At 37.5% G+C, this 124671-nt stretch overlaps 1 pseudogene; it reads right to left on the bottom strand.

Moving 5' to 3' along the window:
* Nucleotides 1-3840: 3840 nt before the first annotated feature.
* LOC109052319 lies at nt 3841-76948 on the bottom strand (annotated as a pseudogene).
* Between the last annotated feature and the right edge of the window lie 47723 nt (nt 76949-124671).

Raw genomic sequence — 124671 nt, 5'->3', positions numbered from 1 at the left:
AACAGTATTTTTATTATTTTTCTATCTTTCCACAGAAATAATGAAAGTGACTCATCTCCTCATCCTTGCTGAACTGTGTTTTTTTACCATGTGCTAAACTCTACCCTTAACGCATGTGAATCCTTGATTCCTGATTATTTGTTTACAGCTCACATTTCCCTTATTTGAACCCATCGTGACAGAAAAATTAAACAGCACATTTATTGGCAGTTTAGATCATCTCATGATCCGATGCGATCAGACCAATTCCTAATAACACGCAGCTTCCTCAACATGCACAAGTATTCACGTATTTAATTTCCTTCTTCAATGGTCTTTCAGGGTGCTTTCAGCACCTGCCCTACATTTAGTTCGGTTGAACGTACCAGAGTTCTTTTCCCCTTTGTGCGGTTCGTTTGGGCAGTGTGAACGCCCATCGCCTCGGTGCTCACCAAAGGCGGACCAAACAAGCGTACCGAGACCTGCTTGAGAGGTGTTTCTCGGTACGCTTTCAAACGAACTCTTAAGGCGGATCGTTTGTGGTGAGAACGTGATCCGACATCGAACAGACCCAACACAAAAAGTAACTGCAGCTTTTGGACTAAACCAGCTGCCGTAGTCATACTGCGCTGTGCATTATTGGATGAGGAAGTGTATGTTTTTTTGTTGACAGGTTTTTTTTTGGGTGTGTGTTTGTTGACAGTTTGCGCTTTACATGGCAGCTCGTGATTAATGGACCGACCTCCGCCTGACGTTACGATCGATTGCCCGCTCCGCCCGTTTGGCATGCATTAGACCGTTGTTTTCCAGCCGCTCCGCGGCTTCATTTAGATGTTTGTTTTGATATTGGGTGGTCTATAAACATGTAAAAATATTTTGGCCAGGGACAATACCAGTCCGCACAGTCGTACTCTCCATAGTTGTGTTGTCTCCGTGTTGTGTTTTGTGGCTTTTTCCTTTTATGGTGTAATTTTCCGCACGTAATTCTGACCAATCGAAAAGCAGTTTTAGGAATAGTCTGCCATGGTGTTTGATGTTGTCCTGGGCTGCAGTGTGTTTGTTTCAACTGGGTCCGTGAACCAAAGCAATCCAGTGTTGTGTGGACAGGAATCCAAAACGAAGCTGAAAAATGCTAAAACAATGTATACTTGTTTCCCTTGTTCACCAAATTGAAGCGAACAGAGCTGTGCCAAGCCCCTAACACTCAAACCTCCACAAAAACAATGTTTATCCTTTTTCTTAGACACCATAACATTCTCTCATCCCAAATGAGACAATATTTAGCTGTTTGGCACCTGAAGGAAAACTCTGCTACTTTTAGACTGCGCTTTAAGCAACACGGCCACATTTGTGTTATTTTGGTAATCTAATATCTGGCCAACATTAATGCCTAAGAGCTAAAATACACCCTAACCAAACAAAGAGTGCTTCAATCTAAAGTAACACATTGCCTCATACCTACTCCAAAAACTTTCACTTTTTTTTTTTGGTCCTGTGGCCAAAACTTTCACTTTTTTTGGGGTCGGTTGGGGCCTGTATTAGTATCATTTTAATGTTAAAAGCAAAAGAAGGGTGGGGGACGAGGCTCAAAAGGGCGGTGGGTGTTTTAGCAGGCTCAAACTGAATAATGTGCGTCAGTAATAAGGTGGAGAGCAGAGCCTGTAGCCCTGGGCTTTGACCGTCTCAGTGACCTGATTTATGTCAGCGAATGGTCATTCCGCCACGACACTACAACACACACAGCATCGCATCAACACACAGCGCATCCCATCAATGGCATTGCCATGCCCATACGTCCAGCCAAGCCCTGCAGGCACCTTTAGTACAGACAAGGCCATACCAGTTCATTAGGTAACATCTACCGTACACATCCATGTTCTCATATGAGTGACAATTTAGAGCCTGGTCTCATTGTTTATACGTATGTATTAGTATGTAACATTTACAAGCATAATATGTACATTTTTGGATGTTTTGATTGATGCTAAAAAGTACAATTTGGATGTATTACAACGTATAAAATGTAAAAAATCTTTTAATCATTAAGATATTTGTATCAATTTAGATTTAGATTTTTAGACCCTGATTTTTACAAAGCTCATCATTCTGAAAAGTACGGCGTGCTCTAATTGGACAGCAATCAAGTACGTGATTATGGAAATGTTACGCCCCTTACCAGGTTCAGGAAACTTTCCTCCATAAATGCGCTGCAAACACTCAAATATTTGGGTTGTACTGTTATGGAACAGTGTTGTAAATAAAACTTAACCACTGTTGTGATGCACAGATGTTCTAGTTGTGTCCTGTTTTGGAAGGCCAAACAAAGTAATTTGGATTTTGCAACAAAACACACAGCGTCTTCACGACATGGTGCCGATGGCAACTACAGCGAGAATGAAAGTTATGCCTTCTATTTTTGCATATATATTTGGCGGTGTTATGCAAATCTTCCCACACAGTGACGTAGACATGTGGGGGTGGGGGGATGGGGGTTTTTTTTTATGAAGTGTATCTATTTTTGTTTTTTATTTTGATTATTTGTTTTTTTTTTGATCTTTTGTATTTGCGAATTTATTTTTATTATTTCTGAGACAAAAGAAAACATGAAATCACATCATTTTACCCCTTTAATTGTTAAATTGAAAAAAAAGATTTACATTTTTACAAAAGATTTTTAATAAATTATATTCATTATAAATTATGTGTTTAACTTTTTATTCATCGAAGAAAAAAAAATACAAATTAAGCAGCACAACTGTTTCCAAGATTGATAAACATATTAGAATGGTTTCTGAAGGATCATGTGACAGTGAAGACTACAATAATGGCTGATGAAGATTTGAAGATTTAGCTTTGCTACCACAGAAATAAATTATATTTTTAAAGTATGTTAAAATAGAAAATCAACTGTTCATTCATCATTGTTCCATGAGTTTATCCCCCTTTTTTGATCAATTTAATGCATCCTTGCTGAATAAAGGTATTAATTTATTTATTTTTTAAATCTGAGGACAAACTGAACAGTAGTATATGTTTATTACATATGTGTGTGTGTGTGTGTGTGTGTGTGTGTGTGTGTGTGTGTGTGTGTGTGTGTGTGTGTGTGTGTGTGTTTTTTTTTGTTGTGTGTGTGTGAATGTATATATAGATGCATCTGCCTTATGTGGCCAGTTTTTACTAGATTATAGATGAGGTGGTTTTGACAAATTGCCTTTGACGTCAACAACAAAAAATATGGAGACCATTTTCTCCTCCCTTTTAAAAGTTGATAAGCCGATTTATTCTACTGTCATGATGGTGCAGGATTATATGGTTCCTTTAACATATAAAATGTCATTAGACATTTCTGATTACATTTACAGCCAGAACTGTTAAAAGCATCCATAAAGCCTTCAATATAAGCGGGGAGGCTACATAAAGAGGACACCTGCATGTGATTTCTCAAACAATGCTTTCCGTCGTATTACAGAAGAGAAAGTGTCAATGAGACAAGGGTTAAGGTAAATAATGCGGTCTGTAGTGTGAAAGGGCACATTGGCTATACAATCTTTCCTTTTAATATGGGAGCGGTGCGCACCTGCGATAAGAAAAAAGATGATTCATTAGATAGAGCCCTGGTCTGACAAGCCTCATCGTTCAAGCCTCTGGATACTGATGGAACAATTCTGCAGCCGGCCCCGTAAATATGACAAGGTCAGCATTTTATCCCCTGCACTCCTACACTGCTTGCCAATCTTAAACACATTGCCCTTTTGGGTCTCTCTATAGGGGTAATGAAGGGGGGGAAAAGGTGTGTGTTGTAGACTGGATCTGGATCTGGGTTACATTATACTAATAAAGGAAATGACGTTCAGACCATTTCACAAGAATGTTTACTTGTCCTTCGACTTACAGTCCAGTGATTAATGTGCGGCAGATTTCAGCTTACATGTGCATTTCATATGTGCACAAACGTTTAAATGTGCTGTGTGTGTGGATATATGTACCTGTCCTTGTGCATTGGTGACCAGTTGTCCAGTGACCCCCTGCAGGCTGGAGAGAGCATTACCAAACACCTGTGACCCGGTAATTGAACCCATCGCTGCTGCTGCTGCGGCAACTGCTGCCTGACTTGCCAGAGGGTTGAGCTGAGGAAGTGAATACAAAATAAAAACGAATGATTTAGCACATTGATTACAGCAAAAAAAAATTTTTTAATTTGGTGAATTGATTACATTAAAAAAATATATTATTTTTCAATAGTTATTATTATACTTAAAGAATAATGTTCTGTGGATGAACCATATGGATAACCATGGATTACTTTTATTTTAAAAGGCACTTAAAAAAAAAAAGTAAGCCCACTGAAAAATGTTTCTTTTTAAAATGAAGATAATAACTTATTAAAATTAACCATTGCAAATAAAACATTTACTTTCTACCATAACATTTCCTTTTTAAAAAAAATAAAAATAAAGCTGATTTTGTTGTTCAGAAAAACGACATAAGAAAAAAAATCAGCTATATTTTTTAATAAAAAAACATCTGATCCCTTTTTTTTCTCTAATTTTTTAATTACTTCAGAGATAAATTACTTTAGTAAAAATGAGTGTGAACATTCCATATTATCTGCTCTTAATAACTGGACGGACGGACGGACGGACAGACAGAGAGACGGACAGAGAGACAGACAGACAGACAGACAGACAGATAGACAGATAGACAGATAGATAGATAGATAGATAGATAGATAGATTTTTTTGCTTTGTTTTACTCTCATTTGAACCCCTGTGGTTGATTTCTCCTCATTGTAGTTATTTGCCATTGTCAAAAACTCACATGCAAGCACACATACAAACGCACAGGTGAATAAATCAAGCTAACCTCCTAATAAGCCGGGTGAATGCAGTGCTTATTTGGTTGCAGGGCTGCAGAATACAGGCTTATTAGGTTCTTTAAGTAGATCAAGAGCTCACGCAGGACTGCACACAGACTCCCCAATTACTCATCACAATGAGGCAGTAATGGAAACAGCGCTCCGAGCAGACAGAGGAGAACAGGTGCGGTGACAGCAGACAGAAAGAGTAAAAAAGACAGCGTATCCTAATGGCAGTCAACAGTCATATAGACAGCAGGTTATTTCTGAAATCAAATTGCTATTCTTTTTTGACAAGTTGTGAGTTTGCTTTTGCTGTGAATCACAAAGCGTATAATCCCAAAAGATACTGTCAGTAAAAGAGTTCACAGGTGTACGGTGATGATATATTTTTGATCTCATTGTGCTTTAAAGGGATAGTTCACCCTGTAATTAAAGTTCTCTCATCATTTATTCACCCTCACAGCATTTCAAACCTGAATGACTTACTTTCTTCTGTGTAACATGAACAGAGAAATTCTGAATAATACATTGGTTGCTTTTTACCATGAAATTAAGTCTCTTATTCTCACCAAGACTGTATTTAATTAAAAATACAGTAAAAACAGTATTATTAATAAATATTATTACAATTTAAAAACAACTATTTCTATTTTAATATAATTCAAATATTTTAAAATCTATAAAATATATTTCTGTGATGGCAAAGCTGAATTTTCAGCAGCCATTACTCTAGTGTCACATGATTCTAATATGCTGATTTGATGCACAAGAAACATTTCTTATTACTATCAACATTGAAAGCAGTTGTGCTGCTTAATATTTTTGTAGAAACCATTATACTTTTTTTTCAGGATTCTTTAGCAAATAGAAAGTTTGCCAAAGAAGAACAGCATTTGGAACAGAAACCTTTTGTAACAATATAAATGAATTTACTGTCACTTTTGATCAATTTAATGCATCCTCAAGTGTTAATAAAACAAAAATAAAAAAATAAAAAAATATTATCCCAAATATTTTGAATGGTACTACAAAATCATCTTAAAAAAAAAAAAATACTTAAAATGTCATGTGCTACATGCTCTCACAAGCTCTCCTTAGTATGTTCATAAGAGCTCACGAGGAAAGTAGTTATTCACAAACAATTTGTTCTTTTGAGTCATATATTTTAAACAGTCCGGTTGTCCTGTTTGACTCAATGACTCAATAATCCAATCCTTATGAAGCATATGAAGAATTGCCAGAACATCCTTTCAACTATTTCCTTTTTATTTTGTGGAAAAGAAAGGTTTGGAATGACATGAGGATGCGTAAATGCTCATAGAATCTTAATTTTTGGGTGAACTAAAGAAGTTGCAAGAGGAACTAAGGAAGTAACAATGACTAACTATATTCTCATCCTGTTTCCTGTCTCCTCTGTCCGCACCCCCCATCTCTCAGCGGGGGCCATTCAGCTTTGTTAAAGTGAGAGCATTCAGCTGCCATTCATCTTTCATCTTATCACACCATCATATATTACCAGGCTCTCTGAAATCAAATGATGAGAAAATACCACGGAGCGATCAATACTTTTTCATTGACAGTAAAGGTTAAGCACATTAAGAATGACACCGCATTTGTCTTATGAAATCATATTTCATGTTGGTGGCCTAAAATTGGCTGAGATTGATACTGTGTCTCCTGGACTGAAAGTCACCCTTTTTTATCACTAATCACAGAAATCGTCTCTTTGTGGCTGGCGTTTCTTTGTCCTTCTGCAAAAAGTCAAGTGCCAGTTGATAATATCGCGACCCAAAATGTTAAGGGCAATGATTTTAGCTCTTTCAATGCCTCACCATGTGGCTATTGTGAGTGTTAAAAGCTCTCAGAGACTTCAGAACATTTCAGCCTTTCATCTTTAGAATTTGTCAAGATATTTGCAAATGATTCTTCTGTATGCAGAGGCATCTACTGTAAAACAACTGCAAATTATTTCTCAATGCTTCGTCTAATGCACTCATCCGTTTTATTGCAGAGCATTAGTCAAATTTCAAATCACTTGCGATTTCCTGCCGAGTAACCCTGTGACACCGTGAATGCTTATTCTGTTAAACAGAAAAGCAGAATAGCTTTGTGATTGCCGGGAAGGTGTCTGCGTAGGGAGCATCTTATCTTGGACTAACATCTTCAGATAATAAAAACATGTATTTCTGAGTGGGGGTGAGATGCAGAGAGAAATCACACGTGAGAGAGAGATGGACAAGGATGGCAATATCAAGCAGGGATTGAATTCACAGATAATCCTCTCACCCTATCTGAGGGCAAACACTCTCTCTTTCTCTCCCCTTCACACTCTCTCCGGCGGAGTAGATGAAACACGTTCTCCTGGAATAATAAGAAGGCCAGTGAATTATATGAGCTGATACACATAGGATCATCTTTAGTGATCCACTGACATCTGAATCTGCTTTAGTTTATTTCCTAGCTTAACTTAAGAAGAGAGTCAAACACTGTCTCAGAGCAAGTATCTTAAAGATAAAGTGTGCACCCTGTCCCAAATGTGGTTTCAAGCATCAAATTGTAGTCTGTTTGTTTTTTAATTGATCAGTATTGACTGATATTGCATATTTTTAATTGTGCAAGCTAATTTCTTACATTTTAACATTTAGATTTGTAATCATCTAACATATGTGTTTTACTGTACATGCTGTACTTTATAATGTTGTGAATTGATGCATCACTTTTAGCTTTTAAAATCAATGCTTTCAGTTTTAAGTATGTTAATATTTAAAGATTTAGTTTAGGAGTTGTGGTTCCTTGTCACTATTGCCTTGGGCTTGCTCAGCTTGGGTTTGGGATTTAATTGATATTTATTATTTCTGTTTTAATTGTACTGATACTATCAGATGAGAATTTGAACTAAATTGAGCTGGATGATGAAACTAATATTATTATTGTATTGAACTGAATAGTGTAGAATGATGACAATATTGCCTTCTGTAAAAGTGCTTATATTTGAAATGAACCTGTTTCATAATTGATGAACTGGAGCATTGACACAGTATTTGAACTGAATTGAAACAACATTGAACACAATTCAGTTAAACAATGACACTAATGTCTTCTGTAGAGCTGCTTTTCTAGCTGAAATTTTAAGTTGCTTCCCAAATGATGAATTTTACAACATTAACAATGTTGTTTTCCTGTTTATTAATGTAAAAGCTGCTTTGAAACATTGTATAAATAGCTATAGAAATAAATGCAACTAGAATTGATTATAAAAATGATCAGTTTAATTATACCAGTATCAATCAGAATTAATATTATTTTCATTTTCTGTAATATGTGACCCTTAAAAAAATTAAATGAACCAATGATCGTTATAGTTTTTTATTTAAACTCCAAATTAAGCGGACGTTTAAGACTAAGTAAATACTGCTCTCTTTAAACACTGTATGCCACAGAGCCTAGACAATTGTTTTTATATGTTTGGTATATATTGAAAAGGCATTATTGTCCAGTTATTGTTTACTGTTTTATTCTTGTAATTTTAGGAGCAATAATATTTAAGTCCATTATAAAACACTCAGCAGCACAGCGGGGCAGATTAAGACTCTGTAACTTGGGGGGCAGCAGGAAGGTAACATGGAGAATGTGTGGATTGTAGGGGATTGCAGTGTTTGTCATCTAAACAGGTGATTTTTCCGGCAGGCTGCCTCCACTTGGAGCCATGTGGGGAGGCAGGAAACCGTGTTACCGCTCCACTATTTGTGTTGATTGTATCTTTGTGTGTGAATCTAAACAGCTGGCATCCTTTTTACAGAAAAGCACCAGGTAAACCTCGGAGTAAATGTAACAAAACGCCTGTCTCTTTTTCTCCTCTTAGGTTAAAGTTGAAGGGTTTTGATAGAGAGGACTTGATCTAATACATTTCTAAAGTTTTCTAATGTTTTTGTCTATTATGCTCACCAATGCTGTATGATACAACAATTTAAATTAACTATTGTTCTTTTTAAAAATCTATTTCTGTGATGGTGAAGTTGAATTTTCAGCAGCCATTAGAAACAAATATAAAGTTAAAAATAACTTTTTTTTTTTTAACTACTTAAAAAGAAAGAAGGAAAGAAAGGAAGGAAAGAAAGAAAGAAAGAAAGAAAGTTTTGCACCTCATGGCAAAGTGGGTGAGTAAATTTTAAACTCTATTAAGTTCTGCTAGGACTGCAATGGCCGTTTGACCAGCGGGGTCTGATGGAGCAACAACCCATGTAATCTCCTGAACAAGGGGGAAAACAGCTTGCCGTTACCTAATGGCAAGGGACTTCTGGACATCAAAGTGAGCACTCCAGAAGCTAGAGTTCATTTTCTGCCTGTTCTGTTCAGACTGCAAATTTAGACTTAATCGCTTTCTCTGCTAATACAATAGGAAAAGGCAGGCCTCAAAGGACATGGTCCTGCTAACACTACAGTAAAAAAAAAAAAGTTAAAACACCTAAAAAAAAAAAAAAACTTCTAAAGATAATAATAATAAAAATAAAATAAAAACCCTGTGTTGGCAAGATGTAGGGAATAAATGTCATAGTAAGAGAATACATATGATCTGATTTATAGAACAATATTTGTATTGTAATTTGGTTAATCTGTAATTTTGTCTTGTTTAAAAAAAACTGAAACACATTTAAAACGTCTCAGGTTACGAATGTAACCATGGTTCCCTGAGTAGGGAACGAGACACTGCGTCCTCTAGGGGTCGCTATGGGGAACACCTCGTCGTGACCCGTGTCTGAAGCATACAAATGAAAAAACACCAACGAGTTGGCCGGCGACAGCCTCTGACGTCACTACCGGTGCGACTATAAAACAGGCACCGGAAAAACACGTCATTCACTTCTTCGTCTGAAGCTTGCGTCCGAAGCATGGCAGGGAGCTAGAGGACGCAGTGTCTCGTTCCCTACTCAGGGAACCATGGTTACATTCGTAACCTGAGACGTTCCCTTTCAAGGGAACTTCGAACTGCGTCCTCTAGGGGTCGCTATGGGGAACAGTATACCCACGCCGCCATGCTGAGGGGAGTGCAGGCCAGAATCATGGCGAACACTAAGTACCAACTCTACCATTTCAATGGGAGTTGCCCCCGTGGACGTTTAGACGGCTGTCTGTGACAATACCCCTTACGGCCAAAGGCCTAAGCTACATACCCAACTTAATTGTTAGGGCCTCGGCCCGGTGGTAGAGCTAAAGGCTTGGAATCAGGAAAGATTCCTTTAAAGGGATACGGCTAGGAACCTAGTATTTTATACTAAGTCTTGCCTGTCACACAGGGGCTACAGCTTGCTTTCCTCAAAAGCTTGCTGAAGGAGCTGTCTCAACAGATCTCCAGTAGCAACACCCTGTTTAGATAGGTATCCGAGGATACATGGGTGGAGTGGCGCCCAAGATGAACGGGGCTTTTACCAGCTCCAGAAAGGGCACGAAGCAACCGCGCGAAGCCCTCACCATATAGGATTTTAGAAAGAACGCAGAGCACTAGCGTGCGAACTTACCACAGTGTGGATTTCAGAAAGTGTGCAAAGACTTCACGTGCACACTTACCATATCATGGATTTTCAAATACTGTTCTAAGGAGGGGCTCTCGTGGCACTCTGATAGAGCAGCTCATAGATGAAATGGTTTTGCATTTCAAATACAGCTGGAGCGCTCTGGGGAAAAACAGCGAACTCAATCTCATATGAGAAGAGAACTCCGAATTCAGAGTAGCGCGCTCATAGGCGACCCTTTTTGTAAAAGGGGAGCGCTGCTAAACTACCATGAGAATCGCCCAAATAGCCCTTCATATTGAGGGGAGCGATGCTTGAAGTGTATAAACAAATACATACTGGCTGAATGGAGCCCAAGGAACCAAGGTCTAATCATCTCAAGAAAGGGAACGAGGCGGAGCGCGTAACCCTTACCGTACAGGATTTTTAGAAAGTGCACATAGTCTTCCGTGCACACTTACCACTTACGTGGATTTAGAAAGTGCGCAAAGTGTTCACGTGCACACTGACCACCATGTGGTCTCCAGAAAGTACACAGAGCTTAGCGTGTGTACTTATAGGTTCCTAAGCATCGCAGAGGCGCTGAACCGCACGGGAGAGGCAAGCTCGTTAATCTTGTACACCTCTGGCGAGGGGGAGCATCACCTGAGGCAGTGTATACAGGAAGTCTTCTGTAACTACCACCTCCACTTCCCGCTGGATGCGATAGCACCACTAAACAGCCAGAAGGCCCCTCAGGGTGACCTGGCTGGACATCCATGAAATTCCCTGCAGTGCTGTCTGATGATCAGCGAGGCTCCCGCAGAAACCTGTGATCTCGGTCGCCTAAACCAGAGCACAAGGCCGGGACGGCCGTGCTGACGAGTGTTTAGTACATGCCGTAACTGCTTAGCACTGTAAAGGAAACTCACAGAGTTTATTAGTAGACACATAACCACCAGCAATTTTTCATAAACATATACAGAAGGGTACATTTTTATTCACCCACCCTGCTGTACTGGAGCCCCGCTCAAGGGGAGCCTCCTTTAGTCCGGACCATCAGTAAGGTGGTTACTATGAACATAGAACCAGCCAAAACATCATAGGTCCAGAATAGGAGACTGTTATGTTCGAGAATTTTCCACCTAACCTCGATCAGGTGGAGAGCTGGTGGTTACAGGGGAATTAGGCAGGGGAGGGATAAAAACAGAAATGACCACCCAAAGGGAATGAGTAGCTACCTAGGTATCGCTCTGATTCGGACGAGTACGCTGCCTCGTCTGAATCAAATCCCTCAGGTCCTGCTTATGTCCTCGTGACCCACGATTCCTCTTACCCCCACCCGCAGGCGGGGGAGGAGCGCGAGCCGCGACACTAGCCTTCTGCACCCGTCTTTGATCCTCAGACCGAGACGGGCCAGGACCCCTATGTTGTTCGGGCTCGGACCTGGACCTTTGTGGAATGAAGGATTTAAAGGCAGCCGAGCGTGTCCTTGCCTCCCTGAACTTCTCGACCACCATCTCAACGGAGGTACCGAAAAGTTTGGAAGGCGAGACCGGAGCATCGAGAAGAAAGCCCCTTTCCTTCCTCCCGATGTCTGCCAGGTTCACCCACAGATGTCTCTCCGTTACCACCATGGCTGCCATAGACCTACCCATGGCGGAGGCGGCCTGCTTGGTAGCACGGAGAGAGAGGTATGTGGTGCGGCGCAGCTAGGCTACCTGGTCAGCTGAAAGGCCCTCGCCTTTATCCAGGTCCTTCAGCAGATCAGCCTGATAAGCCTGAAGCACTGCCATGGTGTGCAACGAAGCCACAGCCTGACCTGCTGCTGCTGCGTATGCTCTGCCATTTAAGCGGGATGTATCCTGTAGGGGCTTAGATGGCAAAGAGGGAGGTTTAAGAGAGGATGTTTTTCCACACAGAGAGATAGCTAGCCAGCGTCTCTTCTACAGGGGGCATCTTCTCATAGCCACTTTCGCGCATCCCCCTCGATGTTGGCATAACTCGTATGCTGAAACCGATGGATGCGAGAAGAAAACGGCCTCTTCCATTCTTTTTCGATTTCTGTGTGTAAATCAGGCAAAAAAGGGAAGGCTCACCTGGGCTGGATGGCTATGGTCAGACAAATAACGCTCGTCGAGGCGACCACGCGGCATCACTTTGCTGGCACGCTTCCATGGCCAGTCCAACTTTGCCGTGGCGCGCTCCATAACCTCTAACAGCTCCGCATACGCAGGGCAGGAAGATTGAGAAGGCTCAGCCTCAGCTTCTTTCCCCTCAGACATCTCCTGCTCTTCCTGGGCAGAACCCAGCAGAGCACTAACTTCAGTATCAGAAAGTGTTAATGACAACACACATCTTCTTCCTGAAGTTCACTCTCGTCTGCCGCCGTAGATCTTGTATGGGGAAGTAGATCTTTAAAGTGATAGTCGATATCTACCTGCGATCCCCACGAGCTCATTCTCCGCCGTGCCTCAGCAGCGGCGGGTCCTGAACCGCGGGAAGCAGATGGCTGTCCCTCTTTTCTCGAAAAGAGAGACAGACGAGAGCGGAGCTTTTTCATAGAAAAACACTCGCAATGCACGCAGACCGCCCCTCAAGGACATCTTGTGCGTGCTCTTCGCCCAAAAAAAGACGCAAAGACTGTGTGTGTCATCAGGTGTCAAATAACGCCGACAAGAATGTACACACTGTCTAAACGCCTTGGTAGTGGATGCCATGATAATTACAGAGAAAGATCGCTCTTACCGTGGTCGTTTCTCAGATGCACGCTTCAAACAAAACAGTCAGTGAAGACGAAGAAGAGAATGACGTGTTTTCCCCCGGTGCCTGTTTTATAGTCGCACCGGTAGTGACGTCAGAGGCTGTCGCCGGCCAACTCGTTGGTGTTTTTTTCATTTGTATGCTTCAGACACGGGTCACGACGAGGTGTTCCCCATAGCGACTCCTAGAGGACGCAGTTCGAAGTTCCCTTGAAAGGGAACTTGTTTTCACAGAATATAAATGTAATTATATTATATTATAATATAATTGTATTATATTAATTATATTAAGATTTTTCTTACCTCAATGTCAAACTTGTTCTTAAATAAACCCCAATAAATGTTGTTAGATTTATGTCTAAAAGAAAAAATACTTAAAAATAGCTAATTAGGTAATAAAAAAATACTGCAATTCAGGCTACATTATCTGAAAATTGTATCATCCTACACTATATATATAAAAAAATATAAAAAAAACTGGGTAAACTGATATGCAGGTTTACTTTGTAGCTTTAAATAAGACAATATACAATGGCTTCAGTCAATGACTGCTATTAAACAAATAAAAAGCCAAAACAAAATTGTTTTTGCAGAAAAAACTAAAAAAAAAAAAACTTAATTCATTATCTGAAATCATATCATTCTACACACACCACACACACACACACACACACACACACACACACAAAACCTAAATGTAAAGGATGCTTAGACCATTTTATTAATATAATTATGAAAATAAATAATAATTAACAAATCTCTTCTTCTTTTTTTATGGGGTGGTTGGGTTGTAACATGCAGTTTTTCTTTGTCAGTTAAATGGGACAGTAGACAATAGATTTAGTGTCTGGACAGATCGGACAAGGACTGCTATTAAAAATCAGAAAAGCCAAAGGAATATAGTTTTTGCATCATATCTATTCCTAAGACGATCACACCTCTGTTTCACCCTTTTTTCTTTTCCCCCTTGCTCGCTCCGTCTCTCCCATTATAGAGAGTGGACATAATCAGAAGTGACACATCTGAGCATGCTCACAGTCTCCCCAGCGTCACTTACAGACCTTATGCTACCTCCTTCAAAAAAACCTCTCTCTTTCTCCCACGTTTCCCAGCCTGGAGCCTCCCCTCAGCCCGGGTACATCAAAACACCATTAGACTGTCCCAAACACCTCAGCTCCCTTGTTGGACCCCTGGAGCACATCACCTGCCATCTCCTCTGGACTCTCCTCACACTACCAATGCTACTTACAGAGCCCCATTTCACCTTCCTATTGACAAATAAATAAATAGCTGAGAGAAAAACAGAAATATACCAACTCAAGGGAAGAATAGATGAGAGAGTAAAAAGCTAGAGGAAGATAAAAAGGGATTGAAGAGACGTACAATGCTGTAAAGTTGAAGAAGCTAAGCTGGAAGTCTTGGGTCAGCCTTCCCATGATGCATTGCTCTGAAAACTGTGTGGCAGCATAAAGGGCATCATTTTCACACATGCATATGAGGGCTATTTTAAATGCTGTACTTAATCAGATAAAAAGCACAACTGTTGGGAAAAGAGGGGGCAAAAGGGGTCACGTTTAACGGGGCTGAATGCAAATGACAGAGGAACATGGAAGGAAATTAATGACAAACGTACCTATAAAGTTATGATAGACTGCCCAGTGCTGACCGTCAATCATGTGACTCATTAACACCAAGCATAATTAACTGCTTTTGGTGTCATTATATAAAATCCTGCTTCCATAACTATGGTCCTTAAAATCTTTACAGGAATTTTAAGCCATCAATCATCCTTGCTCTATTTTCTCTGCAAAGAGGCAGTCCTGGTTAACCTCCAGTATGGTTTAAATAAATGTATTTTGATTTATATATTTACAAATTCCATCTTTTACTTTTTTTCTCTATTGAAAAATTACCCCAAATGTTTTTGGCCGCATTTCCATTTGATTGATTATTGAAAATGTTTGCTGCAAAACTAAAGTTCCAAGCAAAACTGCTGACTATTGACTAGTATATCCGTAAGAAAAAATATCCGAAGAGTAAGAATTATACAAGAGACCATCAGTTTCGTGAAAAGTTGATATTACATTTCTGATGCCCACCTGAGACCAGGTCTCCATCAGTTTTTCAATCTCCCCTGTAATTTCCTGTGATAAAAAAAATTATAAAAATAATGAAAACATCAAATGTAAGATGATGAATGGTTGTTTGTCTTTAAATGACTGAAAGCTAAATATTGTATGTCTTAATCTAAGTGAAAAAAAAATACAGAACAGCGTGTCTCTGTTTGAGGAAACTTCAACTATTTTAATTCATCATGTCAAATTCTCCTCTCCGGCATTTAAACAGAATGCCATCTCTTTTCACTTGCTGTTGTTTGACATACAGATCCAGCATTTGAATGACTTTAATATTGGCTTAATCAATGGCTGGTGATCTTTTGATGGCCTCTATTCAATAAAGTCCAGCATCAGCTGTGTGTGAGTTTCATAACTAGAATAATGGTAAATGATTACTCCTCCATATGGCGTCTCAGAGTGAGCCGAGCTAATGAAGAGAAATGGTTGAGTTTGGAGCTGGGGCTGCCAGCTGCCATTTGAGAACTCGGAGCACAGAGATTAATGGTGACTGAGCAGGGCTCTGTGGCTATGATGTGGTCAGAGGTCCGATCGATAATACACACACACACACACACAAACCTGACACACACATCAATTTATATGCCCACACACACATGCAAATAAACTCAACCAAACTTTAACACACACACTCATACACTCTAAGTGGAGTGATGAACTGACAACATTTGGAGACAACATTCATCAGATTCTTCCCTGTGGCTTTCTCTGCAATGTACAGGGGTCAGAACAAGCTTAACAAGTGTTGAATCATATTATAAATGTGTTTTCCTTAACCACACCATTATCCTGTTTTAGTATACCATATTTTTTATTTTATTTTTTTATATTTGTGAAAGGGAGGATGATGAAGGCATAAATGCTGTGGCAAGGCAGAAGAGGAGTTTGTATGGTTGTATGAGTATGAGTATGAATGATGAGATCAGAATGGGGCCCAGGACAGAACCTTGAGGATTACCCTAGATATTTAGTAAGAGAGAGAGAGAAAGAGAGATGAAGAAATAGCAAAGTCCCCTTAAGGGCAGTCAGTTAACTTAGAGGCCATCTTGGTTACATTCCCACCTATTTATTTATTTAAGCAATAGTCATACATCTCCTGTCAACCTGAATGGGAAACATTAACATCTCAAAAACAGTCAAGATTATGTTTTAAAATGGTAAAATAAACACTAAAATTTGACAATATAATAAACAATATTATACATTTAATTTCTTTAGATTAAATCAAGTGGTCCAGCTAATATGTGAGGACAGATTGAGAAATAAACAGAATGACAGTAATAATCTTACAGTTTGTTGTGGTAAAAAGAAGTCAACTTCTTTTCTGTTTTTACAGTCACAGTCTTCATTATCCTTTAAAGTTTTTTTATTATTGTAATCATAGAGGATTTTCAATAAAATTGCTTACTCCAAACATGCAGAAAATTTTAATTTACAATACCTGAAAACTTATTGTAAATTGTCACTGTATATATTGAAATGTCTACAGTTGGAAGATTTTTATTTCTTACTAGGTGGCCCAGTGCTACCTTTTCTTTTTTCTGAAAATAATCCCTCATTTTGGGTAAATAAAAAGTTGCTTTGCTTTCAGCACCCAGATTTTCTTCACTGGCTGCATCACATGCTTTATAATTATTCATACCAAACGCTGTGCTGCTGTTGATGGGCAATAGTCTTATTTTCTGCTTCAGTCACCAGTGCACATTTGTATTTTCATACAGTGGGAGTTTCGTTATGTAAGGCAATTTTCTGCCTTCTTAAGAAGGGCTGTCTATTGGGCTGCATTAATTAATGAGTGAGTGAGTGGGCTGCATTATGAGTGAGTGAGTGAGTGAGTGAGTGAGAGTGGGGGAAAAGGATGAAGAAAAAAATTGATGAGATCATAGAGAGACCGTACATGGCATGGATAAAACAAGTGAGGAAAGGAAAAAAAGAAGAACAGGACAGAGGTTAGATGTTTCATTGCTATAAAAGTGAACTTCTGTTATATAGAGTACTATGTTAAAATCTTACTTAATTTGAATAATTAACAAAACACAATAAAAATCCTACATTACAATCTTACAACCTAATTACACACTATTTAGGCAGCCTGTTGTACAAAATGTTACACACATTATTAATGTCAACATGATACACTGCAACACACTTATATTATGTAGCTACTCTACCAAGTTAAATGGGATATTCAATACGAAAATATTTAGGGTGGGGCGTGACTTTACCCTGTCGGAATTGATTGGATTGTGAAAAGTGCTCCACAGCTAAGTGGTTGGAGGTGACAAGCTGAAAAATGAGTGATTTATGTTGCTTAAGAAGGAGAACTTTCTCTTAGATAACTAAACAGGCATTAATGTGCATTAATGTGTATTAAAAAGTAAACAGGATAAATTCAGTTGTATTTTCTGATTTCATGTTGAGAACAGGAACCATCTGGCATTTACCAAAATCAGCTTTTTGAAAGAAATTAATACTGTTATTAAGGGAGGACACAATAAACTGATCCAAAGTAATAGTTAAGCCATTTATAATCTCACTATTACAAGTGTTACTACTAAGATTTCAAATAAGTGCTGTTCTGTTCGTGAAAGAAGTAGTATGTTTTCCATGAAAATACACAGCACAGCTGTTTTCACCTTTGATGATAATAAGAACTGATTATTGAGCACCAAATCAGAATATAAGAATGATTTCTGAAGAACCATGTGACACTAAAGACTGGAGTAATGGCTGCTGAAAATTCAGCTTTGCCCTCACAGGAATAAAATTAATTGTAAGATACATTCAAATAAAATAAATAAATAAATTTAAAGAAAAAAAAAAAAAAAAGGAAAAAAAAAAAAATATATATATATTATATATATATATATATATATATATATATATATATATATATATATATATATATATATATATATATATATATTATTATTATTATTATTTTTTTTTTTTTTTTTTTTAACTGATATAATATTTCACAATATTACTGTTTTTACTTTTTAATCAAATAAATGCAACCTCTGTGACTATAAGAGACTGCCTTGACAAACATGAAATAACAAACTTGACAAACAATCTTATCAACGCCAAACCTTTCTCTGGATTAAATGAAGGACAGTTAGGCTGTTTTATTTTAATAAAAACCACATAAGTAGTGCTCGGGGGTTGGGAGGGCCATTACAAGAGAAAAAACCAGCATGGTTTTGGGGGGCACTACAAAAAACAAAAACACCATGTGTGTGTATACGTGTCTGTCCATGAGCATATGTGGGATGGAAGGGTGCCTGACCTTGGTAAGGATGGATTGTCAGGAGCGAGCTTTAATGATGGCTGATTGCTGGGGAATGGTGGAGAATGGTGGAGAATGGACAAAGATAGAGGGGGGTAGATGAGAGGAAAGGAGAAGAGAGGAGCAGAGAAACAGAAAGGAGGGAGGAGAAGAGTCCAGTGTAATTGCAGCACTCGTGGGTCTGAGCCTCCTGTGGCACACATCAGTACATCAGGAGGGGTGTGTCTTAGAGAGACGGGTGAGTGGGAGAGAAAGCGTGGGTAAAAGATGGACAAGTAAGGGTGCAGTACAGTCTAGAGAGGTTGAGGAAAAGTATGAACGAGTGAAAGAGAGTTGAAAAGGCGGTTAGGTGAGCAAGGGGAGAGTGATGAAAGTTAGGAATGGGAAGAGAGGAGACGGGGTGAGTCGTCAATATGCTGAGGCAGTACAGTACATTAGCCTGTAATTCTGTTAATATATATATATATATATATAGATATATATATATATATATATATGTATATATATGTATATATTACTGTATATATGTATATATATACTGTATATATGTATATATACTGTATATATGATATATATATTATATATATATATATATATATATATATATATATATATATATGTCTGTATATATATATATGTATGTATATATATATAATATATATATATATATATATAACAGTAATTACAGGCTAATGTACTGTACTGCCTCAGCATATTGACGACTCACCCCTGTATATATATATATATATATATATATATATATATATATTTATAATATTTGTTTTTTTAGTAAATATTGTTCATTTGACCTTCTATCAATGAATCAATGAAAGGAATGAATCCTTAAAAATGTATCATGTATCAGATTCCACAAAAAACAGCACAACCATTTGTCACAAAATCGTCACAATGTGAGTGTATATACTGTGTATGTGCCTATATCAGTGTGCTTGACTCAGTGTGTGTGTGTGTGTGTGTATGGACGGTCTGCCCTGCTCCCACCTCTCCCTCTGTGCCACAGATCAGTGTGCATGTGTGTATGGCTCAGGGCTGATGTAAGCCAGTGGAGTGGCAAATTACAGCAGACCTACAGCTGTTATGCTGACATTATGATTAATTTGATCAGTAATTTCTCCTGTTTTTCATTTTAATCGCTGTGACCATTCTGCTGTGGCAGGTCTCTCAGATCTAATTAAGATCAATTCCGGTGTAACCGGCTTGCCCACCGAACTGCCCCCTCCTCCTCAAATCCCCGAGTCCCCTCAGCGTGGAGAAACCCCATCGCTCCAATCAATCAGCACCTACAAATCCAGCCACCCCGCTAATCAGCCAATTAACACACTTAGGCAAATTTCATAATCTCTACCGTCTGGTTGTCGTCACAACAGCCCATCTCTGCCTTCCCTGCTTCTTCTTCCTTTTTTTTCTGTTGTTGTTAGAGTTTGCTATTAGGCAAACTAATCAGTTTTTCAAAAAGAGAAGTGGAGATGGATGGAGAATTTTTAAACTTTGGTATCACAAGATTGCCATAGTAATATTTAGATTTTTGATACAGTGTTGTGGAGTAGCTAAATAAAAGAAGCAAGGGTCCTAATAGTTCACCCAAAAATCAACATTACTCACCCTTTTGTGTCATTTCAAACCTTTTTAGATATTCCATAAAATAAAAGTCAGTTGGGTCTAAAACAACATTATATGGACAAAAGCAAATCAGCAGCAAATATATAGGGTCATCATTCAGTAGTGTTTTTAAGTAATTAACACTTAAATACTGCTATTTATTTTTTTATTCATAGATACAGTACATTTATAAGTTTAAATAATGCAGTCACCACAACTGAGATCCAAATATAGGTTATGTGATAGTTGTCATTATTAATGCTAGTTTTTTCAGACTTTTGTCAAACTAAAATAAAGAAACAAGCATGCATCTCCACTCAAATTAGTGTAAAAACATTACTGCCTACAGAAAAACATTACTGGAAAATCATAAAACTAAACTGTCTAAAGGAACTCAGGGTCAGAGACCTCCAAAAAAACCCTGTCTGAACTTTTGACCAAATAAAGAAAGAGTTGAGACAAGAAAAAATGGAGAATGGGAGAGGGAGAGAGTGCAGGCGGTGAGCACTTAGCTTCATACACTGGACACACTGACTGTGGTATTATCAGAGTGGGATGCTAACACGCTGTCATGTTGTCAGTTCAGCAACAGAAGGCCTCTATCTGGGCCTTTAGGTGTCTTCAGATAATAGGAGACCTGTCTGCCCTCCCTTACTAAAATGATTATACCCAAAGATAGGAATGGGAGGCAAGAGAAACCAAGAGGGCGGGGTGGTACCTGTGTGTCCAGAAGGGATAATTATGACAGATCCTGGAAATACACATTCTCAAAATTCTCAAGGTGTTTGCAGTGTATAACTGTGGTTGCCCCTAAAGACTCGTAACAGCACTCTGGTGAAGTATGCTCGTAACTTTCTCAAGCAGACATAGACATAAGCCCAATTACAACTGCACACCCCACCTGCAGACCCATCACACAATCACAATGGTTAAGTGGTAAGGTGGACCCCCATGAAGCGGGAACCCCCCCCCCCCCACTTTCTCTCACTCTCACACACAGTGAAGGGCAAGGTAATGATGCTGTCATCTCCAGTGCCAGTCTCTCTTTGGATTAATAAGAGGGTCTCACATGATTCTTAGCAGTATAATCTAATCATGGACCACTGGGATAAAACCAGAAAGTGCAGCTCAAAAACCAATAGAGAAGCTCTTTTAACACACCCCGGGTGAAGAGAGTTCCTCGAGGCTTTGTCCTGGGTCCTCAAGCAGTTTTGCCTTGGTCAAAACCCTGGTAAGTACAAGTGTTTCACCTGCTAACAGGACTCATATTTAAAAACCTGTAGAGAAGCTCTACTAACAAACCCTAGGCGAAGGGTGTTCCGCAAGTCTCTGTCCTGGGTCCAAATGCAGTTTTTGCCACGGTTAAAATCCTGATAAGCAGTATTGCAACTTTTTAAAGATGTTTCTAACATTGTATCAGGGGAAGTCGTGGCCTAGTGGTAAGAGAGTTTGACTCCTAACCCTAAGGTTGTTGGTTTGTTTGTGCTATTGTGAACTTATATCAGGATTGAACTGTACTAACCAACCCCCAACTGCTCCCCGGGTGTCGCAGCATAAATGGCTGCCCACTGCTCCGGGTGTGTGTGTGTTCACGGTGTGTGTGTGTGTGTGTTCAATACTGGGTTAAATGCAGAGCACGAATTCTGAGTATGGGTCACCATACTTGTCTGTATGTCACTTCACTTCAGACATTTTCTCTGACTTTGAAAATTATTAAAAGTCATTTAAACCTACTGTACACAACCAACAACCACAAATATATATTAAAATCTGTGCATATATCATCAGATACACATTTTCCATTTAGAACAATTCACAAACATCTAGACCCTGCATGCAACAAATGAGGCTGCCAACATCACGCATTAAAGCCAAGCTTTTGAAGCCCCCAATGTCACACTCTCTCATTTACTTTTTTCTGAATCATGTATCAGAAGGGCTTGATGATAACTTGACAAATCGAACCAAGTATGCTTCAACTGCAAATGAAGAAATATCAGTCTGGCCTTTCTTAAGGAATCCCACAGAAACCACTAGTTCTGGGCTCTGGAGACCATTAAGTGTGGGGCCCCATAGAATCCAGCTAGTGAGTATACAGGCTGGGCAGATGGACAGAAGGTGAAATAAATTACTAAACTGATGGCAGCCATAAAAAGGAGGAAGGGGAAGTGGGGTTGTGGTACAGCACAGAGCAATAAGGGATGTGACGCTGATGAATGCAGGGAAGGACGGAGGGGCAACCCTGGCCTCTCTCAAACCGAAATGAAACCACTGGGACATGTAGGAAGGAGGGCATGTTTTAGTGACTGACTCAGGCAGCCAGATGAGAAGAGGAAGAGGAGGAACAGATGGATAGACAGACAGAGTAAGAGAGGAAGATATGAAAAGATCACTTATGTCACTTAAAACATAAGCTATATGAAAATTTAAAGGGGTCAGATCATATATTATATTGTTAGTATTTTTTTTATCATATTTGAGTTTTACACAAAGTTGCAGTTTTTTTTTTTTTTTTTTTTTTGTAGATTAGTTTCAATAAATGCTCATTTTAAGGACATTTTGAGTGCTTAAAGTTAAATTTTCGTAGTTGAAAAAGCTTTTCTTATTAATGAAAATTTAAAATCGAAGCAAATTTGATATGACATGGCCCCTTTAAAAAACATCAAAGCGACTCATGTGTGCTATCTGTGGGGTTTGTTTCAATTTTATAATCCTGCATGACAATAACAGATAACAAAATAAAATATCAACAAACTCATATTATCCAGACAACATTGGCATATGGTTCTTTGGACTTTCCAATGCAAGATGTTATTTGCAAAAATAAAATATGTTGAAAACTAATCTGGTTCAATTGGCTGCATATACTATACATTTTCACAACATGTCAATAAGTGATTATCATAAAATTGTTTCAAATGAAATTACACCAAAAGCATCATTACTCGTAATTCAATATTCCACAGCTCTTCATTTCCAATAATAGTCTATTGCTGTCGCTAGCAAGATGGCTGGGATCAACTCTTAACAATAAACTTTCAATTTTCATTCTTTTTCAGGGAAAGGCTTGGCAAACGGGCACCTCCTCCAGAAACAATATTTGTAATATCCAAGATTTCCCCAGACAGATTCAATCATTCAATTGAATTACTGCCCCATTCTCTAACATTCATCCAAGACCTCGTCTCACTCTAGAGCTCCATTCTTCCAGACATGTTGTGAATAATGTAGAAGAATGAGTTCTTTAAGTGAGGCGACATCATATTTAGGGGTCATTACATTGAGTCGATCAGTCTCGACTGCCCCCATGCCATGCAGCACTCTGGAGCTGCTCCCCATCACGAGTCGACTTATATTATAGCTTTAAATAACTTCACTTTTAGTGTGTAAACAAGAGTTGAACGGGGTGAGGAGCAATACAAAGAAGATTGCAGGTTACGGCTGTCTGGAAATATGAGGAATTTATTTCGATATCACATTAAGGATTTATTTTTTTCTCTCTCTCTTTTTTTCCAGATCAAAACACCAAGTTCTTGACTGTAATAATATGAATGCAGAAAAATGCAGTTATTATTTTAAATGTGAAGTGTTAAGTAAATTTCTCCAATTACTTTAATTGTATAAAATGAAATAAAATAATAAAATAAAATAAATAAGGTTTAATTTTCGTTTAATCTTACCTGTAGTTGCAGAGGAGGTGTGACAGGTGACGGCAAACTGTGAGGTGGTGATTGGTTTTGCCTGTGAGGGGGCGGAGACTGGGGAGGATTGGCTGAGCTATGATTGGAGGAGGTACAGGTGGAGGTGGAGCCCGGAGAAGGTCCAGAGACTTGTGATTGAATTGGAGGGAGTGAGCTGATGATGGCTGGGTGGCTGGAGATGCTTTGGACCGCAGAGCTGTTGGTGCTGCTCTCGTTCACGTTCTCTTTGTTGTTGGTCTCTTTCACGCTGCTCTCGCTCTCGCTGCTGCTGCTGCTGCTGTTGTTGTTGTTGTTGTTGTTGTTGCTGCTGCTGCTGCTGTTGTTGTTGATGATGATGATGCTGTTGCTGGTGATGCTGTAGCTGTTGGAGTTGTTGAAGATGCTGGAGCTGAGAGTTTAAGGATGAGGTAGCTGTGATGAGAAAAAGAGGAAGAAAGATGTTGATTTCTATCACTATCTTTGCCAAGTATTTATAAACTAATAATTAAAAACAAACAAACAAACAAGAGAAAAAAAAATTCAAATCACCTTCAACAAAACATAAGCATCATATTTAATCACAAGAATTATGATTACAAATAAAAGTAAACCCTTGGCCTGGACAATATGATAGTGTTTGTTCCACTTATAGCTTTCCTTAGCCTGTAATTGCAGAACAATCACTGATTGCTGGCCATTACATAGTATATTTTCTGGTACATTGTAATTATTGAACAGCCCAAGCAGAAGACTTCAAGAAGCATCTGAGGTAAGGACTGTCCTGTGAAAAAGATGTTCCACTGTTTTGAAGTCAAAAAGCGTCCTCCATCTCATCTTGAGGACTCTTAGACATCATTTAAAGTAATTATAATAATTCTTAAATGGGCCTCTCCTCTTTAAAAATCTCTTGGAGCACAACTCACAGCAGAGAAACTGATGTTTGTGAGAATGTAACAAGATGACAACTCATTAATTAGAAAGATGAAATTACAGTATTAATTGTAACTATTCTTTATTTTAGTGTTTACAAAAAGCAGCTGAAAAAAAATGCATTATTCAACTTAACATATATAAACAGACACAAACACACACACACAAACATACAGTACATGCACACTTATCCCTCTCTTTCTCTCACTCTCACACACAGTGAAGGGCAAGGTAATGATGCTGTCGTCTCCAGTGCCAATCTCTCTTTGGATTACAGTTTTTTTTCAGTTGCTAACAAGCGTTTACCAATACTTAAAGTACTTTTTCTAAACTCGTAACACAGCAGCACACTTACATCTACACCTACACCTACAATTAGCCAAATAGTTAATTTTCTGTCCCAAACCACATTTTGTTAAATAAATACAAACTCTACATTTCAAAATGCTGAATACCTTTTTCTATGTACACTAACTCTATCAAAACACATCAATCCCAATTCAAAATCGAGTCATTCGGACAAAACATTAGCACTACTTTTCTATCCAGTAGGAACATATAGTCAATCATAGCATAGTGACTGTCAAAATACTAACAGTTGATGGCTTTACAAAAACTGCATTACTTTCTTGTACATGTTTGACATACGTTTCAGTTCTACCTGCATATAGACAATATAAAAATACATTGTTTTTTTGTAATTTAGTTACCTTCAAATGAAACCCATTTTACATTTTTAAGTGTTAATGTGTTCATTCTTGGGAACATACTGTCTAAAAACTGAATGAGTCATTACTTTATAGAATGTACAATAGAAAAAAATAGGGTCCTCTATGCAGAAATTCAATTGGAACCTTGATTGAAATTGCTCACCAGTGGGTGGGGGTTGGATGTGGATGGGTGCTCCACGGTAGCTGATGCCAGTGATCAAGAAAGATCTATGATTTTGGGAGGGGGTAAGCTTATGTGAAAAGAAAATTTAAGCATTTTAGAAACGTGTTAAATTACTGAATATTGTGTGAAAACAACATAAATTGTGTTAAAGGTATGGTCAGAACAGACTGATCTTGTGCTAATTATGTATAGTTTTTTGAAAATGTGACTACAGATTGGACAAAATGATGCTATCAATTAAAAAAACTGTAATACGAGGGTCTCACATGACTCTTAGCAGTAAAATCTAATCATGGACCATTGGGATAAAACTAGAAAGTGCAGCTCAAAAATCAATAGAGAAGCCATTTTAACACACCCTAGGTAATGTCACGCCCCTGGACTCATTATGTTGTGTTTTCCCTCCACATGTGTTCCGTGTCCCTGTTAATTAGTTATTCCATGCACCTCTGTTTCCCCAATTATCCTGTGTTTTAAAGCCCTAGTCCTTTCTGTTAATGTCTTCGATGTGCTCTATGTTCCCCATTTGGATTATTAAAGACTCCTGTTTTGTGAATTCATCATTCCTGGCTTCCTAGACTCCTTGTGTAGTGTGACAGAAGAACTGTCACACACACCGAAACAGTTTATTGTGTGTTTCCCCTCCGTTTTGTTTCCGGTTTTCTTTCCATTGTGCCCTTTGGACACCCTCCTTTGCCCCGAATTCATCCTCCTCCTGCTGGAGCAGGGGGAAAAATTGCTCGAGGGTCATACCAGACTGTTTCTGGCTGTGGCCCATCTCAACAACTATCCGGACGATGCGCTCTGCGTGTTCTATAATGCCAGCCTCAACACCGCGTGCAGAGCGCCGTCGTCTGAAGATGGCCCTCGAGCAGAATTCACTGCTTTTGCGGAGTGGAAACTGGCAAGAAATGGATCTCCATTCCCCGCCGGTTCCCAGGACTTAATCGCCAGTACCACTCCCGACCCAGAGCCCAGCCCACCATCTCCCCACTGTGCGGAGCTTAACCCTGAACCCACCGATGACGGAGAGCCAATTTCCGCTGCGATCTTCGAGCCAGCGCAATACTGAGTAGAGGATCACCCCGGGCGGAGTGTCCAAGCCGTCAGACCAGGTGCGAGAGCCGGTGACTGTGCCCACCACGAGGGAGAAGCTGTGAACGGTTTGTGAGTGTGGGAGAGGAGCTCCGCCCCCTGCATCATGGCTGAAGGTGAGCTGAGTATTGGTGTATTGGAGTAGCGGTGTTGGTGCCAAAACCGGGAGGGGGGATTTTTGTATTATAACAAATATTTGACATTGCATTAGAAAAACAATTCAATATTTATATCTGAAGAGTTTTAATACATTAGTCATGTCTTGCAAGTCTAACTTTTTTTTAATGAAATTCAAATTATCTTGTTTTTAGAATGTATACTACTGTTCTTTGTTTTTGAAAGTCTGTTCACCAAGGCTGCATTTATTTATAATTTAAAATGACTGTTTTCTATTTTAATATGCGTGGGTATATAATTATTAGTTGCTATTAGTTGGAAACTATATGCTTCTCGATGAAGTATGCTTTTTTTTTTCTCGATTCTTTGAACAGAACATATAACGAATAGCATCTTTGATAAAATCTTGTGACATTATAAATGCCTTTAGAGTCATTTTTGAACAATATAAAGAGTCTTTGCTGAATAAAAGTATTGATTTCTTACACTTTTTTTTTTTTTTTTTTTTTTTTTTACACCGTAGTGTATATACAGCATATTTTTATATTGGAAAAATCTACAAAAATACTAAATTATTTTCAATGTTAAGAAAATTAATTTTAAGATCTATGAATACAGTGAAGGTTCTTACAAAAATGAAGGAATTTTACCACGTACCATGGTTTTCTCTTGCCTATATTTTTTTCTCTGAATACACAAACTCTGAGTGCATGTCAAAGCCTTTATGTTTTTGTGGTACATGAAGAGAAACATTTAGTTGTAATCCCCATGAAGTCATGGTAGACTTCTTATTTATAAGAAAGCAGTAGAGCCTAAATTGTGCCATACAATTCATATATAGCCATATTCTGACTCGCCAGACACGCTGAGATCGGAGAAACAAGTTTACTCTGTAAAAGACCTATACATTCCATACTATCCATGACAGAACAAGATGGCCTCGGTCATACTCTTAAAGGAGCTTCTTCCATTCTCATGTTTGTCAAAATCAGCCTTATTCCTGCACTCAATGAAGGATGACTCGCATAACAAAAAAGTCAACTCACATACCTTATGAATGCCATCACTGGAAAAAACAGACTGCTAACACATCAGAAAGAACCAATGTGACCTTCTGTTTGAACCTTCTATGTGAGAATAGGTTTGAAGATTTGTGGATGGATTCTGCTCAATGTTCAGATAATGAACTCTTTACTGCGAAGTCATCTAAGAGATGCCTCTTCTGCACTGCACTTAAAGCCAAGATGTCACACACATTTTATAGGCACCATTATTTTGAGTTATAACAGAAATCCACCAGGCCACCAAGATGTTCTCCTTCTGTGGCACTGAGATGATATCTCACTGCAATATCTCAATATTTGAATCCATTTAGGTGTTGAATCTACAGTTTTTGAGACTGACAGCCATATTACTAAAAGGTGTGACACAAATTATCCTGTTCATGCACACTGCACAATTTCCATAATTTTGTCTTGTTTTCCTGCAAAACTGTTTGACTTTTTTTATTATTATTAACTTCACTTGTAACTACCTACAGTAAATGGCAAAGAGGATTTTTTTTCTCTTTTTTTTCATATTTTAAGCTTAAATCTCACTTCATCCTGGTATATTTATTAAAAATGTATGTGTGTGTATATATATATATATATATATATATATATATATATATATATATATATATATATATATATATATATATATATATATATATATATATGTATGTATGTATGTCTAGTTTACTAACATCAGGTTTTTTTTTAATCGCTGCCAAAAGCTTTCCAAAAATAAATCACAAAATATCTGAACAATGGATCGATGCTCAGCTACAAAGCGAGAATCGTAAAGTTATCGTCAAGCATGTGTTTGTGCACAGCGTACTTGACAAGAAGTGACCATAATTAATTGATGCAGATGAATAATTGAAACCAGGACATAATTTTTTCCAGAAGATAACTAAGAAAATACATTGGTGCTGACATTTCTTTGATTAGTGTGGCTCCCCGTGCATCACAACCAGACAGACAGGCGAGGTTTTGATGAACCACAAGCTCTCTCTCCCCTACTCAGAGAAAAAAGAAAAAAAAGAGTGTGTCTCTCGACCAGTAAACAGCCCACTTTTAAATTTCTTCAATCGCCTGACACATTGACACCACTCTCACACCCCAGCATGAATTATATATATTATCTGCGCCAGGGAAAATTCCAAGAGTCCAATTCATACTTGAAATGTTGGGGCAAGTTGTCTCGCAGGCCTTGACCGGGTGTATATATGTGGCGCTCCTTCGCACAACCATAGAGGGAGCCGAGCGAGCTGCTACAAGTAGAAAATAAGTGAAAAAGAATAGGAGGAGGACAGAAAAAAAAGGACGAAGAAAAGAGAAAGCCTGAATCCTGTCAAAAATATTATCGAAACCAAGGGGAAGATCAAAGGTGATGGGAGGGTCTCCTCCCGCAGCAGTCGTGAGACCGGAAAAAGAGACAGAACAACAAAAGAATATAAAGAAAAGGAAAACAAATAGAGAGAGACGGGGTGGGGTGGGGAGAGAGAGAGGAACAGGATTGTAGCCTCATAGATAGAAGCCCCATGTGGCCCTATTATATGGGCAGCACTGCGGGTAAAACTGTGGTTGAGAGCGAATGCTTTATAAACTCTGTCATCTCGTTACGAAACATTGCTAACCTTCTGTTTTCCTTTAAACAGACCCAGTCTCACTGCGCGGGAAAGAGGAGGCTGTGTGTGCTTCTGCGATGCAGACCTTGAGTTAAAGAGTCAGGTGCGAGAGCAATGACAGAGCTACAAAGGTCTGAATGCATTGAAACACAATGCATGCACAAATACGGAGCAGCAATGCTGTGACATCACTGGAGTGTTTATATGAACAGAACACAAGGACATGGACAGCAGACAATGCTTTAGCATGGTAACATAAGTCATCTTCTATAACCACCTGAACAATGGTAACATAACGCATGACGTGTGAATTTGGTTTCTAGCCTGGATTTTATACATTCTCACATCCAGGGCACTTTCAACTGCTATCTTGACTTTACTGTAAAAAAAAAAAAAAAAACTAACTTGCTTTCTTTCTTGCATTAATGGAAACACATGTAATAATAGCAACAACAGCATTGTTCTGTTCAGCTCCACTGAAAACACCGCTTCCCATTTTGGATAAAGCAGATTAATTTCACGCATATACAGAATGAAGAAAATTCAAGGATGCAAGGCAACAATAGTATTGCATTGAATCTAGCAGTTCTCATATGGACAACAGGGCATGTTAAGACAGCATGTTTAGACCTAAAATAAAGTAATGAAAATGGCATATACCTGTATGTCACCCATGATTTATTTATACCACAATTTAAAGTTTAGAATAATGGATTATTTATTTATTTATTTATTTTAATGTTTTATCTGACAACCAAAAAAAAAAATTAGTGTCAGAAATATTAGTTAACAGATTTTGTGGTTGTGTGTGTTTTTCTTTAATAAATAATGTATCCTTTCATTGGATAATAAGAATTTAAAACGGAGGGGAAATATCATTATGAAATGAATGTTTTCCTCAAATACTCGTTGGTCACAATTATTGGCCCCCCTATAAATTCTTATGAGTAAAATATTTCTGAAGTATATTCACATTCATATTCACATTCAAATTCAATTTTGAGCACTCCAGCATGATTATAAACATGTATTGATTCCTGTTTCACAGAAATATAAAGAAGAGGGAAAACAAAGCCCAAATTCCGTTAATCATCCATCACAATGAGAAATACCAAATAATATATTTCTGATGTGCAGCAAAAGATAATTGAGCTTCACAAATTGGTGAAGTGGCTTTAAGAAAAGATCTAGAGCAGTGAAAATTCCCATTTCCACCATCAGGGCAATAATTAAGAATTTCCAAATCAACAGAAAAATGTTACAAATACTGCCTGGAAGAGGACGTGTGTCTATATCGTCCTAATGTGTGGTGAGAAGGAGAGTTTGAGTAGCTAAAGACTCTCCAAGGGGAGAATTGCAGAAAATAGTTGAGCCTCTGGTTAAGAAAACCTTTAGAAAAATTGTCAAACAGAACCTACATCAACACATGTTGTTTGGGAGGGTTACAAGAAAAAATTCTCCCAGCTCATTCAAAAACAAACTAAAGCATATTCAGTTATCAGCCAAGGACTGGAACTTTACATGGGAATTGCTTCTATGATCAGATGAAACTAAAAAATTAGCTTTTTAGCAGCAAACACTCAAGATGGGTTTGTTGAAACCAGAGAAAAAAAGTACCCCATGTGTACAATGAAATATACTGCTGTATTTTTGATGTTGTGGGCCTATATTTCTGCTGGAGGTCCTGGACATCCATGGCATCATGGATTCTATCAAATACCAACAGATAAAAATCAGTAAGTGACTGACTCTGTTAGAAATCTTATAATGGGCCATGTTTGGATCTTCCAACCGTACAATAACCCAAACAAAAACCTCAAAAACAACACAGAAATGGGTCACTGAGCTCAAACCCGAGCTTCTGCTATAGCCATTCCTGTCCTCTTACCTGAACCCTACGGAAAATGAGAGGAGTGAACTGAAGAGGAGAAGCAACAACATGGGAGCTGGGAATCTAAAGGGTCTGGAGTGATTCTGGATGAAGGAATGGTCTCTAATCTCTTGTCAGGTGTTCTCTAACCTCATCAGGCATTATAGGAGAAAATTTAGACCTGTTAAACTGGCAAATGGAGGTTTCAAAAAGTAATGAATAAAAGGGTGCGGTTTATTTCATAATGATATTTCCCCCCTGTTTAAATTCTTATTATCCAATGAAAGGATAAATTTTTGTGAAATTTTTAAATAAGAGACCAAAAGGATTAACAAAGCAGATGAATTTTCACAGCCTTTTTTGATCTAATTACCAAGGGTGCCAATATTTTTGGCCATGACTATATATATAAATATAATATATATATATATGCATATGTATGTCACAGTTTCCACAAAAATACTTAAAGGACTGTGTGACAGAAAATTCAGCTTTGTCATCACAGGAATAAATTGCATTTTTAAATGTATTCAAACAGAAAACAGTTATCTTAAATTGTAATTATATTTCTGTTTAATTGTACATTACTGTTTTTACTGGATGCAGATTTGGTGAGTGTAAGAGTCTATTTCAAAAGCATTACAAAATCTTACTGATCCCAAAGTAGTGTACATTATATTTAAAAATATATATATATATATATTTATATTAAAAAAAAAAAAAACTTATTTGTGTACTTTAATAAAGTATTTTATTTTTTTATTTTAATATCCCTATTTTAGAATATATATTATTAATATTAACTAAATTATTTTATTTTAAATATTATTATTATTCCTACATACAGTATATATATATATATATATATATATATATATATATATATATATATACATATATTATAATTATTATAATAATTATTATTATTTTTTTATTTATTTATTTGTTTTTATTCATAAAGTTACTAAATCACAACATACTCCACCACTCTGCTAGCATGGATCATATGTCAATATAATAAAAACAAATAATAAATGCACTTCCTTTGGACAAAGCAACTACATTTAGTTCACTATATACAGTGTGCTTTTCTTTTTCTCATTTAAAGAGATTTGTAGATTACCAGACTATTTAATTAATTTTTACGCCATAAGCAAAAGTAAAGAGGGTACATATAAAGCCTGTCAGACCCTCTGAAGTTCATAGTTCTGAAATAATACTTGACAACCTTCTCAGTGGGGCACACAAATGAAGCTGAGGCCCGTCCTGACAGGTTCTGTGACCCTCCTCACGTATGGATGCTCTGTTTTGCCTCCCTGCACCTGAAGCCACTCCAATTTAGTACCTTTTTTTCTTTCTTCCTTCTTGAGACCAACCTGAACTCAAGCAAAGTAGTAGCAAACAGAATTCTCTAGAACAGATCACAGAGACGCCTCTGTTTAACAGAAGCTCATTCCCCTCACCTCAGTGACCCTGTGTACGTGTGTGCGCCAAACTGTGTAAAAATCACCTGTCATGTGTTTGATGTGAATAAGTGTGTGTGTAGCATGGAGCGTCTGATTGTCAGAGGTCAGCGCAGAGGTCATCATGAACCTGCAGGGTGATAGCACTATTTTTGTTTCTAGTATCAAAGAGAGTATGCAGGGCAGAGCAGAGTATCCACCTGTCTCATCAATACCGAAAGCTGTCTGTCTGTCCCATACAACACCCCTTCCTCTGGGGACGTCCACCTGACGAGACTAATCTGTGTGTAAAAATAGTTAGGTTATTGGTATTTGTGTTAATATAGTTTGATTGTAGGATTTACTGATAATTGAGTTTAAAAGTCTGTTATCTGCATGCATCTTATTGTCTTACTGACTGACATGTTAATCCTGTTAAAGACCTGACAAAGTGACTGATACTAAAAATAGTACACTTTGCTAAATTTGAATGATGCAGGCCACTTTAGAAATAATAGTGACAGTGAAATGAAGTCACACACATACACACAGGCTGTGCAGTGAATTAAAGGCCAATCGCAAGGGCAAAGTGAGTAACGGTAAGTTAATTAATTCTGTGGGAAACGACTGTGGTGGAAGAAAGATGTGTAAAAACAAGTCAAAGGAACAGAACAAGAGATGTAAGATGGTATTCTTGGGTACAACATTTGTTGAGTGAAACTGGATAAGGAAATTACTAATAATTTTATGATTGGTCCCCTAATAACAATATAACGAAACCAAACAAGAATGAATAGCTTGGGTGAAACATTTATGGATTTCAAGTGTATTAGGATATATGTGGAAGAGTGTGATTTTGGTAACTTGTTAACAATATTAAAACTAGTAACCAAAGACAAAACAATGACTAAAAAAAGGCAAAAATACAAAACATTTTGAACTATTTTGAACTAGATGTTTGAAAATACATGTTTGAAACTAATATGCAAAACAATTGTTCGAAAATTTGTATAGAACCATATAGTTACTGAGATATAGTCTCTGTGAAAAGTAGCCCCAGTCTCCTCTTGTATATAGATGGTACACACATATAGGATATATACACCATCTTTTGAATATTTAGGGTCGATAAGGATTTTTAATGATTTTTAATGAGATGTCTCCTGATTTATATAGATGTTACTTATGTATAAGATATATACATCATAATTTTAATGAAGAAAAGGCCTGGCTTTAAAAAAAAACAATAATAAAATAAAGATCCATATTATTTTTTGCAGACATTATTACATGATTCCCTATCAGCAGTTTGGATTGGGATCAGACAATGCTAAATGGAAAAGAGGTTAGACTGCAGTTGAGAGGCCCTGAGTGTTTATAGCGCTGAAGTGGACAGCTTGTTGGGATCAGACCACAAAGCTCCCTGTCTGACATGCATGTCTGATCAAAGTGTATTACTGCAATGGGCTCTGCTGGGATTTAAAGGAATTCTGGGCTGACTTCCAGAGAGAAAAGGTGTAAAATTAGAGAGTTTTATGATAAAAATGTTTTACAGAGCCTCAGAAAGTGTCTTGGGTGGAAATTCAATAGTTAAAACTGTTTATTTGTATTCTTTCTTCAAGTAAAACATAAAAACCTATTTACATTTAAACATTTAAAGTTACATTTAAAGATAATATTTTAAAAGAACTAATTGCTACTTCATCATTACAAATGTGTAATAACAAACATATGTAAATACATGGCATACAAACTAAACTATAATACATTTTTAATTAATTGGAAATTACATGCAATTAAGTGTCCAAAACATTACATTCAGTTAAGTATATTTTTTAAATGTGCTAAATGTAGTTATTTTTTGCAGTCACCACCTACTTTAACACACTAATATTACCTGTGCTCACCATCTCCATATTTCTCTCACCAATATCTGTCTTCCTTTCCTCCCATGTGCCCAGTGCCCCAGGTCCTGTCCCCCCGCCTGCTTTCCCCTTAGTGTCTAATGCAAAATTTATGCTCACGAGGTAGTTTCAGTGGGTGGAAAAATCAATACCACCGGGCCCTGATGCGCCAGGGAGAAAGAGTGCTCTTTGACTGACAGTAAAAGCATGAGGGGGGAATGAGGGGGCACTTTTAAAGTGAGGAAAGGTGGACGACGGTACAGAGTTGGCCCATCCACATCATATTACAGCCTCATTTAAAGTCTGATTTCGATAGCAATTCCGTCCGTATTAGAAACGAAGAAATGTTTTTAGAAAAGGCAGATTTGAGGATTACACTCCCGTTCTGCCTGCTATTAAAAATGCATTTTTTGTTGTTCCGCCCGCAGCTGCATCCCTGAAGTTGATAAGCACAATGCTGCGCAGGCAGCGCCGTCAAAATGAAGTGATTTAAAGACAATGCGCGTACATCATAAGGTCTTTGTTGTTCGCTGCCTGCATTGTGCTTTGCTTTGGCCTTTGAAAACACAAGACGGAATGTGTACGCATGTAACCGAAAAACCAATTTGGGGTGTAAACCAGGCCTCCAAGAAAGTGTGTAAAAGAAAAAGATGTTTCAATGGAATGAAACCGCTTTAAACAATAGGATTTGCCCTAAATCCTTATCCCACTATATTTCACCTCTTTAATTATTCCTTTTGCTCATCTCGCGGAGCATGTAAGCACTATTGCGTGCTACCGAATGAAGGAGAGAGGAGCGTCATGCCCGCGGGCAGCGGGTCTGTTGAAACTTAGAGCTCTAAGTGACATGACACCGCTTGTGATTCCTAATGCACTTTAACAAAACCCAATATGGCAAAAAAAAAAACGCAAGTAGAAATGTCACCAGCTGATTCGAAACGTGAATTATCCTGAAATATCAAATACGTACAAATTTGTGTACGTTGTTCAACGCATATTTTTTTTGGGTTGTCCCTGACATACACTGAACCATTTTATGAGCTTGCAAACAGTTTTGCAGCAACATTTTAAACAGCAGACTTTCTTGCTCTTTGGGGAGAAAAAAAAACAAGCATATGGTGTTTAATACGACCTCAGCTTTTTGAGAAAAGCACTGTGATCCTTTCTGCCGGTTTAGTAGTTTCTCTCCTGCATGGACTATGAGGTATTTGAGTGGTCTGAGGGATACATGATGAATGAAGTGGTGTGCTACTTATGCGCTTATCGTGCTCAGTGACTAGCAACAGGTTCAGCAGAGGCCAGCCACAGTAAATGAAACTCCTCAGCAGGACAATACATCATCAGAGCAAATGTATGCGGCCCAGACGTACACGCGCGTCTCTCGCTTGTGCAGGACACCGACAACGGGCATGATGGGTAGGAGGAGGAGAAGGAGGAAGAAGAAGGGGGTGGAAATCGTTGAAGAAAAAAAAAGATGGAGGGAAAGACTAACAAGGAGGAAAGAAATATGGTCTGAGATGTGTGGAAGCATATTAGCTGATGGAAGTTGTTTCTTTTTCCAATTTTTTTTTATATTATCTGGTTAGGCCGTGAAAGCAAATAGAAATTGCCATGGCTAATATCTCATGTAGGGCTCATAGAGAGGAGATTTATCATGATGAAATACTCTAATTCATGCAGGCTGTGCACACATTATGTGGACGCCGCTCTTTTGGACTTTCTGTCAGTGAAAATCATCATTTCCTCTGAGAATATAAGAAAAAGAGCACATTATTAAATTTTATTTCTCGAATGAGAATTTTCAAAAGAAAATATAGTTCTTTAACATTTAAATTACTGCCTTACAAAAAAAAAAGTACTAGTGCATCAACTTTGTTATATTCAATGACTTTTCAATTTACATTTTTTTATTTAAAAATTTATGTAGACAGACCGATAGATAAATTAAAATTGAAGTAATTATTATTATTTATTGTAATTAAATTATAATTAATTAATTAAATAATTAATGTCTTTTCCATGATTGATTACATAACGATTTTTATTTATTTATTTATTTTAAGAAAACTGCACTCACAATTGCAATTTTTTAGCCAAATAAATATTTTAAACTTAAAAAAAAAAATGCTTTTTATAGAATTTTAATAATGTATGTGAATTTTTAGAGTATTATTAACTTTAATGGCTTTTCCTTTAATGCCCTGGAAATTCTAAATTCTAAAATTCTGTATCTATGGGTATTCTGCAATAACAAAATAAAATACACAATATTACAATTCTGAATACCGTAAAAACCTTTTTAAGAGAAAAATACAGAGAATACAAAATAAAATTAACAATGACAGATGGACAATGAACAACAGATATTAAAAGACATGAAAAAGAAATTGGAAAGAAAAAAGAGGGTGAAAAGTTCCATGTTTGAGGGCAAAATGACACATTGAGTGTGTCTCAATGCCCTCAACCCCTCCACTTCTCTTCCAGCGGTGTCCAACATTTGGCCCTGTTTGTGAAAGATGTAGGAGTTTAATGTGATGATATCTCCTCTTCTCTCACGTCTGTGGTCTACTTACCAGCTACATGATCCAACCCTGATGCGCCTGCTGTGTTTTCAGCAAGGAGCCCTTAGGGACCATTACACTCCACCCTGCCTTCCTCTGAGGCCTTTTAGGGCCCCTTAACACTTACAGAAGACCCTTGAATCTGAAGCCCTTCCCCAGAAAGCACATCTATTAATTAAGGTAATTATGCCCTGAGATGGCAATTAGAAACCGCAGATAGCTTTTAGCCTGTCTGTCGCTTCCAAAAAGGCTTGGTTTCAGCACCATCTGCCATGTCAAAAACCACCACAGCATCTTGTGTTTCCGAGAGAGGAGGGCAAGCAGCGTTATCTGAGATATAGACCTTCACCCGACCGAAGGGTCAAATTCTGGACCCTCTCATATTTAGGCTTTTCATCTGATATGAAATGACAAATGAAACGCTTATCATGTGTCACTCACTATCCGCTTGAATAGTGATCCTTATTAAAATACCTGTGCGGGGTTCATATGGATTGAATTGTTAATATACCTGCAGAAGCTTAAGCGAAGAGGAAAAGAAAGTTATAGCACCTGTATTAAAATGCTCTGTGATGTGTATTGATAGGCTGATTCTTTAGATATTGATTGAACAGCACAGTAATAATGACGAAGCTAGATTTGTGTAGGTTTTTTATTGATTCCGTTGTAAGTCAGCAATGATAAGCTGTGAGGTTGCTATTGATCGTTTTGGACATTCAATACACTTGTTTTCATTTGGAAGTTTTCACTGTACTTTATCGACAAAAGGTTTCTTCTTTTAAGCCGTACGTTGCCAGAGCAAAATTCATTTAAACACCTACGCATTTTTGGACTTTCTTGAAAACTTCCCGGGGTGCTGTAATAATGCCAAACTTGACTTTCCGCAGAGGGTGAAATGCAGTGTGATTTTTCAGTTAAAATTAAATAAAAGCGATGTGTGCCACTCAAAAGGCCCAAACATTCATTGTTTTCATCCATTAAGAAGCCTAATTATCATATTTTTACATAAAATACCATTTACTCACACAAGAAGGTTATATAGGTCACAACAAGCTCTTTACCATCGTGCAAACACGTTTTGCTCTCGCTCTCAGTCTAATTGTTTCAGCCAAAACCTTGAGTTCCTACAGTAAATTGCAGGGGAGTTTCAGCCATAAGTCACATTACACACACATGCACTTCACACATACAAAAGAATGAAATATGGTTTACGAGGTCCAGTGACAGAGCACAATCGCACATTGTCAGTGGAGTGTGATAACCCCATTTTCATTCCGTTTCACTCCCATGAAATTACCATTAGCATTACGAGTCATGCAGAACCCAGATAAATGTAAAAACGCTACCCGGTTCTTCCAGACAGGAATAACAGTCCCCATAGATTACCATCTCTCTTTCGCCTTCTGCTTGCTCTGACTCTAATATTTCGTTTACAATGTTTCGTCAGTTCATGTTCCTCTCACTGACCATGTAAATCACTAATCAATTTCCATTTCCAGAGCTTGACAACAGAAAGCCTATGAAATGTCTCAGAAGTCTATGTAAGGATTTTAATAAGATAGGGGACAAGGTACCGAAAATTACAACAGGAATATAGTACCTCTGTGCTGAATAACTGGCTTGGCTTTAAGCGGTTAAACAAGGGCTTCAGAACCCATCCTATCTGGTTTATCAAACCACTAGCCCTAAGTATTAGAGTTCAGCACATAAATTGTTGAGGAGAGATGTGCCGTTACTTTTCTAAGTACCCACACTGGTACAGGCCAAAATATTTCTTCTTGGTATTTCTGCTGTAATTATGACATAGATTGTTTATTAACACAAACTGAGACATATATTGAATTAACTAGCCACAATTTAATGTGTGCTTCCGAAAATTTCAAGAACTGTATGTTCTTCAATAAAAACAATAGTTGTTGAGAGGAAACTATATAGATAGAAAATATGATTGCAGTTTACACTTTTTAGCATTTAAATTCAGTTCAGAGACTAGTCTTCTTGGAAAAACAAGTAGGCTAACTTTATTAAAATTTTTTGGTGTTTAACAACTGAGGGACAACTGTATTTTTTTTTTGTAAGAATTAAGAAATAATTTTAATTAGTATTAAAATGTTTTTAATGTAAATTTCGTAAATCAAAAAGTACTAAAGAAAACTGCTTGTTTTAAGGAAAATCAACCCTTGAAACATTAAAGTGCCCCCCCTCAACACACACACACACACACACACACACTCATTATCAACTCATTGTCAGTCCTTCCAACCATCCACAACACAGCATCATAGTAAAGACTTTCACACAGAAAAACATCTAAATCAAAATCTATAAATCTAGTTTTGACGACATTTCTTTGGCTTATGAAACACTCACAATAATCTTTTTTTCATAGAATTTCTCATTCCAATATTTCCCAGACTTCTTATGTTTCTCCTTCTCCTCCACCTCCTGCCATCATTACTTTTAAAGCTTTTTTTTTTTTTTAATCCCATGTCTAGTGTGTCCTGAGCAGTTTGCAGGATGTATGTATATCCCTTACTCCAACAGCCTCCTACTCTTTCATTACATATCTGAGTGAACATGGGCACAGGGCTGGACTCCACCAGCACAAACATGTGGCTTTGCTTCAGATGTTCTACTTCCAGAGAGCTGTAGTCTCAGCCGTTTTCTCAGCCAGGGTTTAGGAGGAGGCGCGGTGAACGCGCTCTAAACGATAGGTTTAATTTAATGCCAGTTTGAGAGGCTTAAGTTATTTCAGGCCTCCGTGCACCAGTTCTTCATCGGGAGAGAAAACTGCCAGTTCACTCCTTTAAAAAACATTACTGGCGCTTCCCAATTATTTGTAGACTGATGCAATTACCATAAAATATGTATCGAACATGGATGAGTGGAGGGAGGATAAACCCCAGCAGAATCACAGAGGCATAATGTATATCGGGGCTGCTGTGCATCCCAGGTCTTGTTGTGTGTCTCTTTTGGTTTTACCACAGGAGGGCCAAAGCAATGTGGCCTCCTCGATTGAAACGGACAAAGCCCTATCAGATTACCATTATTATTGTCTTTTCCAATCTTTCTTCACACCCCCCTCCATTTCTCTTCCTCTCTCTCCTTCTCAGAGGATGGGGATTTTTCCTCTTTTCACAGTTTAAACAGAGTGACAATGCCACCAGTCATGCAGGACAGAACAGTATGTGGCAGGACAGGCAGCTGGTGAAGCCATTTCAAGATGACAAACGCCACCAATATGTCAAACATTAACAGCTCGATTTTACCTGACACCCGAAGGACACACCGTGCCCTTTTAACGTTTCACGTGCACAACTGATGCAGTTAGGTCTCATTGTGTTTAGTAGGATTAAAGTTAATAATTGTAATAATTAATCATTTTAATAATTAAGAATGATTAAAATTATTATATTAATAGTTAATAAATGCAAAAAAAAAATGAAATCATCAGTTTTTATGGCTAAATATGAACAGACATTATTTACATTACATTTAGTCATTTAGCAGACACTTTTATCCAAAGCGACTTATAAAAGAGGACAAAGGAGCAATTAAAATCAGCAAGAGAGCAATGATATGCAAGTGCTATCTTAACGCTAGTGGTTTTTTTTTTTTATTATTATAATAAATAAAAAGAAAACAGATAGAATAGAAAAAGAATAGAGCAAACTAATGTTAGAGGCCTTTTTTGCTATTGTTAACTGTATAATAAATAAAAAGAAAACATAAAGAGATGAAGATGGAAGAGATGTATTTTAGCCGATGCTTGAAGATGGACATTATGTGTCACTTATGAACTGCATAAAAGAACACAGTTTGGAATAATCATTGTACTATTTTGCTTGTAAATGCATGTAAAATTCCATTAATATAAATATTAAAAGAATGCAATCCTTTTTTGCTTTAAGGAAAACTCTTCATTCGCTCATAAAAATGTAATCATTAACACGACTCATGTAATTTTCATATTCTACTCTTTTAGTAGTGTTATTAATTTTCTCCTAGCATTCATAATTTTATAAATACTTAAAAAACAACTAAACAATGTATACATACAGTATATAGACTACTGTTAAAAAGTTTGGTGTTTTTCATTTTTCATGTTTTTGCAAGAAGTCGCTAATGCTAAACAAGGTTGCATTTATTTGATCAAAAATACAGTAAAATTATAATTTACAATTTAAAACATCTTTCTATTTTAATATAATTTAAATTATAATTTATTCCTGTGATGGCAAAACTGAAATTTCAGTAGCCCTTGATTTATTCTTCAGTGTCATATCATCCTTCAGAAATCATTCTAAAATGCTGATTTGGTTCTTATTATTATCAATGTTGAAAACATTTGTGCTGTTTAATATTTTTGTGAAAACTGTGATAAATTTTTTGATAATAGAAACTTTAAATTAACTGCTAAAATTACATTGTTTTACGCACATCATTTTAAGTGATTCTGGCAGGAAAAAAAGAACCTGCAAAGTCACACGCTAACATGTCATTTGTGTGTGATGTGGTAAAATGTATTTGCACTTTGTGCAATGATGTCTAACATTTGTGACGTGAGGTGCTTTCTGTTTGAGCGCCTGGATATGTGTGGGCCAACCTCACAGCATATGTGTACATTATGATTTGTGTTATTTTTGTGTCTAAGCCACTGTCACATTCAGTCACCCTGCATCACACTCAGTAGGAAAGAAAAGAAAAAACAATATCCGAAGCAAACGGCAGATGAGAATCTTTGTCTCTTCCTGGAGAACATGTGGTGTAACCACCCTAAAACATACACACACACACACACACACTCACACCACCTCTCACCTCTCACCCATGTCCCAACTGCTGTCACAACAAATCAATCAAATTACCACAGCAAGTCTGTGTGCAGGTGCTGCTAGTGCATTGCTAGTCACATTAGCTTTGAAATGTATGAGGGTGCCAGCAATTTTATTACTCTTATTTTATTTAATACGACTCACTCCCTATGAATCGTCTTACAACTGCCTCAAACTTAAAACAAAGGACGGTGTTGAAGTCATGCTGGGAATACAGTATTTTAAGTTAAACCAAGCGATAGAGAGATAATGTCCAATTTTATAATAAAGGGTTTAAAACAAGTCAAGCCCCATGGAGAGCATCAGTGGTATGCTTTTATAATGTTACAAAAGATTTGGTTTCAAATAAATGCTGTTGAGCTTACTTTTCATCCTGAAAAAAATCTGAAAAAGTTAATATTCATTTTCATCCTGAAAAAAAAAATAAAATAAACAAAGTTCAAAAGTTAACACCGATAATGATTAATAAATGTTTCTTGAGCAGCAGATCAGCATATAGAAGGAATTCTGAAGGATTATATGGAATTTGAAGACTGGAGCAAATGGCTGCTAAAAATTCAGCTTTGCCATCACAGAAATAAATTACAGTTTAAATACTGTATATTATAAAACAGGAAAATATTATTTTAGATTGTAATCACATTTCACAACATTAGTTTTAACTGTAATTTTTGATCAAATATAGCCTTGGTGAGCATAAAAGATTTAAACATAAGACAAAAATGTAACAAATTTTACCAATCACAAACTTTTTAATTAATTTGAACCTATTTAGTCTGTCATGCTACTTAAACATAGTAATCAAAATGGTATTTTTGGTGGCAGAATATTAAAACACAAATCCAGGTTACTTGAAGCCCCTTAACCCCTATTATCTACGTTTACCTTGTAATGGAATATCACTGTTGTCATGTCTAGCTACATAGTGAATGAACAAGTGCAGTTCAGCACCACGGACAGTTCACTCAATTACCACTTAATGGAGCTTTAAGTTTCTTAAAGTGTCTTCAAGGGTCATAAAAAAGGTGTTAAAAGATATGCATGTGTTGTACTTTTTTTTTTCTTCTTAAAAAAAAAGATTTTTAATTTCACTTCATTTCAATCCTCTAGTTAAAGCAGTTTTTATCATCTTGTCAGAGTTGTAAACCCACATTCTCTAGAGAGGTATCATTTGCTGTAGCAGATAACTTTCCTTTAGCAAGTATTGACTCGACATCTAAACAAAAGTCTCTCAAATTAACTTACACCTGTGGTTTTTTTTTTTTTTTTAATACAACAAGAGTAACAGTTGTTGTTACTTTAGTTACAAACATATCGCTAACAAATTATGCGCTTTCTATTGTCTTTTTTTCTGTGTGCAACTTTATCACCCTAAAGGCTTCGAGTTTCTCTTTGACTTGGCTACTTTTAGCTAAACTAAGTGAGTTAGCAGCGTCAAGTTGCCCCGGTCTGACAGGAGAGGGATTCCTGTGAGACTACAACTGCTCTTTCATTGAGACAGAGGAGCAATGTTGTGATTAGAGCCAACTTGGTTCCTCATTAGCCTACGAGCGTGGAGGAGACTCAGGCAATTACTCCTCATCCCTGAGTACCGTTTTATGTTTCCTGCAAAGGGAACGCGAACTCTCGCGCACTATTCCTTCCCTGGTATGCGCTACGCCTGCAGGTTCTGATGTTCTCGATCAGGCAGCTTACAATATGAATATGAAAGAGGCCAAGTATACATTTGTTCTGCATTAACTCAAAGTAGGCTGACAATGTAGCACTGATCTTTCATTGCATTTGCTTTACATCTCTTTAGGGAAAATATGGTGTATTACAAGGATGTTTCCAAAAAGCCTTTTCATAGGTCATGAAAAGACAGTTATTTCATGATCTGAGGGTTACCCTTATGTTTTTTTTGCAAAAGGCCTGTTTTGAGGCTTTCTGATCTGATGAGCAACCACGTAGATGTTATTTTCGTTCTGCAGCTTATTGAAAGACACTTTGATATAAGGAGAGGCACATTCTGTCATTTGGTTTGTTATGAGACAGAATTTGGTAGGAACGCACAACAGAGGGATTTGTAATTTTCAAAGCAGTGAAATCATATCATTAAGTCTCATATCAAGTCAAATGAAATCAAACGATGTTATTTGTGGCATAAAGAAATGTCACAGTGTCAAGCAAACACACTTTCATTTTGCAAGGTTTTTTTTTTTTTAAACACCACCCTACTTCATATATATTCATATTATAATTTCCAATCCAAACTTTTTTTCTAAACATACAACATTTCTAAATATATATATGATTAATTCCATTCCTAACACCATGTTTACAGTCTGATGGACAAACAACATGAGGCTGATTCTTATTCTATTCAAGTTGTAGTTGGAATTGTACACATAGTGTTCAAGAGGGAATTCACTTTCTTTACTTGACATGTCCAGACATTAATCTTCCTGACAAAATAACAAGCTACAGCGGCGCCAGGGTTTAAAATGAGCACAGAGTAACGCAAGTGCAGGCTTTTATTTAGACGACCGTACCGAACTTCATGAAGCTGCCCCATCGCTGTGACGACCATTCATCAGTGCAGAGACGCAGTGGCGGGTTTGCACACGCACCACTGAGCCTTCTGCTCCGCACACTCACGTGGACAGTCACAGCGAGGCACAGACATCTCCTAATTTGGAAAAGGTGAGCTATGATGTTATAAAGGGCCCTAGGAGCAATACAAGTACTTTTTCTTATTCTTAAAAGTGATCAAATTATTTTTCACATTAAAGGGTTAATTCACCCAAATATAAAAATTCTGTCATCATTTACTCACGCTTATGTCACTCTAAAACTGTATGACTTATTTTCTCCTGCAGAACACATAAAAAGATGACTTCCATTATGTAGATTAAAAAATAAGTTGCACATAAATCCTACAAGTTTGGAACTACATTAGGTTGAGTAAATAATGAATGAATTTTCATTTTTGGTCAGCTATCAAAGACAACTAATTAATGAGTATTCATAGATGAATAAAGACAGAACCAAAGCATGCACATCAACAGCAAAAAAAAGCTCTAAATTGGTTGCTTAAAAAAAGAAATTAATAAAAAAACAAACAAAATTTGGCACACCATAAGCTCTAAAAATGCAAAACAATTTAATAATGGACTTCACACAAGGTAACGTTTCGAGCTAACAGGCTCTTCGTCAGACAATAAAATCAAATAATTCTGGCACATTTACAAAAATGTTAAAGGGATACTCCACACCCCAAAAATGAAAATTTTGTCATTAATCACTTACCCCCATGTCGTTCCAAACCCGTAAAAGCTTAGTTCGTCTTCAGAACACAATTTAAGATATTTTGGATGAAAACTGGGAGGCCTGTGACTGTTCCATAGACTGCCAAGTAAATAACAGTGTCAAGGTCCATAAAAGGTTTGAAAGCATCGTCAGAATACTCCATCTGCCATCAGACGTGTAATCTGGGTATATGACGTGACGGGAAAACTTTTTGTAAGCGAAGAAGTTTTCTGAAGATGAACAAAGCTTTTACAGTTTTGGAACGACATGGGGGTAAGTGATTAATGACAATTTTCATTTTGGGGTGGAGTATCCCTTTAAGAATGACAATTTTCATTTTGGGGTGGAGTATCCCTTTAAGCATGTTAGCAATTTTTTTTAAAATGTTTAAATGAAACATTTAAGGAACCACAGTCGTTAAGAGTAATTAGAACCTGTATCACTAAATCCTTTAGGGAACTTTTTCAAATAAGGTCCTATTAGTTAACATAAGTGAATGCATCAACTAACATTAACTAACAATGGTCAATATATTTGTTACAGTATTCATTAATTTTTGTTAAAATTAGCTATTAAAAACCTTATGTTACCATTCTTTACAACTCCCATCCCTATTCAGTAATATATAACTAAGCATAATGTCATCAGGACTCTAATGTCTTTGTTTAATCATGCAATAATGCACAAATAATTGGTATCTTGCTCTAATAATGGGTCAAACGGTAGAATGGAATTGATGTGTAACACATTGCATTCACAAGACAATGACATCATAAATGACTTTTTAGTACATTGTTGTTGTTTTTTTTATAATTCACACGTTTTAATTGAATTCTCAACCCTGACACAAGCGACATATTTGATCTTATTTGAATTTCATTAGTTTGACTTTTCTATTAGAACTCATGAAAGTGGCCGTCTCCTTCACTTTCCTTGAACAGAGCCGAGTGTTTGATCTTGAGTTAATTAGAACATACTACACAAGCACACTGATCTATGTGTCTTTTTTGGTGCTTGAGGTGGAGATCTCTCCAGGTTGTGATTAATCAGGCCTGCGGGGCTGAGCTCACTGCTCAACTAAGACTGTCTGGCAGAAGTGCTGTGCCAGCAGCTCTCCATCAATGGGGGGGGATGATAGGGATAGTATTGGGGGATTGTGGGACTGTGTAACTGGCTGTAGGGAAAGCAGACACAGTCAAATCATTTAATGTCACATGGCACCCGTGACACTACACCCTTAGAGAATCCCTCAGGTTCTGAATCTAAAACTGAGAGGCCTAGTCAGAATAAGTCACACTAGTTTATCGCTGGGTATTTTTTAGGATGAGCACTTTTCTGTTTGCACCACAGGTAAATACAATGTCAATGTTCACAATTTGAGTGCAAAGAAGTATTTAAAGGGACAGTTCTCCCAAAAATGAACTCACTGTAATTTTGTTCCAAACCTGTATGACTTTTTTCTTCTGTGGAACATAGAATGAACATAGAACATAGAAGAATGTTGAGATCCAAACAACACTGGACCCTACTGACTAACTGTATGGAGGTAAAAATAAATAAATAAATAAATAAAAATACTGAAACTTTTTTTCCAAATGTTTCATAGAAGAAAGTTGTAGAAGTTTGGAACAACATTAATCATTTGTTGGTGAATTATTCCAGGATAGTGGGGTTGAAAAGTGTCAGACCAGTTTTACTCTTTATTGCAAATTATATTACCTGGATAAGAATTTAACTCAAACTGGTTATTTATTTTATTTTATTTTATTTTATTTTATTTTATTTTATTTTATTTTATTTATCAAAAACTTTTTTTTTTAAATGTTAGCAAAAAAAAAAAAAGGTAAATGTCAGAATGTCCTATTATTTGGTTTGTGCTCCTTTTGTGCAAAATTATAAATATTAAACAATTTATTAAACAATCACTTTTTATTAATATTTTATATTGCATTTTTTTTACCTAAATATTATAGCAACACGATGCGACAAAATAAAAATGTAAAAATATAGTTTTACTAAAACTTACTTAAATACTACTACTTTTTTTAAGCCAAGTTTAAATTAGATTCCTTATTCTAGATTTTCAATATAGCCTCACTTAAAAAAAAAAAAAACTAATTTAGATGAAAAAAAGACTTGTTCATCACTGTTGCTGAACAAGCATATATGTCCAGTTAAAACGCTAGAAGTTTAAGACAGACAATTAATGGAGCATTCAAATTCACTCCAAAATAGAACGTCTTTCTAGGGTCCATTTTAGTGAGTCTTCAAAATGTGAAGCAAGCCCCATAGGCACATTATCGTGACTGAGGGAATTCTGGGAATTTTTTGATATTTATTTAGCCCTTGTGAGTGTTTATTAAAAGCCTAGACGTGCTTTGATGCATGTTGTTATTTATGCATGTTTGTGTCCATTAGAGACTTCTTCTTCCCACTATTTTAGCCACCCGTCCATCCATCTCTTTGGGACAACCTATTTCCTGCCATGCATTATTTTAATCTACGTCCTCCTCCTCCTCCAAAAAAGGAAAACGTGCTATTTTACATGCACTCAAATTTATAACCTATTTTTTAGTCAGGCATTAGAGAAGGCACCTCATCTAAGATTTATGACTGATGGTTTCCCCCTTCAACCCCTCAATCTAATGGTATAAAAGAGACAATGTTTTAAACATTAAAATGAAAACCATTTACAACTATGATCAAAAGAGAACATTTGTGCATTAAAGTTTAAAAGGCAAGGAGAAGTATGGACTCGTGGACGGAAGCAAAGAGGAGGGGGGAGACAGAGGTAAAGAGGAGAAGACACAAGCATGCTAGTGAATTTTCCTACTGAAAGAAGAAAGAGCCTTAAAGTGCTCTTTTGCGCTTCGTTGCAAAACGCTGACCTGTAATGAATGTGAACTACTTTCCCCACCTATATCATTCTGATCCTCCTGTCCTCTGCCTTTTCAAGCACTTTCCGTAGGTACGCCTTTAAAACTCGTGCTGTTTAGATGGGGTGATGCTACTATGAGATGGCACCACTTTCACAAGTCCCAAAAACACAAACAAACTGTTGAAGACTGAATGCTGTATAATAAAGAATGCTTTTATGATTTCTCCTTGTAGAATTTGGCTTTTAAAATATATGATGGTGCTTTGAACACAATTTATAACAGCTATTTCATTTAGTTTATAGATTTAAATATTCAAAAATAACAACAATGATAATAATGTGTATGACCCGAGATTCAAACTTTGCCAGGAATTTGGAGTTCAAAGTAAAAAGACCACAAGCGAGACAAGACCATATTAACATTATGTACTGTATTTGCAAATTATAATAGGGTGACTAACCTCTTTCCCAGACATGTCCTGGCTGGGATTTCTAATTGCCTAAAATGTTCAGGTTTGGGCTTTGTTTTCATGCTCTTTACAGTCCTCATACATCATATGTACACGTATTTACAGAAGTCAGAATTAAAGTCAGAATTACATTACAATGCAAGTACTTAGACAAGGACCATAGTAACATTAAAAAATTATTAGAATTTACATTCTCAAAAATTCTGACCATTTTTTAATACTGATACACTACACTATAAAAAGGTTTTTTTGTAGCTGGTAAATAATACAAAGATTATTGAAGAACTTTTTTACATGAAAATACTATTTCAGTTTTTCTACTTCTACTTCAAAGTTTCAAATTTAATTCAATGTGTTAAAATTGTAACTACACCAATTATTTTTCACTATGGATTCATACCTTGCAGATTCTGTAGGGGGAGCGTCATGATGCCACCAGCAGCAGCGGCTGCCACCAGGCCCTGTATGTTGGCAGCAGTGGGCAGAGAGAGAACCAGGCCCTGCTGTCCACCCAGATGCCCGCCAGCATTAAAGGGGATCAGAATGGGCTGGTTCAGACCAGGTGCCCCTCCGGACATCACTCCACTAACTGCTGACGCCAGCTGCTGAGCAACCAGCAGAGACTGAAAGAGAGAACAAACAGGAAGTTTAACAAGTTTTTTATTTATTTATTTATTTATTATTTATTTATTTATTTATTTATTTTATGTATGATGTGCAGTATCTCGGTGATTTTCTTTTTTTAAATAATTTTATTTATGTTTTTATTTAATTTGATTTATTTTTGTCTTCCAGTTTAAAAAAATCATAGAATGACAATAAAAGATATGAAGTGCAATTATTCAGACATTAGTTTTGTTTTTGTTTGTTTCAGGATGGGAGGTTCTAGAAACCTTTTGAACTGAAAGTAGTTCACTGGTGCATTTGATTTCTGTATGATAAGACAACGTTTACTCATTGCTTTAACATTTCATTCACAACAAACATTTTGAATCAAATGATAATCAGCATAAACAACATTAAATATTCTTTCTCCATCTAAATGGAAAAACAAACACACAAAAAAAAAATTCAAACACTTCCTATAGAACATACTTAGAGATGTCATTTGACATTTCATTCACAACACTGGCATAAAAAGAATGCCGAAAAAAGAAAGAAAGAAAGAAAGAAAAATCAATTAACCACTCAAAGGATGACAACAAAGACTCTTCTGACAAAGCTTTGTGACATATGCTTAATCTTGCTGTTTTAAGTGTGTGTGTGATGTCGTTTATTTGAGGCACAAAATCAAAGATTATCTGCCAGCATCTCATCTCAGTCTCAAAGTGAATGCCATTGCCTGCTTTGCCTCTGTTTTCCACAAGATGTGTATACTGTGTATACTGAGCTCAGGCTTTGTCATATCTTTGACAAACCGATGTATTCGACTCCAGGGGGTTAAGCAAATATAAGAGTATAATATATTTATGGCACAGACTGTTTCAATCTATAAATGAAGGGGTAAATTAAGGAGAACCTCTAAGACCCGGCATTTTACATGTTGTTTATTTCAGGACTCTAGGAGATCGCAAATTTAAAAATGCAGTCAGTGGTTACTGCACAGGCACCTGTGAGAACATGATGAGAACAGACTTCCACAATGCATCCACAAAAACACCCGCATACAAAGAATCTAACTGTGATAAAATACAACTTCAATTGTTATAATTTCATGGGCTTTAGCCAAGGAGTACAAACTACTATGCTGTGTCCAGCAAAATGTCTGTGTCAGGAATCATGGGAGGGCCATATACTCCTTGACTCAGCATGAAAACCGCTTCATCTCTCTTTCTTTTTTTTTTTTTTGTGTTAGGTTCACTAATAGCTCACACCATTTTCCCCATCAGCCCTCTCTCTAAGAGACAAAGGCGGCTGACAAACTGATCTGAACCCCAGCGTGTCTGTGAAATGGGATCCCCCAGGATCAAAACACACTTTCAAATGGTCTGAACTCCTCACTCAAAATACCCTTGGGATGTTTAAATCACGCTACCACCTCGCGCTGCTCCTAAATGTCCATTTACATGCACAAAATACAGTTTCAAAGATATTGCAGCATATTTGTAATAAATACACTAACAGTTTTCGCAATGTTTTTGATAAACTCCTAATAAACTCCTAATTTGCTGTTTATTAATAGTTAGTAAGGTAGTTGTTAAATTTATGTATTGGGTAGGATTAGGAATGTAGAATATGGTCATGCAGAATAAGTGCTTTATAAGTACTAATAAACAGCCAATATGTAATAACACTGAGAATCTGTCCCTATGCTAAAGTTTTACCATAAAGTCATACAGAATGATAACTATATTAACGTTCCATAGTTTAAATAGTACTTCAAGATAATGCAAACAATACCATGGAAAAACTTGGAATAAATCTGTGAAATGCAATTATTCTTCATTATTAAATTTAAAAAAAAAAAATTTAAAATGAGGTACGATTAAAAGAGACAAATCATTAAAAATACAAATTTTAACAGAATCAATACTGAACATACTGTACATGTCCCAAAAGAACCTTTAGTGCATAACACGTTTACCTTAACATGCACCTTCTTGATCGGGCTTTTGTGATTAAATTACCATTTTCTTTTCCTAACCCACCACCCATCCCATTCCTCTTCCTAATAATAAGAACGGAGGGAGCAGCCCAGCGGAGGAAACGCTGAAAGATTACTTGTAATCAGACAGATAACAGTTTGCGCGAGTGAAGCCAAAGGCACAGGAAAGAGTCGGACCCTGTAGGGCTAACTGCCCTCTTACTGATCCAGTTCCGTAATGGCAGTGCACACAATATCCGTCTCTAGAGTGAGAATCCATCAAAACATATCGATCTATAACAAGGAATAAGCCACAGCACAGGGAGAGAGCAGTGTGGCTGAAAAGTGTTTGTTTCTTTGGACTGTCCTGACAGGGTTCATCTATTAAGGCAGAGCTCATGGGAACGAGAAGACAAGAGCTTGGACATCGCTGCGGCATGTTGAGCCTGGATATGGCAAAAGACAATGATCATTCTCCATCTCTTGAGCCTGTATGTTCTACTCATCCTAAAAAAGACCACAGCTGATTTTCTAAAAGTATGTGCGTGTTTGTTTTACTGGGGCATTAGTTAGGTGTTGAGTTGGATGGTAGGCTCCTTGAAGTCATCAAAAAGTCATCAAAATTGATCTTTTATTACTTTTTTTAAAGGACAGTTCATCCCTAATCACCATCATGTCATTCCAAACATGTATAACTTTCTTTATTCTGCAGAAGAAAAAAATCTGAGATTTTCCCATACAGAATTCATTTATGGGAATGAGATGTACTTTCACAAACACAAACGTTCTTAAAAGTGGTCTTTGATGCCATATATTTCAAGATTTTAGAAGCCATAGATATGTGCAAGAAATTAACCAAAAGTTAAGCTGTTCTTCATTAAACTCTCCTTGGAATATTCATCAGAAAAAGATTAATGTCAGATTTGTGAAAAACAAAATCATTGCTTTTAATGAACTGATTGAATTCTTATTAATAAATCTGCCATTTGTCTTTCTATTACTAATAATAGAAAGGCAGATGCTACTTTTTCACACTGGTCAGTCTAATAATTCATTAATCACAGACCGCAAACTGATGAAGACAGAAAATGAGAGCTCCTTTGTGTCTGTGCTTAGGCACTGCGATGCATTCTCAGCACTGTCAAAATAAAGGTTTTGGGGCTGTCAAAATTAAACTCCAACTTTTGACACTTATCAGCCACTGCGATAATTAAAATATCAAACATTAGCCAATATATCGGCTTTGGTGACATATATCTGTCAACCCTTTATTGTCAGGTTGTGTTACACTATTTCCGCTATATTTTGTCTGTCTACCAGTATAATTCTTTTTTATTATCAGATAGTATTATATTTTAATTTTATTATTTATTCTGTATCTATTCTACATCTGCTCTATTATTAGTGTTATATTTCATTTTATTGCCTTAATTTATATGTACGTCTGCACTATGTATGTTCATTGAAAGCTCCTGTCACCAGCATAAATTCATTATGTGTAAATAAACTTGCCAATAAAGTTCTTTCTGATTTCCTATTTTATAAAAAGTAGACTGTAAATACACTAGCTACATTATTTTGAAGACAGCTGAGCTACTGCTACACTACTAAAAAACATTAAGTTAGTATGCAATCCCAGTCAGGCAGGTCGGTGTTGGGGAGTTAACTCTGTGTTAACTCTTGGATAATGTTAGCAAATTTTGCAAACTCGTATTCAGTCTGGCTCCATTCTAGTATGTAACAGCCACTTTTCATGAAGTTGCTAATGGATAAAATCCAACCTATGTCACATTCAAATGTAAAATGGGTTGTGAATGGCATTTTTTGACATTAACGAAACTGTGTAAGGAGAAATTGTGTGTGTTCTCACCTGTGGTCCTACAGGGTAGGTGGGGTGAGATAGGCCCATATGACCATGTTCTGTGGGACTGCTGCTGGCATCAGACTGAACCGAGCCAGCTCGACCACCTGAGAGAGACAGATAGAGAGCAAAAGATAGAGTATTTATCCATTCTTAAAGAATAAAAAAATCCTTTTAAATAAATTCCTCCATTTCCCCCTTCCATAACCACATACACAAACACTCAGAGACAGTATCATGCTGTGACGGCAGTGAGCCCTCAGTAGGGTGCTCTGTAACTGCTGTAGTAAAACGTTTTCCCAATAAAAGAGTCTGCACACCATGTATTCTCTTCTAAACACATATAACACGCTAAACACTCCTTAATTCAGCGACTCAAACCATACATCAATTTACATGCCAGAGTTCTCCTTTGATCTGTCTACATGCACACAATTAAACACACATACAGCACAAATACTGCACAAATACTGCACACCTGACCTGCGCACACACTGAACTAGAAAAGCCACGTGTAAAAAGGAAACCCAGAAAATTTATAGTGTTAAGTTGCTGTCTTTACATTTCAAAACATGTCAAACTTGTTGGAGAAAATCACAGTTCCTTCTGTTCACAAGACAGTATTTAATGTTTTCATACAATAGCTGATACAGTCTTGCTGTTTGATCCTCTTTCAGTGATGTTAAAGAGTTGACATTAGGCAGGCGTCAGGAGTTTGAAGGTCATCACACTGACTTGAATACAGTATCATTCAAATCTTTTATTGTCTATAAATAACTCATATAGCTCATTCCATTAACATCTATTTAACCAGACAGAAAAAGATCAGGCAAGGTCTCAGTTGGTTGATGCTGCTTTGAAAGGCATGTCTATTATATCTAGTTATCTATTTTTGTGGCGTTCTACCTTTGGTTCATGGTCACAGGCAGATTCTATTCAAATCCAACCTACTGCTTTTTCTACTAATATATAGTACTCTTTTCCCCCTTTCATTCCTTCTAGCAACTGCACCACGAAACACTGAGTAGATTAAAACATGCTTACAAAACTAGCTTGCTGTAACTTGTTGCATTACTACATTTTTTTAATCAGGTACTGAATCTATTCCACATTGTTTTTCTACACTTCCACACAGTTCTTACACATTTTAATAATTAGGAACAGGAAGGTAGTGATGGCAAAAAAAAACAAACAAAGCAGCTGATTTTAAATGGTTCTTCACAAAGACAGAGGCTTCTCTGAGAATCACCATGGTAACATATGCTCATTATTCCAGAGATCACTGGAGGGTAAAGACCTGTCTCCCTGGCCCTAATCTTCCACACACACACACACACACACACACTGATCTAAACCTAATAAAACTTTGTAATCAAGCTCCCCAGCACACTTATGAAGAACATCTGCTGGTGACCGCTCACCTGAGGGATGCCTAAACCCGCCATTGTTTGGTTAGTGGTCAGGCATTCTGATGTGTGCTTTTAAACACAACAAGCTTATGATTAGTTTGTTCTGGTTTCCTCCGAATGCCTGCACAAAGATAAATCGTGCTAGAGCAGAAAATTGAGCCAGAGAAGTAAAGTCAATAATAAATGTGTTATAACTCAAAAATGAAATAATGTAGTTTGGACTTGTAGTTCTAAGACTTGTAATAGTAGTTCTAAGACAGTTTGTTATTTTGTTGGATTATGAGTGAGACTGAGAGTTATGGCTTTAATGTTAAGCTTTATGAATAAATAATAATTTAAATACAAATAAAATTAAGAAAATGTTATTATATTAAAATAGCTATATTAACAATTTAGTTATTTAAAAATAAAATGTATTTAATTAAATGCATTTTTAATAAAAAAAAATGCATGCACTTTTTTAAATAATTTATACATAATGTACACTGCCATTTTAAAGTTTGGAGTTTTAAGGAAAATGGCATGAAAAGCCTGTGTGAAATATTATTACAACTGAAAATAACTGTATTCTATTTTAATATATTTTAAAAGGTAATTTATTTCTGCGATTCTGAATTTTTAACAGTCATTACTCTAGTCTTCAGTGTCACGCGATCCTTCAGAAATCATTCTAATATTCTGATTTGGTGCTCAAAAACAGGTCTTATTATTGTTCATTTTTAAAACAGATAAATATTTGAAGGATTCTTTAATGAACAGCATCTATTTTAAATAGATTTTAAAAACACTGCTTATGTATTTACTGTCTCTTTTGATCAATTTAATGTGTCCTTGCTAAATTAATAAAAATAAAAAAATAATAAAATAAATAAAACTTACTGACCCCTAAGCCCTGTTTATTTTAATATCAGATTTACACACAATAATCATACTTGGATTTGGAGGTATTGCATTGTCTATTCTGCATAATGAGCAACAAATCAGAGATTAATAAAGCAAAAAGGTGACACAAACAAGAAGTTTTGTATTATCACCAGTTTTTTGTAATTGTGGGATGATCACATATTATCACAGGGCTCTTTTGTCTCCTTTTGATGTTCCAGATGAGCGACAGCACTAATGATGCTGCGACGACGCGCTTGTCTCAAAGTTTGGCAAATGACAAACATCAGAGGAAAATCTCCCATGTCAGACCCCATTATCATATGTTCACGAGCTCAATATCAAAAATGAAAATGAAAATGAAAAAGCCGATCCCACGTCTAATCAAAGGAGATGCTCCGCTGTATAATTGATGAGAAGCATCACATTGACAGAGCACATGACAATATCATATATAAATAATGCTTCTGTTACGCATTGATGCTTCTGGTGTAACTTGGCGAGTTGTGAATAAAATATCACGTCTATAAGTAAAGCAGCAAAGCGTGTCTTTCAGTGTCTTTCATTGGTTGAGTATAGGGAACGCTTGATCCTTTTGCAAATAATAGGAAACTTAACACATTTTAGTTAAACGGGTGGTGAAAAAGGGGGATCAATAATGAATACATGTACAGGCTCCTCATCTCAAGGGGATTTCACTGTGTTTTTTTCCCTCCATGCAACAAAATTAAAAAGCAGAAAGAGGAGTGACGGACGGGGCGTCTGGGGATTTTCAACAGCGATTCACTCCCACTACCCAATCCCATTGTTCTTATGACCTGTTTATTAAAACAGCCTGCGCTTTAAGTGGATTACCCTTCGAGAGCTGAAGATATCGTACGTCTAAAGTACTGATGCACACTCTAGCCGAGGAGAATTTTTCCTGGGATGGATAGCTTTCCTTAACCAAACTAAATGCCATGTACTAGCAGCCGAACTGCTAGTACTAGTTATTGCTTGGGTTTTAAAGCCTGAGGGTGTTTCGATAAACTCACTTCTCAAGGTTGACAGACTTACAGTACACGGTATCCCAAAGAAACCACTTATCAAACTGCCGAGGTCCATCATTGATACTCAGCCTCGCTCACTAATTTATAAAGGTATTGATAATTGAGAATATTTTGAAACGTTCGTCTATCCTCCCGCACAGCATTCGGCGGGCGTTAACAGGCCGTGTTTCTCTGCGCTGGTCTGACAGTGTCTCATTTGTAATCTTTTCAGTGTGGCCCTATCTACAGTAGGTTAAACACAACAGAGACCCAGACTGATAGCAAGAGAGAGAGAACCTCACCTACTGAGTCTGGATGTGCCGGCTCTGATGAAGTGGCTAAGACACCAAGAGGTCAGAGTTAAACTGCTTTTTTTATTATTATTATTATTTCTTATAAAAACTCCTTCAACACAGGGGTCAGACAAAGACCTCTGAAAGGTCTTATGAGATGTTATGTGCAGCCTATATATTTTGTTTCGAAGGCTGTCATATATTATAAAAGAAGGGTGATTAGGAGTGTCTTAACTTTTAGTCCTTTAACACCGTTTCTAACTCAACTTTGGTAAGCATTTGGATAAAAGTGTCTGCTAAGTGAATACACATAAAAGTAATGTTAATGTAAATGGACATCCATACTTTTTTTAAATTTGTTTTGTAAGGTATCTGAATTAAAATTAATGTTAATTTAAGTTTGAATTCATAAGCATTTATTTTTTAACAAAAACAGCAAAAGCAGTAATATTGCTGAATATTATTACAATTTAAAATAACTGTTTTCAATTGTAATACATTTTAAAATGTAATTTATTCCTGTAATGGCAAAGCTAACACACATAAAAGTAATGTTAATGTAAATGGACATCCATACACCATCCATTTTTTTGCAGTCATTACTTATTGCTATCAATGTTGATTTTAAAACTTTTTTTAAGATTCTTTGATAGTTCAAACTCCAATCTTCAGTTTTACATAATTCTTCAGAAATCATTCTAATATGCTGATTTGGTGCTCAGAAATAATTTCTTATTATTATTATCAATGTTGAAAATAGCTGCTGTTTAACATTTTTGTGGAAACAGAAATTAATAGAAATATTATTTGAAAGTTTAAAAGAATACCATATATTTGAAATAGTAAACTTTTTATTAAAATAATAAATGTCTGTACTGTCACTTTTGATTAATGCATCCTTGCTGAATAATAATAAAAACAACATCTATTAAGTAAAAAAAAAAAATAATCTGACTGACCCCAAACTTTTAAATGGTAGTGTAAATATGAGTTATTATAAATATACCATACAAACAAATTAATCAATTAAACAACTTCTGTTCCTTTGATTACTTGAGTGGTAAATATGTATTGAGATTGATCAGTCCAGTGCAGTGGGTCTACCCCACTGCCAAGGACAGCGTCTGCAAAATTACCCTGACCAGTGTATTTGTTGCCATCTCATTTAGTGCAGAATTGCTCGCAGATGGCTAAATTAAACAGTCATTGTCGAGGTTGGCATTCGCCCCCACAGACATTTATAATCAGTTTTTCCTTCCATAAAAGAGCGGCTTTAACACTTTCAAAAGGAAATACATTATGTCATAACTTCAGTGATGGTGAGAGATGCTCTTTCAGGCTATTCAGAATCGACAGCCCCCCAAACCTGATCTTGAACAACCCTGCATGTGTGTGTCCGCTTTGTGAGCTTTCATCTATTTATCATCTCATTCACTATCATGCAGTTAATCCAATTTGAATTACAAAGCACTCGGTAAGTGTGCCATTTGCTTTTGTGCTATATAAAAGGCACGATGAACTGAAACAGGCCATAAATGTGTTGACTTATAACAAAATAGAGTGCATTATATTATCTGTTGATCTAACCAATCCAACTGAAAGACATGTTTAGTGGTGTATTGATCTTTCCCATTCCGATCTAAAATATGACTAAGATTAAAGCCACTGTGAATAAAAATCATTAAGCCTGATGCAGTGACCTCTTTGAAAAACATTTAACTGTATTGGCACAGAGCGTATTATTTGATTCATAATTTTGCTTAGGGCACATAACACACTTTCATTTTTAAGTACCGCTGATGTATTGTTGACAACAGGATCAATCAAAGTTAAAGCCCATGGAAGACAATAGATTTTATTGGTGCTACAGAGAGTTTAAAGTTTAAAGCCCTCACAACATGACTGACACGTCACATTTAACACAGTCCTAAATCCTGTCAATGATCAACCAATTGTGTTCAAATTGTTGGGTTACTGATTTTTTAATGTGGTGGTTGAAACCAGGGAAGCAGACAGCGATGTTTGGAATGGAATACTAGCCGAAAGCTTACTGCATACTGCATGGAAAACACTGAATACTGCACACATTAAAACAAATAATGTAAATAAGTATTATGTGAGAAATAAATATTTCAAACAGTAGCAGCCTGCATGATTTGACCTTATTGAGTGAGTGGAATCCATGTATAGTATACAAAAATTAGGAATGTAAAAAATATTGGTACCATATTAAAGACTTTTTTTATATACTGTACATTCTAATGTTGCAGTTACTAAATTCACTTGTCTTGTAGCATTTTAAATCATTTCAGTGTTTTATTTTTAATTCAGTATTTTTGTATTAAATTTTTTTGAATTCCATTACCAACAATTTATCGGTTATCAGCCACTTTGTGACAATAATTTTCAGCTTATCTTTATTGAGCAGAACTGTAATCACCAAGTATAATTCCATCATCAACAATTTATAAGTTATAAGCAAATTTGTGCATCAACTCAAGTGCATTGCATTGTGGAATATTGAGTGTGATGGATGTCAGGGAAGAATAAATATAAGATAATGTAAAAAATTCACAGCAGACACTGACATACATAATCATATGTATGTGTGTGTGTTGGGAAGAATAAATATCCTGATGGACATGCAGGGAAATCCTAATATATTTCTACAAGATACACATTTAATAACTAAATATAGTACACATTTATCCGGTGTTAATAACGGTTCATCTAAAGCCCCATAAATCTGTATGACATGTCAAAGTACACCGCTTCTTATTCTAAACCTCCCTGTGGACAGAAAGACTCTGAAAAGATACTGAACTCTTAATGAAACAGGAAGGTGGTCTTTCACTAAAAACTCAATAAGAGAAAGCTTTGGATTCCCAGCAGCACAGAGACATTATTTATATAAAATATAAAATAAAATCTAAAAAATACAAACACTGGGATGGATCAATGTAGCTAGGAACTCTAGAGGAAGGAGAAACCAAAGTGAAGACAAAAGTAGACAAAAGGGAGAAAACCGAATTAAAGCAGGGGGCAGAGGAAAGGGCATTTATGCTATTAAAAGAGTGATAGAAACTCACAGAACCCATCTGTGAGAAAGGACGGATGAAAAAAAGGCAAAGGAAATGCCTCAAAAAAAGAAGGACAGGGTGTTGATTTTGCGTGATCTGAAGATTAACACCCAAATGGCCACATCTGTTGAAGAAGCCTTTCCTCCCTCTTATCCTCAGGCAATGTCAACTCGATTACCGCAGGGTTGAAAGAGACAAAGATCCATCCACATGACTCCTCATCCTTTTAGGCCCATCTGCAAAGCCAGGATCTGAGGCCAACTCTGCCTGAAGAAAATCAAACCCTTTTAGAGCAAAGACAGAAAAATGCCAGGGTTGCCATGCTTTTCACTGACACCGAGCTCTTCCTAAATTACCTTAAGCATATTTGTGGCAAATAGGATTCCGCCTCCTGACCTCCAATATTGTCAGTCTTCGGCGAAAGGTCTCTCCTTATTTCGCCGTTTTTGTGAGTACATCCCGTTCTCTTTTTCTATACGTGTTCTATTTGGCTCTCATGTGGCAATTTAACCTGCGCCCTCTGATTTTTTGTGAATAAGGATATTAATAGCTATTTGCTCACAATCAGGACAAGAAAATGAGGGACATATTTCTCATTATTTTTTAACTTGTCAGAGTAAAATCCTTCATGCTGTAAAGCTGTAAAAGTCTTTGTAGTTGGAAGCAAAAGCTCATCTTGCACTCTGAAGTGTAGACTGTATTCTTACAGCATGTTTGCATTTCTTTATAGCGCAAAAGTCACAGCTTGCGAACTAGCAAAGCAGTAGCAACAAGTAAAAGATTGTGAAAAAATTACATATTTTGTTCATATTTTGTTTTCTAAAATATAAATATATAAAATATAAAAAAAATGCAAGAAAAATATAATTATTTGCATTACAGTCCGAATCTATTCTTCCACACTGTTCTTTTTAAAAATGTGTATTTGCTGGGAACCTCAAAATGTCTGTATCCTCATACTACTTAGGACAGTACAAATATTAGTTTTCCATGTAACTAATGTAAACATGTCATTTCTGTCAGTGTTTATAACATGTGTAGAAATACAAGCAGGGTTTAGAGGAGCCTGTGGGGTGACAGCAAGAGCTCTGTGGATGGTGTTAGCAACATGCCAGATGCACACATGTCATGGCCAGCACATCGCCCACGGACCCTAAGGCCGTCCATCCCTCCCCCTAACGCAGACGTCCCTCACTGCACACGCGTATACATACAAATACGACAGACTAAAAGCATCTCGACATATCATACAGATTTATTTCTTTCTATTTCAAATAAATCCTATTCTTATTATTTTTATTTAATTTCGGTGAACGAATCCTTTTAATACACAAGAGAGTAAGGCAGTGTATTTCTTTATCAGAATAGAACATCTAAAAAAATGCGTTCATGTTCAGCAAGATTATGAAAAAACCCAATATCGTAAACTTCAATTGCCTTTTACAGTCTTACACTTCCTCCCCTCATGTTTATTTCGGCACCTACACATGGGTCTCTCATCTTGTTCCTCATCTCATCTTAAGCAGTCATCTCATTCTCTCCCAGGTCACTCGGCAGCATCAAGGGACATCATCATAAACACAAGCAATCGGAGCGCAAGCGTGGCGAATCTCTCCAACTCCCTCATACGCAAGGTCATCCTGCAACCTGTCTTAGCATAAAAAAGAAGGTTGCAGGGAAAGTCTGGAGCTTTGAAGCTCTAGAATCTTTCTGTTCCATTTCTTTAAATATAACAGGAAGGATGCCCTAAAAAAATCACATTATAACTTCTGTGGATTGCCGGACGCAAACACCTTCATTCCTCTACCCCCTCATATACAAGCACAGTCACTCCTGGCTCTCATCTCCTCAATCTTTGGTTTCAAAGGGATGGTATAAGGCAGAAGAACAGGGGGTTATGCATTAGTACTGGTCAGTGCTCAAAGAGACTCCATCATAAATAATAAAGGGTCTGTGAAGGACATCCAGACTCTAGTTTCCAGCTACGCACTGCGCCTCGCATCGCACCAGACAAACACAAGATTGTCATTTTTCATCCAGCGATGACCACCCTCTCTACCCGTATGATTAGTTGACAGCTTCAATTATCCCATGCGATGGAAGCAACATGCAGAGTGGTGGAGAATTTGTTTCGGGAATGTCTGTGATAGAACATTCATCCATACCTCAATGGAGAGCAGGTCACTGCTTGTAAATAGTGCATTATTTTTACATTCAGAATAATAAAAGAAATGTTCTTTTCTTTGAATAACTTCTTCCTGATAGTTTTTTAGTCGGGAAGCGATGGGAAATATCAGAGCAAATACACTACTTTGTTGAAATATGAATTAACACTACCGTTAAAATTAGGGTCAGTAAGATTTTTTTTTTTTTAAGAAATTCATACATGTATTCAGAGAGGATGCTTTAAATTGTTCAAAAGTGACAGTGAAGTCATGTGTGCTACAAATGATTTATTTTTAAAATAAATACTGTTCTTTTGAACTTTCTTTTCATCAAAAAATACTAAAAAAAAGTATTACATTTTCCATAAAAATATTAAGTAGCATAAATGTTTTCAACAATGATAATAATAAGAAATTATTTCTGAGCACGAAATCAACATATTAAAAAGATTTCTGAAGGATCATGTGACACTGAAGACTGGAGTAATGATGCTGAAAATTCAGATTTGCATCACAGGAATAAATTAAATTTTTAAACAGTATTTGTAAACAGTTAAATAATAATATTGACATTTTACAGCATTTTTTATCAAACAGATGCAGCCTTGATGAGCATAAGTGACTTCTTTTCAAAGTATTAAAAAATCTTACAGACCCCAAACGTTTGAACAGTAGCGTACATGATGGTCCGAGTAAGATTCGATACTGGTTTTGGTGCCAGTGGACCAGCATAACCAGCAACAACCCTGTCTTTCTGATCAAGCATTAATAACAAAGACAGTCCACATTCTCTTAGCTTTTCAGGCAAGCTGACATTGTTTTTCAGAGAAAGTGTATATGAATTCATTAAGTTACATTACAGCTGTTTAATTTCCAGAATGTTTTACATTTTCTATTTCTAAAGATTTTTTTTACATTTAGAAAATTTGTGAATACATTCTACAGAAAATGTAACATTTCATTAAAAAATATTTAAGCAATGTATACTGTAAATATATATTGCTAAAAAAAAAATGTAAAAATCCTCATTCTTTTGAGTTATCAGTGAAAATATCGACAGGGCGTGTAAAAAAATGATTCTATTAGTTTAACTAGCCAAAAAAATAAAATAAAATAAAAATAAATCCTTATTACTGCTGATGAAGCTGGTTGACCAAAGGAGGCTTGCTGGTACCAACATCTTACACTGGCAACCAGCATCCAATCTCTGATGTGAATAATTTCTAAAAGAGCAGGTATTTTCACAATACATGGACAGAGGGCATAATTTCAGCTTTATGTGACAAAGTTTTGCATTATAGTTGCATATATGTGAAATATGAACAACACCCGAAAAATTTATTTAACTAGGCTCAGAAACTCTCGCCATAAGACACTGCAAGGCAGTTTGGAGATTAACTTCGAGCACAACACAAGAAACATTCACTTTAATCAGTCAATTATTGTGGAACAACCCAAAATATCTTCAAAAACAACCCTTTATTGAGCTGAAAATGCCTTCCTCCATCCATTCCAAAGTTAAAATGGAAGTGCCAATTAATTTCCCCTGTCCTCGCTGACCCTACCTGCAGCATATTTCTAAAACAAAAGTGGACCCTGCCCAACCCCTGCAACCCCCTTCCCTGCTTGAATAGCATCTTATCTGTAGCCGCTGGCGGTACAGACGCATTAGCGAGTGGATTACACATGCTTGGTAGTCATGCATTAGGGAGATGGGGGCAGATCCCAGCTCAATGCAGCCAACTAAAGGCCTGAGCCTGCCCTATAATGAGATCTAACTCCTGAGGAGAGGCACTCGGGGCTAGTGCGCTCTATTTAAAGAGGGCCAGCCTCATTTAAAAGACTGTGTCTGTGTCACTTTATTACTTAACCTGAGTGAGGCACATCAAGGCCCTTTTGCATTAGCACCGAACCCCCTCCTCCATATTTTCAGCTAAGCTGATTACACAAATATAAAGTGTGTGTTTTTTTTTTTTTTGGAGGGCCTTTGAGGGAGTATAACAGGCTAATGTGTATGTGTGTGTGCATATGTGCGCAAACGAGCCCGTAAAAGGACCAGAACAAGCAACTAATGTGTTTTGCTTGTGGCTAGCCATTAAAACACTTTTGTCTTCTTTAGAGCTGCTTTATAGCTGAATCAAATTTGTTTCATAACTGATGAATTTTGCAACACCTACACTGTTACTGAACTGAACTGAATCAATGTTGAACTGACTTGAGCTGAAAAATGCCTTCTATAGAGCTGCTTATAACTGAATTGAACTTGTTTCATAATAGATTAACTTTACACAGTTATTGAACTGAACTGTATTGACACTGAACTGACTGGAGCTGAATAATTAAACTATTACACTAAACACAGAATTTGGATTTGTCTCACATTCGAAGTTTACATAACTGATTCTGTTATTTTCCTGTTTATTAATGTGAAGCTGCTTTGAAAAAAAACTGTTTTGTATAAAGCACTATAAAAATAAAGGTGACAAGATTTTTAGATGCTCTGCATTACTCTGAATGACGATTGATTGTCAAAACACATCTTCTTATCTCAAAATACAATTTCCTGACTCCAAAAGTTGCGTGTTCCACTTGAATGGTACGTTCTCCTCTTAAAGAACAGTGCATTGAGTCCTAAACCTGCTCCCTCTTCTCTTGTCTACAACAGATACATTTTCCTCTCAAACTCTCCCTCAATTACACAAATCAATACACATTTCTTTTATCTTTTCGTGCCTTTTTTTCCCTTCCGTTCTCTCAGCTGAAGGTGACCCCTGGGCTGGAACGTGTCCTCCATTTCGGCGGAATCGGTATAAGTGCTGGCCATTTGGCGTGGACGTTAAGTGTATGAAATGAGTGGCCCTGTCTCTCTCTGGTCCTCTCCTCCTGACAGGCTGATGATAGAAGCATCACATCCTGGGCCCGAATAAAATGCAAACTGACAAGAGACGAGGCTTTGGTGGCTGAATATAATGCCGGATTGTGCCTCCGAGTGCCTTATTATCTTGTCTTGGGATGCTGGAGAGGAGGCGGGTCTCTTAGAAAAGAGTAGACAGCCACTGTACATACACACACACACAACCCATCACCTATTCTGTGAGTAAGAGTGAAAAAAAAAAAAAAAAAACAGCAGTTTGGCCTCCTAACCACTGCTTTTGCAGCTAATATACCTGACAATAAATAGGGACGGGGTTGCTGGGGATGTTTGCATGTGATAGCTGGAGTGAAACCTGGAGAAATGAGCTTTTTAAAAGGCGGGGGAGGTCGAAAAACACTGGCAGTTGAAAGTGAGAGGAAGATGAAGGAGAAAGATGTTATTCTGAAGTTGACGGCCTTAAATTTAGTCATAATCTTGTTCCGAATAACACAAAAAAGGTTTAAAGCAGACAGTACAAACACGCGGTTGAGAACTAATCAGCCTCTTTTATCATAAACCCCACCCGATCACGACTGATGAATCGGTCGATGATTTTTAAGCGCTTTTTGAATAAGAGCAGCTGGGTCTTATTACTATTATTTTTTTAATAACCATTTAAAACATTTTTTTTTACATTGTTTGTGTGAGTAGACAATGTTTAAGTGTAAAACAAAATATGATATAGATATATTAGAATTTGAAGAGATTTCTAAAGCACTTTTCTTTCATCAGCACCCTTTAAAAGTATACAATAAAGCTTACTTCCAAGGAAATTCAGTGGCATTCAGTTCAAATCAAATCCACCACATTAAAAAAAATGTTCGATCATCTATATATTTCTGTCTCTCCATTGTCCTAGCAAAAAAACTCTCATCATGTTTTCTTTTGGAGCTTCCACAAAAAGTTAACATCTTTCCCTAAAGACTGACAAAACCCACAGAATGTTCTATCCACGTTGCACAAAGAGAGGCCCATCATATTCTCCATCTTCTCTCTCTGCGGCCCTTCATACCTTGGAGCTTCCACAAAAAGTTGCGCCCCCACTCCTTTTGAAAGCAAATGTCAAGGCCGGTCTTTTACGTTTGTGCGGAAATTAGACTACACATTTGTCCATACATGCACAAGTGATTCTTTGATGAAAAACATTTAGGCGACGTTCTTGTTATCATCACCTACACTCAATCAGTGTTGAAAATCAGCCTAGGAAAGAGATGAAAAGAAGTCTTTTAATTTCCCCATCCTCTTTGTCAGATCTTTTCAAACAGGGGATGCAAAAGCTCACTCAATGCTGCAGATCAATTTGTCGAGAATCAATTGAGTCGGTAGACATATGTATTATTGCACTTCTGTGACCTTTAAACGAAAAGAACCTCCTTTGAGGGCAGAAGAAGATGATTTAATCAAACAATGTCTAGCCACAGAAAAGAAATCACTTCAGCATAAATCCTCTTATGGAGGTCATAGGAAAAATACTGCCTCTTGAATGTTCAATATGAAGCTTTAAATTGAGATTGTAAGCATTTAGAATATGCATTTACATTTAGTCATTTAGCAGACGCTTTTATCCAAAGCGACTTACAAATGAGGACAATGGAAGCAATCAAAGTCAACTAGAGAGCAATGATATGCAAGTGATATAACAAGTATCAGTTAGCTTAATGCATTACACGTTTTTAAGTCATATAATAAATAAAAAGAAAACAAAAAAATAATTAAAAAAAAAATGATAGAATAGGAAAAGAATAGAGCAAGCTAGTGTTAGAGGCCTTTATTTGCTTTTGCTAATTGTATAATAAATAAAAAAGAAAACAAATATGTGTGTGTGTGTGTGTGTGTGTGTGTGTGTGTGTGTGTGTGTGTGTGTGTGTGTGTGTGTGCATTAATGCATTGTGTACATAGATGCATTAAATATAGATAGCTTAAAACACACAATATGGTTCAGATATTTTAATATATTTTTTAATGATTTTAACTATTTCAATATTGTTTATAATATATATATATATATATATATATATATATATATATATATATATATATATATATATATATTATAGCATTTGATGTCAAAAAGAGTTATATATTTAACAAATAATCATTTGATTCTAATATTTTAATGTATTTTTTAAATTATTTCAGGTATGCCTGCTTTCATTATAATATTTGTAAAAAAGCTACATCTTTAACAAATATGCACACACACAGACACATACAGTTCAAATAAATAGAAAAACACAAACTATCATAATCTGTCCTTTTTTTCCTGTTATTTCACATCTTTCATTCTCAATTCTTTCTGTAACCAAAGTTCAGTGACCTTTCAGACATTTCTCTGATGGGCACCTGTGCCCAAGAATAGATTCAGCCATGCCCCGTTTGCCCCAAGCAGCCCCGTGGCACAGCCCACGGCCCATAGCTGGTGTACCTCTAACAGGGCAAGAAAAGAGCAGGGATGCTCCATTGGATGGCCTTAAAAGAAAGGCAAATCTTGTTTTTTTAATGATGTTAAATATAGTCTGACCACATGCTACAAAATGAGAAATGTATTGATTCAATAAAAAAAAGGTCTGAAAAAGAATGTGCCAACATCAAAAATGTGTGTGCGTGCATATGTGTTTGTGTAAGCGTGCAAAAAAAGTGAGATTTTACAAAAAGAATAGATTGACAGCTAGACAATGAGCTGTAAAGCTGAGCGTAAAGAGAAAAAGCAACAAGCAAACAAAAGCAGGTTTGATGCTTATTAAAGAAAATTGTAACACTGGCATTATGAAACAGTAACTGGGCTTTTCTTGCCTTGGGATATTTTAAAAAATTCATCAGACTGACAGCAGGAACCACAAAGACAGGGGATCAGGGCCTGACAGAGAGGTTCGGACGGGGATCAGACACAAACGGCCCCCTTGCCAACACCCCCCCACCCCAACTCCCAAAATCAAATCAGCAAAAAGACCCGCCGTGGTGACACACCATCACCGTGGTGACAGCCTACACCGCAGTCTCGCTCCCAAATCCATTCTCTCCAAAAATTCAGTCTACCGAGTTCTATACTATGCGCCCCTCACAAACACACACATACACTCTTGTTATGTGCGTTTGCTGCACATAAGGGGGTAGCTGATGTTTGATGTATAATTCATCTCAAAACACCAAGCAATACTCTTTATACTGTTCTTTTAATGTCTAATGTAACATAGCTTCAGTGATAGCTCAAACCGGACTGTAATGAAGACGGAGTACCCGAGTCAGTTAATAAAAGGCAAGGTTATCTTAAAATGAAAAAAACAATATGAATTCAGCAATAATGCTTCATAATTCATCATTATGACCTTGGAAAAAAAAAATATGTTAATCATTTACACCTGTAAATTATTTTACTTCTGTATTATCATACACAGAGGTGATATTCTAAAATGTGGAGAATAAAAGCATGTATATTTCAAACATTTCTAAAAAATTAATTGTTTGGATTTTAATGTAGGTATAAAAAGCCCTCTGATAGCATTATAAGTTTATTATGATCAGGTAAGTGGCAGGCGATCAAAATCTTTTATCATTAATGTAATGCTGTTAGTTCTAACCTAGAGAGCGATAGAAAAGCTCCCTACGGGCATCATGAACACAGACAAGAGGAAGATGCAGTCACAGCTACTGAATATCAAACCTGAAGCACAGAATCAAGTCTGACTGCCTGACTTCATTCCATATCTACTGAAATAATAAGCTTTAGAAATACTTATGTGATGAATTGCCACAGGAATGAATGCATATGACAGCAGAATACATTCGAGGCTGAGTGCAAACACTTCTAAAGCATGAGAAGGTCACTTTATTACGCTGGATTTTCAATAAATAAGTTATTCTTACTCCTTTTTATGCATGTGCTCTTTTACATTTATTTGCAATATTGTACTGCATCTCTGAGAACATGACTCTCTTTTACTAATGTAATTTTGGTGTGTTGCGTGCATGTTGGCACTTGTGCTTCTATGTTCTGTCATAAAAAGACGATTCTTCAATAAGAATAAACGGTTCTGAATTCAGTATTATGCACATAAAATGAAATATAAGCACAACAGAAAAATGGGGATTCTTTTATAAGGTAGAAGATTATAGAGCAGAAAAGGACATGCTAGAAAAACAAAAAGTTATAAAAATCTTATGTGGTGTGTGCTACTATAGGAAATGAAATACAGGTGAAAAATAAATTTAAAAGTGATGTTTGGAGTCTATAAACTCAATAGCAGGAATCTCAGCTGAGAAAATTGCAGGCTGTTTCTGACACATGGTTTATGTGTTTCTGACTTCTATTCAAATTGAAAAATGAAATTCTGTCTGAAAGAAGCCAGCGGCAAAGTTACACAAGTCTTAAAGTATATCATTAATGTTGCAAATTTGACAACCACAGCAAACAGTCCGTCAATGCATGATGAATCCAAATGGTCTGAAACTTGTCTTTTCACACACTATATCACTGCAGAGCAGTTTAAGGATTTCTAGGCTTTCTTCCTGTTAAACAAGGTCAGAGCAATCATTCTGACTGCAAGGAACATCAAATTTTAACATAACACATAAGAACACTATTTTAGAATGTTAATGAAATCCAGCAAGAATTTATATATATATATATATATATATATATATATATATATATATATATTATATATAATATAATATATATATATGTTGTGGGTCCAGTACTTATTAAAAATATGCCAAAATCGTCGCATAGAGTCGGGGTCAGTACTCAGAAAAGATAAAGCATATTTAAAGAGCCCGTTTAATTTTTAAAGTGACTTTTTAATTGTTTTTAATTTTTTTTTAATGTTTTTTAATTGAATTTTGTTTGGTATAATTGGAATATTTTTTAATATTATTTTTTATATTTTATTTATTATTTTAATAATTAATATTATTTTTTAATTATAAACACACACACACATTCATAAATGCATAGGACAATTTAAAAGTGCCGTAATTTTAAAAAGTAAAAAATAAGAATAAGAAGAAATCTGAATAATAAATAAAGAATAATAAAAATAAATAATGATAATATTGATGATAATAATAATAATAATAACATTGACTGTGTTGTTTTATTATTATTTCTACAACATCATCAAGTGTCTTTTAAAGAGATTCAGGGTATATGCTGCTCCTCATCAAGGATGTACAATTCAGTCTGCTTAGATCTGAGCTCCTCCTGAGGCTGTGGAGCCACAACAATCACATTTCTCTCCCTCAGGCCTCTTCACTTTCTCTCATTTTATCTTCAGCCTAAGCCGAGGAGATCTTCAAAAGTGAGAAAGGAAATGTCACCCTGCCCCTGTATGACAGATGAGTGTGTGTGTGCGAGTGTGTGTGTGTGTACATTATATGTCTCTTGTTGCTTATTTGCCCCAGATTCTGTAACATTTTTCTGCTTTATGAAAACAAAAAAAAAAAACTGGTCCCCACATACCGCATGACTGCACCCCACCAGCGTCACAGGAAAAGGACACTTCCTCCACAAGCTTTCCACAGTGGAAATTTGATAGATAAGCAGTAAAAATGCATTTTAAAATGCACAGTGTAAACTTGGAGAAGAACTTTTCAGACATTTAAACTCTATAGAAACCCAACTTAAATCTAAGGAATATATATGTATATACTGCATTCATAGGGCATTAATTTGAAGGTCACTCAGCATTTAAAGTAAGAGTAAGAGGCACAAATACCTTCAATCTCCCCCCCAAGCATCTTCACAACCCCCCAGATCTACCTACACATGAACCACCACATTTCCTGCTCTGATCCAGCACGGTGTTTTTTTCTACCACCGGCATCATCTTGCAAAACACAAACAAACAAACACACTCTCTCCGGTGTTAGGTTCCCCCGCACATGACCCCGGGTGTCATGCACAATAATGAGGTGAATGAAGGCTGAACTCACCATACATCTTGTCCTCCGAGTCTGTGTCAGCTGACAGCAGCATGGGCTCCTCGTTGAGCTCGCTGTCCGGGCTGGCCGCTTTGTCGTCATCCCGCAGCTCGCAGGCATCCATATCGGCACGCAGAGGGAGCAGCGGTTTGCTCAGCTGCCCTGTGATCATCGGATCCTTGAGGCGAGTGGAGGAAAGACCAGGTCGGGAGGACAATGAGGGGGGAAAAAGGCAAAAGAAGTGATGTTAGCTTTGGTGTGCACTGGTTCACTCTCTGTGGGTCTCATGCACACACATGCCCGCTCATTTCCTCGCTTTCTCTCTCTCTCTGCTTTCTGAAACTCACCACCTCTTCTAACACTCTCTATGGTAGCACTTGCTCTCTATCTCTCTCTTTTCTGATGGCTGTTGTTGCTGGTTGTAGTGCTGAAGAGCTCTTGTGGATGGCAGAAATTTGAAAAGATTTTGGTTAAAAATGCTCCACTTGTCAAATGACTCATTTTCATGAGTATCACCAAGAGCCATCAGCATTTAAATAGAACACTTAAGTTACATATAAATGTGTCACATGTCAAGCAAAAAAAAAAAACTAAAAAAAAAAAGTTTTGTTTAAATAAACAAATGTTTTTGCATTTAACAGTAAGAATGCAAATGAGAATTAAAATGTTGGTTTTTCAAACTTGGTTGTCAAGATGATATACATACATACATACATACATACATATATATATATATATATATATACACACATATACATATGTGTGGTGTGTGTGTGTGTGTGCTGATGTACTGGGTGTGTGTTTGGTGTGTAGTGTGTGTGTGTGGTTTATGAGGACACAAATTTGTATAATGACCTGGTTCATGACATGGTATTACCATGATGATGTGAGTTTATGAGGCAACATTTGAGTGTTCCCCGTAATTTCAAAAGGCTTATAAGTGTGAATGAGTTTTCTTTAAAATCCAAAAATGCACAAAAGTTTCCTGTGAGGGGGTAGGGTTTAGGTGTAGGGTGGGGTATTGTGCAATTAATTACAGTTTGTACAGGAATAAAAAACCATACGCCTATGGCGAGTCCCCATAAAACCACATATACCGAACATGTGGTGTGTGTGGCATTCTGTGTGTGTGTGTGTGTGCATTAATACTTTAACTAAAACAATCATAAAACTGCTCTTTGTGTTATCAAATCTGATAAGATGAGAACATTCAGTGTGAATATTGAGAGAATATGCAAATTAAAGTTGAATGAAGTGGGCCATTGCGTTCTCAATGAAGTGCAGCTGATTCTTTCTATAAAATATATACTCTAGAATTAATACTTCAAATAAATTGCTTTAAATTAAACAATAAGAGACAGAATCAGAAGAATGATCAGCATGATTGTTTTATTTAAATTTAAATTTAAATTTAAAGCATTGTATTTAAAGTATTATTGTGTAGAGTTCTTCTAAAGAATATTATTACATTTCCTGTATGATTTTAAGTACAATAAAGTTAACTAAGTAATTAAATATATATATATATAATATATTATATATATTAGATATATATATAATATATATATATATATATATAGTATATATATATATATATATATAATTTTAATTAAATAAATAGAAGCAAGCAAAAGTTATACAACAAGAAACTTACCAGAAGGGTGCTTCCAGATTGAAGAGAAAAATATCAAAATTTTTATGCTCCAAAAATGTAACTTTGCTAAAATCCACGAGCAGTTAGAGCATGCCAGAGTGTTAGGTGAGATCAGTCAGTGCATGCTTGTCACAAAGCCCAAAAACCAGTGTGGGTAACGCAGATACATCAAGTGAGCACTGCTGGTGCGAGCCTGGGATTGCCTCTGGAGACTTGCTCGAGATGTCACCTCTACTCTCTCTCTCTCTCTCTCTCTCCCGTGCGCTTCAGAAGTACCTCCCCCACCCCTTCTGATGGCAAGACACGCAAACAAATGTGTAGACATACGGAGGGCAAAAAAGCTGCTTTTTCTCTTGTTATGCTCCCTTATTTACAGAGTCGTTTCTGCCCAAATGAGGTCCTGAGATGGGGGCTAGGTGATCTGTTTGGATCCAAAGCGCTGTCACAGGGTTTCTGCCCCCTTAATTCTGCCCCACTTCTCTTCCTCCTCGGGAGTGGTCGATGCATGGCCACCCAGTGGGGCCTCTGTTAATGTGCTTATCAGATGGAGTGCATGAAAGTTGATATGGACACATGATAATCTATGAAACTGTTAATCAATAGGACTACGTTTAAGCTGTCATTCGCAGTGCGGGGCCCGGCTTGGTCAATACTCATATGCTTTGCAACAATGTCTCTTGTGATCATTGCACTGGAATTTTTTTCAGTGCAACTTATGGCACAAGTGACTCACCGACACATCAGTGCACCCCTCTATTTCAGAACGGCGCTGAATGAGGGGGCTTCTAACGCTGAATTCATTTAAGGCATAACATCCATCCATCCCTCCTCCCGTCCCTTCTCTCCCCTTTGACGGCTGCCTGATAGGTCCAGTGGAGGGCAAAATTAATACCTAATTGAATTGTGAATTCATCAAAATAATCAATACTTTTTTATTATTTATTCTTTACAGTCTGTTGACTGAACAAGAGCTGTGAGAGGCCAGGGGAGAGTGTGGGTGGAGGGGTGGGGGGGTGCAGGCCTGAAAAGGATGCAATACAATGTAATTTTCACCACTGGCTGCTGGAGGAGAGAGGGTACAATAAAACAGAAGGAAAAATTACAAGAGAAAAGAACTGAAGGAATGCTTGTTTTCACCACGATTTTTAGGGTTGGATGCCTGAGTGTTGCTATTGTAGTTGCTAAGGGGAGATGCACAGGGCAACTTGAGAATGGGCAGATACAAAGTCTCCTATCTGGATACTTTAGATCATTCGTGGGCCCCATGTCTCACCTGGTTGCCCATTGACGGCAACATTGCTGAAAGAGTGCATCATCAGCCTAAGGTCTGAAAGGTTAATTGTTGCTCATTTTTTATTTTTTGTAACAATTTAATATACACTACTGTCCAAAGGTAGGTTTTTTTTAAAAAGAAATTATTACTTTTTATATTATCAAGAACACACTAATTGTTCTTTAGAACCTTTATTCATGAAATATACTGTAAAAAATGTATCAAGCGTTTCCACATTAATATTAAGCAGCACAACTGTTTACAACATTGTTAGAAATAAGAAATGTTTCTTTAAAAAAAAAAAAAAAATCAGCATATCAGAATGATTTCTGAAGGATCATTTGACACTGAAGCCTGGAGTAAAGGCTTTACGAATTACAGAAATAAATTACATTTTAAAAATATATTAAAATAAAAATTTTTAAATAAATTTTAAGAGTTTTATAGTTTTTAAATTGACTTTTGATCAAAAATAAATAAAGCCATGGTGAGCAAAAGAGCAGATTTGGTCTGGCGGTGCAGGAGATCAACAAGATGGTGAGGGACTGACTGACTGTCAGCACACTGTTGGGTTTTTTTTTTAGTTTTGGTATTTCATTTTAAACATTTGTTATTGTTTTTGTGCACTATTTGCTGGTGTCAGTACAAATCAAATCAAAGTGACTTTTGTTATTCTTTTCTCAAAAGAAAATAGTATCACACTACAAACCATGTAAAGTCATAGCATCTATCTCAAAGTCCCACCTTCTCTCGCTCTCTCTTTTACTCCCCAGTCTCTCTTTTACAGTTAATTACACTAATGAAACAGGGACTCCCAGGGCAGTTCTTCATGCCAAAGAGCATATGTGAAGGGACCTGGGGAGTGTGTGCGTGTGTCAATGTGTGTGTACCGTATGCGTGTGTGTTTGGGATCGCCTTACTCCCTCTCGGCCACACAGGAGGAGAAACAAGAAAAAGCACTCGAGCCCCTATCCCTCCCTTTCTCCTTTCTGCCTACTCTGAGGGTCATTTCTGAAGTTTTCCCATTCATAAGATATCCATGCTAATTGCTAATGGTCTTAGCTGCCAGGGTCTCTGCAGTCCCCCTGGGCCACAAAAAGGGTCTCAGAATGGTCCAAAAACCTCTAAATATTCTTCTTATAACACATTCCATTTGCTATATATATATAAGTATATAGGTATACAATTCTATACTATACTATACTATATATTAAATATAAGTATATACTCTGAAAGTACACAGAGTGTTTTCAAATAAAATAAATACAAAAAAGTTTGTATAACATAGGGCTGCAACAACTAATTGATAAAATCATTGATAATCGATAATGGAAATAATCAACACACAAATTTGATTAATTATTGATCACATCTTAATCAACTGATCACGCACTATATCCACAGAAAACATTTACCAGTCACCTCACTTAGCAGCAGGGAATAACGCATTTCTTTAGACAAACGACGCAGGCAGAGGACGCAGAGTGCCCGATCCAAGTTGTTTCAAACAAAAGCATATATGTAGTTTAAAGTGGCTTGCCATTTCATGTGCTTTAACAGATATGAGTGCTCTTAATGAATTTGAGACAAATTTTCCTCAGGGTATAACCCCAACCCGGTGCATTGGTGCGCCACACAGGATTGAAGTACAATAATTCTGTATAAAATATCACATTGTCTAAAACATTTCTTGTTAACAATAAATGGTACTGTATGTTTTTAAATATTAATTTTATGTGTTTTAATTTTTTTTTTAGGGAGTATTGGTGTTTTATTGTAACAGAATTGTGTTTAGATGTGTGAATGTTTTTTTCAGATGAGTGAATGTGTCTTGTTTTTTAGTACAACTCTTTTGTTTATTATCATTTTTAATTTAGTGATTTTAAATGTAAGCAATCAGCTGTTTTTTTTGGTTTAGAATGTTTTTTAACTATTTTGCACAACGCACAGCACAACTTACTGTATACAGATTCAGTAACTATAGCTTTCAAACCTGCAACAACTATTTGAAGGGACAACAATAAGCATATATTTTGAATAACATTCCCCCCCCCCTTTTTTTTTTTTTTTAACTGATTACAATTAGCTAATTTAATTAAATAATTATTTTTATAAATGTAATTTTATTAAAATAATTAATTTTTCATATTTTTTTTCATTCAGTTAATCAAAAATATTTAGATGCAGCCATAGATTAATATTAAATCAGTTTATAATAGTTACTTTTCTGACTTTCATAATAAAAAGTGGGACACATTAATAATTTTCATCATTATTATTTGTACATTCTTTCATTACTTCCATACAAGGTAAGGATGAACAAATGCTGCTTTTCTAGTAAGAGACAGATATGCCTATTATGACAAAGAAGATGGTTAAATCCTTGTATTCCCCCAACCATATTTTACATAATATTTAAAAATCAATTCATTTGCATAAGTGCACTCAATCTCATTATGTCCATACAATTGAAATATTTATGTAGAATGACTTCTAATTGAATATTATTTCCAGGAAAATTAATACATGGCTGAATTGATGGTGCATTTGTCAAAGCAACAGCCATTCTCTCTCTGATGCTGCTCGGACGAATCTACTTAATTGACTAGGATCAGAGAACAGTGAGAAAATGTGTCATAACCTGTCAGTGATGAGTGCTGGAGAAAGCTGTGATGCTTCAGACACTATCAGGACCCCCTCAGATAAATATAAAGAACCATTGATTGTTCAGGAGAGTGAGTTTGTGTGCATGGGGAATTTTTTTTTTCTTTTCTTTTGTTACATCGATCTCAGAGCTGACCTTATGGTGCATCAAAGTCTACAGGAGCTAATCTGGCCTCTGTAGCGTTCAAGACAGAAGAAGGGGGAACGAGACAGAAAATACAGAGAAACTGACGAGAGGAAGTGGTATTAGTAAGAGAGATTAAAAAGAGGAAGTCCAAATACTCACATAAGAAGTTTGTACTCAAAGGTCTTCATCAGCATGCTTCCATGGTCAGTCACTGACGGAAACATTATCTGGACTCTCATTGACTGCCAGGCAGTGCAGGTCTCCGAGCATGTATGTTGTCTGACACTGACAAATAGTTTTTAATACCTTGAAATTCCAGCATCTTCCACCTAGCATACATAGAGGACAACATACATCAGAGTGTATGAATACACACAGTTGCATGTGCATGCAAACATTATCAGTTAGTGATAAAATCTACTGTCTTGGTAAGGTAAGCAACTATTATTATTATTCATTAGAGCTGAGTTTTGACACAGAGTTCACAAATCAAATTAAATACTTAATTGATATTGATTAGTTTGGATATCTCACAACTAATACATATATGTAAACTGCAACCTATTTTTGTATGTATATATGTATGTAGAACCATTACTTTTATTTTTATATTTTATATTGTCAGTACATAAATTCATTTGCTATTTATTTATATAAACACTCAAAATTCTGAGCTTTATAAAAACATTTAAATGATGATATAATTATGTGTCTACTCCAATTTGTTGTTAAATATATAATCATTTAAACTGTGGCTGTCATACAAACTTGATTTCATTACAGATTTATTCAGACATGTAATAAACCAAACATCAGTAATGTTACCAAGCTAAATAAAAATATACCGAAATAAGGATTTATTGTGCATATATTTAGTCAAATGCTTCTCTCTAGAGTTATATTTTCTTGCTAACTAACGAGCTAAAAAAGACATTTGAATGGCTTTCCTGAGGTAAAATAAAATGTATGTTACACTTCATTACGTTAAAGCTGTTTTATGGATGCCCTTTCCGTGGATATGATTAAACACAGCTTGAGCTATTACAGAGACGTGATATTATCTCGTGTAAACCTGTACTGTTTCTTTCAACTAACTTTCTGATGTTCATTCATGGTTATTTCGTGCTTATTGGTTCGCATTTCTCGTTCTCGCTGATCCCTGAAGGCGTTGGGTAACCTGCGCGACGCGCATGTTCAGCGGATGGCTCGCGGAGCAGACATCTCCTGCTTGAGACGCTACAGGCGTTCTGACACGTGGTATTGAAAGAGCCATTCAAAAAACTTGGGGCAACCTCCCGCTATCCTCTCGTTAGGCCCAACAAGGAGGACTCTTTCAACGGTAATTTGTCAACTGGCCGCTAGACGGTCTAGCTGCAAAAGGGAGTCCATCTCATAATTTCATGCATTGCATTTAACCCATCCAAATTTGTGCGACACACACAGGCAGTGAACACACACCCCGGAGTAGGGGGCAGCCATTTAATGCTGCGCCACCCGCGGGAGGCGTGGGCGGTTCAGTGCCTAGCCTCAAGGGTACCTTACAGTCGTGGTATTGCCAAGACTTGAACCCTACAACCTATAGAGTTATGAAATCCAACTCTCTAACCACTAGTCCACCGACTTCCCCGCACGTATTCAGTAGACTCCCATGTTAAAACTGCCCAACTTTACAGCAGGAAAAAAAAAACATGTTTGCCGCCTGGTTACAAAAAATGATTTTGGTCTATATAGCTAATTTTGGCCCTGGTGACAACTGTGACGAGGGGTGATTTTTTTTGATAACTCATACTGTTTAAATTAGATTAAGCCTAAAAGTTCTGCATAATTAGGGCGTGGCCATTGAGTGACACGGGCTTGCCGTGATGACACTGCGCCCCCCCCCCCCCCCCCCCCCCCCCCCCATTCGCGCTAGGTGGTTTCAGCAACCCTCTGTCCATTCGTTTTGCCCCATTTTCGATTATTATCCAGGAGTGACGCGTTGGGGTGGTGACGCGCTGCCAAGAATGGCCACGATTGCGCCCGCCTGCGTCGTAACTTTAGGCCTCAAAAACGCCACTTCGGAAAAATCTACAGGTGATGTCGAGTGTACACTATCCTACGTCCATGTGTTTTATACAGTCTATGATCAAAAACACATATCTGTGATCAAAAACCCACTGATCATAAGGGTTTTTTAAAAACGGTTTTATCATTATCATTATAATTAGCATAGTGTGAACGTGCCTTAAAAAGTTTCATAAATTTGAAATTTAATAAGAATTCAATATCGGGTTCAGTCAAAATGGAAGATGTTATTAAAAATCGATCAACCATTTTGTCCATGTTAAACCTTTAAACATTCATATAAATTGATTGCGTGAATAAATTATTTGACCTTATCGACATTATACCTTAATTGGTGTGGCACAGTGCTAGGTACTTCTGTGAACTAATCAGCTTGTCATTATATATCAGCTTATCTATAACCACTTATATTTTATTAAGAACAGGCAATCTACTTAAGTTGGACCCAAGACTTACCTGATGAATGATTTTTGAAAAGAACTACTCCTTTTTAATTTGTCAACGTTTTTTTCACTCTGTTTAAAAACAGTACAATAGAGTACAAAAAAAGTACAAAACCAAATTGAAACAATAAATGAAAAGTGTACTACTATACTTATAATACATTTAAAATTCAGGCTTCTGTAATTAACATGCAACCAATCAGGCAACATATAATGGATAAACTTTACTTTATGTAGGCTATTCTTCCCCCCCCCCCCCCAAAACTTTGGATGTCGCCTACAGATCTGTCACAAGTTACCTTTCTATTAATGTCCAAGCATAGTACTGAATAAATGGTAAAATGTTCGCCAAGTGGGAGGTATTGCTCTCAACCAAAAGCCCCAATTGCGATTCACAAAGTCAAACCCCCATCAAGGTTCACCACACACAAGAGGTGAGAAAATGTGATGTTTTCAAAGGCCTGCTAATTCAGTATGAAGTATAGAGGCACAATCAATAAATCATTGCCTAAGTAGATTGCAAAGAAAAATAAAATAATCCTAAGCTTGGTGACCAGGGCATTAGTGGAATCATTTAGGGAAAAGGACAGAGAAGAAGGGTTCAATTTCAATACATGAAAAGACTTTAACACCTACTTTGACTTAATAAAACGCATCACCCCCCCCCCCCCCCCCCCCCCCCCCCCCCCCCCCCCCCCCCCCCCCCCCCCCCCCCCCCCCCCCCTCATTTTTAGTACAATTTACATTTATTTGTTTGCATTTAGAGGCCTAAACATAGAGCCTTCAGGTTACATTTAAAATGCTATAAAAATGAAAAGAAAAAAGTATGTGTTTGTTAATAAAAGAGAGAGGGGACATTGAGAAAAATAGAATTGGATTTTTAAAATTAGCTCATTTGATTAGATTTTTTTTTTTTTTTTTTTGCGTTTGGGCATTAATTCAGTTGGCAGTTGAGACACAGTTCAGACACTTGGCCACATAGCTACCGCCAACATTTCAGCAGCAAGCAACTGAGTACCACTGCCAGTGGTCCAGGGAACTGAACTGTTTAGTGTAAATTATATTTTTTTTTATTTGGTTGTGATAATTGATTTTGATTTTTGATATATTTGTGTTATTTTGAAAGTGTTAAATTCTAGTGTTTGAAATATTAATCTTAGCATAGATGTAGGCAGTATAACAGATTTTGTCCTGCCAGCATTTTCACTAGCCCCATTACAAAAAAAAAGAGATATATTTTACTTTTAGCAATATATAGAGCTAGAATATATAGCCCATCACTCAAAGTATTTTATTATATATATATATATATATATATAAGGGATGTAACGATTACTGGTTTGACGATAAATTTTTTTTTTATTTATGTATTTTCGTTTGATTTTTTATTTATGTTTCATATTTTTATTATATTTAAGTGATTTTTAGATTTTGTTGTTATTAAATATTTTTGATAATTAAATATGGTCCAGCATAAAGGTCTCACGTGCGCACAGCATGCAGAGTAGTTTGGTTTTGAGTGAAAACAGGGCGGAAAAGCTGGGAGGTTTTAAGAGTGCTTAGGGAATTATACAAATGAATATATGAATTAATTAATTATATGAATGTACCTCTGAAGGTTCTGACTGTCTTCAGAAACAATTCGATGGCATTTTGTTTTCATCTTTGCTCAATATAATACCTAAAGGAAGTGTTCTTAATTGCAATGCTGTTTTGTCACAGCGGTTACGGCAAACAGCTGTAATTCCGCTTTTCCATAAGCGCCACCTGCTGTCAGAGAGTGGTTTTACCGACTTATATTTACATTCAGTCTGTGTGCAGCTTCTGTCTGGCCAAAAACAGACCGAATTTGCATGCCCTGCTGTAAATTTTGACCGGTGGATGAAAAACAAGCTTATGTGGATTCTACACATTTAACCAATTCAGATAAGTTATCTAGAATTATTTATGGAGCAGATAAAATACATATAATCATTTATTAAGCAATTATCATTTTGACATATCTTTTCTTTGTGAGGTTTACCATTTTATTAAACTTTTTCAAAGCTTTATTTGAACATTTACATTAGATATCTCGACATGCTATTAAACTGTTGTCAGTCAAGTTGTCATTTAAAATCCGGACATCATTGGTAATGTTATTGTTTTAGTGATCATGCAAAAAAAAGTCATTTTATTTGTTGTTTGTTGATTTTTAAATACAAAACTTGGTGAAGTGATTTATTTGTCAGTACTTTGTTAACATCTCCAGCACATTTTAACAATACCGTGATAATACTGATAACCGTGGTAATTTGGTCACTATAATCGTGATAAGAAATTTTCATACCGTTACACATACACACACACACACACACACACACACACACACACACACACACACACACACACACACACATACATATATACATATACATATCTGGTTTGGTTTAGCTGAAGCCGAGCACTTTCTTGCTTTCAGAGGCGCCTTGAGCCCATGTCAGGTTGGCAGGTGTGAGCACTAACTCAATTAGCACGAGTGACACACTTACTCAGAGTACATGATCCACGTCTACTAATCTTCCACAACGGGACAGGTCAACTGCATGGTGAAATTTACACACTGATCAAGCGGGGATTCCTTGAGAGACCGAAATGACATGACAGACTCAAAACCGGAACGCTTTCTGGTGGAAATATGTATGAACCAGTCGTTTAGTTTCGGCATCCCTGAGGAGGAGGTTAAGTGAACTTGTCTTTTGCAGATGTACTTCGTGATTTCAATCCTGTTTGAACCAAATATGGCTCAGTTTTTTCTTGTGCAATGCTCTGTAAATATAACAGAGTTGCTTGGGTAACTCGCTCCATCCTTTGAGAAATCTAATCCCATATGGTTATGAATGACTATACAGTACAGTGTGGATATTTTTGACAATGATTCTCATTTCTTTTGAACTTTGTTGGATACCGTGGATAAAGCTAATTTTCCATTGTGCATAAATCTGCCTTATGCCCCTTCATTATGGATTCTGACCTTTTTGGCAGCTTTATAGGTAAAATAACAGTTGGTGGTTCATGAACTGCCTGCTGGCATCCCATCTGACGTTTAAAAAAAAAAGAAGAAGAAGAAGAAGAAAATGGCCACTGCACCAACAGGCAATATATTTATAAATATAACTACAAATAAGCATATTAGAATGACTTCTGAAGGATCATGTGAAACTGAAAACTGGAGTAATGGCTGCCGAATATTTTGAAAGCTTTGCCATCACAGGAATAAATTAATTTTCAAAATATATTCAAACAGAAAATAGTTTGATTAAATTGTAATAATATTTCACAGTGTTACTGTTTTTAATGTATTTTTGAGCAAATAAATGCAGCCTTGGTGAGCATAATAGACTTTCAATATTCTTTCAAAAGCATTAAAATATCTTAATTATTTCCTCACATAATCATGTGCAAATGCAAATGTTTATTTCAATTAGTTTAATCGCATAATAGTTTAATAGTTGTAATACGCACTCATCCATAGGAAATGACTTTCTTCAACACCCACATCCAAACAACAGACATCACCGCCTTTGTAATAAAAAAAATTAAAAAAAAAATCAATAAAAAAAAAAAAAATCACAATTCCACCCCAACCAGTAAATGAAATCACAGATGTTAATAATTGTACTTTTCCAAACAAATGTTTGAGTTACCGCAATTTAAACAGCATCAAAGACAAAGAATAAATGCCAACTACCAAAGAATAACTTCCCGTCTGGTATTAATTACACTGGTGGACTGGTGAAAAGCAACAATGAGCAGGCCTAGGTAAACAAGGGTATAGGCCGTTCTAGCATGGCACACTGACAGATAACAGGACACGGGCTGGCGCAGATCTCAGTGCCCCCGGGTGTAAGAGGCAGATCAGACAGGGAGCTTGTGTTTGGCTTCAGAGCTCATGGCCAGGATAAGCTCTTTGGGTCATGAGTGACAGCAGTTGGGCAGCAAGTTCAATAAGCATGAATCATCGTTCAGGTACAACTGAGACCAGGGCTCTGAACCGGTTCAAGGAATGAAAACGAAAACCAGAAACGAACGAAATTTTGACAGGAATAGAACCAGAACCAGAAACGAAATCAAATTTTATAGTTCCAAACAGAATCGAAAATTTGAAATGGCCATTAACCGGTTAATAACATTATTTTATCGTTTCATTTAATATTTGAAATTTGCTGTCAACCAATCACGAATTCTAGTAGTACTGTCTATGCAAATGTGACGCTGAAGCCAAGGAGTGAAATGTCCGCTCAGCTGTGAAATCATCATAAGTAAGTCGCAATGGCAATGCACCGCCCTTAAAGGATAGTGTAAGATGAATTCAACAGATCACACGCACCTGCAGCGCTACTGTGAATGGAGAAAACAGAAAAACTATAGGTTTACATAAAAGGAATATAGGCATATACACTAAATATATCTCACTTAAATCATATTGACAGATTAACGGAACGAAAAAGAAAAATGTGCAAAATTACAGTTCATTGTGACACGTTCCAAAGTTTTCAGAAAGAAAAAATGAAACAGCAGAGAGTAGTTTTCTTATTTTGCAAAAGCTTTACAGTTTAAATTATTTTGCAAAAGCTTGACAGCTTTGAATAATGTCTTGCTTCTGTAACCTTAAATTAATTTTGTTTTTGGATTGACGTTTTTATAGCCTAAACTTTAGAGGACTTGTTTTGGAGAGAAACTAATAACTGTTTTTATAATGTTTGTAAAACATTTTTGCTTTAGCCTACAGGCATTTTAGCCTTCATTATTTCGGAAAATAATAAGGCTAATAAAATGCGACGTGAGCCGCAACTTTATGTTCCTTTCAAGGAACGTCAAACTGCGTCCTCTAAGGGTTGCTATGGGGAATGGCTCTTCATGACCCGTGTCTGAAGCATACATTAAAAAAAAACACCAACAAGTTGGCCGGCGACAGCCCCTGACGTCACTACTGGTGCGACTATAGATAAATAGGCGCCGGGAGAAAACGTCATTCTGGTCTTTGTCTTCACTGACTGTTCTGTTTGAAGTGTGCATCTGAACGTGGTAAAGGAGCGATCTTTTCTCATGGAGACTACTGGCAAAGCATTTAGACAGTGTGTGTGCATCCCGTGTCATCATTATTTGACACCCGATGACACACACAATCTTTGCGTGTTTTTGTTTGGGTGAAGAGCACGCACGCAGTGTCCTTGAGGGGGCGGTCTGCGTGCATTGTGATAGTTTTTCAATGAAAAAGCTCCGCTCTCATTTGTCTCTGTTTTGATTCGAAGAGGGGCACCTATCTGCTTCCCGCGGTTCAGGATCCGCTGCTGCTTGAGGCACAAAGGAGAATGAGCTCGTGGGGATCACAGGTGGATCTGGCTGAGGAGTTTAGAGAGGGACTTTCCCTTTCATGCTTTTTGGCTGTGGATGAGAGAGAGCCGCTGGAGGATGATATTTCCTTAACACTTTCCAATCCAGAGGCTAGTGCTCTGCTGGGTTCAGCCCAGGAAGAGCAGGAGATGTCCGAGGATGGCGAAGAAGCTGAGGCTGAGCCTTCTCAATCCTCCTGCTATGCGTATGTAGAGCTATTGGGGTTATGGATTGCGCCACGCTCAAAGTTGGACTTGCCATGGAAGCGCGCTAGCAAGGTGACGCCACGAGGTCATCATGGTGGTAATGGAGAGACATCTGTGGGTGAACCTGGCAGATATCGGTAAGAAAAGAAAGGTGCTTTCTTCTTGATGCTCCGGTTTCACCTTCCGAACTTTTCGGTACCCTCCGTTGAGATGGTAGTCGAGAAGTTCAGGGAGGCGAAGGCGCGCTCAGCTGCCTTCAAATCCTTCATTCCACGAGGTCCAGGTCTGAGCCCAAACAATATAGGGTTCCTGGTCCGTCTCGATCTGAGGATCAGAGACGGGCACAGAAGGCTTAGTGTCTGACTCGCGCTCATTCCCCCCACCTGCGGGTAGGGGGTAAGAAGAATCATGGGTCAAGGGAAGGTAGGCAAGACCTAAGGGATGTGATCCAGATGAGGCATCAGCGCTTTCATCCGAATCACAGCAATAGAGGGGTTTTTTTTACATCTGCCCTTATCTTCCCCTTCCTAATTCCCCTGTAACCACCAGCTCTCCACCTGACCGAGGTTAGGTGGGAACTTCTTGCATAACAGTCTCCTATGCTGGACCTATGATGTTTTTGGTTGGTTCTATGGTTCTGATAGTCTGGACTAAAGGGAGTCACCCCTTGAGCGGGGCTCCAGTGCAGGAACCAGGGTGGGTGAGTATGGTCCACTCTATATATACATATATATGTATTAAATTGCTGGTGGTTATGTGTGTACTAATCCTCTTTGAGTTTTCTTTGCAGTGCTTTTTCTAAACACTCGACTGCATTATGTCCAGCCGGTATGATAGCCCTGATTCCGGCTTCATGCGTCGGGTATCAGGTGGCCAGATCATAGGTTTCTTGCAGGAGCCTTCTTGATGATCATGCCCGGCACGGCACTGCAAAGGAATTTTCCTGGATGTCCGGCCTGTCACCTTGATGGGTTTCCTTGTCGCTTGTATATCCCTTCTTGCTGACGCATCGAGCGGGAGTGAGTGGAGGTGGCAGTTGCGAGAATCTTCTTGTGTATGCTGTCTCAGGTGTGATGCACTCCCCTTGGTGCAAGAGGTTTGTAAATTGGGAGCTTTGCCTCTCCCATGCGGTTCGGCACCTCTGTGATGCTTAGGAAGCTTTAAGTACACACGCTAAGCTCTGTGTATTTTCTGAAAACCATATGGTGGTGAGTGTGCATGTTGAACACTTTGCACACTTTCTAAAATCCACATAAGTGGTAAGTGTGCACGCAAGACTCTGGGCACTTTCTGAAATCCTGTACGGTAAGGGTTACATTCTAACTCAGCTTCGTTTTCCCTTTCTTTGAGTTGGTTAGACCTTGGTTCCTTGGGCTCCACTCAGCCAGTGTGTCTTTAGTACTACATTCAAGCATCGCTTCCCTCAACATGAAGGGCTATTTTGGGCTGTTCTCGTAGTAGTTTAGCAGCGCTCTCCTTTACCAAAAAGGGTTGCCTATGAGTGCGCTACTCTCTTCCCGAATTCGGAGTTCCCCTCTCCCGTGAGATTCGAGTGACTTGAGTTCTCTGGTTCCCTTCCCCCCAAACATATTGTGTGGGATGCCACCCATCCCATCAATAACTACTGCTTTTTTCAGAATGCCGTGAAAGCCCCCCCCCCACCCAGAACAGTATTTAAAATCCTTGTTATGGTAAGTGCGTACGTGAAATCTTTGAGCACTTTCTGAAATCCACACTGTGGTAAGTTCGCACGCTAGTGCTCTGCATTCTTTTTAAAATCATATATGGTAACGGCTTCACGCGGTTGCTTCGTGTCCTTTCTTGAGTTGGTAAAAGCCCCGTCTTGGGCGCCACTCCACCTGTGTATTCTCGGATACCTATCTAAACAGGGTGTTGCTACTAGGGATCTGTTGAGACAGTTCCTTCAGCAAGCTTATGCAAGAGCAAGCGGTAGCCCCTGTGTGACTGGCAAGACTTAGTATAAAAGCTAGGCTCTTTGCCGTATCCCTTTTAAAGGAATCTTTCTTGATTCCAAGCCTTGAGCTCTACCCCGGGTCGAGGCCCTAAACAGTGTAAGTTGGGTATGTAGCCTAGGCCTTTTGGCAGTCGGGTAAAAATGTCACGGACATCGTCCCAGGGGCACTCCCTCCATGGGAAATGGTAGAGTTGGTTACTTAGTGTTCACCATGATTCTGGCCAGCACTCCCCTCAAGTCATGGATGCATCTGGGTATACTGTTCCCCATAGTGACCCCTAGAGGATGGGCAGTGTCTCGTTCTCTACTCAGGGAACTATGGTTACATTTGTAACCTGAGACGGGGTTTTTTTTCACTCTCAAACACAAACCTTATACAAGTGTTTCAATATCTTAAAATATCTTGAAAAATACTTTAATATCTTTAAAGTGTTGATTGGATTTTTTTGTTTTGTTTGTAGCCTTTTGATGATTTTGATTGCTTCCATTGTCCTCATTTGTAAGTCGCTTGGATAAAAGCGTCTGCTAAATGACTAAATGTAAATGTAATGTAGCCTACATTTGTTGCCAAAATCTAGAAAAGATGATACTGTATTGGCTGTGACAAAGCACAGTGGGTTATTGGCTAACTTTTACCGATCTCTCTTTTTTTTCCTTTTCCTTTTGAGTAAAGAAAATGAAAAATTAATTTATTATTATTATTATTATTATTGTTATTATTATTATTAGGCAAATTATAGGCAAAGAAAATTGTTTTAAAAAATAACGTTATTAACCAGTATTTCTTCCACCCAAACTGGTTTTGGAACGGTAATAATATCAGAGGAACGCAGGAACAGAAATGTTAAAATATCGATTCTGCTCGGAGTGAACCGATTGATTTTTTTTTTTTTTTTTTTTTCAAGCCCTGGTAAGAAGTGCCACATTGCCTGGGACAACTTCTGTGGCAGCAGTGAAGCGCTCCATGAAACCCTCGACCACAGGTCTGAAAAAAGGCCAGTGGGGGGATACCGCGGAGTCAAGGAAGGGACCTTATCCGTTGTCCTTGATTTCTGTTAGGTTCAGCCATAAGTGGGCGCTCGGGTCATCACTAGGCTGGCCATAGACCTGCCATTCTCCTGAGCTGTGGCCTCGATGGTGCGTAGAGCCAGGTTGGTCATGGTGCGCAGTTCTCTGAATGTCGCGGATCAGGGCCAGAACTCATCCATGCATCGGAGGAGTTTGGCCTGAAAGACCTGGAGGACCGCTATGGAGTGTAGTGCAGTGGCCGCTTGTCCAGTCAAAGAGTAACCTCATCCAGCAAAGGCTGAAGTCAGCAGGAAGCATTTGTCCAGCAGCTGTTGGTGGGCTCCTCCGGCAGAGACCACGCCAAATCCACTCCTCAACAGCCTTAGACAGACAGCAAGGGGGACAGGGTCGATTGTTGACTCCGATCCCGCTTCCTTCGTGTCTGAGGCCCGCCAACGACGTAATGTCATCTAGGGGATCATCCCTCGCTTCCACCAAACGAGACCAAGTCACTTGTGGCAGCAGGGAGAAGTGAATAAGCCGAGCAGGAGAGGTCTTGATCCGCTCACTGCAAGGCTTGTCAATGGTGAAAGCTTCGAGTCTCATAGAGCGAAGATTGTGGTTGTTGCTGAAGGAGAAGAAATCTGAGGATACTATGCCAGGAAGCCGCTTATATAGCCATAAGGATATGCCAAACTACTAAAAAAGTATTTTTTAAGAAATTTCATTGTAATATCAGGAGAGTTTTAATTTATGCCCCCCCAAAAATATCCCAAAATGAAAAAGATTTTTAGAAATTAAAAACATGCTCATCACAGTAGAGGTGTATTTCAAGTATTCCTTGTCAAGCAGGCTTAACAAGGCTACACTTTTCATGCACACATCTTCAATATGTGTCCTAATAACACAATGTATGGCCAATCTCCTCCTACATTACTGCATTCATCTCCACTGAGTAAAAAAGTATCTTCCTCAAGTTGAGATGTGAAAGCCATTCTCCTATAGGAGGTGACCTTTAAGTTCCATTTGGTGGCAGAGGTCAGTGTGGTGTCTCATCTGACACACTCAGATCCACATGCACATTCACTCACTCATACACCCTATCTCACCCCTCAACCCTGGCTTGATTCTTTCATCCTTCTGAGCCTGCTTTCGACACAATGCCATCATAGTACATTATTTATTAATAGCTCTGTTGTAATGCCTGATTTTTGACCTGTCCTTTTGAATTGCTTTGGTTTCTACTAATTGTTCTATGGCACAACAGGATATTTTGCATTGTCCTTTTGAGAAGCAGATAAGGAAAAGTCCTTGTTGCCTATTGTTTTTCCGTTAAAAGTTTACAATAGACCTCTCTGTTGCACTGCAGATGATTGTTGATTACCAAGGGGATTCTGCTGCAAAAAGACTGATGGGTAAAGGTCTCCTTCCGGCTTTGATTCTGACACGTCTTCCATGGACTGTGAGATTGTGATTCACTTCTCTAGACCTTTGCCCCACTGTCAGTGAGAGGACATGAGGTGAGAAAGAGATCACAAAGGTACAAGTGTAGGCTTGTCTTACCCTCTGTAACCCCCCCCCCCCCCCCCCTTTAAAGTCTCACTGTCTACACAATTTCTAACCTGCCCCCCATCTCCCCCTCTTGCTACTTCCAGATTGATCTTGGCATGGTGGTGCAGTCTGACATGGGCAGGGGGGTGAGTGGGGAATGCTGGCCCTTCCTCTCACCCCTCATCACCCTCTCTATCCCCCACCAAGGCCGGTAAGAAAGCCCTGCTGAGAAATACAGTACAACACATTCTTCCTTAGATCTTAAACATTTCAACTCCATAATCCATGAGTTTTCATGAACACAACTTTTTATGAATTTTGAAACCTCATATAGAATAAACAGAATGTAAAGAGCTAAATGGCTATAAAACGAACTATGGACTAATCATAATGCTTTATTTTTATTTATTTATTTTTAAATATCTACCGTTTTTTTACAAATTTTTTTATATTGTGTTGTTCAAATTTCCAGTTTTAAAATCTTTACAATGTCTGCTTCTCAAAAATAATTTAGGCCAAACTAAAGATGTATTATATATATATATATAAATATATATATATATATATATTTATATATATATTTATATAAAATTTTTTTTATATATATATATATATATATACTGTAAACAATTAAATTTTGTTATGATCAATTATTACTAAATATTACTATCACCTTTTTTTAACTAGAACAAAACATGTTCCCTTTTGGATACTTCACTCGTACTGCGTCGCTAGACGCTATGGGGAAAACTCCTTTTTCTCAGAGGACTGAAGAAGAGTGTAACAGTGTAACAGCAGTGCAAGGTTCGTGTAAGGTTCACAGCCATAGGTTCGTGCAGTAAATAAAAAAATGAACCAATGGCTTGGCAGCGGAGCTCAGGATCTCAGATGAATTCTCCTTCAGCAACGACGATCTTCTCTTCGCTTACTATCTAGACTTGAAGAAATTTGCTGTGTTCTCACTCTATGCTTTGCTTCCAGCCCGAGCCACTTTCAGTGCCCAGACAGCCCTCAGCTCGCCCCAGCAGCCATCCGGTTGACTTATAAAGGTATAAAAAGGTTTTGTGATAAGAAAATCTGTTGTACTGTAGTTCTATTGTACATGTGAGCTTTCAGTGACATCAATTTTGATTTAGAATATAAATGAATATGTTAACACACAGACCTACTGTACTTTTATCATGCAGATGATATTGTACGAATGTGTGATCACAAGCTTGGATGTCAACTGGCCTGGCTCAGCCAGAATCTGTGTTCTATCAGTGCTTGAGAAAGGTAAAGTAAGTGGGGAACTGACAAAAAATGAGTAAGCATTAATAGCATTAATAACAGTCTCATTTGAGTAAACTGCTGGTTAGGTTTTGAACACCGCCACCCCCTCAACAAGGCCAACACTGAGTTGTTTTGCAAGGGGTTTAAATAATACCTTTAAGATCAAAGTTGACAGAGAAAGTTCATGAGCTGCTTCATGGCATCAGCAAAGGCTGATTGCATTGGTTTGGTTTTGTCAAAACTCAAACTCAAAACTTTTCCTATAACCCTGAGTTTGTTCAGCTACCTTCATGGGAATAGGTCCTTGAGCAGTTTGCAGGATAATTTGTCTTCTGTCCTAGTACTTTTTCAGTAAGACCAATCAAGTCTGGTCACATTGATAAACTGTCACAAAAGCAGCCATACAATTAATCCTAGCTGTTATGACGTGTACAATAGGATTCTCAGTAACAATCCAGATTACTTGCAGATACTGCATAAACTATGTGTGTGGTTCTAAAAAAAAAATTTTTTTTTTTATGTTTATATGTTTACTAACTTAGCATTCGTTAGCCGGTTTAGCTTGTCATTCACGTCTCCATTCATGTTTCTATTATATTTTTCTCCCTTGCCCGGTTTCTCACGTGTTCATTAAACAACAGTGGTACGTCAGAATCATTCTTCAACCAAGGTGAGTAATGGCTTCTTTTCTTTTTATTGTTGTTCGCACCACTTGCCACATGTATAATTTAGCTCTCTCTGTCAGTGACTAGGGATTTACATGTGATAAATGCAGGGAAATAGTTAGGCTGACAGAGAAGGTTTCAGAATTAGAGACACTAATTCAAACTTTAATTGAGGACAGTAAGAATGTGAGGACTGTAGATACGGCTTTGGATGCGACTAGCTCAGAGAGTCCTGTACCGTACATTGTTTCTGTTCCAGTTACAGAGCCTCTGCCGTGGGTCAAAACACCACTCTTCCGTTCCGATCAAAAAACATTAAACAGGTTCTCCCAAACTCAGTGATGCACCCACTGAGAAACCTGATCAAAGTGCTCTAGTAATTGGAGATTCTATTGTACAGAATGTGAAAATATAGACACCAGCCACCATAGTTCAATGTTTACCATGAGCCAGAGTGCCTGATATCTTGGCAAATTTAAAAGTGCTGGCTAATGCTAAACATAAATTCAGCAATACTGTTATTCATGCCGGCGCTAATGATGTTCGACTTCGCCATTTTGGAAATCACTAATAATAACATTAAAGAGGTGTGTAAACTTGCAAGCACGATGTCCAGACACTGTAATGCTCTGGTCCCCTCCCCGCTTACCGTGGTGATGAGATTACACACAGCAGATTGTCATCACTCAATGGCTGGATGGTCCTAAGTGGTGCCCACAGAATAACATAGATTTTATAGACAATTGGACAAGTTTTTTGGGGCAGACCTGATCTGTTGAAAAGAGATGGTCTCTCATCCCTCCTGGGCTGTGTGCCGCTTTTCTCTCTAGAAATATGGCACATACTGCTTAGAGTTTGCACTTGACTAACTGGGGCCCAGGTCAGGAAGCAGACAGACTGGCGTAAACAGACCGTCTGCTAGCCGCCTCATGTCACAGAAATCAGCTAATTCTCAGCATAGAGACTCTTTCACCTAGATATCACACTATAGAGCTGTGTGTGTCTCTTCCCGAAACTAGAAAATACAAAAAACATCCAAACCAATTTAAGAGTAACAATTTAATTGATGTTCAACAAAAAAAAAACAGATGTAATACGGATAAACAAATGATAAAGCTTGGCTTATTGAATATCAGGTCCCTTTCTACAAAGGCACTTTTTGTAAATAATATGATCACTGATCATAACCTAGATGTGCTCTGTTTGACAGAAGACTAGCTAAAACATGATAATTACTTCCCCCCATTCTCTACTACCACTCCAAAATTCCACTCATTCTCTACTATAGGAGATGCTGTGCTCACTGACATGCTTCCACACGATCATGGTTAATGCACATGCTTATAAGGATCTACTGCATAGTAATAATAATAATAATCTAATAATAATATAATAAAGCAATTAAATAAGCAAATTAAGAATGCTAAAATAAGTTCTAGGTTTGTAGTTATGAAGTAATAATCAATTTACACTATTTGAAAATAATATTTTTATTTTTAAAATGTGCACATTCACTCTTTATTTGTAAAAGTCGAAAAAAACACGAATGGTCTCTTGTCAACGTTACATTTATGATTTTTTTTATTTTACATGAATCATGATCGCATATTTTCAGTTCAAAACGGCAAAATTTCATAAAAAGTGTGAGTAGTTTGCATCACTAGGTAGTCTAATACTGTCGATCGCTGAACATCTCTTATCGTAAAACAGTGTTCTAATACAGTAGCCTACTACTTACATCTTTCCACGAATTTTCGTTGTGTTGTGACAGTGACAGTAAGACCAGTCTTCTTTGATTTGATTGACCATCTCAATCATTTTGACATTGAGACCAGTGCTGTTGTACCACTGAGGCAGACCAGCATAGAGCCCTGCACGGGCCTCAGATTTAAGCTCTAGCCCGAGACGCTCAGGACCTAGCTCGGCATGTGTCCGACAGCTTATTAGAATTACCCGGCCCGAGCCTGTTCTTTTTTTCCCCTTCTCCCAAAACAGCTTATACTATGGTTTCATCTATTAAAATAGTTAAGTTTTGTATGTAATGGCAAAGTGATTATATTTAGTTTTGGTTTTTACTTTATTTATTGCGGTTTTATATTAAGATAATTTAGAAAAATGTTGGAGCAGTTTTTTATTCATTAAAATAAGTTTTTTTTTTTTTAAAGTAACGACTTTAAAAAAGCCAGCGGCAGACAGTGAGCCTATGTTTGGTAAATTTAGCCTTTTCAAATCATCATGACTTATATAAAATAGTTCAAGCATGTTAAACCTACTGTAGATAAATGTGTGCTATATCCAATATTTTGTGTGTGTGGAGAGTGCAAACTAAAGTGCGCTCAATTGCATTTTTTTTTTCAGTGAATACGCCATCATTTTTGCTCATAAAGGTATGATTAATACATCATTCATAACTGTAAAGGGTCTACTTTTACAGCTTTGTGTTGCACTCACACATATCAATAAAACGTTGTGCTTTTTATAAAATAAAGAAAACAAACATGATGCGCTTTCTACCATCTCGTCTTGAACAGGAGCGCTTCACAAAAATTTAACCGAAACTCAGCGAACACATGCCTCACAGACATGAGAAATATATATCTATAGAAAGATTTAAATTACTTCTTAAACGAAAATAAACCAATCAAAATATAAAAACTCTTTCATTATAATCATAATCCGTAAAGATGCACTTCTCTCTAAAGGCGCATCTAATGAAGAGATGGTGAGTCAGGATCGCTTCCCCGTGGGCCTATTTGTATGCAGATCCTTCAGCTGTGCTAATGGCACATGGCCACACCCATACTGCTGCTGCTGGACACTAAACACCGTCGAGCTGCTCTTGACAGTCACATCACACAGTGCACTATAGATCCCCTGAGGAACAGTTTTCTACTCATTCTCTACTATAGGAGAGGAAGAATTGTATAAACTTGTTAAAATCATCTAAACCAACAACATGTATGTTAGACCCTCTTCCATCTAAGCTCCTAAAAGAGGTGCTTCCAGAAGTCATAGATCCTCTCCTCTGACTATTATTAATTCCTCATGTTTATTAGGTATGTCCCCAAAACCTTCCAACCGGCTGTTATTAAGCCTCTCTCAAAAAACCACAACTTGACCCCAAAGAACTAGTTAATTATAGACACGATCTCGAATCTCCCTTTTCTTTCCAAGACACTTAGAAAAGGTAGTATCCTCACAATTATATTCCTTCTTAGAGGAAAAATGGCATCTGTGAGGATTTCCCGTCAGGATTTAGACCGTATCATAGTACTGAGACTGCTCTCCTTAGAGTTACAAATGACCTGCTCTTATCATCTGATCATGGTTGTATCTCTCTATTAGTGCTATTAGTACTGAGACTGCTCTCCTTAGAGTTACAAATGACCTGCTCTTATCATCTGATCATGGTTGTATTGTTGGCATTAATGGAAGTGCATTAGCATGGTTTAAATCGTACTTATATGACCCGCCATCAATTCGGTAGTAGTGAATGAAGAGGTATCATATCGATCACAAGTGCAGTATGGGAGTACCGCAAGGATCAGTACTAGGGCCGTTACTCTTCACGCTTTACTGTTACCCTTGGGAGATATCATCAGGAAAAACACGGTGTTAGCTTTCACAGTTATGCTGATGATACTCAAGCTCTATATTTCTTCGTGGGCCCGGCGAAACATACCAATTTGAAAAACTACACAGAATTGCATTAGTCGATATAAAAAAAACTGGATGGCAAATACATTTCTTAGGTCTAAATTCTGAAAAAAAGGTGAGTTGTAATTATTGGACCTAAAACCTCCTCATGTAATAACCTAGAACTTTTTTATTTCTTGCACGCTTAATACACAAACTCAAGCTGGTCCAAAATGCAGCAGCTAGAGTTCTTACTGAAACTTCAGGAAGTATGACTATATTAGCCCGGTTGCACTGGCTCCCTATTAAACATCTTATATAGATTTTAAAATCTTGCTTATTACTTATAAAGCCCTGAGTGGTTTAGCACCTCAGTATTTGACCGAGCTCCAGTATGTATCCAGCCCAGATGGTGGATCAGTACCTAGAGATGACCTTGACAGCCCTTAATGTCAGCAAAGATCCCCAGTAAAGACCTTGTCTCCTAGACGGCCACCGGGACAAGACCACAGGAACCAGATGAATCCTTTGCACAATGTGACTTTGCTGCAGTCTGGAATTGAACTGCTGGTTTCATCTGTCCAGAGGGAGAGCAGGCCTCACAGACTGAGCCATTGCTTCTCCCTGCAAGCCAAAGGTCACCTTTGGCTTACTGAAGGGGGACACTTAATAATATCCAGCTTATATTGCTGACTTGGATTGCACAGATACTATTTAAAACTGAACTGAACTGGATGATGACATCACTAAATCTCAATGATTATCTGCTCTTTAACTGAAGGGAAAAATTGAGTGTTTGCAAATTGTAATTTGCATTATTGACACACTATTTTCCTAATTATTACTGTAAAGTGCTTTGACACAATCTGTATTGTTGGAAAGTTACTTCATATAAATAAATGTGACTTGATTTTGAGCAAATGTTATGAAGTTCTTTAAAGGGTTAGTCTGCCTCCCAAAAATGAAAATTCATCAGGCGTTTTACTCACCCCTCGAAGCATCCTAGGTGTATGTGGCTTTCTTCTTTCAGATGAAACCAATCGGAGTTGTATAAAAATTGTCCTTGCTCTTCCCAAGCCTTTCAATGGGGGGTAAGTGGGTGTTTGTTGTCAACAGTTCAGAAGACATGAAATAAAGTGCGTAGCATCTGTAATAAACCTTCCCTCACATTGCCTGGGGGAGAAAAAAAGGCCCCTGTAGCGAATTCCTGCATTTTTGTAAATAAATGAACTACCACTTTAAAAAGTTACCTCATATTTCACAGATAACATTTCAAGGTTGCCTAGGACTTTAGTACAGTAAATACTTCCGCTGTCAGGAAGCTAATCCATTCTTATACATGTCATACCTGAGTACAAGCTCCCTCCTATTGTAATTCTGAAATTTTTAGATACATCTTAAATAATTGGTTATATAAATCTCAAAGCAGATCGTGCAGAATGCATCGCTAACTTAATGAATTTACAAATTACTAGCCACATTTCCACTTCTGGAACTAGGGACTTTTTTTGGGCTGGTACTCGGTTGTGTTTCTACCTCAGGAACCATTTATCTAAATAAAGGTCTTGGTAAAACGTTTTGCCCTCAGAAAGTCCCTGTCTCGCAGAGGTATTACTTTTTCAAAGGGTCTGGAATTTTCGCTGGGGATGGGACTTGTGCCGCTAAACCATGCTGGATTGGTTGAGTTCATGCAGCATTGTGATTTCAACCACCATTTAGTTGGATAAATTTTTAAAATATTACTGTTTATTGTGTCATGAATGTAGTTTTTAAAAGTATTCAAATGCGGCCACACAACCAGCTGCTGTTATAGCGACAGAAATGATACCAATTTCCTCTTACATATATCACGAGTGTTGTGGTCCCCACAAGGCGTGTACACCACTCGAACCAATCCAACCCCTTGTCACCACGGGCCGAGGTCTGGCAGGACGGAACCGAACACCATCCCTAGAGTGTCAGACTGGTTTTTGGTGATTTTAAATGAGGTCTACCTGCACTTCAAGTTCGCTCGAAGAAGCCCCTTGATTCAGCAAAGTGGTTTCAAAGAAAAACCACCTTAGTGCAGAGCATGGACACTCACGGCCTGAGCTCCGAGGTGATGAATTTACTGGCAAAAGTAGCTGTAGAGATGGTTTTTCAGCCACACCCAGAGTGAGTCAGGCTTCTACAGCCGCTATTTTCTCGTCGCCCAAAAAAGATGGTGGCGCCTGCCTATCCTCAATCTCAGGGACCTGAACCGTGCCCTCACGAAACGGCCGTTCAGCATAACTATTTTGGAACAGAATATGGAACAGAATATGCCCAGGGAACTGGTTCTTTTCTCTGGATCGGGAAGACGCATACTTTCACATTCAGGTAGCCCCCCACCACAGGCGATTCTTAAGATTTGCCTTCAAGGGAGTGGCATATCAATACAAGGTCCTTCCTTTCGGACTGTCCATGGCTGCCTTGACTTTTTACTGAAGTTCATTGAATGGAGCTCTCTCCCCCCTGAAGACAGATTGGGAAGCCGTTATTCTGAACTACCTCAACGATTGGCTTCATCTTAATCAAAACCAGTCAGAGGCCGAGCTAATATCTTCACAGCAACCCTACTTCCTCATACCACGACAAGAATAAACAACCATGCCTGGGAAAAAAATAAAAATTCCAAGGGTACACATTTTGCCAAAGAGCTCACTATCTCCCCATCCACTGAACCCTAGTTCCTGGGAGGCAGTTTTTCGACTCACACATGGGACAGGGCAGTAAGTCGATGCCAGAATGTGCACTTGTCCATTACAGCAGACTTCTTTTCTTCGTATCTGCTTCATAATGAGACCACTTCAGTACGGGCTGAAAGTCAATGCAGATTTTTTCTTTTGCTTTCTTTTTAGCGCTTTAAACAAAAAAGATTGCGTCAAAGCAACTGAACAACATTAATTAGGAAAACAGAGTGTCTAATAATGCAAAATGAACAGTTAAAGGCAGTTTCAATCATTGAATTCAGTGATGTCATCATGTCAGCCTAGTTCATTTTAAATAGTATCTGTTGCAATAATTTAGCAATCAAGTCAACGATAATCGCTATAAATGAAGTGTCCCCAACTAATGCAAGCCAGAGGCGACAAGCGGCAAGGAACTAGGGCTGTGCAAAAAATCAAATACGATTTTCATGCAACATCTCATCACTTTAAAGGACGGTCCTGTAATTAGTAGCATAACTCCAGCACGTGCGTTCAGATCAGGGTTGCCCAGGTTATGTTGTCACAACAAAATGCCTGAGCCCAGTTTGCTTTCTCAAAACTAGTCCAAAACTAGCCCATCGCGTTTCCAGGAGGTTTCCCCGATAGAAAACTGCACTCCCGGGTTATAAAGTGTACGGTTTTTCGCGTCAGGGTTCCCTTGGTAATATTCACATTTTTAGGGGGCTAAATATCCTTATTGATATCTGGGGTCGCTTTCAACCCGCGTGACAATGAAAAACAACCATCAGACTTGCAATTTTTATCGGGAAACCTCTTGGAAACGCGATTGGGCTAGTTTTGGACTAGTTTTTTGAGAAGCACCCTGGGCAGGATTTGTTGTGGAAAACCTGGCAACCCTGATCTGAACGACACGTGCTGGAGATAGAACTACTAATTACAGGAGCGTCTTTACTGAATGAGATGCGGCATGGAAAAAATCGTAATTCGATTTTTTTTGCACAGCCCTACAAGGAACCAAAACTCCATCAGTGACAGAATGTAGGGAAAAACCTATTGGAGAAACCAGGCTACATCTTTGGGGGACGGCCAATTCTCCTCTGGACCAGACCAAGACCGGCAGTTCAATTCCAGGCTGCAGCAAAGTCAGATTGTGCAGAAGAATCAACTGTTTTCCTGTGGTCTTTTCCGCGGTGGTCGTCTGAGACAAGGTCCTTTACAGGGGATCTGTCCTCTGGGGCTCTAGTCCCTGGTCTCCGCTGTCTTATCAGGGCTGTCGAGGTCCGTTTCTAGGTGCCTGATCCACCATCTGGGCTGGATACATACTGGATCCGGGTGACTGCAGTGACCCTCTGAGCTTGGATAAAGACTGGATTCTGGTGGCTACGGTGACCTCCGAATTAAGACAAGAAACAGACTAATATGAGCGTAGATGCCATTCTTCTAACAATGTATGCAAGTAACAATCGGGTGTGTATTGGAAACAGTGTTCCCGGTTCCAGTTGCCTAATTAATGCAGCCGGAAAGTGGCAAGTTCCATCCCATGCATGGCATCACAGATGCTTTTGTGTCAAGGTGAGGCCAGGCCTGCATGTCAGCTCTGGGCCCCTTAGAAGGACCCCCCAGCTGGTTCAAGCAGAGCGGCCCATGGGCAGGTATTTTACAGAAGGAAGGTTGTCTCGACAGATGGCTTCCAACACAGGTTGGGTCTGTCTCTGTGCGCGGGCAAACTTGGACCTTCGGCTCCTAGGTCGGCACACGGGGGGGGGGGAAGGTCGGCTACACATTGAACTGGCTCAATATGACGCGGCAGTACATGTCCGAGCCCTTCAAGACCTTTTAACCAAACCATGAAGGGCCACCCGTGCTATGTCCTGCTCAGACAGCATGAAAATGGATGTCCTTATATAAATAACCAGGGCGGTGCTCACCTCGAAACTCCTTTTTGAGAATGGTAAAACGCCTCTTGAAGTGGGCAACATCTCAACCTTGCTTTCATTGAGGGCCACACAATGTGCCCTGGCACATTGAACCGAGGAGCTGAACATGCTGTCTTGGAGGCAACGTCCACTTAGAGGAGAGTGGATGCTCCATCCACAAATGGTTCAGAGAAGCTGGGAGATCTTTGACAATGCAGAGGTCTGTATCTCTTGCCTCAAAGAGAACTCTCAGTGACCAATGTATTTTTTTGAAGAAAGAGAGGATGGCGTTGGCCCACATTGGCCCAAACTCCTCCTATATGCTTTCCCCCCAATCGGTCGTTTTGAGTCAGGGAACACAGACCACACCGAGTCCCTTCTGGTGCCCCACTCTGGAGGAACCAGCTTTCGGGTTTCATGAGGAGTATTTTCAGCTGCTGACAGCAGCCCCGTGGCCCATTCCCCTAAGGCAGGACCTTCTCTCTCAGGCGAACAGGACGATTTGGCACCCCCAGCCCGAGCTGTGGGCTCTGCACCTCTGGGCTCTCAATGGAAATCAGCTCGATCTCCGCTGACAGTGTCCTGAATATTACGCTCACAGGCTAAAGCCCAAGTCGTACCAAGTCACCTCTAGGCCCTTAGCTATAGCACGCTTCCCATGCTCCTATAACCAGACTCCTATGGGCCGAAACAACTTAATTATCCGGTTCCTGAGAGGATCAGGCTCAATCTACCCCGGTCCCCCACGGTCCCTGAGTCGGACATGCCCATGGTCCTGAGAGCCCTCAAGGGTCTCCACACTTTGAGCCACTACAGTCCTACAGCACTGCTCCTAGTAACCAGACTCCTTAAGGGCCGGAATAACTTAATTGTTCTTTTCCAGAAAGGATCAAGGCTCAATCCACCCCAGTCCCCCACGGTCCCTGAGTCGGACATGCCCATGGTCCTGAGAGCCCCTTAAGGGATCCCACTTTGAGCCACTACAGTCTAACAGACTTGAACCCATCCTGGTCGCTGAACACCGCTCTGAAACTGGCTTTAGGCTTCGGTTAAAAAGAGTAGGTTATATTGCAGGCTGTCCTCTTGGTTACGTCCGTGCCTATCTTGAGTTTAAGCCTAACCACTCCAAAGTCATCCTAAAACCAAGATTATGGGTACGTTCCTAAGGTGGCTTCTACACCCCACTCTCTTCTGTGCTTCCTCCTACAGAGGAGGACCAGGAGTTTTAACTTTCTCTGCCCAGTTAGGGCCACTGAGAATTTACATTGAGCATTCTACCTCGTTCAGGTGGTCGGGACAACATTTTGTATGCTTTGGTTTGGCCTGCACCACAGGGTCCCTGGTCACAGAGTGTGCACAGGATTTCTCAATGGTTAATTGATGCTATCCGTGCTAGCATACTCCTCCCATGGGTCTTCATAGCCCCATAGGAGTCAGAGCCCATTCCACTCTGGTGTGGCCTCATCCCTGGGTGTGGTCTAGCGGTGTGTCTATAGCAATTATTTATGTGGTTGCAGGCTGGGCCTCACTGTCCACTTCACAAGGTTCTTTAACTTGGATGTTCCGGCCTTGCAGGCACGGCAATCATATCCTGCTTAAATGGATGCGCACCTGCCTAAGGCAGTCTAATTCTTCAGGCATTGCATGTTTTTTTCAGGTACGCTCGTCGGCTTTTTTCATGTAGTGTCTGAGGCTGTACAAAACCGTTGGAAAGACTAATCCAAGGCTAGGCTGATCTCAGTGAGTTCAGCCCTCGTTGCATCCTGCGGGCTCACCCTGCGTGTAATTGGTCCCTCTGTAGCCTTTAATGCCAGTTTCCCATGTCGTGTCGTTCCTCTTTCATGACACAGCGGGACCTGTATTGGTTCCCCATACGTTCTTGGAATGCGAGTACGAGTGAAGTATTAAAAGGGAACTTTAGACCTCGTTACTTACTTAACCTCGTTTCCCTGAGATAGTCAGAAACGAGTACTACATTCCTTGCCATGCCATGATGCTGCACGACTCTGTGTTAGTCGGTTTCAGTTTAATTTACCTGATCATCCTATGGCGAAATGCCCGCTTATACAGCCATCTCCGCTGCCGAGCCATTGGTTTGTTTTTTATTTACTGCACAAACCAATGGCTGGTGCAGTTTACACTGCATGATTGTAAATGTGATTGCTTCAGTCCTCTGAGAAAAGAGCTGTTTTCCCGCATAGCAATCTAACGACAACAGTACTTGTTCCCCATATCTCAGGCGAACCGAGGTTTACATAAGGTAACTGAGTATTTTTTTTTCAGCAATTAAGAATAACCATAAACTGTTTTTGTAACAGAGAAAAAAAAAATCTTGGTATTGACCTGTTTCTAGAGATAATATCACTCTAAACCACCAAGGAAGATGAAAAAACAACAACAATAACAACAACAAAAACCCAATAGGACATTATCAGTGAATAATTTAGAAACACCCAAAGCATTATACAGGCTTAGAGACAATAACACAATAAGCAGAGACTACAGTGGGTCATTTCTCATAAATTATTACTATGTGAACGTATCAGAGATGCAATGACCCCAGCTTGGTTTCAACTATTTAAAGAGCTTTCACCCACTACAGAGGGCATTAGAGATAAATCGCACAACGGGGAAAAAAAGGTGAATTAGAGCATATGTTAACTTCTGCTCAATTGATGTTTAGGGTCACAAGGAAAAAAAAACAGCTTTACACTGAAATGTGCAAGATAGGCTAAATATCTGTTACACCTTTCTTTTGAGCTGATTTAACTCCTCATTAAATATCTCATTGTTGGTTCTGATCTAATTTGTATATGATCAACAGTATTATGCAAAGATTTAAAATACTATTCTGTGGATATTTTATGTGCATAAGCTAATTTGCATAAATTTGCACAGGGAATTTTTATAATTGCTGCGTAAACTGCAAATTTAAGTGAACTGGAGCTGATATCCAACTCATTACTGTACCTACAATACATCAAGAGCTTTCTGCCAGCCAAATTTCGGCATAAACCATATGAGACACATTGACAGCCTGTCTCAGATGATGCTGTCCAAGGTGGTCCATCTGTATACAAAATGTAACAATGTCCAACTACATCTACAGCACACCGTCCTCTTATTGACCTGACGGTATTATAATAACCAAAAGATTTAGGCAGATGGTGATTCTTTTAGGGTCAGCTGATGTATATACAATATATATTTGGGGACGACATTTAAATAATGGTTGCTCAATTACGATTTGATTTAATAAAATGTGAGGGTCGGCAAAAATGCGTTTGCTACTATAATGTTTATAATAATAAAGTGAATTAAAACACAAAAATCACAGTATATTTGGAGAAACGGTCCGGTTGTCAAACGTATTCTTTCCCTTACACTTTACTCACAACTCCCATGATGCTCTAGGCTTGCGAGGCTTCCCTGTGTTTTTGTCACTTGCACCCGTGCACATAATAATGAGTATCGCATGACTCGCTGCGCTGGTTTATTTGGCTAAATACTGATTTAAGTTGTACATAAATAGTACTAACGTGTGCCGATAGACCATAGATTTGAGTAGAATAGGACTATTTCTGCCTTATTATCCCACATCTGGAAGCCCCTATCATGCGCGGAAGTGGAGGGACCAGGTAGGGTTCTGAAGGAAGAAAACATTGTCAAATGACATAAGCCTATGATTATACATGTAATGTTTCTTGCCATGTTTAATTTTTAATGTGTGTTGGCTATTTGAGGTTGCAGCTGTAAATTATATTTTTAAAGGACAACTATTTTAAAAATCGTGTAATTCTGTCAGACTAACTCGATAGTTTGACATTATGGCCAATATCGAGGATACCTAAACAATACAGCTTAAAGTCGTTTCCTGGTTTTAGCCGCTCTCCCAATACCATGGTCACGCCTTACTTGCTTTTGGGACACTTTGTCAACTGGGCAAGCTGGAAGACCATCTTAAACCAGACTACCTTAGACCTTAAACCGGTTGTTCATTCAGCAGGGATGACAGCAAGTTTACTGACGAAATGAAGAGTAACGTTACTCAACTATAAATTTATGATAATTACGTTTTTAATTTGGGTTTTATGTTGGATTTGCCGCTGCATATATTTTTTAAAAGGTGTTTAAGAAATAATATGCCATGTTCATAATTTTTCAAAGAAAAACACAGCATTAAATTCATTGGTTTTTCTTTTTTAAAACATTGTTTTCCCCCCAGGGAAGAAAACTAAGTGAAGAATCCACAGATGAGTCAAGAGGTAAAAATCAAGAACTGGTTCAATTTACTGATTTGATTACAGTTAACATGAAGCAAAATCTGTTTGTAGTTTTAAAATGCATTAGGTAACAAATTTTAAAGTGTATTTATTTGAAAGAATGGGTTGCTCAAACTTACTTTTAGAGCAAAAACACTGTAAAAAATACTGTTACTTTGATTTTGAATGATAAACAACAATACGATATACTGTTCAAAATTATGATTAGAAAACTATTTTGACATCTTTTTTCTGGTTTAACATTTTTGAACTGCTGTCTGTGGTTACTCTGATAGCGTTAAAATAAACAAGATATGTACAAGTTAGTAGAGAAAACCTTTGAATATTCCACTTGGTTTTCATTTATTGTTATTAGTGTACATACTGTATCTTAAGTATCCATATGTTTTTTTTCAGGGGTGCACAGATATGTAATGAACGGTAAAACTATATCACAGTAAAGCTTTGTGACGTTTACATGGATGTTACAATTTGTTATGTCAAATGCTAATGTTACGAATCCGATATCATACAGTTCTGCTCAAGAAGTTTATATACCCCTTGTAGAATAATGCAAGATGTTAATAATATTAACAAAATAATAATTAATCTAAAAATTGCAGGTTACTTTTTATATAGTACTGTCCTGATAACACATAATGGATGTTTACATATAGTACACAAGGACTGAATAACTGAATAAACACCAAGAAGGCAAACCAATGCATTAATAAGCCAGGGGATGTATATGAGCACTAGTTAGCACTGTCCCATTTGAAACATGAGAGTTATTTACCTGTTCCCCAGAAATTAGTACAATTTACCCTGATCATCTAAGTCAGAAAATTTACACCCACTCATATCACTAACATAAAAACATGGATCATCCAGGTAACAATATGCCTGAGAAAGCATTCAAGGGTATGTCCAACTTTTGGAACCGTTTTCATTTTTTATTTTGGTCTTGTGGACTTTATGAAAAACATCTTTGTGTGGACACAGGACAGTGCTAAATCAAAAATATGATCCCATTTTGGTTTACAATTATTCATCTTGCAGTCGTGCAACCGAGAGTGTGTTTAGCAGAACTGTATACAGTAACTTGCTGTAACATATTCAGTGTACAGTGCCACTGTAAAAGGTCATATTACCAGTGTCATTTCATTTTCTCGAGTGCTGGTTCATGAAGTAACTTTTTGAAAATTGAAAATGGTTCTTTAAGGTATACAGTGAATGAAATGTCAAGTAACCTTCTGAGTCCTCAATTCAAATGAAAACTGAAAGAAGGAAACAACAGCCCTGCGTAAATGAAATCTCAGTCCTGTGGAGCTATCTCCTGTCTTCTCTATGCACCCCCAGGCACCGTTGGAGATTGTAGTTCACGGTAAACCATTCATAAATGTTTTTTATCATATTTTTGTAGATTCGAGCCTGTTTTGAACAATGGAAGCTTATTTCGCCATGGAATTTTAAAAAAAAATGGTGTGACTTTTTTTATCTCACAATTCCTTAATTTTTTTTTATTATGTGAGATATAGACATAGAACTTTTCGAGATATAATCTCACAATTCTGAGAAAAACTTTTCTAATTCTCAATGGTGAGATATAACTTGCATTTTCTGATAGGAAAAGACTGATTTGGGGCAGTCGTGGCCTAATGGTTAGAGAGTTTGACTCCTAACCCTAAGGTTGTGGGTTTGAGTCTCGGGCCGTCAATACCACGACTGAGGTGCCCTTGAGCAAGGCACTGAACCCCCCAACTGCTCCCAGCCGCTGCAGCATAAATTGTGTGTGTTTACACGGCGGGGTGTGTGTGGGCACTTTGGATGGGTTTAATGCAGAGCACGAATTCTGAGTAGGGTCACCATACTTGGCTGTATGTCACGTCACTTTCTTTTTCTTTTCAAAAGTATGAACTGTGAAATATAAACTCAGAATTGCAGCCTTTTTTTTTTTTTATTCCATGGCAGAAGTCAAGTTAATTTTTACTTTAGTTCTCATGAACAATACTTCTACAGCATTTATTAATCCTATTTAATGTTAATTTTCATCATTCACACTAATGCATTATCGTTAAAATCAAAAGTGCTTGAATAACATCAGTTTAATGCACTGTGAATTAACAATGAATGACTGTATTGTCATTAACGAACATTAACAAAGCTTAATAATACTGTAATAAATGTATGTTTCATGTTTGTTCATGTTAGTTAATACATTTAACTTTAACTAATTGAACTATTGTAAAGTGTTATCCAGTTGTTTTGTTTTTTTTTTGTAGCTCACAATTGTGGCTTTTTTTTTTCTTTGCAATTCTTGGAACATTTTTTTCTTAATTGATATATAAATTGAGATATAAACCCGCAGTTCTAAGATAGGAAGTCGAAATTGTAAATGAAATGTGCAAGACAATAATTGTGAGATAAAGGAGCTGAGCTTGGTTCCACTGCAAATTAAAAAAATGGTTAATTTATGACTTTTTGTATCCAACATTTGTGACTTTTTTCTTTAGAATCTGAGTTTAATATTTTGCAATTCTTACTTTTTTTTTTTTCTCAATTGATGCATAACATTATTACATTTATAAATATGAACTTGAAATTCTGAGAAGAAAATTCTAAATTCCCAACATAGAAAATCATCTGGTGAGTTTTTTTTCTGCCAGAAAAAAAAAAAAGTAATTGCAACTTTTTATCTCACAATTCAGACTTTTTTGTCTCTTAATTGCGAGTTTATATCTCAAAATTTGGACTTTTCTTTTCAGAATTGCAAGTTATCTTATATCTTGTAATTCTGAGTTTATATCTTGCAATTCTGAAAAAAGTTAAGAAAATTTCAACAGAAAAAAAAAATCAATAACCTTCGTTATTTCTCGTGTGCTGTGAAAATAAGCCTTCCATACCGTAATCTATCCCCTCATCTATCATCCTCCCCCCAACACTTCCTGAGTGTGACCATGGATGTTGTTGAAGGCTGAGTGGAAAATGTGCCTCTCAGATGGACTACACCTTCCGAAAGGGGGTCCCCCCCCCCCCCCCCCCCCCCCCCCCCTTTTTCTGGAGCTCATACTGTTATGACATTTTTGGAGCTTGACAGCATTCATGACACTCCACGTAAGCCGCTCTCTCTCCTCCTCATGAAAGAAGAACGCACCACTCACGGCTTAAAAGAAAACATGCCACAGCCTCTAAAACATGATGATCATGCCGTGTGGTGCTGGCGGGGTTTTTGACATTAATCTGATGGTTTTGACAGGTCCCAATGTTTTCACCACTTATAATATAAAAAAAAAAAAAAAAAAAAATAATCTAAAATAAAACATAAAAAAATAAAATATAAAATCTGAAAATCAAAATATATAAAATAATAGTAAGAAAAAAAAAAACTACGCTGAAAAGATAAAACGAAATAAAAAAAAACAAAAAATTATAAAAAAACAAAAATAAAACCCCCCCCCCGCCTCTCGGAAAAAAATAATATATAAAAGTAATAAAGTAATAAAAAAAAAAAAAATAAAAAGATCTAAAGAAGTATAAAAAATAAAATAAAAAATAAAAAAAAAATAAAACTAAAATATAAAAAAACGTCGATCGCACATACAAAAAAAAAAAAATAAAAAATGTGTTCTGAAAAAAAAATAAATAAAAAAAACACAAACCATGCTTCTATCCGCCCGGCCTAACATTCCAGCAAAGTTTTTAACTAGAAAGACCAGCTACAGAATGAGAATTAGTGAAAAATGAGTGGATGGTCACACCACTCCAGAAAAGGGGCAAATTAAAAGACCGACTTACCCTTCATCCCGTGCTCCCCAGGCACCCATTAGGATTGGCAGGGATGAGGCACAACACTCATCCACCACTTTATCGGCGTGGCGATGGCAAAAACACTAACAAGAGGAAGAAATTATTGGATATGAAACTGGAGAGAATCATCCACCTCTCCCCACCGTATAAAGTTGTCATGATTTGTTTCCCGCCTCTCTCTGTCTTTCCGTCCCTGTCTGTAATGGCTTTGTAGAACCATGACAAAATGCTCAGGCATTAGAAATTTCACATCTGGACACAACAGGAAATGACAATGGAGGTGTTGGTGACGTGAAGAAATTATTTTTTTGATAACATGAAACACATAAGGCATTATGCCTGTGATTTTATCTTATTCCATAATTATGCTGGCTACTTATTTCCATTGTAGTGAATTGGAATTGTTAAGTCCAAAATACCCTTCTACCTTTCAAATGTTTTGGGTTGATAAGATTATTTAAATGTGTGTGGGTTTTTTTTTATCGTGGTCTAAAATAGAGTACGAAAGTATATATATTATAATTTAAAATAGCCGTTTTCTGTTGAATATGTTTTATAATGTAATTTGTTATTAAAGTTTTTTCATGGCAATCATTGCCCCACGACGTCTTTAGTGTCACAACAATATTCTAATATGCTTATTTGCTGCTCAGGAAACATTTCTTATTATTATCAATGTTGAAGACTGTTGTGGAAACCATTATATTCAGAATTCACAGATGAACAGAAACTTCGAAAGAACAGCATTTATCTGTAATTGAAACCTTTTGTTGGAAAAAATATGTCTTCAACTGTAACTTTTAATGCATTCTTGCATTTAAAAAAATCATCTTCCTACTTAACACTACTTATAATACTAATGCCTAATTGATGTTTTGTTGTGAAAAATTGTATTCTCTGGTGCCTCTTGAACTTCAACATTAGTGAAGAATGGTTGTGTTTTTGTTTGTACAGGAGGAGGATACAGAGGAGGAGCCTAAACTTGAAGTACGAGAGGTCTGACCAATTGGTGTTGACCGAGGGTCTTGCAGAAGGATGCGCCAGCAGCTGCATGACAGTGCATGACAAAGGTGCTTAAAAGCTATTTTGGCCCCTGTTTTTTAAGAAAACAAAGTGCAGGATATGATGTGCTTACAAATTTTTTTTTTTTTTTTTTTTTTTTTTTTGAGTGTGTGGATGTATTTCATATTGCACAGAAATTAAATGATTTCATTAGAACTTAACTGTAAATTTATAGTTCTTTTTCATTTATTTTTAAATTCTTAAATGCAGAGATTTATTGGCAGCAGATTATTATATTATTATTATCACATTTGCATCGTTCCTGTCAATATATATAATTTTTGACTTGTCTTCTCCACACTGTACTTTTCTTAGAGAAGTGCTTAGGCACAAATGCTCACAGGCCACCACCTTTTCGTGCTGATTCCTGTTTTATTTCCTCTAACCTTTAGATTTCTATGTCTTTTTTTGCCTGTCTTCTTTCCGTTTTTGTCCTGAGCTTGATATTTTTTTGGTGGAACATTCTACGTGGGCTGGTTAATCGTCATGGCAGCCGGTTCACTCATGCACAGACACTGTGGAGGAATAGTCATACCTAGTTATGTCTCCTCACCTGATGTTTTTAATTAACAGCTATTGATTTTTATTTCTCCCCCCCCCTTTCCTGTTTTTCCCCTGGTCGGACCCCCCCCCCCCCTTTCTCTTCTTCCATCTCTCAAAAAAAAAAGGCAGCTTGCAAGAAGTGAAGACATTGAAAAGCTGAATTTCCAATGAGTCCCCCCCTTCACTCCTTCACTCCTATCCCTATCGTTCCCTGCTTTCTGTTTCTTCCTTTAGGTCTTTTATGTATGCGCTCCGATTGTGCATTCCGCCACCTAGACACACAAGAACACGCTCGCACCAGCGGCCCTCCTGCCTAATGTGTTGCCTCATATTTTAAGTGCCAGCAATCCGAATTTCATCTCAGCAATTCGATTTTGATAAATCCCTTTAAGAGCCACTGAGGCTGGTGAGGCCACACCTTTTATTTATTTATTTTTGGCTGATTGTATTGGGGAGATTGCGGGGGTTCTGTTGGACATGCTCGACTGTGCCTGTAAATATAAGCATTTCATTATAGACTGCAGTGAATCGATGGGGCGCTCGGTGTGCTGCGACAGGGAAAGGTCTGTGCACGTGTAAGCAGGTGTGTGTGTGTGTGTGTTTAGATGCAGGGTAACCTCAGTTTCAGAGCAAGACTCATTCTGTGTGTGTGTTTTATAGTGTGTCTGGATGCTTTTGTAAAGTTGGGTTCAGTTTTCAGATGACAGGGGTGATAGACCCAAATCTGCAGGGGTGTCAAACTAATTTTAGGTTGGCGGTTTGGACAACTGAATGTCACCTTATGTGGCCTGATTTCATTTTATTTTGTTTAACCTTAGTGACACAATGCAAAGCCCATACACAACATAAGCTCTTCTGTAGCTAATAAAATCCAAAATCAACTTTATGCTACTTTAATTACCAATATTTATGTAACTAAAGTGAGTACATGGAATTCACTGATTCCATTCACCAGGGCCTTATGAAATTGATAATTAATTCAAAATCAAATGAAACAATCATATTATCAAACAATAATATTGACAAGAAAAAAGAGAACTTCTCTTAGTTGGAATGCTTAATTACTTAACTGCAATAATGCAAATTAGTGAACATTAACAAAGTTAGGCCTACAAAAATATTGCAGCGTTTTAAACGTAGGCCTGATTTCTGTCAGGGACTCAGACAGCAATGAATCAGTACCTAATTGTTTTTATATCTAAAACAAAAATCAGTGTAGGGTTTGAGACAATCGAGAAATACATATTTATTATAATGTATGTAATGTTATGATCAATTATTTGTAATGTTGTCCCGTAATTTAATATATTTAGTTTTTATAAGTTTACATTTTTAATATTAATACTAGTATCTTCACTTAACGTTATAATTTTCCCTGGCTGTTATCATTACTGTGGTAATTGATTTACTAAAAAATAAATAATAATAATAATAATAATAATAATAATAATAATAATAACTAATATTATAATAATAATAATAATAATAATTTGACAAAATTACCTGGCTTGCTTTGGGACAGTTGGTTTCATCACCAAACTGATCCAGATGAAATAGTGTTTATCTGCTAAATACCATGGAAACATGTAAATTGTAAGAATGTTCTGCTAATTAAGATGTATGTAATATTCTGTGAACTGAGTGACTTTTTTGAAAACAACTGTCCAATTTTTCATATTTGTTAAAACACATTCCCACTCTCATATATCATTATAATATCTCATTCATCGCGCTTGTGTTATTCCAAGGTGGAAAAATGGCTTTAAAATATTTAATGGAAAGTATAATACTCTAACTTGCTAAAAGTCTGTAAACAACTTTTCCTTTTTCTGCGACCATCACCTAGACCTCAATTATAAGCCCCTCCCCTCCACCACCTGTTGTACATAGACTCTTTGCACTATCCCTATTAATTACTTTTGCATATATTACAGTTTTTTAATTGTTTTGTTTGAACGTCTTGTTTCAGTTAACAAATTAATAGGAAGATTAATAGGTCTCAACCGACGTTTTATGATGTTGCCTGCGAATAAATTGGAATGTGCATGCACTATTTAGGAGTAAGCAGCCTTCAAAAAGTTTTTGGTGTGTGAGCTGTATATCTGTAATATAATTTATAATATTACTCCTATGAACTTTCAAACTGTAAAACCAGAAAAGTTAACACAAGTTTGTTTTATCTAATTAATTACTTTAGTTTTTTTAATGACATAAATTTTGAATTGGTTGGTATTGGCTATTCACGTCAGATAATACTGAATGTTTATATACGTTAAACTCTGAAATGTAATTGCATTAGCCTGACAGGCAGATGTGGTTGGTGTGGAGGGCAGAGATGTGTGTGACCTGTGGCGCATATATTATGTTGAAGCGTTTTGATATGTAGGGGAAAGAAAAAACACTATTTCCACACTGTGGCCGCTCTGATAATAGGCCTTATCTGTCCTCCAGCAATTTCACACTTTTTGCCCTCGAAGGGTCAAGACGAAACCACACACACAAACACACAATCCTCACATACACGCAAACAAACACTGAGGCCTCACAGCCATGCCTGGTAAACCTCATTTTTAATACCGCCTCCACAGCTTTTAACTCTGTATAAGTGCAGGATGTCCCGTGCGTGACCGTTTATGACTTGTGTATCTAAACATGTTTGTGGTCTCATTTTCTGCTTTCAGTTCCTGGCTCTGGGACACACTTTTGGGAAGGTTTCCTTCTGGATATCCAAGGAAAATGTTACACACGAAGTTTGAAATTGCAAGTCTGAAATTATCTTTTGTGTAATTGTTATCTGTCCATGGGTTTTAGCTATGTTATGGTCTGTCTTTTTTTTACTCTTTTGGCATAAAAATAGCTTTCTTTTCTATGTTACTTATCTCATTCGATAGTAGATACGCTAGTGAAAATAAACCAGAATCAGTTTGGATGAGAGCGCGGTGATCATGTTGGCAATCTGCTCTGCGAAGATGGAAAGGTGATACACACTTCAGCTTCCATCTGCTTGTAACAACGTTAATTTATTAACCTTGTTACGATTCACACCAATCAAAACGCCCATCTCTAGTTTAAACCCCACACAACCCTCAATTTAATCCTCCTAAAATCAAAGGGCATAGGACTATCAGCAGGGAACTTTACAGGACCTATTTTCCTGTCCTTCTTCCTAAAATCCAGTGCAGTGAATGGGTCAGTAGGAATGGTGCTCCAGAACGTAAACAATCTTTGTGTATATGTTCCTATTCTATTCTATCTGTGTACATGGATAAAACAATAAGGAAATGCACAGTAGATGCCAGACAGCATCGTACTGTAACTATTCACTAGGCAAGGCAAGTTTAGTTTATATTGTTAGTTATATCTTTTTATATTTAATATAGAATTGTAATTCAAATCGACTTGAGCATGAAAATTATTTAAAAATAGTAGTCATAAACAGATAGCAGGAAGACAGCAAAGAACGCTACATACAGAAGCACACACAATTACGAAAGTAAGAAACCATGAGGTGTGAGACAGCACCAAAAAATAGAATAAATCCATGAAGAAGATTCGAGGGGGGAAAGCGTATCATTAAGGTACATGGATACATAGGGGAAGGGCAGAACAGGAAAAAGACCTAGTGTGATGGTGGCAGGTGGAAGAACATATTTAAGGTGCTGTATACACAGTGGTGAGTGAATAGGAGTGGGGTACACTACCAGCAAAGGATGTAAGATTATGAGTGCAGGGGGTGGGGGGGGCCTGCTGCATCTTTCCAGTAACCCAGCACTCATAACTGACCTGCAAAATGGGGATTTTTGCATTATGCAAAAACAACATTCAGCGCTCTTCCTTTTTGAGTTGGTTTATGCCCCATTACCTGATTTTGCAGGTATAATTTCCGTGAGTTGGGTGCTAAATCCGAAGCTTGCGCAAATAAACAAATGCATCAGTCATTGCACAGTTCATTCTTTAGTGAATATTTCCCCACGAGAGTCTAAGGAGTTGTTTCCCTTACTTGGTTCATATCTTTCTCTCTGTTTGCCAAGACATGATGTAGTGCCTGTCTTTCCCACCTCACTACACGGACTCCCGTCAACTCTGACACCCACAGAAACACCCGCATGTGTGCTTTGTGTCCACTTTTTAAAGTAGTGGTTTAGTAAAAAAGCAACTCCTCTCTCCTCGATACTATCTGTGATTCCTATAATAGCCTGTTCCATCTATGTGTGACATTGATCATGAGTGGTTGGGTACACACATACCGGAGGCTAATCATCAGCCACCTTGTTTGTGGCGCTTTCTCAAGACAAACGGCCTGCCTTCGCGTAGCTGCGGCATGTGAATAGACCACGGTTTGTCACCTGTTCCTATGGGCAGAGGCGAGATCTTGTCGCAGCAAACCTACACCCAATTTAAACTCGATATGGAGGCTATTGAGCTCACTCCTCTGCACTGCTGAAATCCCAGCTTACAGACATGCGTTTTGCTACCATTGTTTGGCAAAAAATGTGGACATGGAGAGTTTTTTTTTCATTATTAGGTTTTTTCAAATGAGTAGAAACTGCGTGTTGAAATTCTGATTTTGCATACTATATTAGGAAATGGAAAAAGAAAACATGAAACAATTTGAAGTTGGTATGTGTCCAAAGGTAGAAATACGTTTTTCCATGACATCAGATCATGTCAGATCGAATAAAACCATGAATGTGAAAGCCCCTATGATCCGGTGTCGACCTAGAATAGTCTTCAAGGAGTGGAGAGTCTGTTACACATTCAAATAACCAATGAGTGATAAAGATTGGTCTGTGGTGTGTCGCCTCCACTATTATAACACATAAAGTACACTATTCTGGTGATAATTTGTCCTCATCACAACACGTCCCAACTGCGCCTTGTTTAACTAGGAAGAAGCTATACTTGACATTTTGTACTTTTAGTTTATTTATTTAGTTTAATGACATAAATGTTGGAATTGGGGCTTCCTGTGGGATGGACACGTCTATTTGGCAACTTTCACAAATTACTAATATGCCAAGCAACTTTTTCATATGTTACGCTACTATATGAAATTATTGAAACGGGTATTGTTTATTATTACGCATCAAACTATGTTTTAAACTTTATTTAAATTATTCAATATAGGAGGACCTTTGTTGTGCTACGTTCCTGCACTTACCAGCCACTTTGCTATTGATGGTTATGTCAAAATTTAATGACACACTTTCGTTAAGAGGGAAAAGTCTTTTTTTTAGTTTTTTTCCAAGAAGTAGAAAACCCTGCACTTTAAAAACTACACGATTTTCAAGAACTCAGCAAAGTTTGTTTGTTCCTGGACCAGAAGAAAGAAATGACAACTTGAAGTTCATTAGTTTCGTTCCTTCCACCGACCATCAGGTACTAAGATGCAAGAGGATGCTTCACTTTTCAATACTTTCTGTTTTTGGAGACCGTCGCACACTTTTTGAGTTTCCTAGCGATTGTTATACAGACAGGTGTAGGGTGATCATGTCTTATTGCGTGTGACGAAATCGCGCACGAACAAGGGATAACTGCTCTTGGTAGCGGCGTCGTGTGCGAGCCACGCAGCACACCGTGCGTAGCTGATTAAAGGTACCATAAATAAAGGCATGCAAAGGGCAGACAAGCCAGTATGGACCTTTCCACTAACATTGGCGTAGTTCTGGCAGAGGGTTAACTAAGCCACACTGGTATGGGTCTGATGCTTTGCTGCCCAAGTCAACTGTTATCACAGAAGTTGCATCTCTGGACCACAGTGATTTTACCTTAAAAAGAACATCTCTGTTCTCATCTTTCTCCATTTCTCTCTCTCTTCTCTCTTTCCAGGTACAAGTGTTCGGCCTGTTTTACAACCAGGGGAGGGGCCCCCCCCCCCCTTTCCACGAAACTGTCTGTGACTGTCCCCCGACGTCAACTTGTATCATACACTCAACATGCGCCGCCGTAGCGGTGCGCTCTGCCTTGACTCGGGCCCTAACGTAGAGCTCAAGTCCGTGCGTCGGCCGCCTGACGTCAGTGTGATTTCTTCTAAGTAATGCTTGTCCCGGGGGACGCAAAAAAATGGGGACATTAGCCCTCTACCTTGATTGCGATTATCTTCCCATGCATAGCAAACATGTCTATAATTCCTCGAAAAAAAAAATGGTAATTTTCAGGCTGCTACACGTTCTTAATTGATTATCTCTAGGAGCATTTCATATCATGTGCATGAGCCGCCTGGTTGTGCGAGCATGAGTGATGTAACCTATGGCCACATCATTAAAGAGATGCCGGCACTGGGTCATTCTCTTATAGCGAGCTATAATTGTTGTCTATTGGTTTGTGAGGATCAATCCTTTAACTTTTTTTGCCTGGGTTTTTTTATAAAAAGGACTATTTGAGACATGTTTTTCAGAATCTGGATGTAGTCTTAACCCCCTCTGGAGGCACTGTATGGCTTCAGAATGTACGATGTGTGGAACAGTGTATATTAACTCAGATGTTGCACCGTTATTACTTTAATCTGATGTATTTCTCTTTGACTCTCTACATTCCAGAGTCGAGGGCGCTACCACCCTCCCTCAGTTCAGCAAATCCAACAATAAACAGTTTGTGACTGGAGGAAATAAGGTAAGTCCAGTTTCACAGTCAACTGAGACTCAAAATTCACACTGTGAGCATTGAAAGCGCTGTTTCAAAACTTATGTATGTTATTTCCAGATCCCAGTTCGTTCATTGTCCAATTTTCCCGTGCATTCGGGATACTTTAACACTTGCCGCGGGTTGTTTTTCATGTCCCGTGGTTTTGAAGGCAACCCAATCAATAATGTGGAGATTTAAGCCCCTGGAATGTGAATTTTAACCAGGGGAACCCAGCCAAAAAAAAAAAAAAATGTGTATTTTACTCCTCCGGAATGCAATTTTTAACAGGGGACCCCCTTGAAATGTGATTGGGCTAGTTTTGAGTAGCGATTGGGTGGGTTTTGTTGTGAAAACCTGGCAAGCCTGTCTTGCAAAAGGAAACAATTGCACATTTGTTTGGTAGTGACTCAATGCGCCATAATTTTGATTTCATTTTAATTACACACACATACATATAAATTTACATGTAACACGGAGAACATACAAGAAACAAAAGCATTAAACAATAAAAATTACAAGAAAAGGCTTGTTCAGTCGTTTAACATTCATACATCCACAATTTTAAAAAACCAATTGAAAGGAAACCCCCCCCATATTGTCGGTTTCTCAAAACTTGTAAATTAACTAATCGCTTAATATTATAGTCTCATGCTCTTTGCGCACTGGACAAATATTGTGTCTATACGCATCGTATCATCTCTCAATAAACAACTATCCTATATTTGGTGCACATATAACTTTTAAAATTTAAATAAGAAATATAAAAAAGCCAAATTTGCTTGAAGAATATATGCAATGGTCCAATTTAGATTTGAATCAGTATGTAACTACACTACAATTCAAAAGTTCAGGGTCAGTAATTTTTTTTATAAAGACACAAATACTTTATTCAGCAAGGATGCATTAAATTGACAAAGACATTTCTAATGTTAACAAAAGATTTATTTGTCAAATAAGTGCTTGCTAAAAAAACCTTTTAAAAAAAAAAAAAAAATCATGAAAAAAAAAATAAATTTTCATCAAAAAAATTACACGCAGCACAGCTGTTTTCAAATAAAAATAAAATACTAATTAAAGTCTAAGAATTTTATGTTGAAAACCCAAAAAAAAAATATGCAAAATAATAATGATTTTCTCATCCCGTTTCAAAACAGTGGTAATGGCTGCTGAAATCCAGCTTTTGCAAATCTAAACAACCTTAAACTTTTGACGGTAGTCAAGATTGGGTGGCAGGCTTCTTGCAAATAAATATACGAAAAAAAAAAAAAAAACGGCATTCAATCAACCACTGAATTTTGAAAGCAAAGGTCTCTGTTTAATGTAATAAACGTGAATGCCATAAAATAAAAAACAAAAGCCCCTTCAGACCTATCGTCTAAACATTTATTTTGTGATGTTTCAACCTTGAGGGTTAAGCTAAAAAAATTATTAGAATGGAATAAAATTTTTTGTTCATGTTGAGTCACCGTGTATAGTGGTTTTACTCAAACTGAAGCTGTTTTGGCATGGATAACGCTCCTTCCCGATATTGGCCAATTAGCCTGGGCGGTAAAAAACAGGGAGACGAGAGAGAGTGTTCCATTTTCTCCAAAGTGTTGTTCACTAGCAGATATTGTTGTCTAAATTCTGTTGCAATACCATAAACTGCGCAATTACCTTAGAGTGCCAAATAAACATTTGCAATATGTAGAACACGCTTGGCCAATTGGCTAAACAAATACGATCATTTTTCAAAGGACACAATGCTAACCAACCAAAGATGCCATTTAAGTCGATACATTCCAGACCTACGTACATCTGTAAGAAATGAAAACAGGGTTTGGTGGTATAAAAACCATTAAATACCACTTGTGAAGAAGTTGATCTGTTCGCTATGTACTGATCAGACATCTTCGTTGGTTGGAAAAATACATTCAATTGCTGAAAGTGGATGTGAATAAATACATAACTCTGGTTCTTTGTACAGTGGGACTGTTAGAGATTTTTTGTGAGAATGTATGAAACTTGGAACCACTCATGTAGCGTCTTCTCAATTTCTGTAAATCAGAGATTTTTATCCTCTGGCCCACCATTGATTCCAAAAACAATGTCTCGTGTCCACATCTTTCGTCGTGTGTCCATACGATGGCAAAAACGCGGTGGGGTGCGTGTGATAAAAAATATCAACGGCAAACACTCAACGGTATGCGTGGAGCACATCGCTTGCGCTTGTGCCCACAGCGTGGAACAACAGCGCTCTAGTATTCCGGCCGCATGTTCTGCGTCCTGTTTCCTTCCCGAACTCTGCCTCCCCCTGCGTTAACAGTGTCGCCCGTCGCAAAAATGCGCAATAGCCACATTGCAATCGCTGAATAAAATCAATACACGCTTCCACTGAAGAACCGGCCATCGGTGAGTGGGGCAAAGGCCAATTTCATTCCATCTGACTCCGTCTTTGGAATGTCCATCTCCATTGCTGAGCGCTGTTGATCTGTTAACATAGGCCAAAAGTGTATAAACTTGAAGCGACATTGAACCGTCTTTCCTGTCAGTCACCCTGTTCTCTGCATTCAGTTCAGGTTGGCTGTAATGCTGATTGTGTGTGGCAATTTGACACTTTGGATTCAAGGTTAGCCATAAAGTGTGTTGCTTGTGCTCTTCTGCACTTGATTGATTATCACACAACAAACTCTCAGAAAATATATTTTTTTCACCAAATAATCTCAAAATGTACGTGCAAAACAGTATCGAACCACCGAACCAAATACCTCATAAATAGTCCCTTTCAATGACACTCTGATGTTAAAAGTGCGCTCTCTTTCTGGGTCAGTTCATGAGAGTGTCCATTTTCTTTTTCTCCCATGTGCTTTTCATTCTTTCTGAAGTTCGATTTTTGTATACTGAATACCTATATAGACTTTATGACTGTCCCCATGTATCTAAAGGTTGAACCGAATGTTCCCTTTTCCTAAAATTACATTTTGATCTATGCTTTGTGAATTGATTTTTATTGATATTTCCTCCTGAACATGACTCTAAACAACATGACATTGCCCATGAATCCCATCTGATTCTACTACAACACTTATCCAACCGATACTTTACTGCAATATTAGCAAGATGGCATGTCAATTCAATACACCAAAATGTGACAGTAAACATATTTATCATGTTAAGAAAAATCAAAACCCCAAAACTCAATTTCAAATAAAACTCTTTGACAATTTTCTGTTTATCAAAGAATCACTAAAAAAGTAACATAATGGTTTCGCATAAAACAAACTAATTTTCAAACACTAATAATAATTCGACACGTTTCTTCTTGAGCACCAGATCACCCAAATTAGACTAAATTCTAGGGATCATGGTAGACTACTCGTCAGGCCTTTACTAACTCATAGCACAACATAAAATAAAACGGATGTTTAATATCATTAACTTTTTAAATGGTCATACTTTTAATGCTTTTACTGTACAACCCATCCCAAATAAATATAGCGTGATGATTTTTTTAGAAAACATAACACAATCAAAAAATAAAACAACAAAGGTCTCAACTCAGAACATAAAAGCCATGTCGTCACTGACTTTGACACTCTGTTTGTTTAGTAGGCTATTTGTGCCTTATGTTCTGGCTGCCCTCTGGTGGTTGTAGTGCCCCAAAACCTGTGGCTTATTTTTAGGTTTTGGTGTTGGTGAATTTCTATCCGCACAATTGCTTACACACACTTTAACTGATACAAAAATATGTCCTGTCACTTTTACTTTAATGAGAGGAACTGGCCTGCACCGTTGGAAGACATCTAATTCCTGGCTATGAAGGAGAGGGAAACCACACCAATGTGAAATGTAGATCCCATCTCATTGCCTGGGCAAACAATTTGGTACCAATCAGATTTTACACACATATGGACTGTTACTCTACTAATGCCTTACTAATCGTGTATTTTATCTAAAATGTAATGGAAATGTTTTTAGGGTGTACCTCAATTTACGCACATCCGGCAGTAAACAGCGCATCACTAAACGTGTTTGGCCGGGAATACACAACAGTCCTAAGGGCCGGCCTAGTACCGAAAAAATCTTGGTCAGTGCCTGGGCTGGAAAAAAAAACAACGCGCCAGCTCACTTATGCAATCGGAGCTGGGGCTCTATCTGTGAAGTGTGGATGGTGTTCACAACAACTGCAGCTCAAGTGTTTTAATAACTAAGAAAGCTCATTTCTAAATTTGTTTTTCTTTTATTTGAATAAACGTTGTTTTTTCATTTGTTTTTTCTCAGATATGTGTTGTTTAAGAGCGTGACCCAACAGAAATCAAAGAGATCTACCCAGCCCGCTACGTTGAGATTGGTATTGAAGCAGTTACAGTCACAAACATACGGAGAACATGTAAACATAATTACATTTAAATAGACAGTTCTCCATCCAAAAATTAAAACTTTTAATCTTTTATTAACTCTTAGGTTGTACAATAGCATCACTTTGACTTTTTTCTGGATTGTTTCTCTTATTTCTTTTCAGGTGTCCACATTTGAGCACAGAGTTCTCAGTAGTGGATTGGCGCCCTTTGGCAGATCAGCTGGTCAACTCTGTACTATGTCAAGGAGAACTCTGAGCACATGGTAATATTACCCACTCTCACCAGAGCTCAGAATCAGGGGCGGCATTAATAATCCAAGGGGTCTGCAAGTTATTTCAAATGAGACTAACAGCAAGTTTATTCATTTCATTACAACTGGCAGTTTATTTAAGAACCAGGATTCTTATGGTCTTTGAAAACCTGTATATATGACAGAAAAATGACAACACACCTGAAAAATCTTCTATAATAATATGATTTTATATACGATAGAGATATATTATAAGACTATATATATATATATCTAATATATAATTATATATATATATTGATAATACACACACTACACACCATTATAACAACATAAATCTATAAAGTTTTGTCAAGCTCTAAAACGATATTATTGGAATAGAAATTACCATTTATGAGTACCAAAATATATATTTTTTTATCAAAATTGCCTATAAGAGTCACATAAATCTATAAGTATTGGATTAGATTTTTTTTTATGATTTATAAACAGTTGGATTATTTTAATGTATTGCCGCTGCTAGTTTCTGTAAATAAAAAAGGTTGAAAAAAGCAGCTTTGTCACTGCAGCAGACGAAGTACCAAAAATATGGGCACATAAGGAGCGCTCAGAGACAACCAATGTTGAGAACCGCTGCTTTAGATCTTCTTAGAAAACTTCCGTTTTTGTATTCTGTGGAGCGTTTTAAAATTGTATCTCATATCATATAAATCTGTTTGTCACAGGAGGAGGAGTTCAGACACCGGCCGTCGTTTAGGGATCATCATCCAGCCGTTAGCTGAGGGCTGTGTTGGAGATCTCATCAGATGCTCTCACTGTAACGCAACTTCCAGGAGAACCAGAACCAGGCAGGGACTACAGACTCCTCGCGTATGATGACAACAGGATGATCCCATGTGAACAACTAGAATACCAGAGAATAGAATCACACCAAAACCTATAGTCTAATCAGTAAAATTGTCCCAATTTGATTATATAATCATTATTTTTAACTCTTTTTGTGATTCCAGAACACTCTGAGGGAGAGTCTCTATTCTACATCATAATAGCCCTAAAGACATTGTAGTGGCTAAAGAAAGAGACCAGGACGACCACATTGACTGGGCTTCTGGAGAAGAAGAAATATGAGGTACGTGTCCAGGGTGTCTAAGGATGCATTCATATCATCATAACATTTAAATATTTGAGTTTTGCTTAATGATTTCTGATTGGATTTTGATGTTTTGCACAGGAAGCACTGATGGCTGCAGAGATCAGCTTCAAAAACATTAAACGGGCATGATGTACAGGTGAAAACAAATGAATGATGTCATTTGGAGAAAGAAGCTAGTCTTAGTTATTATAAAACTTGGAATCACAGTGTGGGTGCTTCCTGTCTGTGCTCTGTGAATTAGAAAATTGGAATGGCGTACATCAAATCATTTGGTGGAAATGATGCCAGGGGGAGATTATTAATGCAGCAGCTGCCATGGGTACAGGACATCAACTCTCTGATTTATTTGATGTGTTTACCATTTTAAATATGAAAGTTTTAATATGAATGCCTTCGATAAAAAAAGCCTTGCCTTGATCTTGATAAACACCCCATTTCTCTCTGTGGATTCAGGTTATTGACAAGAAGTGTCAAAAAGTGCTCGGAAAGAACATGGATCTCTGGGAGAATGAAGTGTACAGATTCAAAACAATTGGACAGTTGAAAGTGAGTCTGCAGATTTGATTTGATTTTTTTATTTTTTTCAAATAATCATTATTTGCCACCCTGCAGGACTTGTATACTAAATAGTAGTTATAATATTAATGAGGTTACGTATTATTATTCCGAATAATTGTTATTAATAATAATAGTAAGTCAGTTTTTTTTAATTATAATGTATACAATATATATTATTATAACTTCTCCTGCTGTTCTGAACAATTAATATAATGTTGTTTTTAACAAATATTAGTGTGATCTTTGTTATGATTTGTTTTTGTAATGTAATCATAATAACACCACACTATTACATTTATTACAAAAAAATAAACATCATAATTAATTCTTTTATTTTTGACAAAAGTTTGTCAGAAATTAGTTACATTGTTTTTTTTATATATCTAATATCTTATATAATATAGTCTTATATATATATATATATATATCATATTAATATATATATAATTATATTTGTTTTTTTTTTTTTTTTTTTTTTTTTTTTTTTTTTTTTTTTTTAGAATTATAGTGTATGAAAATGATAAGTTGTTAACCTAAAATCTTTCCATTTTAGCATTGTTCAAATGCTATTTGGTAACTACCCACCTGCCATAATCATCATCTTCCTCTCAGGCCATCATTCAGTACTTACCAAGAGGAGACTCTTCGTCTTCGACCCTAGCTCTTTATGTAGATGATACTTCATCCAGTGTTCCTCCGAAGACTGACTATGAGGTTATGTGTTTTCCTTTAAAACATTATTTAATCTTATTATTATTTTTTTCTTGTCAATTTGCATGACCTAAGATGGTAGCCTGTTAGATTAGACCGTAACATTAAGGTTTCAAATTGTGAATGCATCCCCCCCACACCCACCACAAACTTTTATGGAAGAAGAAGTGCATTCGCTTTTGTTGTTTCTCACACAGGGTTTTGCCACTGCATTCTGCTGATCGGCGGGAGAGATGTGTGCCATGGTCCCGGACGGAGCGCGTATAACAAAACATGGCTATCCCGGTTCAGTCTAAGCGTGGTGAGTGAGCTCAATTGAACACCTGTGGAATCATTCGACAATAGTGACACCCCGTACTACTAAACAGCATGCCTCCTCACCACACTGGCTGAACATGTGAGTGAATGCTGCCAGTTCATCATATAACGAACAATGCCTAATGTAACTATCTTGTAACGCTCATTTTATAGCCCCCGCAGCTGTGCAGAAAAGTTCCGGCAGGCCGAAGTATACTGGAAGTTGAGACTATCTTATATGTGTGTATGCAGCCTACAACGCAAAATGTATTGATCAGCGTTATGATCGCGCTCGTGGAGATCTACCTGAAAACTCAGACACACAGACAGATGCTACTTCATGTTACCCAGCTCATTCACAAAGGGCAAAACCTGTTCTCCTCCTATCAAAGACAAGAGTGTGTCTGCTCGCCTCATGGATTTTTTCGACCAAGAGAGATGAAACACTCTTTGTGAAACATCTTCTGAATGAAACACCTCTGAAAACATCTTTTCCTTTGGCCTTATTGCAGGACCTCTGGTTTTAGAATGCTAATGCAAAGAAAACCTGTCAAGTGCAATAGGTACCGGGGAAGTTTTAAGTTATGGATATACTCTGATGAGATATAATTTATATAGACGTTGGGAGAATGATGATTTATAGTCAGAAAATGCTGTCCTTGGGGGATATGTCCGCCTGAGTGGTTTGTCCGCTCCTTCTGTTCTTTCTTTTTTTTCAGAAAGCTGTCTACATGCTGCTGGATATAATGAAGATAAAAATATCAGTGGTGAGTTCAGTGCAGTGGCCTCAGTCTTCTGCTTAAAGCCCTGCCCAAACTGTCTGTACAGACCATGAACATGTGTGTTTCTTTCCCCTTTAGAATGGACACAGTGGTGGAGGATTATTAAAAGACAGACCTGATCTGCTTACATGTGGTGTGGTTGAATACCGGCGGTTTGGAATCAGGCAGAGGTGTTCCATGGGCAGCCATGAGGGATCCAGCTGTAGTCAACATTGTCATGTTTAGCTGCTTTTTTACCTGTTTCTCCTCAGTATTTGCATTATAAGCTGTTTAAGCGCCCAGGAACCACCATAAGGGGCAGATTTTAGACAAGAGAGTAACCATGAGAGGCAGATCAGTGTGTATGCTGACGTTTGACCGACCTTAACTTACTACCCTTCCTCAGGAGAGAGAGAACATGACACTGCCCACCTTGAGACGGTAGTGCCTCATTAATTAACAGGAAATAATGCATTAATTTGGGCAAGGTTCCTTACTTTTGACTTAATCATACATTTACCATTTCACATGTTTGGGGTCAGTAAGATGTTTTTAAGATAACTTGAGGCAGTATTAATTACATTAAAGTGACAGACAGACATTTTCTAATGATTACATTAAATAAATGTCTTGTTCTCTATCATCACATAATCCCTGAAAAAAATTTAATTTATTTTCACACAATAATATTACAAGCAGCAAACCTTTTATCAACATTAAGAATATAATAAGAAATGTTGAGCAGCAAAGCAGCATATTAGAGTGATTTCTGAAGGATCATGTGACACTGAAGACTGGAGTAATGATGATGAACTTTCAGGTTGCCATCATGGGAATAAATGACATTTTCAAATATATTAAATTAGAAAACAGTTATT

The sequence above is a fragment of the Cyprinus carpio genome, chromosome A24 (assembly GCF_018340385.1).
Source record: "Cyprinus carpio isolate SPL01 chromosome A24, ASM1834038v1, whole genome shotgun sequence".
NCBI lineage: Eukaryota > Metazoa > Chordata > Actinopteri > Cypriniformes > Cyprinidae > Cyprinus > Cyprinus carpio.
This window is presented reverse-complemented; position numbering and strand designations above follow the sequence as displayed.